The sequence below is a fragment of the Argopecten irradians genome, chromosome 1 (assembly GCF_041381155.1).
Source record: "Argopecten irradians isolate NY chromosome 1, Ai_NY, whole genome shotgun sequence".
Lineage (NCBI taxonomy): Eukaryota > Metazoa > Mollusca > Bivalvia > Pectinida > Pectinidae > Argopecten > Argopecten irradians.
Genome location: NC_091134.1, coordinates 55,814,794 through 55,958,972, shown reverse-complemented (window position 1 = coordinate 55,958,972; position 144,179 = coordinate 55,814,794). Strand labels below are relative to the sequence as shown.

The following is a 144,179-nucleotide window of genomic DNA, read 5'->3' as shown; positions in this document are numbered from 1 at the left end:
CCAAATAACTAGATATAAGAATAAAAAACTATCAGATATAGGATAAAGGTTAAAATGTTAGCAATGTTGATATTAGTTGAAAAGAGTCGGATACAATAAGCATAGAGCCAAAACAGCCTTCCTCCCACAGGTGCTCGGTTTTTTCCAAGGCTAATTATAATAGCACTTGGTATTGGTGACTATTGGCACCGGGGTGGTAGAAATGACACTGACATCAACCAAGTATGGAAAACAAGGCTGCAACCTATACAAGAGATCCCAGAGGGATCTTGGCGCCCACCAAAGAATGATTTGTCCGACAAACGAAAGAGGGATCTTTTCTCTGCTTTTCAAACTTTTCCTACATATTACTACTTATGAAATTTGAGAAAGATCCTTTGAGTACTTTCTGAGTAACACACTTCAATTATCAATATCCAAGATGGCTACCTGTCGGCCATCTTTTTGACTGATCAGTCCGAAAATGCTATATGCACAAATAAAGTCCTAGGGGAACTTACAGATAAAATTTGAGACAGATTACTTCAGTACTTTCTGAGCAATAGTGGTAACAAGCTTCAACTATCAAAATCCAAGATGGCGGCCTGTCGACCATCTTGTCCATCGATTGGTCCCAAAATCCAATGTGCACAACTAGACCCCTAGAGGAACCTGCACATACAGTTTGAGACAGATCCCTTCAGTACTTTCTGAGAAATAGCGGTAACAAACTTCAATTGTCAAAATCTAAGATGGCGTCCTGTCGGCCATCTTGTTCATTGATCAGTACCAAAATGCAACATGCATAACCAGGGACCTAGGGAAACCTGCACATGATATTTGAGCCAGATCCCTTCAGTTCTTTCTGAGAAATAGCGGTTACAAACTTAAATTGTCAAAATCCAAGATGGCGGCCTGTCGGCCATCTTATTGATCGATCGGTCCGAAAATGCAATTGCACAACTAGACCCCTAGGGGACCATGCACATTCTATTTGAGACAGCTCCCTTCAGTACTTTTTGAGAAATAGCGGTTACAAACTTCAATTATCAAAATCCAAGATGGTGTCCTGTCAGCCATCTTGTTGATCGATCGGTTCCAAAATGCAATATGCACAACTAAGGCCCTAGAGGAACGTACATATGAAATTTAAGAAATATACCTTCAGTACTTTCTGAGAAATAGCGGTAACAAGAATTGTTAACGGACGGAAGGACGGACCACGGACGAAAAGCGATTTGAATAGCACACTATCTGATGATGGTGGGCTAAAAATATAAGATATGAGATAGACAGGACTGACTGCGACTGAAGACGGCCTACATACGCTTTACAATACATTATAATTGATCAATCTTGTCTCCCAGATGTCGCGTGTAACTACCAAATATATTTTCCTAAGTAAATTACTAAAAATACAATGTAGATAGGATAGAACCTTGATTATTCGACCTCTCTGTGACAGAGTTAGGGATCGGCTACAGGTTTAGACATTGTATGCACTTATTACGGGATAAGTCCAAATGTTAGCGTCCATGTCAGAGACTGTTAAGAATCAGAAATGATATTGGAAGACACGAGTACAGATGATAAAGGTTACAAAGTAATCATCGACGAACAGAATTTTTTTAGTAAATTATAATTGATTCCACAGCAACAAACATACAGCTCCATCACTACTAATTTTGCCTAGGTCACATTATAATGGGTGGTAATGGTTGGAGAGTGGCAAGCAATACTAGCTGTACCACAACTGAAAGGTCAACAGATCTACAGATGAATTTGATTGCGGAAACCTAGCTTCCATGTGATGCTTCCATTATGACAGGATTGGCTTACTTGTTATGCTGAGTTAATAGACATAGATTATTGTGTCGAAAGAAAAAAATTAATTCTGATAAAAGCAATTATTTACTATAAAACTATAGCTGCTCAATGTGGCAGTTTTCTCTTAAAACTCGGCAAGGATTATAAAACATTAATGTTAAAATCTTCTTGAAACATGTTTTATATCAGCTCTGCATATCAGGTTATGTTTTTGTTAGCTAGTGAAATATCTTATGTGAACTTTTGCCACTGATTTCTGACTGATTTGAATCATGCATTAAATATTGCGTACATCTGGATTCAATATTGACAGGCTATTGATTTCCCAAATAATCGATTACAGAAGAGGAGATTCCAAACAATTCTAAAATATTAATTATGCAATACGTATATAATTGTAATACACGATAAACTGTATTGAAGTATCTTAATCTCTTGACAGCTATGTTATATTTTGTTCTTTCTATATCACATGTTTACTTGCGCCAGCCCGAAGCGTATATTTGCTCCAATATATACAAACAGCCAATCATTTCCTGTGTTAAACCAATTATTGATAAGAGAAACATTCATAAATCCTTATCAACACACAAAAATATTGCTTTCGGGAAGAATTCTACCTTTAAATAGCTTTTTTATAGATAAGATATATTTAGTGATAAAACGGATATGATTCATCTCCGATGAATGATAAGTTTGATCTATTAAACAAATTCGTAATTTTCTTCAGTAATAAAAGTTAAATACTTCACAATGGTGCCATTATTGGAAATGTTAGCATTTATTTTACTTCAGAATAGTAGTATTGAAAATAATTAACTGCCTCCGAAAAAAAAATCCTAGGCATTATGCCCTAATTCGAATGAGTTACTGATTGCAAAGACAACAAAACCAAAAACAAAATATTTCATATGTGTTTTTGTGTTTATTAGACATATATACACACATCAATTATTGTCCAAATGATGATCATAGTAAATACTCTGTTATAAACATTTACATATAAGTGTTCGGAAACTTATCACAGCATTACAACTCCACAACATATATTCTTTTGTCCCTTTGGCTTAAACAAAGTTTACGTAATATACGTATAGCATGCGATGCCATTGTGAGAGTAAACCAGCCAAAGCCTTTAATACCGAGAGTTTCAACATTATACTATCTTGTACGTACAAGATACTAAGTTGTACGTACAAGATAATAAGTTGTATGTACAAGATACTAACTTGTACGTACAAGATACTAAGTTGTACGTACAAGATACTAAGTTGTACGTACAAGATACTAACTTGTACGTACAAGATACTAAGTTGTACGTACAAGATAATAACTTGTACGTACAAGATACTAACTTGTACGTACAAGATACTAAGTTGTACGTACAAGATAATAACTTGTACGTACAAGATAATAACTTGTACGTACAAGATACTAAGTTGTACGTACAAGATAATAACTTGTACGTACAAGATACTATCTTGTACGTACAAGATACTAACTTGTACGTACAAGATAATAACTTGTACGTACAAGATAAATAAAAGTTTGTAGTGGCCCTAATACGCCGCCGTACTTTTAACAAGTTGGTTTGCTTGAAAATTTCTAAACAGCATGACTGAATGAAGACTTATATTTACGTTGTTCAGATATTTCAAAAAACGACGTGGGGGCCGCGGTGGCCGAGTGGTTAAGATGTCCCGACATATTACCACAATCCTCCACCTCTGGGATGCGGGTTCGAATCCCATGTGGGGCAGTTGCCAGGTACTGACCGCTGGTCGGTGGTTTTTCTCCGGGTACTCCGGCTTTCCTCCACCAACAAACCTGGCACGTCCTTACATGACCCTGGCTGTTAATAGGACGTAAAATAATAAAAACAAACCAAATTCAATAAACGACATATACATACTAGGTTTTCTCAACATGATACAAGTATTAGTTATCGTTCTATTCCTTTTTATCATAATTAGTATTTTAAACGAAATAATATTCAAACAAATTCTTAGAACCGCTAGATGGCTTAAAAGACATATATGACTAAATTCATGTAAATCATTTCTACAACAGCAACTGGGTGAATATTTGTCTTGATAACTTTCCAGTGACCACGTAAGCTTCACTCCCTGACCTTTCTATCACTGGCATGCTAATCTCGTGTTTAAGGACTTAACTCCTTACCGTTACCGCACCGGAAAGGTTTTTTTTCTTGTTGTGTATTCCTTAAGTTTTGTAAGAGTTCATTTTCTCCCCAGACTATCAGCAGCCTGACACTGCTCATGAAAAACGCTTTGAATTCGTGTTTAAAAAACTTGACATATATATAGCTTCATGTACAGCGTGCTTACATGTAAGCAGTTATTACTTAAAATGTCAAACTTCAAACGAACCCTTTATCGATTTTGGCGCCAACGAGATTTATCTCTGCTTTAGAATGTTCTTTTTTCACAAATAGACAAACGTTGGAAATATATTGTATCCATAAACATGGTGACATAAAAACTTTCAGGATGAAATAGATGTTGGAAAGTTGTTTTTTCGCAGAAATACATCTCTTCAACAGGTTATTCCAAAATGGATGAATTACACGTGATAGATAGAATTTGTCGTGTTAAGACGTAACTGATGTATGTTTGTCCTCTAGTCAAGAAGACCTAGAGTAAATCTACCGGCTACCGGGCAGTAGATTTGTCTCACAGACGGATGCCATCAATCATGGCAGCTAAGTAGGAAATCACGTGTTCTGTGTTACTGTGTGTTATTACATGATTGCTATGCTATTCTTTAAATGATACGTTTGAAATGTCCCTACCACAGCAGCAAGCAAGTACATTATGGTTAGAAAGTCCAACCTTATCGCAATATAATGACCAATTCTACACCAGGTTACAGGAGCAAACATATCAAAGATTTTTTTACATTTGAAAGGTAAAATTATATTGAATTTTTAATTTTGTTTTCACTATATTGACGATGGGGTATGTTTTGTAAACCGATCCCACGCGTCCCGATATGAACTTGGCACTTGCATCTGCATTCACGATGTTTTCTCTGCTCACAATTTTACATAAGAGATTTGCTGTTTTAAGTAAAACAAAATGGACGATTTTATCGTAACAACTAGAATGTGTTTTCGGTCGATGTTCCAATGGCATGAATGATAGTTTTAATTGAATATTTTCAGTATTGGGGTTGTGGCTTTTTTACAACTTCCTAATGGTGTTGCTTCTATGAGTAAGAATTTACATTATTCCTAGCATGTTTTTCCCTCCAATTGTATTATCAAAGTTACCGTTCATTTCTTCGAACGCAATTTAGATACTGTAAGAATAGATAAATTGTAAACGCCATTAAATGCTCGGCATTCGTCCTTGAATAGTGTAGAGCATGAACAACACTTGCAGTAGATGTTATTATGAAAACCTAAAAAAAATTATCAATGATTTTATTGTGTGCTCTATACAGTTGGGTGTCAATTAAATTGGCTCGCTCAGTCAAGAACCGCAAAACATATGCATTATCAATTCTATCCAACAATTCGAGATGTCTAAATTACATATAGTTTTAATGGTGTATAGAGCCTATCTACCGATATAACTTTGTGCAAGTTAGATATGAATTTAGTTCTGTAAACAAATTTTGTATGCGATAACACATTTCACTGACTATTTAATATCGTGTTCTGTACTAGAATCTTATACAAAATCAAACGCGAGATATACTGCAATGTTGATATTATTGGCGGGATTTTAATTTCTCTAAATTTACGGATCCATCCAATTCAGCGAAATTTAATTCTTACGGTAGAAATACCTATACATTTATAAACCTGTAACGTAAAATTAATGTGGCAGTATGTTAACGTCTCATATCATGTATACACCTGTAGGGTAGAAATCAATGTGGCACTACGATAACGTAAAATCACATGGGGCGATAGGAATACTCACGATTTATACACATGTAGCGTTGAACGTTAACGTAAAATCACATGGTGCGATAGGAATACTCACGATTTATACACATGTAGCGTTGAACGTTAACGTAAAATCACGTGGTGCGATAGGAATACTCATATATTTATACACATGTAGCGTAGAACGTTAACGTAACATCACGTGGTGTGATTGGAATACTCATACATTTATACGCATGTAGCGTAGAACGTTAAGGTATCATTTCATGGTGCGATAGGAATACTCATATATTTATACACATGTAGCGTAGAAAGTTAACGTAACATCACATGGTGCGATTGGAATACTCATACATTTATATTTACATTTTCACTGCAGTCCCTCTATGTGACCTTACCAAACGCAGTTGGCAGTCATAAAGACAATGAACTTCAAGCGCTTATTATGACGTCATTATCATTGTGACGTCACAATTGTCGTGACGGCGATCACGGAAGACGGCTGTTCAAATAGCTGTTTCATTTATGACGATAACGAATGATTATTTCATTATAGATGCAAAAAGTCTTGGGATTTCATCATAAAATGGTAACCAAATGTAAAAATAAGCATTGAACGTCTTTCAGTTAGCATTCATAGCCAATATGAAAGACGTTCAATGTTTAAATACACATGTAGCGTAGAACGTTAACTTAACATCACGTGGTGCGATAGGAATACTCATACATTTATACACCTGTAACGTAGAACGTTAAGATATCATTTCATGGTGCGATAGCAATACTCACACATTTATACACATGTAGCATAGAAATCAATGTGGCACTACGTTAACGTATCATCTCATGGAAAGAAATTGTTTTCAGACATATTGAAATGGTTTCTAAATAATTCGTTACCAAGTGCCTCTTGATCTTTGCAAAAGTGGCTTCGCTCAAAGGCTTTATTTACAGTCTACAATGTCATATATCAGCGGTAACAATACTGTGCCTCTGCTTCAGACAATCCAAGAGTCTCCAACGGCTTGGAAAACAGCGTGAGAATGAGATGAAGGTTATTGTGTCAACATAATGGCGGTCGTATGTCATACTTAAATTGGCTTTAGTCTTTCAATGGTTTTTAAAACAATAGGTTTCAGATAAACACAGTGAATATGGGTTCAGTCTAAGGAATTACTGTCTTAATAAGAACAGTATCATAGCTTCACTGCCTTGTAACTAGCACTTCACAACAACATGTTTTACTCGAAATCCTTATTGAAAATAGTTTTTATTTGAAACTTTTTACTTCACATTTGCAAATATGTATGATAAATATATAAATAAATAACAAACTAAAACAAATTTAAACATAACATGTTGGACACAGTGAAATCAAACAGAACAGATGCTAACTTGAATCGAATGATTTTCTGTTTATGTAAATATGTATTAAATCATACAAAAACAGTAATGCTTGGCATGTGAGAAAAACCGATAAATAAACCATTGTACCATATTTAATCGCGCTACCTTTTGCGTCACAAAGGAACAAGAATGACAGTTGGAGGTGTTGATGGTATTTAAAGATTTAGTATTTCCTTGTCCAAATTACAGCAGATAATTACTAATAAGGCTTGTAAACGACTTATTTTAATGGTTTATTTACGGAAAGGATGGTTGATTCAATCATGTAAGGGCAAGATGCTTCCGGCATATTTTGTAAATGAAAGCCATTATCATAGATATAAAGAAGCGAGATCAAACACATGAAATAACTCATTGAATGTCCCCTTCGGGTGCCAGTGGAAATGCTAATGAAATAAGAACACGTAAAAAAGCAAAATGATGAGAAGAGCAAACTCCACTATGTTAAAGGAATGCAGCTGAAAGAAAGACATTAATTACCCAATTAGGATAATTGGATACAGAAAACGAAGGCATTTCACCACGAAGCCTTCGATATATAATGTAACACACCTCGGAAAACATTTTTTTATACTTAATGAACATGACTTGCTTATTTTCTTTCTAATTACTGGTGTTATTTTTACAACTATTTGCAGCCAACTGTCAATTAGTAAACGATATCATGTATACACTGTTACAGAATAATAAAAACGACGATTGGTTGATTTCTTGTGATGTGAAAGGTATAGACATTATATGGCAGCCGTATATCAAACGCAATATCGAATGAAAAGCAGTAAAAGACGGCATGTACAGAATTGAATTAATAAATAAGAAACAAAGCCAAATCGATCATATTCCATTTTGAGTATTGACAATAAAAAACGAATTTCAGCAGCTTCGAACCACAAATAAAAGCAATAGAAAAGTACTGATGACATTTAGGTACAGTGTATGTACATGTCAAGATCATATGGTTTGGTTTCACATATAAGATTCAAGTAACTAAGGACATTTACCCTTTGTAGTGTATTTACCGTAGATGTAATTGAAATGACATACACATTCCTGTGGCTGTTCTTTGCTGAAACTTTTACCACGACTAACATTTTTTTCTAACATAGATTTTAGGTAAATCTTTTTTTATACCAATATTGAATAATTGAATAAAACTGATATGGTGGTGTGCTTGATTTTGAACTACATTAATTGTGGTTCTCTGAATTAAAGATATCTATTTAACATCAAGTGTTATTACAATGGAATTTCACTGTTTTGACCATACACACGACAAGCTAACGCCCCATCTTTCGAGTTGGCTATCTGATTATTAAATATGAATGTTTGCATTATTGACAAAACCATTTTTTCTTTTAAAAGATAACAGTTGCGTACAGTGAACCATTCCATTTGCTTAACATAGGTGTAGTTGTTACGCTTACTGGTTTTGGTTACAATTTGACACTTCATACAAAATGTAGTTGTTACGCTCACTGGTTTTGGTTACAATTTGACACTTCATACAAAATGTAGTTGTTACGCTTACTGTTTTTGGTTACAATTTGACACTTCATACAAAATGTAGTTGTTACGCTCACTGGTTTTGGTTACAATTTGACACTTCAAACAAAATGTAGTTGTTACGCTTACTGTTTTTTTGTCACATTTTGACACTTCATACAAAATGTAGTTGTTACGCTTACTGTTTTTTGGTCACATTTTGACACTTCATACAAAATTTTCTGATGACTACCTTATCCTAATATCTTGCAGCTTAACAGAAAAAAAAGTTACTGTACTACACCAAAATGCAAACATAAAAAGAGAACACGCAATACTTCGTTACTTAAATGGTTTATAATTTCATAACAGAGAATCTTAAATTGATTTACTGCTAAAATGAACTTGAATGATAAAACTTATCCTGTATTTGCATTCTACTAAATATCCATCTGTCATTGCGGGTAGGTAATGCTTGCGATGTCATTTGTTTATAGTTCGGAAAGTTACTTTGTTTGAAAGCAAATTAAGTGAGAGCTACAGTCAATACCATATCGCAAGGAAGTTAACTAACACTGTAATAGGCAAAGACGGATTAATGTCGTCGCACTGGTGATTTATGTGAAAATTTTGAAGATAAATATATTATTGCTACTCTCTACGAAGTGTAAGAAACACAATTTTTCAAAATAGCTGCCGATGGGTCATTTCTAAAAAAACAGAATAACAATTTACAAATGATAGAAATCTTTGTAATTGTCTCTTTCTTTATATCTGCCATGTTTGGAAGGGAATATGTCGCGTGTCCGGAATGTGAGTTATACCGATAACAACTACTGTATATGTCAATAAACTTTAAACACATCTTATTGTAAAGCTAACAGAAAACTAAAATCGGATGATAGTATTACCCATTAACAACCTACACAGTCTTAATTAGCCCGCATTACTCAAAACTATTTTAACGTGAGCAGAGACTGCATTACACGGGAATGTCGTTTGAATGTTTCTACATAGAGAGTAATGCGGGCAAGTGAATAATGCTTATATTGAGCTAGAAAATCTTAAGATAGCAGCGATATATATAATTCTAAATATATATACATGATATATATAATTCTAAATCAGGAATCTGAACTCTGTAAAGGTTAAGAATGATTAGATGTAATATATGTAATTCTACCTGTCGCCACTGATCTACATAAGTCTATGTGTTAAACTGATTAAGATAAATGATCACCATGGAAACAGTGTAATTGTAGTGAGAACAATGGCGGTCCTGATGATAGATATAGACATCTTGTCTCAAACATGACTGTCTCCTTATATACATGAGATGAGAAGAGATGTGTTGTGACAGAGTGATTCCTGCTTTGATTGTGTGATGTACTATTAGAATGCATTATGTCTGAAGTAAAATTGGCAAAACAAGACTATAGGTCTTATTTCAGTACCGCTCGCAATATTGTTGTAACATCCCATTTTGGAAAATAAGATTTTTTGTGTGCTTCTATTAATCTATGTGTATATTCTCATCATTGTTTTAATATATAGAACCAAAACGCTATTATGGAAAGATTTTTGTATCTATTTTATCATCTTGTTTTTCGATTCTCTACATGATAATGGTTTGCTGGTTGCATTTTTCCTCTCAATTTGTGATTTGTTATTCTTATTTGCTTTACCTTCAAATTAAAATCCGTATCTTTATTGATCTTTTTAATGTTCATTGCATATGATATTTGTTCTCCATTATGGTGGCATACTTAGTCTATCATAATTCTTAGTGGTGTGTCCTTTTGGGTGGAAATATGAAACGTATCATGCAGATCCAACTATCAATAAGATTGTATTATATATACTGAAAAAAATGTTTCAAATATTATGTGTCATATATGTCAATGTCTCTCTTTTCAGACGACATGGCTACAATGTTTGCATGCCCACTGGGATGAAGTGTATCCAGAACTCAAAGTTCCGATTTGCTAGATGTTGCTCGGATTCAAAATGTGTGTGTAACATATGGAAAACGAACTGCCATTGCCGGATCACCCTCTTCTGAAAGTGAAGCAATATATGGCCACACCAATTGGCTCCCTGTCAATGCATTTACCCGTGTATGGTACCTTTAAACCTGTAGTTATTTCGTTGTAGTATATTGTGACATGATCGAAACACTGTTAAAACATGAAGGAAGACAATAGTTTCATTTCAGAGATGCTTATGTTTGAAATATACTTTTTATTTGTTCCATAAATTAAATTTCACTGATTATTCCAAATAATTCGTATTTATTTAAATTTATTTGATTAATATGAATAGTTATGTCACCGGTTGCAGAGTTAAATGTTATTTTGTCTAATTAATTTCATTTGTGTTTGTTGTTTGTTCCAATACATCCATCGTCATTGAAATGTTTGATAAGACGAAAGACTCCTCAATCGATATGTGTGACAATCTTAGGCCGTTACAGGCTTCATTACGATCATGATCGGTGACAATCCACTGTAACCTGGAAACCTTTCTGTCATTACTATTAAGACACCGCGTGCTACTGACACCGAAAACTCCCAGGTGGCACCAACTTTTACCTTAGAGCACTACGATTGTTAGACATCCTGCTGAAGTACTTCCGATCTCACCTTTCTCATTATCAAAGTCCTTAAGGTTATTTTTTTGTTTAGTGAACGTTTTCTATTAGGCACATCAATCAATAGTTCATTAATGAATTGAAGTTAAAAATCGAACATTTAAAAGTGCGTATAGTATTAAATAATCATTTTGATATATTCTTGATTATTTGCTTTCTCCATCGCTGTTGTTTGTTTTACATATATAATAATAATTTTAGATACATGACAAATAATAATAAATATCAGAAAGGTGTTTTAAAAGTACGCATATTTACATAATATAAAATAATTGATCGAATGCATCGCATTTTACATGCAGCTATTATATGTGCTTAAAACAAAGGTAATAGATAGTCATAGTGCCATATAACGCTAACTGACGTAACATGTTTGCCAAATGTCAATCATTCAGCTTACACCTTGAGTGATCAAACTCTAATCGTTTTATGATTAATTCAGTTTTACATTAAATAAATGAGCAAAGAATGCAGACATAAATTCAATGCATAATAAGAAATTTACAAGTTGACCACAAGCACCCTACCTGGAAAAGTAAAACTTTCTCTACTTCATCAACAAGTACCACAAATCTAAATAAACATGAATGGATAATCACGTAAAACAAGTTAAAGAACCCATCAGGAAAATATAGCAAGCACTAAACACATCTGTAACCGAAGAATAAGTTGATTTTGGTAATTTTGAAATTTAAGTGAATATTCGGGTAAATGAGAGCTTAAGTCAGTACAAAAGGTCCAGTATAGTTTCTTATGAAATAGAAAAATAAATTTCCTGTCAACATTGTTGTGCATGCAAAGCAGTTATATTATAGGAATCTTAAAACGTCCTTCTAGCTCACTATGTCCGCGTTCATATTTCCACGCAGTCTCGCTTTCAATGAGTTATTTGTTAGAAATTTACAAAATTACTAAATTTCCATAGGGCTTCTCCATTATTTCGATGGTCAAAACTGGACAACGTTAGATCAGGACTATCGTTTTGATTTGTAAGGACTTTTGGGAGGTCAATGAAGAAATATTTTTAAGATCCTTTTAATTTTTTCATTTTTGATTTAAAGCTTATGTCATGATATATTACTTCAACAAAGATATATTTTTCATCATTACAAATTGCATAAACGAACAAAGTAACACGTTGTCTCTTTTTTCCAAAAAGATATGTAATTCTGTAAAAAGGAATGAGGTTTGATATGAATGCCGCTCATCGTCACAGAGCAGAACAGAAAACACCATCTGATGCGAGTTGATAGTAGAATAAAAAAGAGCTTAAATTGAATAAATTTTACAAAACAGTCTGAGATTCGGTGATCAAAGACCTCTATGGAGTGGCTGTAAAAATATAGCCATTGGAACACTTAAAGTAATCAGTATATTGTTTTATGTTAATAGCAGTTTATTTTCAAAGAGCCTTGTCGTTAAGATAATTATTCAGAATGACTTAACAATTGACATATTTCTGACAATTTATCTATGTAGGAAAACAGAATTGTTGATCATCTCCAAATCAAACGATACAGACGTCAATAAAATAATGCAGGTACAGTAAATTGATTAAACATTTGATATCTAAGCATTGATATCACTATTTTAATTTCATCGGCATATGAAATAAATTTTGTTTGCAAAATGTGAATCCGCGTAGCGGATTTTCGCAAAAGTTTGCAAACATAATTTTGAAATAAAAAATAATGACATCAATACTAATAATTAATTGATATTCTAGTAATTTTTCAGGAGATCATTTTTGCGAATCAATACGCAATGTCAATGTCTCTATCGTGACGTCACAATATCGATTTCCATAGTAATGAACCTTTACCCCACTATTTTCTGTCGTCTCTATTGTGACTGAAGCCCTGATAAATATCAATCGTTGAGGACAGGAATCATCTGGTTAGAATCAGACATTTCTTAGGGATGCGGATATGCAGCAGTGGCCGGATCGATTATCAGAGATAACTCGATTTGTAACAGCATCCCTAAGTTCCGGAAATGAAACGGGTCTCGGTCTCTTTTCAATTTTCTGAGCCTAATACAACATATGTATACGTATTGATACGATAAAGGTGAAAACCCATCCAAACGAAAACGTTTATAAAACTTCCTATGGAATCTGACATATTTTCGACGCCCGTCCTAAGCAATACTGTAAGAAAGGCCTGGATCAAAGGTACATATTCTCCAGGACTATTAATTACATCTTTCTTGAATACGAATTGATTAATTTGGAAGATTTGGATGTACAGACTGGATGTAAGGGTCATTGGTGAATTCGAGAATGGCACCAACATGGTCAGAGCGGTCTATAAGAGTGGTCAGGTGATCGTTTCACACAGACATATCGATGGACAATCCAATAAACGGCTCGACGTCATTGTGGGTCACTCATCATCAACAAAGGAACATATTTGACCTTTTACGGAGACACACCTTAGTTATTAAGCCATATAGCTACTCTCATATAAACGGTGGATAGATTGGATCTAAGATTAGAATATGGTCATGTCAACTATCTAGTCTTCCACACAGAATTAGAGTAATATTAGTATGTAGAACTATATACAAATTTCTTATATGTAAACAGTGTCAGGATCGATGGAAATAATATATTTCCAGCAACCTGACCATTACCGATCGGGAAGTCGTGCTGTCCTTTCACTGATTTATATTACTATTCAACATTATCTTTGTAATCAACGAGATGTCTCAAGCTGTTATGATCTGAAGGTCGCTTGACTGTCAGAAATCCACTACTAGTTTGAAGGTCAATTGACTGTCAGGAACCCACTACTGGTCTGAAAGTCACTTGACTGTCAGAAACCCACTACTGATCTGAAGGTCGCTTAACTGTCATGAACCCACTACTGGTCTGAAGGTCACTTGACTGTCAGAAACCCACTACTGGTCTGAAAGTCACTTGACTGTCAGAAACCCACTACTGGTCTGAAGGTCTCTTGACTGTCGTAACTCACTATTGGTTTGAAGGTCACTTGACTGTCAGGAACCCACTACTGGTCTGAAGGTCAATGGACTGTCAGGAACCCACTACTGGTCTGAAGACCGCTTGAATGTCAGGAACCAACTACTGGTCTGAAGGTCGCTTCACTGTAAGAGGAACCAACTACTGGTCTGAAGGTCGCTTGACTGTCAGGAACCCACTACTGGTCTGAAGGTCGCTTGACTGTCAGGATCCCACTTCTGATTTGAAGGTCGCTTGACTGTCAGAAACCCACTGCTGGTGTGAAGGTAACTTGGCGGTCAGGAACCCACTACTGATCTGAAGGTCGCTTGACTGTCAGGAACCCACTACTGATCTGAAGGTCGCTTGACTGTCAGGAACCCACTACTGGTGTGAAGGTAAATTGACAGTCAGGAACCCACTTTTGGTCTGAAAGTCACTTGCCTGACATGAATCCACTCCTGGTCTGAAGGTCGCATAACTGTCAGAGGAACCAACTTCTGGTCTGAAGGTCGCTTGACTGTCAGAGGAATCCACTACTGGTGTGAAGGACACTTGACAGTCAGGAACCCACTACTGATCTGAAGGTCGCTTGACTGTCAAGAACCCACTACTGATCTGAAGGTCGCTTGAATGTCAGGAACCCACTACTGGTGTGAAGGTAAATTGACAGTCAGGAACCCACTTTTGGTCTGAAGGTCACTTGCCTGACATGAATCCACTCCTGGTCTGAAGGTCGCATAACTGTTATAAACCCACTACTGGTCTGAAGGTCACTTGACTGTCAGAGGAACCCACTATTGGTGTGAAGGTCAATAGACTGTCAGGAACCCACTACTGATCTGAAGGTCGCATAACTATCATGAACCCACTACTGATCTGAAGGTCGCTTGACTGTCAGGAACCCACTACTGGTCTGGAGGTCGATTAATTGTCAGAGGAACCAACTACTGGTCTGAAGGTGGCCTTGACTGTCAGGAACCCACTACTGATCTGAAGGTCGCTTAACTGTTATGAAACCACTACTGGTCTGAAGGTCACTTGACTGTCAGAGGAACCCACTACTGGAGTGAAGGTCAATGGACTGTCAGGAACCCACTACTGATCTGAAGATCGCTTGACTGTCAAGAACCAACTACTGGTCTGAAGGTCGCTTGCCTGTCAGAGGAACCCACTACTGGTCTGAAGGTCGCTTGACTGTCAGGAACCCACTACTGATCTGAAGGTCGCTTAACTGTCATGAACCCACTACTGGTCTGAAGGTCACTTGACTGTCAGGAACCCACTACTGGTGTGAAGGTTGCATAACTGTTAGGAACCCACTACTGGTCTGAAGGTCGCTTTAACTGTCAGGAACCCACTACTGGTCTGAAGGTCAATGGACTGTCAGGAACCCACTACTGGTCTGAAGACCGCTTGAATGTCAGGAACCAACTACTGGTCTGAAGGTCGCTTGACTGTAAGAGGAACCAACTACTGGTCTGAAGGTCGCTTGACTGTCAGGAACCCACTACTGGTCTGAAGGTCGCTTGACTGTCAGGATCCCACTTCTGATTTGAAGGTCGCTTGACTGTCAGAAACCCACTACTGGTGTGAAGGTAACTTGACGGTCAGGAACCCACTAAGCGCTGACTCTGAAGGTCTGAAGCTTGACTGTCAGGAACCCACTACTGGTGTGAAGGTAAATTGACAGTCAGGAACCCACTTTTGGTCTGAAGGTCACTTGCCTGACATGAATCCACTCCTGGTCTGAAGGTCGCATAACTGTCAGAGGAACCAACTTCTGGTCTGAAGGTCGCTTGACTTTCAAAGGAATCCACTACTGGTGTGAAGGACACTTGACAGTCAGGAACCCACTACTGATCTGAAGGTCGCTTGACTGTCAGGAACCCACTACTGATCTGAAGGTCGCTTGACTGTCAGGAACCCACTACTGGTGTGAAGGTAAATTGACAGTCAGGAACCCACTTTTGGTCTGAAGGTCACTTGCCTGACATGAATCCACTACTGGTCTGAAGGTCGCATAACTGTTATGAACCCACTACTGGTCTGAAGGTCACTTGACTGTCAGAGGAACCCACTATTGGTGTGAAGGTCAATGGACTGTCAGGAACCCACTACTGATCTGAAGGTCGCATAACTATCATGAACCCACTACTGATCTGAAGGTCTCTTGACTGTCAGGAACCCACTACTGGTCTGGAGGTCGATTAATTGTCAGAGGAACCAACTACTGGTCTGAAGGTGGCTTGACTGTCAGGAACCCACTACTGATCTGAAGGTCGCTTAACTGTCATGAACCCACTACTGGTCTGAAGGTCACTTGACTGTCAGAGGAACCCACTACTGGTGTGAAGGTCAATGGACTGTCAGGAACCCACTACTGATCTGAAGACCGCTTGACTGTCAAGAACCAACTACTGGTCTGAAGGTCTTCTGAAGGTCTGCTCTGAAGTCGCTTGACTGTCAGGAACCCACTACTGGTCTGAAGGTCACTTGACTGTCAGGAACCCACTACTGGTCTGAAGGTCGCTTGACTGTCAGAGGAACCCACTACTGGTCTGAAGGTCACTTGACTGTCAGGAACCCACTACTGGTCTGAAGGTCGCTTGACTGTCAGGAACCCACTACTGGTCTGAAGGTCGCTTGACTGTCAGAGGAACCCACTACTGGTCTGAAGGTCGCTTGACTGTCAGGAACCCACTACTGGTCTGAAGGTCGCTTGACTGTCAGGAACCCACTACTGGTCTGAAGGTCGCTTGACTGTCAGGAACCCACTACTGGTGTGAAGGTCACTTGACTGTCAGATGAACCCACTACTGGTCTGAAGGTCGCTTGACTGTCAGGAACCCACTACTGATCTGAAGGTCGCTTGACTGTCAGGAACCCACTACTGGTGTGAAGGTAAATTGACAGTCAGGAACCCACTTTTGGTCTGAAGGTCACTTGCCTGACATGAATCCACTCCTGGTCTGAAGGTCGCATAACTGTCAGAGGAACCAACTTCTGGTCTGAAGGTCTCTTGACTTTCAAAGGAATCCACTACTGGTGTGAAGGACACTTGACAGTCAGGAACCCACTACTGATCTGAAGGTCGCTTGACTGTCAGGAACCCACTACTGATCTGAAGGTCGCTTGACTGTCAGGAACCCACTACTGGTGTGAAGGTAAATTGACAGTCAGGAACCCACTTTTGGTCTGAAGGTCACTTGCCTGACATGAATCCACTCCTGGTCTGAAGGTCGCATAACTGTTATGAACTCACTACTGGTTTGAAGGTCACTTGACTGTCAGAGGAACCCACTTCTGGTGTGAAGGTCACTTGACTCTCAGAAACCCACTACTGATCTGAAGGTCGCTTAACTGTCATGAACCCACTACTTATCTGAAGGTCGCTTGACTGTCAGGAACCCACTACTGGTGTGAAGGTAAATGGACAGTCAGGAACCCACTTTTGGTCTGAAGGTCACTTGCCTGACATGAATCCACTACTGGTCTGAAGGTCGCATAACTGTTATGAACCCACTACTGGTCTGAAGGTCACTTGACTGTCAGAGGAACCCACTATTGGTGTGAAGGTCAATGAACTGTCAGGAACCCACTACTGATCTGAAGGTCGCATAACTATCATGAACCCACTACTGATCTGAAGGTCGCTTGACAGTCAGGAACCCACTTTTGGTCTGAAGGTCACTTGCCTGACAGAGGAACCCACTACTGGTGTGAAGGTCAAAGGACTGTCAGGAACCCACTACTGGTCTGGAGGTCGATTAAACCTGTCAGAGGAACCACTACTACTGGTCTGAAGGTGGCTTGACTGTCAGGAACCCACTACTGATCTGAAGGTCGCTTAACTGTCATGAACCCACTACTGGTCTGAAGGTCACTTGACTGTCAGGAACCCACTACTGGTCTGAAGGTCGCTTGACTGTCAGGAACCCACTACTGGTCTGAAGGTTGCTTGACTGTCAGGAACCCACTACTGGTGTGAAGGTCACTTGACTGTCAGGAACCCACTACTGGTCTGAAGGTCACTTGACTGTCAAGGAACCCATTACTGGTTTGAACGCGCTTGACTGTCAGAAACCCACTACTGGTTGTGAAGGTCACTTGACTGTCAGGAACCCACTACTGGTCTGAAGGTCGCTTGACTGTCAGAGGAACCCACTACTGGTCTGAAGGTCGCTTGACTGTCAGAGAACCCACTACTGGTTGAAGGTCGCTTGACTGTCAGAGGAACCCACTACTGGTCTGAAGGTCACTTGACTGTCAGAGGAACCCACTACTGGTCTGAAGGTCGCTTGACTGTAAGAGAACCCACTACTGGTCTGAAGGTCGCTTGACTGTTAGGAACCCACTACTGATCTGAAGGTCACTTGACTGTCAGAGGAACCCACTACTGGTGTGAAGGTCACTTGACTGTCAGAGAACCCACTACTGTCTGAAGGTCGCTTGACTGTCAGGAACCACTACTGGTCTGAAGGTCGCTTGACTGTCAGGAACCCACTACTGGTCTGAAGGTCACTTGACTGTCAGAGGAACCCACTACTGGTCTGAAGGTCTTGACTGAGGAACCCACTACTGGTCTGAAGGTCGCTTGACTGTAAGAGGAACCCACTACTGGTCTGAAGGTCACTTAACTGTCAGAGGAATCCACTACTGGTGTGAAGGACACTTGACTGTAAGAGGAACCAACTACAGGTCTGAAGGTCAATATACTGTCAGGAACCCACTATGGTCTGAAGGTAATGGACTGTCAGGAACCCACTACGTGTCTGAAGGTCGCTTGACTGTAAGAGGAACCCACTACTGGTCTGAAGGTCGCTTGACTGTAAGAGGAACCCACTACTGGTCTGAAGGTCGCTTGACTGTAAGAGGAACCCACTACTGGTCTGAAGGTCGCTTGACTATAAGAGGAACCCACTACGTGTCTGAAGGTCGCTTGACTCTGTAAGAGGAACCCACTACTGGTCTGAAGGTCGCTTGACTATAAGAGGAACCCACTACTGGTCTGAAGGTCGCTTGACTATAAGAGGAACCCACTACTGGTCTGAAGGTCGCTTGACTGTAAGAGGAACCCACTACTGGTCTGAAGGTCGCTTGACTATAAGAGGAACCCACTACGTGTCTGAAGGTCGCTTGACTGTAAGAGGAACCCACTACTGGTCTGAAGGTCGCTTGACTATAAGAGGAACCCACTACTGGTCTGAAGGTTAATGGACTGTCAGGAACCCATTACCGGTATGGGTAATAATCAGTTCAGAAGATCTTTGCTAAATCGTAATCGCTCTCTACAGCGTGAGACGTTTTATAAGCCAATAGCAGATGCCAAAATGTCAAAAAAAAACCGCCCATAGAGTTTTACAGCTCTACAAAAATAGAAATATGTTGACTGATCTGAAGGTCGCTTGACTGTCAGGAACCCACTACTGGTGTGAAGGTAAATTGACAGTCAGGAACCCACTTTTGGTCTGAAGGTCACTTGCCTGACATAAATCCACTCCTGGTCTAAAGGTCGCATAACTGTTATGAACCCACTACTTGTCTGAAGGTCACTTGACTGTCAGAGGAACCCACTTCTGGTGTGAAGGTCACTTGACTCTCAGAAACCCACTACTGATCTGAAGGTCGCTTAACTGTCATGAACCCACTACTTATCTGAAGGTCGCTTGACTGTCAGGAACCCACTACTGGTGTGAAGGTAAATGGACAGTCAGGAACCCACTTTTGGTCTGAAGGTCACTTGCCTGACATGAATCCACTACTGGTCTGAAGGTCGCATAACTGTTATAAACCCACTACTGGTCTGAAGGTCACTTGACTGTCAGAGGAACCCACTACTGGTGTGAAGGTCAAGTGACTGTCAGGAACCCACTACTGATCTGAAGGTCGCATAACTATCATGAACCCACTACTGATCTGAAGGTCGCTTGACTGTCAGAGGAACCCACTACTGGTGTGAAGGTCAATGGAATGTCAGGAACCCACTACTGATCTGGAGGTCGATTAATTGTCAGAGGAACCAACTACTGGTCTGAAGGTGGCTTGACTGTCAGGAACCCACTACTGATCTGAAGGTCGATTAACTGTCATGAACCACTATGTTGAAGGTCATTGACTGTCAGCATGTTGAAGGTACTTGACTGTCAAGGAAAGGTCCAATACTGATCTGAAGGTCGCTTAACTGTCATGTTCCCACTACTGGTGTGAAGGTCGTTTGACTGTCAGGAACCCACTACTGGTCTGAAGGTCGCTTGACTGTCAGAGGAACTCACTACTGGTGTGAAGGTCGCTTGACTGTCAGGAACCCACTACTGGTCTAAAGGTCACTTGACTGTCAGAGAAACCCATTACTGGTTTGAAGGTCTGACGTCAGAACCCATACTGGTCTGAAGGTCTGATGAGGACTACAGTGGGGTCTGAAGGTCACTTGACTGTCAGAAACCACTACTGGTCTGAAGGTCTGAAGGTCACTTGACTGTCAGAGGAACCCACTACTGGTTTGAAGGTCAATGGACTGTCAGGAACCCACTACTGGTGTGAAGGTAAATTGACAGTCAGGAACCCACTACTGGTCTGAAGGTCACTTGACTGTCAGAGGAATCCACTTCTGGTGTGAAGGTCACTTGACTCTCAGAAACCCACTACTGATCTGAAGGTCGCTTAACTGTCATGAACCCACTACTTATCTGAAGGTCGCTTGACTGTCAGGAACCCACTACTGGTGTGAAGGTAAATGGACAGTCAGGAACCCACTTTTGGTCTGAAGGTCACTTGCCTGACATGAATCCACTACTGGTCTGAAGGTCGCATAACTGTTATGAACCCACTACTGGTCTGAAGGTCACTTGACTGTCAGAGGAACCCACTACTGGTGTGAAGGTCAATAGACTGTCAGGAACCCACTACTGATCTGAAGGTCGCATAACTATCATGAACCCACTACTGATCTGAAGGTCGCTTGACTGTCAGGAACCCACTACTGGTGTGAAGGTAAATTGACAGTCAGGAACCCACTTTTGGTCTGAAGGTCACTTGCCTGACATGAACCCACTACTGGTCTGAAGGTCACTTGACTGTTAGGAACCCACTACTGGTGTGAAGGTCACTTGACTGTCAAAAACCCACTACTGATCTGAAGGTCGCTTAACTGTCATGTTCCCACTACTGGTCTGAAGGTCGCTTGACTGTCAGGAACCCACTACTGGTCTGAAGGTCGCTTGACTGTCAGAGGAACTCACTACTGGTGTGAAGGTCGCTTGACTGTCAGGAACCCACTACTGGTCTAAAGGTCACTTGACTGTCAGAGAAACCCATTACTGGTTTGAAGGTCGCTTGACTGTCAGGAACCCACTACTGGTCTGAAGGTCGCTTGACTGTCAGAGGAACTCACTACTGGTCTGAAGGTCACTTGACTGTCAGAGGAACCCACTACTGGTGTGTAGGTCAATGGACTGTCAGGAACCCACTACTGATCTGAAGGTCGCTTGACTGTCAGGAACCCACTACTGGTGTGAAGGTAAATTGACAGTCAGGAACCCACTTTTGGTCTGAAGGTCACTTGCCTGACATGAATCCACTACTGGTCTGAAGGTCGCATAACTGTTATGAACCCACTACTGGTCTGAAGGTCACTTGACTGTCAGAGGAACCCACTACTGGTGTGAAGGTCAATGGACTGTCAGGAACCCACTACTGATCTGGAGGTCGATTAATTGTCAGAGGAACCAACTACTGGTCTGAAGGTGGCTTGACTGTCAGGAACCCACTACTGATCTGAAGGTCGCTTAACTGTCATGAACCCACTACTGGTCTGAAGGTCACTTGACTGTCAAAAACCCACTACTGATCTGAAGGTCGCTTAACTGTCATGTTCCCACTACTGGTGTGAAGGTCGCTTGACTGTCAGGAACCCACTACTGGTCTGAAGGTCGCTTGACTGTCAGAGGAACTCACTACTGGTGTGAAGGTCACTTGACTGTCAGGAACCCACTACTGGTCTGAAGGTCACTTGACTGTCAGAGGAACCCACTACTGGTCTGAAGGTCGCTTGACTGTAAGAGGAACCAACTACTGGTCTGAAGGTCGATGGACTGTCAGGAATCCACTACTGGTCTGAAGGTCACTTGACTGTCAGAGGAACCCACTACTGGTCTGAAGGTCGCTTGACTGTAAGAGGAACCAACTACTGGTCTGAAGGTCAATGGACTGTCAGGAACCCACTACTGGTCTGAAGGTCACTTGACTGTCAGAGGAACCCACTACTGGTCTGAAGGTCGCTTGACTGTCAGGAACCCACTACGTGTCTGAAGGTAGCTTGACTGTCAGGAACCCACTACTGGTCTGAAGGTCGCTTGACTATAAGAGGAACCCACTACTGGTCTGAAGGTCGCTTGACTATAAGAGGAACCCACTACTGGTCTGAGGGTCGCTTGACTATAAGAGGAACCCACTACTGGTCTGAAGGTCGCTTGACTGTAAGAGGAACCCACTACTGGTCTGAAGGTCGCTTGACTATAAGAGGAACCCACTACTGGTCTGAAGGTTAATGGACTGTCAGGAACCCATTACGTGTCTGAAGGTCGCTTGACTGTAAGAGGAACCCACTACTGGTCTGAAGGTCGCTTGACTATAAGAGGAACCCACTACTGGTCTGAAGGTCGCTTGACTGTAAGAGGAACCCACTACTGGTCTGAAGGTCGCTTGACTATAAGAGGAACCCACTACGTGTCTGAAGGTCGCTTGACTGTAAGAGGAACCCACTACTGGTCTGAAGGTCGCTTGACTATAAGAGGAACCTACTACTGGTCTGAAGGTCGCTTGACTATAAGAGGAACCCACTACTGGTCTGAAGGTCGCTTGACTGTAAGAGGAACCCACTACTGGTCTGAAGGTCGCTTGACTGTCAGGAACCCACTACGTGTCTGAAGGTCGCTTGACTGTAAGAGGAACCCACTACTGGTTTGAAGGTCGCTTGACTATAAGAGGAACCCACTACTGGTCTGAAGGTTAATGGACTGTCAGGAACCCATTACCGGTATGGGTAATAATCAGTTCAGAAGATCTTTGCTAAATCGTAATCGCTCTCTATAGCGTGAGACATTTTATAAGCCAATACCAGACAGATGGGCATCAAAATGTCAAAAAAAACCGCCCATAGAGTTTTACAGCTCTACAAAAATAGAAATATGTTGACTGATCTGAAGGTCGCTTGACTGTCAGGAACCCACTACTGGTGTGAAGGTAAATTGACAGTCAGGAACCCACTTTTGGTCTGAAGGTCACTTGCCTGACATAAATCCACTCCTGGTCTGAAGGTCGCATAACTGTTATGAACCCACTACTGGCCTGAAGGTCACTTGACTGTCAGAGGAACCCACTTCTGGTGTGAAGGTCACTTGACTCTCAGAAACTCACTACTGATCTGGAGGTCGCTTAACTGTCATGAACCCACTACTTATCTGAAGGTCGCTTGACTGTCAGGAACCCACTCCTGGTGTGAAGGTAAATGGACAGTCAGGAACCCACTTTTGGTCTGAAGGTCACTTGCCTGACATGAATACACTGCTGGTCTGAAGGTCGCATAACTGTTATGAACCCACTACTGGTCTGAAGGTCACTTGACTGTCAGAGGAACCCACTACTGGTGTGAAGGTCAATGGACTGTCAGGAACCCACTACTAATCTGAAGGTCGATTAATTGTCAGAGGAACCCACTACTGGTCTGAAGGTCGCTTGACTGTCAGAAACCCACTACTGATCTGAAGGTCGCTTGACTGTAAGAGGAACCAACTACTGGTCTGAAGGTCAATGGACTGTCAGGAATCCACTACTGGTCTGAAGGTCACTTGACTGTCAGGAAACCCACTACTCGTCTGAAGGTCACTTGACTGTCAGGAACACACTTTTGGTCTGAAGGTCACTTGCCTGACATAAATCCACTTCGGGTCTGAAGGTCGCATAACTGTTATGAACCCACTACTGGTCTGAAGGTCACTTGACTGTCAGAGGAACCCACTACTGGTGTGAAGGTCAATGGACTGTCAGGAACCCACTACTGATCTGAAGGTCGATTAATTGTCAGAGGAACCCACTACTGGTCTGAAGGTCGCTTGACTGTCAGAAACCCACTTCTGATCTGAAGGTCGCTTGACTGTAAGAGGAACCAACTACTGGTCTGAAGGTCAATGGACTGTCAGGAATCCACTACTGGTCTGAAGGTCACTTGACTGTCAGAGAAACCCACTACTGGTCTGAAGGTCGCTTGACTGTAAGAGGAACCAACTACTGGTTTGAAGGTCAATGGACTGTCAGGAACTCACTACTGGTCTGAAGGACACTTGACTGTCAGGAACCCACTACTGATCTGAAGGTCGATTGACTGTCAGGAACCAACTACTGATCTGAAGGTCGCTTGACTGTCAGGATCCCACTACTGATCTGAAGGTCACTTGACTGTCAGAGGAACCAACTTCTGATCTGAAGGTCTCTTGACTGTCAGAGGAATCCACTACTGGTGTGAAGGACACTTGACTGTCAGGAACTCACTACTGATCTGAAGGTCGCTTGACTGTCAGGAACCCACTACTGATCTGAAGGTCGCTTGACTGTCAGGAACCCACTACTGGTGTGAAGGTAAATTGACAGTCAGGAACCCACTTTTGGTCTGAAGGTCACTTGCCTGACAGGAATCCACTCCTGGTCTGAAGGTCGCATAACTGTTATGAACCCACTACTGGTCTGAAGGTCACTTGACTGTCAGAGGAACCCACTTCTGGTGTGAAGGTCACTTGACTCTCAGAAACCCACTACTGAACTGAAGGTCGCTTAACTGTCATGAACCCACTACTTATCTGAAGGTCGCTTGACTGTCAGGAACCCACTACTGGTGTGAAGGTAAATGGACAGTCAGGAACCCACTTTTGGTCTGAAGGTCACTTGCCTGACATGAATCCACTGCTGGTCTGAAGGTCGCATAACTGTTATGAACCCACTACTGGTCTGAAAGTCACTTGACTGTCAGAGGAACCCACTACTGGTGTGAAGGTCAATGGACTGTCAAGAACCCACTACTGATCTGAAGGTCGCACAACTATCATGAACCCACTACTGGTCTGAAGGTCGCTTGACTGTAAGAGGAACCAACTACTGGTCTGAAGGTCAATATACTGTGAGGAACCCACCACTGGTCTGAAGGTCACCTGACTGTCAGAGGAACCCACTACTGCTCTGAAGGTCGCTTGACTGTAAGAGGAACCAACTACTAGTCAGAAGGTCGATGGACTGTCAGGAATCCACTACTGGTCTGAAAGTCACTTGACTGTCAGAGGAACCCACTACTGGTCTGAAGGTCGCTTGACTGTAAGAGGAACCAACTACTGGTGTGAAGGTCAATGGACTGTCAGGAACCCACTACTGGTCTGAAGGTCACTTGACTGTCAGAGGAACCCACTACTGGTCTGAAGGTCACTTGACTGTAAGAGGAACCAACTACTGGTGTGAAGGTCAATGGACTGTCAGGAACCCACTACTGGTCTGAAGGTCACTTGACTGTCAGAGGAACCCACTACTGGTCTGAAGGTCGCTTGACTGTCAGGAACCCACTACGTGTCTGAAGGTAGCTTGACTGTCAGGAACCCACTACTGGTCTGAAGGTCGCTTGACTGTAAGAGGAGCCCACTACTGGTCTGAAGGTCGCTCGACTGTCAGGAACCCATTACTGGTTTGAAGGTCGCTTGACTGTTAGGAACCCACTACTGATCTGAAGGTCACTTGACTGTCAGAGGAACCCACTACTGGTGTGAAGGTCACTTGACTGTCAGGAACCCACTACTGGTCTGAAGGTCACTTGACTGTCAAAGGAACCCAATACTGGTTTGAAGGTCGCTTGACTGTCAGGAACCCACTACGTGTCTGAAGGTAGCTTGACTGTCAGGAACCCACTACTGGTCTGAAGGTCACTTGACTGTCAGAGGAACCCACTACTGGTCTGAAGGTCGCTTGACTGTAAGAGGAACCCACTACTGGTCTGAAGGTCGCTTGACTGTCAGAGGAACCCACTACTGGTCTGAAGGTCGCTTGACTATAAGAGGAACCCACTACTGGTCTGAAGGTCGCTTGACTATAAGAGGAACCCACTACTGGTCTGAAGGTCGCTTGACTATAAGAGGAACCCACTACTGGTCTGAAGGTCGCTTGACTATAAGAGGAACCCACTACTGGTCTGAAGGTCGCTTGACTATAAGAGGAACCCACTACTGGTCTGAAGGTTAATGGACTGTCAGGAACCCATTACCGGTATGGGTAATAATCAGTTCAGAAGATCTTTGGTAAATCGTAATCGCTCTCTACAGCGTGAGACGTTTTATAAGCCAATACCAGATGCCATATAAATACATTGGAATATCGGACTGTTTGACAGATGGACATTAAAATGTCAAGAAACCCGCCCATAAAGTTTTACAGCTCTACAAAAATAGAAATATGTTGTAATTAAAGCTGCCATCACATGTTTTTTAAAATGGATATTGTGTTCTTTGGACAAACACAATGAAGCTTAAATCGAAGTTCGTTTGATGCATGTTTTCTCCTCATGCTGATAATTTCAGACAATAATCAGGATTTACCTTGACCTCATCTTAATTGTGTCAGATAATTAATTCTGTTAATTATACCTGATACGGTACATATGGTAATAAATGTCATCATTCACCGTATATATGACAACCTTGGACCGTCAAAACTGTCATGGTTTTATCATATGAGTAGGGAAACCAAACAATTTAAACTATAATTCTATTTTAATTGAACTATTTCAGGAGATTTTTTTTCTTATTTTCTCTTCCATTAGAAATACCCTTATCTCTTGTAAAATGAGGAAATAATGAATGTTTGTCTGCATGTTTGTCTCTTATCTATACAAAATAGTTGAAGTATTGTGCGGCGTTTAAAGAAATTAATTCCCCGGGGCAGAACTTTTCTAGTTATATGTGGCATAACTGGGCGAAACCATTGAAAACCATCAGGTTTGATTAAGTAAGTTGTGAAAATATTTCAATTTAACAGCCAAACGTGCAGTAGACCACAACTTAACTTCATGGTCTGACTGTATGCACTCATGTCAGTGCACTATTGACGTAAAAACATGTAGAATGATTTTTGGTAGTTCTGCCAAAATTATTTTAGCGCTAATTTGAACCTGTTAAAATACAACCTATGTATTGTAAGTATTGTAATTATCAAAATGTTGTTATCATTTGGTGTTGAATGACATATCAAAAGCTCTGCTTGATTCTTCAGTATGACAAATACGGCACATATACCTTTAAAGCAAGTATTTAAAAAACTGATATTTCCGGTGAACTCTGGGTTTTTTACCAATAAAAGATGTAGAGAAAACAATGTAGTCCGCACAAATCTTGATAAGCTTTCATTTACATTGTAGCCACGTATATACCAGTAGATCAAAATAAGAACAATGTCAAACTCTAGTCAGTCAAACGTAATGCGTTTGACCATATTTTAAACATTGCGATTTTCTATGCAGACATCTTTAACGATGAATGATACTGATTACAACTACAAATGTGGTTTTGAAATAACTGCGCGATGGTACATTGTTTGTCTCAAACAGCATTTTCCGACAGTTTAAGACTGATCCTATAATAAACCAGATTTTAACATTTTAGAGGGAGAATAAGTAGTCAGTCTTTTGGCTAAAATTGATGGGACAGTCATGTTACAACTGAGAGATTATCCCCAAACTTTGACCAGCCGTCTTTTAAATATCTGACAACACAAGAATGGAATTCGTCGTAAACCCTGTTTCTGACTCATGACGTTGTGAAGAAATGCAAAGCCATCAGAACAACCATAAGGACATAGCGATCACTGTTCACGTCTGCTATCTGCTAAGTCTATGTATCCAATCAATCAATTAAAGAAGAAGTGAAATAGTATTATCAGTTTCGTATTCATGAATCTTCTACACTATTTGCCTTCTGTTACCTACTAGCCTTTTGACCTTAACATTGTGTAACCGTCCAAGCGAGGGGAGATAATGACATCATTTTCCTCGCTCTGCGCTAGTCCTAGAATGGTTCTTTCCTCTTTCTAGCCGCTTGACATTTACCTTTAAATCAGTGTGCTGTGATGCCTTGCTATTAGAATAATGTGACCGGGATGGATGCCAAGCCACCTTATCCAGGTCATTGAGACTGATTACACAATAGCATTGACATATTAAACATTAACACAATATTTGTATTACTGAAGATTTCTCGACGACAAGAAACAGAGAAGCAACAAAACAGTATAAAAAACTCGTTAACAGTGAGTTCAGTGGCTGTCACGCGTATAACATGATTTATCAATCTAGACATCACACAAGGATTCCAATTATTTTCAAGATGTAAGAAAATAAATCTTTCTTTGAGAAAACACAATACAATTATGACGACACGTGGATTTATCTATTGGACGTTAATTGGACATCGAGGGTTTGATCTACTTTGAAAGTAGAGTTTTATGAGTTGTTAGCTCGCTTTGTCGTTTAGGCAGCACGTACCAGAAGAATATCATATGCACCCTTGTAGTTTTTTTGAGTGTAATTGATTGATCTGAAAATATCCTTTGTATAAAATAAAAATGCATTTTGTTTCGGAGTATGATTCTCGGCTCTGTATTGTCAAATATTATCTGCTCTGGAATATGATTCTTCATATGATTCTGCAGAATATGAACGTTTACTTCGAAATGCAATACTTCTTTGTGAAGGAATGTTATCTGAGAGTTCATTTTCTGTTTTGTCCAGCTTTGCTTGAACAAATAACTGCACTTTAACATTTAATAGTAAAATAATTCAGCCACTTAATCCACCCTCTGACACATTTCCTTATATATTAAAGTCTATTAATCGTATAAACAATGCATAAAGGTCAACTCGATGATATCTTTTATTGTAAACATTACAGGGGATTATTTTTATAATTTAAAAAAAAATATTTTCAAGTATTGTCATTCTTTTGACTTCATTGGGCTTTTGCGCGTGGTGAAAAGTACAACAGGATACTTACAGTTATTTATAAAGCATGGTTTAACATACCATGCTTATTACAAGGTTTACAAGTCAACAAATGCATTGATTAAGTTTATTAAGGCTATTTAAGCTTACAAGTTATATAACATAACGGTATGGCAATCAGCATACCAATAACAGGCTCGGAATCAAAGAAGAATTAAAGTCAAATGGTACTCTTTATACTCCATGAGCAATCACAGCAGCAAACGAATACACAATACATTATCAGATCTGATGTTATGTACAGAATGATATCGTTATTAAAGGTTATCTAAGTTTAAAAACATGACATATCTTATAACTGCTTTGTTGTCTATATTTACAAAGGAGATAAGCAACGAAGTATTAGTACATCTTAACTTAAATTAACATTAACTGATTTTATTTATTATTGGTAGCCTTCATATTTACTTACGGTATAGACTATAATCACATGTTCATCATTCTTTGTAGTTTTGTATTTTCAAGTTTGGATTTATGTAAAGAATTTTCCATCATTTCAGCCTAGAAACACCTTCTGACTATATCTAACGTATGTAATACAAGCTTTACAAACATATTATCAATCATTACTTAAATGAAATGTATTTTCTATTTCGGAAGTAGCATAGACTTTAAACATGTATCTATCGGCTTTCAGCCCACTCCTTAGCGTACAAATACATATTATATTCAAACAGGAAATCAATTACATATTATGTTCAATTACATATTTATAAGCCTTGAAGCGACCTATGCATCATGGTTAATGAATTTCCTTCCGAAGTCTGGGCTATCTTATCCTCATTTCTTCTTTGTTGTATCAGTCTGTGTACTGGGGAATTTTAACTCTAACCTTTCAGTGTAGACATCATAAGTACCTCGTTAAAAAGAGAAAGACAAAATTGGCTTCATTATCTAGGCCATCAGCTGTCGATCATGCTATACGGAAGGAAGAGTCCATGTTTTCGCGACTGTGATCAGATGAGAAAATCGAGATAAAATTAGGATCGTTAGTTCAATACAAACTTTTATAAAAAAAATCAACCCTTGATATGATCATAGTTTTTATTGCATGCATACAACCTTTCCAAAGCAACAAATCAATACATTATTGATATCAGATGTGCGAGTGGCTTTACATTGATTCACAATTTTTTGAATTGTGTCATAATTTAATTTTTTGTTAATGAGGTACTCATAAATGGTAAATATTTATGTCTGGAAGTATATATTTAGTAATTGTTTATTTGATTACCTACTTCCAGATTTCTATATACTCAGTAAAAATTAGGTATGCCATCCCAAACGACGTTTGACGAGTAAAATGGGTTAATATTCTATTGAAAAAAAAATCTCACTTTGCATCCAGGGTAAACGTGGAGTGGGTAACAAATATGTATTTTTTCCCACAAGCGTGTTAAAAGAAGTTTACCCTGAAGGTAGATAAAGTAATTTAACTCGCTTTTTTTTTACCTTCAAGTATATGTTGCTTACAACAGACCTTCACAAATTTATTTTTATTTTAAAGTTTTTAAATGTTTTATTCTGGTTTAACCTGGAAATAATATGTTTTTAAGTTACAAAATCAATGACGCATTGAAGACATTGCTTTTAGTGGGTAAATAGGACATGCTACATTTGAATAAGAATTAAAATTTAGAATAATATGAGTGAAGAATACAAACCGAGACAATTAGGAAACAGAATGGGGTTTTGTCCGGATGTTGCTTTTCTGGAAGCTGTTAAAGCTTTCAAACATTATCCGGTCTAATAGAGAATCATTCATTGTCCAGCATCCCTTTCTAACAACTTTAGGTCAGCGCTAATCTCATTATACTTTCATTTTCTTTGATTTTCGATACATGATTTTGGAATATTCTATAGTTCTATGTCGGCGTATGTTTTTAAATGTAAATGTAATCAATCATTACCATGTCTTTTTCCCAAAAAGCTTTTCCGTTTTAGGTTTGGAAAATACCTTTCATAGAAACAGGTGAACATGTTACACATAGTAGTTAGTGAACATGTTGCATATGTCATTAGCGCGATATTGAGAAATCTCACCGGAAGTTATCGGAGTGAAACCTTTTAAAATATGCCAAGCTTCCTGTATTTATTCACCCCTATGGAGATCAGTTTCACGCTTAAGTATTATGGAAAGATCTGTGCATGCACATGATATATTTTTTACAACAACTCTACTTGAAATAGTGGACCTCTTGTCACCCTTTGTTAGAGCCATCTCCTAGATATCAAACACGACTGGTAAACCGGTCGTCTAACTCCCTTAATGCTGAACATTAGGACAGAAGCAGAAGATACCAACTTTATAGGCTATGGTTTCGGGCGGAGGACAAATCCCAAAACTGTTATTATACTCTTGTGAACGCTCACCTCGATATAAAATGTGAGGAAATGTCAAGAGAAACGTTAGGAAAAAGGGCAGTTAGGAAGAAGATATACGAGAGTATACATACGATTTCAACAAGTCCCATTTTACGATCATAGCAGAAATAATATGTGTCCCTTGCACCACCAGAAAATGTGTGTTTATGCAATGATCTTGGCTGCACAACTGATAAACAAAGTGAGGGAGGAAATTTGCATGAAGAACTTCTCATCATATCACTTACCGCAACCCTTCTGTCCTTATGTAGCAATGCTAAGAAATGGATAATTGCACATAAACGTTCATACTGGTGTTAATTCGTTTCTAAGCGATGGTTTCGAATGGAATACAACTCTACCAATAACGTATTTTTTTACGTTAAGGGTTACAAGGTGATATGCGATTCCTTTTTGTGCCCTGCCATGTCTCCCTTGACACCGCCTGCGTTTTGTCTTTCTATGGGTTGTCAATTGACACCTCTGGCATGGGTTCTATCAATTGGTTGGCCAAACGATTGATGTAGACTTGACGTCCTGGTATAGGTTATGTAAGGATGGAGATTGTTTTTGGAAACTTTAGTGAATTCGTGTAATCTTTACCGTGCTAGGACACCAAAGAACAATGCGTCACATATAAAACAGCGCAATCAACACGGACACGTGATACTGACAATATCCACTCGATTTATGCTGAGCGTTAAGCTGATATGGAAACTGCCTTTTGTAATGACTATGCTGTGTCACGGTCATCGGCCTAAACTAACGGGTGAAACTCAATGTCAAAATTGTGGCAGATAAGTAGTTAGGAGAAGTTGAAAAGCTAAAAATGAGTGGCACTAACGCCTCACTTGCTGGCTACTTCAGCTGTTCCCCAGGCATACCTATATATAGTCGCATACCGTGTATAGGCTATTTATATTAACCAAACTAAAACCAAACCAGACTATTGACATCTTGTTTTATAAAACATGATGCAAGCAAACGGATATTTACATTCTGTCAAATATGCTATCACAAAAGTTATCTTTTTCCTAACTTCTCTTCTTCCTAACATTTCCCTTAACGTAATGTTGACTTAAATTTGTCTGCACGCCACTGCAGAGTGCTAACGTTTTGACATTTCATGCAATATAACATAATTGAAAATAGCGCACTCAATGGCCGAACTCGGGAACGGAACACATTTTTCAGCATTCAGATACATGCAAAAGATGTGTTATGAAAGATATAGTTCATTGCTGGTATGTAGGATAAAGATATGTCTTCGCCGGCGTCACTAACTATAATTTAGTGATAGCTTAAGCAGAATGTATCCCTCTCTTTCAGAGCCTATGTTTTTACCTTATATAGTGACTCCGATGATGAAAAGTCCCGATCCTTCAAAACCTCATATACACGAGTAATTGACAATGAACGATATACATCTAAGATGGATGAAATTGTGTTTCCTTTAAGAATGTAGATTTTGTAGCAGCTTTCATAGAAGGGAGTGGCTTAAATGTTAGCGATGGAACAATCGGGACATATAACCAAATTCTCAGATAGGAAATTAAGGATCATTTAAGTTATACGACTCCTATGATATAAAAGGAAGCAGGTATATGAATCGAGATTAGCGTGCACCAAGCGACCTGACGCATCTGGCGCCAGGAGGCTAACATAATGACTGCTATCAAATACAATTAAATGGTGCGTTGTAAATGAAAATGACTACCGGAAGTTCATATGGTGCCCAGTGGTACAATTAGCTCAGAGGCAAAGTAAAAGAGGTTAAAAACAAATAGTTCAAACTAACGAAAACTTATTGAAAAAAGGATATGTTTACATGTGTAGATGAGTCCATTTTACTAATTAAAATATATTTCTGTTTACTGATTAAGCTTTCAAAAAGTTTGATAAATTGATGTTAAACTTAGATGTGAATTATTTCACATTATGCAGTAATTGATGACAGGTTGGAAGCATTAGTTCCACAAATAGGCCTTCTGGTTACCATATAAGTTTCCCTTCTGACGTCACCTGTGTTCATATGACGATCTGAGTGGGAGAAAATGAAATCAACCCTACAGTTTAAAACATTACTTTTTATGACTATAGCTACCCGGTGGCTTATTGCTTTAGATAACATTGGGATTAAAAAGAGTGTATTTCAAAGACAGTGATCGAACATCAGTTACCGAATACAAATAACTTTTTTGCACTATCTAAAGGTTTTTAAAACACATGTTTTTGCTATAAAGGTTTTTTTTCTAATATTATATGCATTCATGCCCTATCAATGGATTTTCTTATTTCATTGCGTTTTGTTTTTGAACAATACCTCTTTGACTGCTAACAGAAAAAGCTCTGTTTGAAACTTGATCTTATATTGATATACTATGTCGGCGGGTGTTCTGCAGTTTGGTTATACTCTTTTCTTACGGCAGTACTACATTTTCAAAGATAAGTTTTGTGGCATTCTGTGGCTAAATAATCACATGAAATTGTAGGCTCGTATGTAAACTAACCGCCCGCCGTATGATAAGACATGCATCCAAAGAATCATTACACAATCGATTTAAAGTTGTCAGTGTGTAGAGCTTAGAAAGTATAACGAAAAAGTGATTTCGCTGCCTGTCTGAAGTATCAAAGATACACTCCTGAGCTCTTAATCAATTTTTGGTTTCACTAAATAACATATTCTTGTAGCGTGGGATTGCATTCATGAGCGTACCCTCTTCCGCTTTAGTTGTGATAAAGATTGGAAGACTAATTAATGTTTATTTACCTGGTATCCGTTGCTCCATTGTGTCTAAGGAAAACAAAGTAACTGCTAATCAACTATCCCCCATTGAATGTCTTTTACTTACTAAGTATATAAATATATATATAAGCCCATGGCATTTCCGATGAACATTTAATAGTTCTCATTTCTTTTGTCATGATATGGAAAATATGCATGTTAATTATCATAATTAAAGGCCAACTTTATGCTTGATAATTAAGTTTGAGTTTAATGCAACGAAACGCGAACCGCATAGCTTTGAAAAAAATTATACAAAATAACATTTTACAACATTTCCAACGCATAGATAAAGTAATTGTACTCTTACAAATATCGTGACATTTATAATGGATTGCGTGAAACAGACAACTCCAGGCTTCTAAAGTACACAAGCATACGTTTTGTACTTTTATTAAAAGTAAAGAATATTCGCATTAACTCAAAACTCAACCTGACAACAATACCGATACTGTACATATTTAATCCAGATCCATTAATTGTTTATTATTTTTGTTTCAAAAACATTTTTTCTAATACGTGTTGTTTGCTCTTTAATTTGCCTAATTATTTGTAATGCTGCGCATTCATTGCTGCAACATATTGAAACACCTAACTCTATAAAATTATTGTTAATCCATTTAGATTTTACTAAGAAAAATAACTCATTTACACGACACGATAGTATGAACACCTGAATTGGATTACCTTCAATGGCAGCTTATCTTGGAATTTTTATATAATTACAAAACGAACATCTTTTCTAGTGACATTTTTTGTCGAAAAATCACAATGCTATTAAGATAACAATGCATTTACAGAATCTGGTGTTTTGGTGTCCTTGGACGGCCATGATCTATAATGTATCTGAGGTTGTCCCCGGTGCGTGTAAATAACCCATACACCATGTCCGCTATAGCTCATTATCCAGAACCCCGTCCTCAAGATGTGTGACCAGAAATTGTGAAACAGACGCGAGTAGGTGTAGATAGCATGTGTCAATACGATAAATCTAGACACACTCCGAGTACCATGACAGAAATGAGATGTAAGGCGATAGAAATGTATATTTGAGTGCTATTCGGAGCATCATACTGCCAGATTTGGATAACAAAATGGTATATACATGCTTAACTATCAAACATTTCTGGCAGAATGATTTCTGTTTATCACTCATTCAATCTTTTTCCTTATTACTGATTTTTGTCAGATACTTACCATTGCTGTCGCTCATTTGTGACTGTTACGCATTATAAATGTTTATCATAAAGTAGATGACATGGAGGTACGTGTTAGTGTGTGTAAGGGTACCTGCTTGTCCGGTGTGCTTGCTCTAATAAGAACGATTTAAAATGTCTTGCCTTCTGAATACCAAAATAAGTATTTACTTTTAAAAAATCATCAATTGTATGCTTATCAATCATTGCATACTACCGTATATCATCATTTGTTTGTAGTGTGTTATGAAATTTCGCTTTATTTGCTGGCGATAGAAATGAAAATAATTTCTGCAAATTTGTTCCAATCCCAATCACATTAAAACATGCATGGCGAAGCAATCGCAAAAATAAATCGTTGTGAAACAGTCGGTATTCACGAACACACACGAAATGAAGTCACTATGATAATAATTTACCTTTGGGTTTATAACTGTGCAAACACATCACACAATAACAATGTCCTATTGTAAAGACAGTTAGGTTACCATTTCATCGCTCTGCTTGGCGAATGGTATTTGTATGACAAACAGTCCTAATTTCATATATTCAGACAAATAGCTTAATAAGACAGCCTTTGCGTAAATGAGTAAGAGCGTTAACTTAGAAACCTCCCACGTTAGTATATATTTAGGACAGATAAGTATATTTAACATTTACCATGCCTTTTTAGTCTCTCAGAGTTATTACCACAATGTCCTGTCTTAGAACGTACAATCCACATTAGGCTATTCCCATACGCCGATACTAAGACATTAACACAATAGATAGAAGTGACTTTCCCTATTTATACATCAAACAGGTAATTAAGTATCGACTACAGACACGGTTACCACCGAGACAACACTCAGGCAAACGGTTACTTACAACCCTATTGTACTAATGTTTCATAAGAACATTTTTTTAAACCAATAAGCACACAAAAGTTTAAGTTAAACTGACTCAATATTAAGTATCGAATTGAATTAAAATCATATTATGGTAATTTTGTACCAGCAAACTATAGTTCAGCTCTGAATTTAAAATTTTATGCTTGGTTAAGAAATTGCTTTTTGTCACTAGTCCCCTATTTTAAAATCAGATTTATCAATATATTAACGCATGTTTATCATCAGATATGTATCGAAATAATTTCATAGCTGCAGTATTATATCATTTTACTTTCGATACCTTTACTCTGAAAAACGTTAAGAATAAGTATATAGTAAATTTACTTGTGTCTGCATTTATCTGAAATCAAATTAGAAGTGACAGAACAATTTTAATGGCTGACAAGTGATGTCTATGCCTATATGGAGTAAAGTCAGACACGATTATTGCTCGTTGGTCTGCACTACTCCCAGTTCGAGATTTGTAGAATATATGGATCAATGAAGCCCCTCACTGGACATGTACAAGGTCATGTAAGAATTGAACTCTCCGCTTTACAATTTGTCATCTCCCCAGCTGAACAAAGAAATTAACAAATGAATGTAGCGAATAACAAAAGCAATTGTTTCCCACAATTTATTGCTTTAAAAAATCAGGACTGAGAACAAAGAATTCACTTCACTCGCAGGTAGTAAATGTTCTTAATTTCACATCACGAAAGACGAAAAATAATACTACATAGATTAAATACGATACCAGTGAATACCATGATTTCATCGTATTCTAGCAGAAATTCCTTATTTATTCAGACTTTTTTTTTTAGTTTTAATTCCAAACGTATTCTATTCCCGTAATACTTTGAAATATATACTGACCACATTTCGGTTTAATTGAAGTTGAATCCATGGAAATAAAAAAAATGTCCATATATCCATTTAATAGCACCGGTCTAGACAATTAATAGTGTCTAAAAGTAAATAAATTGATTTTACAGGTCTGCCTTAAATAGGTTTCAAAGAACCCGGTTTTACATTTCAGCCGATAAGTCACTAAACTAAATCCTAGAAGTTTGGCATTCAATGATAAATGACTATAAATATGATAGTTTGGTGATTTTCTACACTCGAAAAAATCGGGAATGGCCACCAAAACGAGCAAGTCAACTATTGTAGCCGTTACAGAAAAATAATTAAAAGTGGTGGAAGCGCAACCAATCACATTCTCTCGCCGCCTATTTAAAATCAGCTTCAGATGACATAAGAATGGTATCTCCCAATTACAAGGATTTGTTGAAAAGTGTTAGTGTAAATTCAAACTTTAATGGTCTATATTTATAGCGCCATCACCAAGAGATTGTACAAATGTAATTATCTACACGCGCTACATCAATCCGCTCTCATTAATGTTTCAGTAGTTTCAGTAATTAGGTTCGTCTTATAATTGGTTTTAAACAGAGTGTTTTTGTCAGCATTATTGACATTCTAAATAACATTGGATTAAATCCCATCCATCATGACTTGTGGAACTGTCTTATATTTGATATATTTACAGATATGGAAGCCTGGTATTACGTCATTTAGACATAATTGTCATTATTCAGTTATTAATATACACTGAATAGATAGCACATGTACTTTGTACATTAATGCTATTATTACAAGCCTGATTAATTTTGTTCTAAAATCGATACTATTTCGAGGTCTGGAAGCCTTCGAGACCTTTACATTAAACTGGACACAATGCATATTGTGAGATGAATGAGCTCATTATTTTTACTTATAAAGCATTTCCTTTAAATTGACCATTCTTGTTATTCCTTCTCTATCTTGACTTGAAAAAACCCAGCTTAACGATTACGTGGGAAAAGGGAAAATAAAAACAGCAAAAACTGCGGAAGCGCTTAGATGCAGCAAAACCAATCTGTAAAACAGCACAGCGGTAAGATTTATGGCGTTTAAGTATTGTGACGTCTGATGGTAATTTACCCACGACATTCCCACAAAACATATCACCCACTCTCCTGGTTTATCGTTCGTTAAATAGTACAGACGTAGAAACAATGGACGAATTGACGTCACGTTTGTTTTATTAAGTATCACAAGCCTCGGTTCTGGTCGGAAGAGATAACACCCGAAATCTATCAATTATAACACTTTGATCACTGGGATGGGAGGCTAGAATTCTACCTAATACATCAAACGATTCTGGCATGTGCTTCACATTTTTTTCAATTTTATTTTTAGGCTAATATCCCCTTAGACTATAAAGATTTAGGAATAGCTTATGAAACATGTTATTTGAATGTAATATGCCTCACAAAATTACCGATGATTTCGAATCAGGGAAATCCAGTTCTCGATAAATCACGAAAACCAATTTCTCATTTCGATTGCCTTACGTGATGTACAAAAATTCAAGGAATGAGTTTCCAAGTCTAAGATGGTAATGAACTTATTATTGGGTATAGTGTGGTGTAACTTGTATTCTTTCTATGTAGTATTAACCTACATCTGTATTTGACTGACACACTTGATTACCTCTCGAGAATGATAGTGGACTTAGGAAGACGTCTTTTGTCATCCCGAAGGAATTGTTAGTTAGTCAACATAGTTTCGCGAACTAATACATCTAACCTCATGGCACGTGACAACACTTCATCTTGGGCAAAATATGTCTTGTATATCTGTAATGAAATTAACATATTTGTCAAATTGTGTTCTTCTGAAACCTTCTGAAAGACAATAAACTTGAATACAACGAAAACAATATTCCAAATATATCAGGCGACCAATATCAGCAACAAATTCTTCTGGTCCTACTGGCTTGGTGAAATTAAGGAATAAAATCAAAAGAAAACATGCTTTTCATAGTCTACTCTTAAATCTGCAAAAAAAAAAAAAAAAAAAAAAAAACTTTGTTAAATGTCATATTTTTTGCGTTTTCACTTTTGCAAGAAGGTGCAAATATTAAGTAAAATGTATATATAGTATTTCTCTATTTCTCAGTATTTAAATAATATTTTCAACCTGTACTTTCTCTCCAAATGTTACCGTCCCTATTCGATACAGGACGAAGAAAAGACTTTAAATGAAGCGTTTACTATTGTGAACATATCATATAATAAATATGAACCTCGTGAAAAATTGTGGAAAATTGACGTATATCAATGTAGAATATAATTATCGTGTGATATTAACATATGGTGAATATTTTAGTGAGTATCACAAGGGGCCAGTAACACGAACTTCACTTAGCTCTGAGGAACCCCTTCGCTTAAAATAGCCCATGGGCAAGCATGACATAAGTTAAGGGAAAAACATAAGTTAAGAAGTCTTCCTTAAAGTCTATAATGCTTTCCTATGGAAAATATTAGTTTTAGAAAGTCCTTAAATGTAAGGAATATTCTTGAAACTGGGTCCAAATGCTTTCATGAAATAATTTCCTAGGATAATGTTTGACTTCAATGGCTTTTTATAAGTAAATTAATGTTTAATGTATATTGCAAGTTTTAACCCAATAACAGAGAGTAGATTGTGTAGCAAATAAAGAATGGAAGAGTTTATTTGCACCTCTCAGCGTGAATGAATTCCAAACCATCAACAAATAGCTGCCATCTTATATGTCTTACACTAGTCAGATTTTCAAAATCATGGTGTTTCCAAAACTATGCTATAATTTTTATACTTATTTCCTTCTGTTGTGTAGCATGTGTTCAATAGGTGCATGCGATAAGTATACCTCTTAAAGCTTTTAATAACATAAAAATGCATTCATTCTCCTAGAAACCTTAAAGTTGATATTGGCAGAGATAATAGGGTGTATTATTCAAACTTGATAGAACGACCAAACGCCAATTTCTAGAGCATTCAACCTCCAATTGCAAATAAATCACCAGTTTAGAGTATATGGCTTCTTAATTTGACTGCGACTAAATAAGAATTAGTTTAATATTGCATTAGCTTGGTGGTTACAGTCGTTGGTGATCCAGACCACATTAATGTAGCAATCACCAAGTGATCTACAAGCAGATTTGACTTTTGTATGCCCCTTTTGTCTGGCTTTGCTTGATGGTAAACTAATGATGTGTGAATACTGATCCGGACTATTGCTGGGAATTTTCATCGTTACACGTCTCGAATCATGTCTTTTAATTAATAAGACGAATTGAGGTTCAAGCATTGTAACGGTAATAAACTACAAAATTCGCTGGTCGGGGCTACAACCGGGGGGCTTTCCTCAGAATGTTTTGGGGAAACCCATAGTTACGTCAAATGTACATCACGTCACTCATCTCATTAAATATACAGAACATCTGATTGTCGGTGAATAATTCTGGGAGCGTCTAAGCGAACAATAGGTTTTTACAGGTTTCCAGAAAAAAACATTACAGTAGCCTATCCGAAACAGTATCATCAGCTTAAATGACCCGTCTTTGCATTCAAAATAGGCCTACACACACGCAAACACTTGTCTATCCTCCTTACAAGAAAATAAAAGTCATGACCTGCGAAGAATTTAGTGTATATCGCGTTCTTAGACCGATACATACATGACAAACATTCAGCAGCTCAACGGTCATACCATCAATAGGCTTTTTCCTCGGTTGAAAATCAAATATGGCGGCTCGCTTCACTTCGGACCGCATCACTACCCTGACAACGATACATACCGGTAGTCGTTCCGCCTTGGTTATCTAAATTTTTATTTGAAACGGACATTGTTAATATATATTATCAAATTGAAAAAAAATATATGTTGAAAATAATTGAAAAGTGTCATTGTTGTATTTCAAACCAAACTGCAGCTATAACATTCAACAATCGGAACTATATCTTCGTCATCCTGACTACCGTAGTTACCCAACTTAGCAACCATCACCGTTTTAAATTGTACGTAAAAGTAGATTTATTTATGTAAATATATAGATTGAACAGTGTTTTGATTGCGTTAAAGGTGGTATGAACGCAATGGGATACAGACATATTCTACATGTAGCGCTAACTACATTGAATATGTCTGTATCCCATTGCGTTCATACCACCTTTAACGCAATCAAAACACTGTTCAATCTCTATTTGACTTTAGTCTGGCTTTGCTTGATGGTTACTGATCCCTATTGCTGGGTTATTTCCATCGTAACACGTCTCGAATCATGTCTTAATTAATAAGACGAATTGAGGTATACAAATAGCAATTACCTTTTGCTTAATCACGTTTTAAAATATCCAAGAATATAACAAAAACTGTCATTGGTTAGTCCAACATAACAAAAACTGTCATTACGGACCATAACTAGCAGTATGTCCTCGCTTCAACAGAATTCCTTTCTTGTCTTAAGCAATCTCATTTAAGATTACAGTCACCAGCGAGTTGTGAAATGTATATCTTCTTATAATGTAATCACCACCTCCTGTCAAGTTGTGAAATGTATATCTTCTTATAATGTAATCACCACCTCCTGTCAATGATTGTACACCAAATCACCAAATCCATCATATCCCGAAGTGTTCATCAGGTTCATTCTTATAGCTCTGATGCATTTGTGATGCTTTTGAAGCTCCATGCACAGTGTAAAACATACCTTCCTAGTTCTAGGTCCTGCTCGTAGGGCGTTAAAATTGTAGCTTTTAACCCTGCTGCATGATCGTAAAAGGCGACCAATATTTGGATTTCACCTTTTCTCTTCTTCCTAACTAACTTCCTTGTTCCTAACGTCTCCCTGGACACCGCCTCACTTTTGGTTTTTTGAGGTAGGCTCTGGGTTTTGTCTTTTGCTCCTGCTTAGTGCTCAGCATTAAGGAATTGTTACGACTGGTTATCTCATTGTCAGTATAATGTGACCGGATGGGGTGTGTTGCTTTGTTTCTTCGGCGTCATGTTTCAGTGATATAACACTATACAAAGGGAAATAGTTCCACTATATAAGAAAACATTACAAGAAGACACAACATGAATATACCGCAACACGAACCACACATTTTGTTTGATAAATTAACGTCCTATTGACAGCCAGGATCACGTAAATGAAGTGCAGGTGTATGTTTTGGGTGACTGCGGTATATTCGTGTTGTATCTTCTTGTATTGTGGAACTGCTTCACTTTTGATAGTACTATTTCACTGAAGCACGATATACAGAACCCAAAGCCTTCCTCACAGGGACGAACGCTTAACAAAAGGCCAAAAGTGAAGTGATGTTAAGGAAGACGTTAGAAAGAAGAAAGTAAGGTCGCTTTTTACGATCATACAATATGGGCAGCAGGTACAATTATTACGCCCGACCTGAACCATGCACTTCATACACATTACACCCCATACACGGGAGGCCGTCCATACATGACCCTATCTGTTAATATGACCTTAATTGATCCTACAGTAGTTTCGGTTTATTATGTAAAATCAGAGATACCGGAAAAAGCACCGATTAAGTGTCACTCTAAGCAACTATCTTTCAATCTGTAAGGACGAAAGAGTGTTGTCGTTAAGTTTTTACGTCTTAAATATGTCTTTTAATTATATTATTAAAGTATGTGCAGTATTCAGTTTCCCAGATCCGACTGCCAAGGCTGTTTAGTACTTCACAGATATATAGTGGAAGCCATTACATAGCGAAGTCGTTAGTTTCTTACTGGACTTGTGATTATTGTGGACAATTTAGATACATGTTGAAAATATTTACGGTGGTAATTATAAAACATAAATCCGAAACAAGTGATGCGTCAATTTCCTTATTACTATTACGCGGTTATAGGTAGGCAGGTTAGTAGCTAAAGTCTGTCGTGTTAACATTTCGTTCCGAAGGAACCATATAACTAGAATCATAACCCCTTGCATCTCTTATTTTCTACAGCCGTCAGCAAAACATAACTGTGAATTAAAACATCCGAGCTTACAACCGACAGCAAAACATACTGTGAACCAAAACAGCCGAGTTTACAACCGACAAGAAACATAGCTTCGAACCAAAACATCCGTGTTTACAACCGACAGCAAAACACAGTTGTGAATCAAAGCATCCGAGTTTACAGCCAACAGCAACACATAGCTGTGAACCGAAAATGTTAAAAGAAAAATACTACCAATGATTTCTTTAAGTTGTCATTTAATATGACCTGTCCTCAATATGCCTTTGTTTCATTTATGAGGTCAACCCTTTTGGGAAATTAACGATAGCTTTGTTTGTCCTCATCTGACAATAAAACCTTGGCACTTTTCAACGCCTTATGATTGCTTTGCAGTGTGATGATCTTGGTGTGACGTTTGAGTTAATTTGTCACAGAGGGATAATTAAGACATTAAACCATTGTTTCATTTAATGCCTTATGAAAATGAAAACCCCTTTCAAGGTCTTAGCTTGTCTGTTGATATATTTTACCATTTGCCACATTTTATTTCAATGTCTTACTTTCTTCGATTATCTTATAGAAACAAACTTTAAATTCAAACGAACGATGATATGAAATGAAATGTTGAAAATCATCATATGTTTTTGTCAGTTGAATAGTCATTTATCATTGTTTGTAGATTTTGTCGTGTTCTATGGCATTTAGTCGCTTTTGATGATAAAAGGGTGAGATAAGCTTTTGTTGAGGACGAAAGTCACCGACAAACGGTGTATACTACACCAATACTACTGCTTACCTATTGAAATTGGCTAACGATGGTAGTAGGTCAGGAATGATAGAGGTAGGTTAACAATGATAGTGGAACGTCAGGAATGATAGTGGTAGTCAGGGATGATAGTGGTAGGTCAGGGATGATAGTGGTAGGTCAGATAGTGGTAGGTCAGGGATGATAGTGGTAGGTCTCAGGAATGATTGTAGTACACTGTAGGTCAGCGATGATAGTGGTAGGTCAGGGATGATCGTGGTAGGTCAGCGATGATAGTGGTAGGTCAGGAATGGTAGTGGTAGGCCAGGAATGATAGTGGTAGATCAGGGATGATAGTGATTAGTCAGGGATGATAAAGGTAGGTCAGGAATGATAGTAGTAGGTCTCAGGAAAAAAAAGGGGGGGTCAGGAATTTCAGTAGCAGGTCAAAATTATAGTTGTAGTTCGGATATGATAATGGTAGGTCAGATATTTTAATGGTAGATCGGGGGATTTTCAAAAATACTACATGCTATGCAGTTGTAGTTCAGAGAATGATAGATAGATGGAGGAATATCGAAAAATGATGGTGGCATAAACGTTACAGAAGGATTGCAGTAGGTCAGAGGAAGAGAATGTAACGCATAATTGTCATCACAGATGATGGATTACATGTGCATAAAGTAGTAGGATTCAGAAATTTCAAATCGGGTAATAACGTCTACAAAATATTTACACGTCAGCTCCTATTATGAAAATCTGAAATAAAGCATATTGATATAGTGTAGTTAATACAATCTGGAAAGTAAAACTAATGCAATTTTTATTTGTTAAAGTCATTAGCAGTGTCTAATTATGTTTTACGTGTTAGGTTAGTTACATGGAATATAGGAGACAAGACGTTTGAATTTCTATTGCTGTTTCAAAAGATCCTACGGAACTTCCTCAGGTATCGCTGTCATACCATTGCTGTGATTGAGTGTTTGTGTGACATGCATCGGAAACGCAAAGACAGCGATAAGTTTGCATATGTAAAACACAAATCCTCCAGCTTAGTGTAATCCGTCGTCACTGACGTCAGCTGTCAGACACCGGATACACTGTTAATGAAGAGAGAATGTGTGATTAGCTTTATGTAAAAAATCATCTATCACATAGCCCAATGTTTTGTCATCTGTAACAAGATCAGGTTCGGATCACATGCCGCGACATTAAATAATTAATGTACATACAGACAGAGCGGAAGTGGAGGTTGTCACAATTTTATCGTCCAATCAAATGCAATGACACAAAACATGTCTCGTCATGGGCTGGGCTGGTTGAGGGTGATGGACAGACCTTTTTAGACGACACGTTGTGATTTTAGTATTGATGTATCTTGATTTAGTTTGACTTGGTTTAGCAAGATTTGGTAACTGCCCTATACACTGTCAGAACATGACATTCGAACATTATATATATCTAATTATTGAAAGTGTAAGGTCAGAGAGAGTGAACTTGTCACCAATTGTCTTTTGAAATGTAAAAAAGAAGACATTGCCGTTATTTCCTATATCGTATACATCGTTTACAGTAGGAAGAAATAATAATATTACTAATACTATTTGTTATCGCCCTGTCTGGGGTATCATGGAATATTTCTCATGTATTGCTCTTTTTCTGATTTTTTTGCGAATTAAAACAGTTGAATCACAAATGCAAAAATAAAAAAAAAACTCTTATTTAGATGGAATTATATTTGAATTGCGTAGTCAGGAGAATGGCGCTCCTTCAAGTTAATTTATATTTAATGCCAAGTCTTCAGACATCTATATCCATTCACACAAGGCAAATCTTATATACAGTATATGTGTGTGTGTGTGTTTTCGATAATTAGTGTTGTAGAATAAAATTCTCAGATAATTCAATATACGATTGACTGATATAAGCTTTCCAATCGTGGTTTATGGTTATTTCTATCAACTTTATTCTATTTTATACGCTTTGTAACGTTATATGTAATTTAAACCAAAAACTTCAAGAATGTTTAACAGTAATAGTTTCTCAGTGGAAGAATTAAATTCTTTTGCCATATTGGGAAAAAAGCTAGCAACAACTTGAGCGTTGATGTCAAATACAAAATTGGTGATGGTTCCATGATGTATGGCTTCTACTAATTACTGCTCTATATGGAATTATTTTGGTTTATTATATTAAGGTTTCATTCTGATTAAAACTGTAATTTAATATAACATTGTTGGCAATATCTAGACCAGCTTTTAAATGTTTTCGACTGGCTGTAGTAAATATATAAAGTATGGTCGGCATCAAGGTATTTCCTACAGGTTACATACATCACTGACTTAGCTGCTAAGTTAATTAAACTTTTTGTCCTTTTAACAATAAATGTATATGGTTATAGAAAACAACATACTAGGATACCGGACAGCACGTTTAACTAAGTAACATTATAAGTACAAGGGAGAGACTAGGTTTCTTATCCCCTGAATGCTTAAGCAGGACTACGATGTGTTGTTGCTATGAGACAGAACCTGTAGTCACCGTGACAGGGGAACACTCTCAACGCATCATCACAAGCGGTGTCAAATTAGACTTTAGCAGAAAAAAGTTAGTTAGGAGAAGAAAAAAGAAAGTATACCAAAAATAGTCCTCTTTTGCGATAATAATTTTATGCAATTGTAATGGGTTATCTGAAGGACAAAAATAAGTAATAGTAACTTATGTTACACGATAGTCTTTTAAAACGGCAATGTAGTCTGTTTCCATATAGAATTGGATTTGTATTTTTCCGTTCATTGTAAATAAGTTAAATGGTTATCTTATCTTATGGAGGTTGATCAGCATGGTCGGTTATGGTTTCCTACAAACGGAGTTTCATAACGCTGTCTACATTTTAACTTACTAGCTATAGGGTAGAATGGATTGACTTTACCACATACAATCATTTTGTGTTTACAATTAAATGATCCCACCGCTAAAGTTTCCCGCATTCAAAATTGATCACCTCCTGATTTATATGTTATTACCATGGAAACAGTACGCCCCCATAATTATAATCATCAAATGAAATGAATAAGATATAAAGTTTGTCTTGTTGTGGAATATATCCAGCTATTAGCTAGAATGCAACTTGGATATATGGATTAAAAATCATAATGATCACTGTGGGAAATCAAAGGTGTGTTTGTCACACAAGGAAAGGTAGAAATTACGTTCACATTGTATCATTTGAATGATGTTTGTTTGCATTATAATAAGCATATTGGAAGTATGATTCAATATACCGAAAACTGCAAATATGAAAAACAGCAATATGACGCAGTAGCAAGAATCATTCAGATTAGTTGATATTTGTTTAGTTATATTGTAAGGTTAAACAGGGTGTGTGCCAATAGATACACTTTTAAACTAGACACCATTTCACCCACAAATGCTATCTAAACTTCATAAAGAATTTCTGTAACGAGATGGTGCTGTCATACACTCGGAACATACAAGCTTCGAGATATAATGGCAGCACGATGAAAAGGTGATTACAAAAGATTTATATATATATCTTTTTACGAAGTGATGTCGCCAGTTATTCATCATCTCCTTGAACGTATTACGTATAAATACATTATTAACAAAGATTAGTTTATTGAAGTGTTTGCCTGACGAGGCTGGACAATACTAACACTATTTTACCGAGTGGGTTATGCAGTAGATGGAATATAAAATGATAGCTTTTACATGTAATATAGTCATGTCTCTGTTGTATTGATAGGACGTAGGTGACCTTACATACGTCAGACAGTAGAACTTATACACGCGGTAAAACCTAACGAGACCAAACGTGTAAATACTGGACGCAGAATACAGAGACTGTACAACGAACCACTAGCACACGCACAACTAAGTCAGACAGCTTTGTTATCCATCTGAAAGACGGAAGTCTCCGACGCAATTTGAGTTTGAGTTAATTTTCCTGTTTTGTTATATGCCAACTTCCATGTTTCATTCTGACGATTTATCTGGTTGTACTATCAAAATTAGATGTTCATGATAAACAGGATATATATAACACGTTATTGAAAATAATCGCGATTCATGGTGAAAAAAGTTACGCATGATATTATTTAAAGTTAAATTAATGTCTCCTCTTTTGTAAATCATCGGCCTCTAGCCATGCTCAGGCGCATTTGCCTGAGAATGGTCAAGAGACCAAATATTTGCAAAGGACGAGACATTTATAATGATTAAATTTTATATTTATCCCTCTTGAGAACGAGGACATTTGTTGTGGATATAGTTTGTATCGGTAACATGTTTAGCATACGTGTAAAGGAGAGGTATCACGTTGGGCTACTCGGTGATCAGCAAAATAGTTTGCATGACGATACTATATGATCGGCTGAAAATCGTGTGATATTCAAAACACTACTATTTTTTCTGTCTGGGCTTCTGGTAATTTCAGGGGTCAAAGGGTGACAAAAAGATTTTTTTCCGCTGTTTTAGCCCTAATTAAGGGTAGAAAAGGAAATGTTTGCAGCGTTATACTGTAAATAATGAGTTTATGAATTTCGGTTAAAAACAGTTGAAAAAGCAGGTCACAGTGACCTAGTTACATTTGAACGAAAGTAATACAATGGGAATTGCGAATGCATCAACATGTTTTACGTTTGTGATTAAGTTCATCTTTTAATCTTTAATTATGAAACACAAGAGAGGACTCTATGAACTATTGGTTTAATGTGGTAGCAAATACAAAATAAGTGTATATAAACAGTCATGTCTGGCCATGGAAGCATTTAATCGGCGATGATAGATGTCGGATTCCGTCTTTTGATACTGAAATAGGATGGCAATACACTAAATAGGTAAGAGAGATACATGTAAGAACACGGCCATAACATAACGTATCAACATAAAATAGGATAAACATCCCAAGGGTTGTCGTCCTGATTTCGTGGATTCTAAAAAACTATGTGTCTGTTGTGATACCACATAACAAATATAACCACGCGTGCAGAAAATGTTTATAATATTGATAGGATTAATACGAGTAATTATCTTTATATACATTTATTTGACTAAAGCTAAATATCTTTATCGACAACTTCAGTGTTTTCACTGACATGTTTTACTGACATATCCTATGTCATCGATAAAGACCTACGTCTTGATTTCACGAAACAAACTTGGTAAAAACATTAACTTCAGGCATAATTGTTCACATTAAATATATAAAGAGAAAAATGCAAGCTTTGACTTGAGTCTGCATTTTGGATTTTATGAAATCGGAGCCTATTTTATGTCGTAATCCATATTATACCGATATAGTTGTCTTTATTTCATTTCAGTTCCGGAATACTGAGCTCATCAGTATTCATTTTGTATTGCCACGTTCAAAAACGTGAAAAATAACAAGTTATACATGTATAATAGATCTATTTGCAATGGAAGTTTATAGGTACGGGCTATTTATATCTTCATTCGTTGGCATCATTTAGCGTAAATCATCAATGATTCGTTATCAAATACAAAACGTATCGATAGATGACGGAATCAGATTATAAAACTGTTTCAACAAAATGCCAAAATCATTAATGGAATTTATAATATGGGAATGAGACTGCAAGACAAATTACTATTTATTTGATCTTCTTAATATCAATTTGATAATTCCCTAAACACATACTTTGTCGTACTGAGACCGGATTATGATAACATTGTGACATGGTAACATAGCATAGTGATTAACAGCCAATCAGGCACATGACAAGCTTTACGCCATATCACACCAGGAAACTCAAGAAGAAGAAGAAAAATTCATTTATTTTTGGCGTCATTGGAACCTAATGGCCTAATCTTAATTTCTATTAGCTTTTAAAATCCACAGTTGCCAGGTATCCCTTTGACATCACCAATACCCCAATAGGCTCCTTCCATCAATACTACCTGACAGCATGCCTCGATAACACCATGGCTGATGACTGAATAATGGTATGGTCGATATCATATTTCATTTCATCCTTATTTAATACTTTAAGGAGATAAGTCAAAAGATGGTATTTCATTAGCATACTAGAAAATTGTAATTTGTATGTCAGTCATTGACGATAATCGATCGTTATTCGTTTGCTATGATTTATACAGCTAATGGTGAAATGAGAAAATGAATGCTTTTTTGCTACTTTATTTATTGACAGTGCAATCCTGATAATACAAATTGCTGCAACGAGCTATGATTTTCATATACACAAAAATGTCAATTTAAAAAATCAATCAAAGTTGATTGCCTGTATATAATGGAATTGATGTAGATTTGGTCATTTTTGTTAGTTCTAAAGGCCATTGTAATTCAGTAATTGTTTTTGTCGTGATAATAGCAAGATTATGTTCCGCTCAGAAAGTAATTCACATGCGTTCTTTATTCTGCTTACACATAGATACGATAGTGATTGGGCACAGAGGGATGGACGCATGCTGTTAAATAGCTTTCATTTTGCGTCTTTTTTCGCCACAAATGATGTGACTTTGACGAATGTTTGCTATGTCTGTTGTAATTATCTGGACAAGTAATCTTGGATTTGAGTCACAATGGGCAGTCTGACAGAGGAAACAGGAAATGAAAACCACTAAGCCTTATCTGTGATGAAGCGATAATCCAGAATTCCTTGATGACCTGTCCTTTATTTTTTCTGACATCTTTATCACTTAAGTTCCTTAACCCCCTGTGTTACCGACAACTACATTATGGTATGTATCTTTCACCTTTAGAATCACTGATACATTATTTCACTTAGTATTAGTGTCATATTAAAACAAAATAAAAAGTGAATAACTAAGAAAGAAAAAGAAAAATAATTAGCAATATTACGATTTACAAATATATATTAATTTATTTAATATAGTTTAATATTTACATAAGTATGTTCTGAATATATCCAACCAAATATGTTCGGAATCATGGAAGAGGAAAATAGCTTAATTACGCGTTGTAATGTGTTTAGCCGCAGCATATTTTGTCCTTATGATCTGACGCGAGGTAATGCTTTTTTTTAATGTTAAGTTTTTTTATGTTTTACTTTTAAAGTGCATTTCCTTTGCACAAACCCCCTTATTAAATTTCATACGCTAAATCCAAAGGAAGTGCGTCAGTCTTCCTTGGGTATTGCGGCTATTAGTGAACATACTCGATCATGGAAATCCGTCGTATCCATAAATATATTAACGTGTTCGTCATTTTTGACTAAGCGGTTGTTTATGATTTATCACATTTCTACTTTGAGGGAAAAAGAGGTACCCCGAGAGGAAGTGATTAAACCCATATACAGGCAGGGGACAGAAATGATCGATCGGGGAAATTAGATTATCATAATTACTGAATAATAAATGATTTTTCAAAAAGGTTATTTTGAAAAATGTTATCAAATTAACGTTTATGTAAAACCTTGGTATCTGAGAACTACACAGGTTATAACAAGTAGCCAATGGAAGTATGTTGACATGCATTATATCAGGGCTTTTGATATAAAAGATGGTTATATCATGATTAGATTTTGACTTACCACTGTGACCTTGAAAAAATGTCAGAGCCATTTAAGTAATCACACATGGAAACACTTCCACCGTCATGCTAAAGGGCCAATATTGGAGAACTTTATGCCATTCATTTATAAAGATACTTGATATAGTTTTACATATTTAACCTCCGTGACCCTGAAAGTAGGTCAAGGGTAATTATTTGAACAAAATAGGTAACGTTTTAGCAGATTTGACCCCTATGAACTTGAATAGAGTTCAATGGCGTTTATATGAAACGCGAAAACGCGTGGTAGCCCTTCATGCCAGTATGGTGCAGACTCAATATCAGTAAAATTGGCGCATCGGTTATTGGGAAGAAGTTGATTAAATTAAGTCCCTGCAAGGTGGAAGGCGGATAACGCCGAATATTATAACAGTAGTAGTTTCTGCTCCTGCTTAGCGCTCAGTATAAAGGCAGTTGGACGGCTGGTTCGCCCGTTGTCAGTATAATGTGACCGGGTGGGTTGTGTAGCTTGGTATCTTTGGTGGCAGGCTTCAGTGATATAACACTATAAAAAGGGCAAGATTTCCACTATACAAGAAGACACAACACGAATATACCGCAGTCTCCCAAAAAACACGCGTGCTTCATCAACACAACACACCGCATATATAGAAGGCCGTCCTTTCATGACCCTGGACATAAATGAATCGAACAAACAAACAAAAACTCTGCCTGCATTCAATAACCGTCATATTACTACCTTAATGTAAGTGATGTTTATGACCGCTTTGATACATAAATCACCACTTTCTGTGGTTGGTTTCACATGTAAGCAATCATAGACCAGCAGTGGGTATCAGACTACATCACTTCATAATGAGATACGTAACCGTTCTTGGAAGGCAGTGGTATCTATGTCACACTGGGACATACATTTTTGTTCAAGACTCCAACTGATCTTTTGCTCTTGAAACATTAATAACTAGATTTCCTTCAAAGCCTGAAACATCAAAAAATCTAATCCAAATTTACATTTATTAGCTTTAAAATTCCTCATCCTTACGATAACACAGTGGAAAAGGTCTTCTGATCGGGACTTTCACCTTATTAGGAGTTCATGCAATTAAAGTATACGCTACAGCTCGTTGTACACAAAATTATAGTTCAGTACATCGCAGCGAACAGTGAGACGACCACAACACAGATTGGGCTACATGGCTATATGTCGACGCTTGTGCCTACCGAATCAGCATGACATTTCCAGAAATGTATCTATTCATTCGGAAAGGAACAATAAAACAAAACAAAAACTAACACATATTAACACCATTTACTTATAAAACATGTTACGAGATAAAGTATAATGCTTTCTAAAATGATGTGTATTGTGAAAATAGAAGTATTCATTTGTACTGCAATAGCATAAATTTATAGGAAACCTGAGACATAAGGTGCAGTATGCTAAGAACGACAACTCATTTTATAACAGCTCTTCGCGGTAAATCTCTTCTCGATTTTCAGCTACGATAAATCATGTTTTATAGGATTTGGTACAAACCTAAAGTTCTAAAGTTTCTAAGTTAAATAAAAATATTTGTTAACCATATATTTTAATTATTTTTGTAGTATTCTATTTATTGAAGCTTTAATATTGATACAGCTATAAGCAGGGAAGAAACCAACGTATCACTTGATAAGTAATGGAAATAATAAGAATTATCATTACCTTGATTGATGGGGTTTAAAGTTATTATTCTAGTTTATTCTGTATTTGCATATTGCAGAATCATCTGCCCTTGAGTGTAGGTATTGTTTGTTACGTCATAGAAAATGACGCCCACTAAATAATGACGTCAGTATGGATACCCTAACGATATGATTTTGGGGTACGTTTCGTTACCGATATAATTTTGCAGTACTTTTCGTTACCGGTATGATTTTGCAGTCCTTTTCGTTACCAGCATGATTTTGCGGTACTTTTCGTTACCGGTATGATTTTGCAGTAGTTTTCGTTACCGGTATGATTTTGCGGTTTCGTACCCTTTCTAGACTTCATTTACAACACAATATTTTTACATTGTGTTCCACTATGTAACCTTACCAAGCACAGTTGACATTAATCATATAGTACATGAACTTCAACCGCTTATTATGACGTCATTATCAGCGATCATGGAAAAGGGCTGTTCCATCATTGATGATAATGAATGATTAATTCATTATAGATATAAAACCCTTGTTATTTCATCTTAAAATAGTAACCAAATGTACATATAAGCACTAAACGTCTTTCAGGTGGCATTCATAGCCAATGTGAATGCCAACTGGAAAGAGACAAATTCAACATGAAGCTCTAGCGCGCTTTGAACATGGAATTTGCCTCTGTCCAGTTGACATTCACATTGACTATAAATGCCATCTGAAAGACGTGCAATGCTTAATTGTGGTACGAGAATAATTAGCAGTTTATGATAATCGAAGCAAAGGACTATTTCGGAACAACAATGAAATATAGCTTTATCAAAGTAGTTAATGTAAGGGCAGGGTGATTCAGTAAAGCAAAACATATAAGATGAACAATAGTGAGGAATAGATTGAAGCGTTTGTGGATCAAATGATTGTATCTGTAGTATTATTATTAAATAGCACAATAATGAGAAAATGGTAACTTTAAGATTGTGTTATAAGGATTAACCATAATATGTTGTTTTACAAACAAAACACAGGAATATACTCTAACCATAAAACGGTAATTGTCGTGTTTTTACCTTTCTTGTATGAACAAATGAATCTTAAAAAATACATGAAAATTCCTAGGATATCATGTTGGTAAGACATTAATTATTTCGTATTTAATGGTATATTTCCATCTTGGGATGACTTGGAATAAATTTACTTTAGGCACAGTGAAAAAACTTACTTGATATTCTTATCATCATCTCCCATTCCCAATAAAATACGAACTCAGAAACATGGCTAAAACCAAATTCTTAAAATATCAAAATAGTTCCTGTTTTGGAAATAGCAGCTCGATTTTCAACAGTAGCAGAACAACTAAGGGAAACTACTCTGGCAATCTTATTGGTATAGACTGTTCTGGGTGGAAAGGGAGAGTAGCGCGGTATTCTTAACCAATGCCAGGTGATAGTATCAGGTATTTTTATGTATATTTTACAGAAGAACTTTACACTCCTTTTATGATAAATTAGTTACAATAAAACCCATCCCCGAACAAAAAATATGTTTCAGTATAAAATAGAACTCTCTAAAAAATATTATTAATTATAGACATAAATAATCTTATTTTCTCAGAACGTGCAGTTCTTCTTGTGTATCTTTTCTATGTGTTTATGTATATTTTCTCTTTAAATATCTTATACTGAATTTACTCAAGTATGTTTCGGGTTCCTATTTAAAGTTCATGTTGCAAGACAACTACATTTACCTAATCTGGTATCTTTCATGTATTCTCCATCTTGCTTTATGCATACTGCTGTGCATTGTCAGCGGTTCGTATTTCTCGATTAAATTAATCAAAACGACACAGATACGTAGGTTATTATAAACTATCAAGCGTTTTATAATGTTTCTTTATTAAATGTTAAGCAGGGTATATTAAAATAGCCATCCAATACTTAATACTGGCTAAGCATTTCCCGTACCATTTCTTGGCAGCTTTGTAATTACATCTTTAAAATTATTATAGGTAGATTACATGGGGCGAATAATTTAAAAACTAATATTAAACATTTCCATCAAATTTTCATTAAAGAAAACGCCGGTAAATAAATATATCTCAGGTATGGCACATGTAACTTTTTAGTCTTCTTATTATCTCTCTATCTCTCCTTCTAACACTATATCCCCTAATTACTGCGGGTGCAATAATCAGGAATTTGTTTAGTCATCATTATAATGAAAGAGAACATATGTTTAGTCTTCCGAAACGAATATTGCATGATTACACCTAGGTTATGTCGTTCGGTATGGACGGATTTCTTCTATAGAATACTCTTACAACAAAACCATCACGCAACCATGTTCAGTGTAGGATGGGGTTTTTTCCGGAACAAAACAAAGCACCGAATAGGTTTAACCTTTACACCAGTAACGTGAAATCGCCCAAGTCGTTTCAGGTAGTACACTGGTACTCTACTATAAGCAAAATCATTGAGTACACGAAGTTCGTATAAAATTGAGATTACATAAGGGAAATAAATTTTAAAAAAGCCTGGTTATTCAGCCTTAGAAATATATATATTAAAACATATTAAAAGATATCAAAAAAATTCCAAAACCGTAATGATCCGAAACAGAACAATGACAACCACATGAAAACATGGCAGATAGCAATATGATATATCCGGTTCTTACAAATCTTTACAGTGTTCCCTTTGTAAAGATGCAGCAATAAGCGAATAAAACAAACTTATGAATAATTCATACTTCTTTTACTTATTCTTATTTTACCTAAATGCACGCAACTCACAATAAAGCGTGTATAGATCAATAGAAAGTGTATTTCACTAATTAATGAAAGACTTGTGACGGCGATGTGTGATAACGTAACGCGTTTGGTATAGTTATTATTGGAATTTTTATGTTATTGTTGATTAAAACGTAATGAATGCGACAGTAATATATCCTGCGTCAGCATTTCACTATATGAATATGAGGTTTAATTTTTGCTTACGTGTTTTTTTTTTTTTTTTTTTTTTTTTATTTTATTCTTACGATGATCGTTAAAAATGTCACAATATGGTTGTAAAAATGGTTTTGAAACCTCTAGTTTCAAATTTTGTTTTTCTTTTTCCATTTCCCCTGAATTAAATGACTCGTCAGAAATATTTTTCCTAACGAAAGAAATCAAATATATCAAGTACTTACGCTTATAATGTATTTTAACCATTGTCATAAAATGAACAACGGTACGCTTCGGTTTCTAATATGACAATGACAATACAAGTGATATATCGTGCAGTACCAGCAGTCTAATTTCATACACAGAATTTTCTATCCTTCAGAAAATTACGAGACGAAATTGAATTTCTTGTAACGAACAAAAGGCACAAAATTGATTTACAACCCTGTTAGTCGTGTCACATTGAATACAATTCTCCTGTCCAGGGTCTTTCTACTGTCAGCAAATCACTGAGTACATAATTCCGGAGAGGAAAATCGAAAATAGCATAAAGATAACGTGATAAAAATAGATGGAATAAACCTTCATAACTTACCTAAAAATAAATCGGGGAAATTATCACATGAGAAGACGTGTAATATCTCTAACAGTTCCACAATGGAAATGCCTGAAATGGCATAAAAACTTGCAACAAAGATGCATATTTAACAGCAGTTTTATTTTTAATGCAGCTGGTTCTTACTGATCTGTACAGTTTTATATTTGTTCAGATCTATCGGTACAAACATACGAAACTCTCTGATTAATACATACCTATTGATTTCACATAACTGAATTTGACTGAAATGTACTCGGATCGCAATGGAATATAATACCATTGAAGTCAAAATGTTTGTGTTTGATTATTTGAGGTTTTGCTTCAATCCCAATCTGTCTTTTTTGTCTTTTTCAATTTTCAACTCAGCCTAAATATGTCATTCAATATGAACCTGAATATTATTTCAAATCAAATTAAAGCAAATTAACCAATGCGATATCAGCATTCTGTTCCATTTTATGGTTAATATATTAGAAACAAAGCCTTACGTATTCAAATCAAGGCACTTACTGTGTGTCAGCAAAAGAATTAAGTCAAACAGGCAACTTTAGGAAGAAAAACAAACTTGTAAGATCTAACCCGTATATCTATAACCCGCCTTTAAAGTTTTTCAACTAAATTAACATTACTGCTCGACGCAGTGGTGTGTTATACATACTTATTAGCCGCAAGGCCCAATAAAAAAAGTAGAAAGTTGGGTCATGGAATATAGGTGTCCATACATTAGCAATGGTTTGTTGCTCACTGTGAAACGATAACTACCAGGTATATTTCGACGAGATAATATCTTAATGAGGATTAAAAATAGAATCCCATATGGTTCAAGGATACCCGATATCTCTTTGTATATTTATTTCATCTTTTAGTCGGCAGACATTCAATGGTTGTAGAGACAAAATCTTGCTTTTTATATCCTTGTGCACTTTCGTTCAGGTTGTGAAGCTTTGATAAAGAACAAGAATTGTTTCTACAAAATTTCATGTTATAAAGAAATGGTTGTTTCCCTAATAAACTGGGGCCGTGGTGACCTAATGATCTCATACATCGATAAAGGTATAGAGTCGGTAGGACTAGTCACCTAGTACTCATCACCTGCTAAACCTAGCACTTTCTTTATGATACAGGTATAGTTAATACGACATGAAATAAACCAAACCCATCTCTGTATGCTTCCCTGATATTATCTTTGTCGCAATGGTGGGTGTACGGAGTACTGTTTCCTTCATCAAACGCCAAATACGAACGGCAAGCATAGTTTTACGGAACATGAACCCCCTTTTTACTCTCCTCCTTCAGTAATAAGACTAGTTTGCCCGTTACCAGTATACATGGTTATCATGAGACCAGTTTAGATATTCTGCTCAAACAAAAGTATAATGCAGATTTTTAAGAACTGTTTTTACCTTTTCCATGCGTAAAAGAACAATATAGATACCACAGAGAAATATATCCGTCTCAGAGACAGCGTTAATTCCCATAACCAGACACTAGCAGTAATATCAGTCTGATGAAATTCAATGGCAATCAGACAGATTAATGGTACTGTAAACGTTTTGGGTGCATACAGAATCGATTTTATCCGACATCAGCAAGTTTATATAAGCCAAAGGCGTATTTCAAGAAAAACGCGTTACTTTCCTTTTAGTGCCCAAGTGTAAACCTAATCCACGACCACTCCTAGTGACTTTCGATCATTATATCCTGGAATCAGGATCATATTGCGACTGAGTTCACTTCGTATCATGAACGTCATTGATAACTTATCGCAATCATTTAAGCATAAACGCCATATTGTTGAATTTTATGGGTGTTACCAAACATCAAAATTATGAACATATTTATTAGCGACATGGATCATGACGTGAGAATACTTTGTTTTAGGTATGTTTATATATGGAAAATTTCAAATATGCTAGGTGCGCTTGTGCCGGGTATGAAACATGAACCCTAACCAACGATACATTCAAGGATCTGAAAGATTGGACAAAAACCACACCGGATAACTTTTTTATGTTGGAAGTAGAGTGGAATAATAAGTTTTAACGAATCTAACCAGTTCACTTTGGTTTAAAATGCGAAGATTTACAATTTGTTCTAAAATTATATTTCGATTCAACCTTAAGATAATGCGAAAAATATTGAACTCGTTATCTTCATTAGTCATTGAATACTTTAGTTAGTTCTTGGGTTTTTTTTACAGTACAAATATTTTATTCCCCCAGCTGTATATGATGTTTATATATATGTGTAGCATTGCAACAAATATATATACAGTGTTTTGATAAGAGCTGCCAGGGTTGGGGTGCCCTGGGGTCAACTCCCCGAACAATATTGTCCTCAATAGGGGCTCTCGCACAGCATGCAACAATATAAATAACAAGAGGCCCAAGAAGCATTGACGGTCACCCGAGTGCTGATACAGAAAGAACATCGCAAAGTTGGTTCAAATCTGTAAAAAGTATTTAAGAACTAGAATAAAATTTAAAGTTGAACCTTTGTATTAGAACATTTTTTTTTTCATTTTGATAGCTAGTATATTATGTTACCAAACCTTATGCTTAAAATTCCAATTTGCTTTGCCAACGTTAAACAACATAACCAAACTAGAAGTCAGTCAGTGTCAGTGATTGCGGATTATTTGGTTCCAACAAACCTGTGAATTCAGAAAAATATTTTTGAAATTTTAGCCATTTTGACCCATTTTGGCCCCGCCCCTCTGGTCCCTGGGAGTTAGTCAGGACCAATATGGATATGGTGTTAAAATGCTATTTCAGGCTTATAATTCTAACACAGTTTGACTCAATTCCTATTAAAACTAAGCAAATAATGTTCATAATTGTGTTTTTTTTTCCTATATAAACTATAGTAAATTTGACTCCCTCCAAATGGGGGAAAATCTGTGAACCCAGGGCCATGAAATTCACAATTTTTGTAAAGGGCCTTAAGACCTTTCAATCTATGAAGAGTATTTGGTTCCATTAAATCTGTGAATTCAGAAGACTGATTTTTGAAAAGTTAGCTATTTAAATTTTACACCTTTTGGCCCTGCCCCTCTGGCCCCTGGGGTCGGCCAGGACCAATATGGATATGATGTTAAAATGCTCTCACAGGCTAATAATTCTAACCCTGTTTGACTAATTTCCTATGAAAACAAAGCAAATACTGCTCATAAATTTGTTTTTCCTATATATAAACTATAGTAAACTTGACCCCTTCCCTAGGTGGAAACATGAGACCCCAGGGTCATCTTATTCTTAATTTTTGTAGTGGGCCTTGAGACCTTTCTATCTATGAAGTGTATTTGATTCTACCACAACTGTGAGTGGAGAAGAAAATTTTTGAAATTATAGTCATTTTTACCCTTTTGGCCCCTCCCACAGCCCCCTGCGGGGTGGGTGTCATATAATTCACAATTTTGATCGGCCTTATGCCTTCGCAGGTGTGGGCAGAATTTCATTGAAATTGCTTCAGCAATTTTTGAGAAGAAGTCGAAAATGTAAATTGTTTACGAACACACGACGGACGACGCACGATTAGAATAGGTCACTAATTCGTCTCAGGTGACCTTATAAAAGCCATTAAAGTTAAAGGGACATAACTTTTTGAGAAAATAAAAAGAACACTTTTTAAGAATACTCTACTTTTTTGAATACTAATGTAAACTATATCTGTCAGTCAGTACAATAGGGAAATCGTTTGATTCTCTGTCATCGACAGAGGTATGATTAAGTACAAATCAATATGGATTTTTTTTTTTTAGAAAAGATGTTCATTTAACATTCAGTGTAAAAATATGACTGAATTGAAATGCAAAATGCTTAACGCACTATTAACAACTCAACTCATTTAAGGCGGTTTCCCCATATGCGTTTTCGGAGGCTGCGATATTTTCGTGTTGTGTCTGTTTTAATTAATTGTGGTACTCATATCCTTTTTATACTGCTATTTCACTGAAGCATACCCCGCTCGGTCAGATTTTACTGAAACAAACAATCCAGTCCCACTCCCTTCATGCTCGAAGCAGGAGCAGAAACTACCAATTTTATAGAGTGTGGTGTGTTTCGGCTAGGGTCCAGAACCCAGAGCCTTCCGCTTACGGACAATCGATCAACTACAATAAAAGTGAGGTAATGTCGAGGGAGACGCTAGAAGAAAGTCAATCAAAAGGAGAAAATATAATATCCCAAATTTAGTCGCCTTTTATGATCATTCTAACACCCTATATGCAGCACAATTGATCTGTTCGACGGTGTACAAGGATAAAACACTGTCCTGTCCTTGTGCATTGGTTATTCGATACCTTTCTTGACACCCTGTGTGTTATGGAAATGCTCTGCAAAATAATCTGATCTCCTGTGACCATAGATAAATCCTTTCAATAAACTTTCGGACTGTCGACACTTTCTGTTAACTCTGATTACCTATGTTAAGTGAGTTATTTTTGGATTGCTGCCATAATCTTTTGTTTAGCTGACCTAGATTTTGTTGTTTCAGGTCATTGCAATTCTTCCTGGTAGACGACAAGCTTTTTAAAATGACCTTTTCAGCTTTGTATACCAATAGGATTGAGACCAATAAGAGCTATAAATAAAGAAAATGTGATATATATAGATCCAAAACAAAATAATGGCGTCTTATTGGATTAAAAAATACCTAGAGTAACTTAAAGGTTGAGTAATTCAAAAATATCATTTTCGTTTGGTAAGTTTATTAGTCGACTATTTTTTTCCTGTTCAAGCACAAATTCTTACGATCACTTTGTGTTTTTTACCCCTACGAAACAGTGTAGGTTCTGATTGACGATTGCTTTATTCCTTTCAAGTTTTATAATAGCCCCATCCCAAAAATGCCAACATCATATAATGCAGGGGTTGTCTTGTATAAAGAACATCAATAACTATGCTTGAAAAATAATAAGTGTTAAGTCTATCTTATATCTTATTTTAAATGTCCTTTTCTTCCTTCCTTACGTCTTCATTGACACCCACTGGCTGAGACACACCATAGTCTACAAAAGTGGTATATGTAGTTTCTACTCCTGTCTAGCGATCATTGAACATTAAAGTAGAGGGACGACCAGTTCGTCCGTCGACAGTTTAATGTGACCGGATGCGGTGTGTTGTTGAAAACATCATCTGTTTTTGTCCATATATCCAGTGCTTTTATAAACTTGCTTTCTTTCAATATATTTGGATTGTATATGACGACAAAACATACAAACATGTTTATGTCAATTGCAATTTAATTTGCGATTGATGATATTTGGATGCCTGACTACTGTGTTTTTGTACAGGTATATGAAATAACATTGATATGATGTTCAATGTCAAGGATGGTTGCGTTTTAAAATGTTTACTTCTGAAATACGTATCTTTACTAATATCCACAGCAACCAACAGAATAGGAAAACTAGAATTATGTCAGTATGAAATGAAAAGCCGCAGCAACAACAAATTTTGATTGCTTCATCGTCAAAATAGTCTATCATACAGATCCGATGTTACCTACGAATCACGTATTGCCGTTGTCCTTGAAACCAAAATATCATAACAACTGCTTATTTAAATAAAATATGTTTTATGACTATATGTCAATGTTTTTGGGTGTTTTTGGCCAGATTTGATATTTTAACCTTCCCTCTAAATCTAAATGGGTTATAGACATGGGATCTTAGGAACAAAGTGAAAAAATGAAATCTCAAATGGTCGCCTTTAATGCATTTCACGAAATACGGTAGCCTTTCACCTTGTTGTTGAACCTTGTTATTTCTGTTTTTATTATTTGAAGAAATTTTAGTGTTATATTTGTACAGCAAGTTGTTCACTGATATGTTGCTTTTAGCCTTGTGTATGTATATTCCGTACCAAGGGTTGTCTGCAGGGGGCAATTAAAAGCAAACAAGGATAAAAGTAATAGCATTCTAGTTTCTAAATGTGGCTTCATATAACACGTTTGTATAGAGTGAGGAAATGTGCAACAAAATGATGTCATATTGTCCGATATTCCACACCAGTTCATATAAATTTCCTTTTTGTTGAAAGAATAAGAAACATTACTCTCCCTCCCTCTCATATTACATCGTGTCAATTTAATGTTAATTGTAGTGTTGTAAAGACAACACTATTTCACTGTAGACAGAGGAAAAGCGAAAAATGACTAGAAGACTGTATACATACCAATTCTATATACAAAATAATGCAATTACATGGACATTGTTATCTGCATTACTAATTCATACTTCTATAGACTGTTTTCATCTAGATGATTTGAGTCATATTTTATGTATCCGTCACCAATTCGATAAACATCTGTAATTTACTGACAAACCGGATGTTGGGAATTATTTAGATTCCTAACTGAAGCGAACTGTAACGTCAATCCAATATCTGTATGTCCTGAGTTCTGATTGGTTTAGGGAAAGTAAGCCATTGTCACATAGGATCCTATCTTGATCCTCTCTTCCTTATTACTTGTGGTTTCATAATGACTTCGATTGTATCGGTGATATATATAGTGTGATTCCGTCGATTTATACGCTCTATTACCTTCAATAAACAGCCAACATTAAAATGCTTAAAGCGTGAATTTCATAAAATATCATTGTGCAAGTACTAATGTGTGAGAAGAACTACACAATTGTCAGAATATCCTGGTTCACACTTAAACACTCAAAAATGCCATTGGTACGTTGAAAGATTCGTATGATCAGTTTCATACCCGTAACAAATGCTTAAAGCGTGAATTTCATAAAATATCATTGTGCAAGTACTAATGTGTGAGAAGAACTACACAATTGTCAGAATATCCTGGTTCACACTTAAACACTCAAAAATGCCATTGGTACGTTGAAAGATTCGTATGATCAGTTTCATACCCGTAACATTTGTTATTTTTATTTTGAGATGAACATGCATTATTATATATTAAAATAGTTCAAGAATAAAAAGCGAAACAGAAAAGCGATTAAAATTGGTTTATGTCTCTGACAAAATCCAGGTATAATGAACCTACAAACTGACTCATTTGTATGTTATAAACTAAATCCCAAAATTGATGACAAAAATATTAACCAGAATACGTAATTTTATGACACTGAAAACGGACGAAATTCGGGTTCTCGGTTGTACTGTAATGGCTGCCGTGGGCTTGGGGTAATCTACGAAAGCAAATGTTTAATTTTGTACTAATCACACATCGTAAGGTGTTTTATCAAGAAACCCTTCGAAAACAGTAATTGCTTATAATTATATTTTGGGTGACTTTGAATTTAATTTGTAATTTCAAATTGATATTTGCAATATATCTGTCAATGTTTATACGTAATGGCGACCGTGTTTTCCCGTGGCGGCCGAAAATGGAGTATAAACAGAGTAAAATATATGAATACCATATATTTAAAATTGTAAATTATTGTAAAATATTTTTATTTACACTTTTCGAAATGTAAATAACGCAATAGTTCTCGGATTGTCGTACCATTTAATACAATAACATGTAAACAAACATCGCAAGCGGCTGTGTTCCCTCAATGTTTATGTGTACAGATATAGGAGTTGTACCTTTGAGCGCCCGTATGTACCTTTGTGTGACGTCATCGCCATCTTTTCTGAAATCCATATTGTAGCTCTTACTATAGGACGTAACTGATCATAATAATTTTGACATGAACATATAACTCTTTAACTAGGGTGTTAAAGTTGCACCTGCAGCCAATATTGAATGATCGTTAAGGGAAACTGAATTTCTTGATGTTTCTTTTCTTCGTAGGTGAGTTTCTTCTATCTAGCGTCTCCCTCGACACCGCGCCTTACTCTTGACTGTTCCCTAGTTGAGCGACCAAAGTCTATACAAGTGGTAGTCTCTACTTATGCTAAATCTGCTAAATCATAAAGTTAATGTGACGACATATTTGTACGTTGTCAGTATGTGACTAGGTCGGATGTGTTTTTGGTGTATTAGGCAGCATGCTTCAGTGAGATAGCACTATAAACATTGCAAGAGTTTCTGTATCATACGAAGATACAACACGGATATACGCAGCCTTCCAAAACCAAACCACGCACTACATACTTTACACACAACCCACTATATACATCGGAGGTCATCATTAAATGACCCTGGTTTTTAATAGGACGTTAATCATATATATCAAAATTTGGAAACAATCAAAATGTTCATCAATTCAGTTTAAAATAATCCCTTTTCAATGTAAACGAAATAGGCAGTGAATGAAAAATATGATAGAACGTCAGACGAATGGATTTTTTATTAAGGTAAACGTCGTGAGTAGTAAATGCGGTCTAGGAGCTAAATTCTTAGTAAATATTTGCGGAAGTTATTAAGGTCATTACCACTGACCGACCGAAGCGTCTACCGATACACAAACCCAAATTATGGTCAGCAGCCAGTACAACCAAACATAAATTTAACCCATGGTCAGAGAGTGCTACAGAAAGAAAGAAATATCATGTCTCGCTGGAATGGTGCTTATGGTCGGGAAAATTAAAAAAAAAAAAAAAAAAAACAGCAACGCATGTACAATTTTACAAATAATTGTATTTCTCTAAACATAGACGAACTAACATATCGTCAGTAAGTAAAACATGACCAGATTTATCGTGTGAAAATGGCGCGAAATTAAACTCTAGAATTTATCCTTCCTGTGACGTCAGTTTGGTATCATTTTACATGCTGATATGCTGTAATGACGTCAGTTGTGAATACCTATAGTAATTGTCGGCCTCTGTGGTATCGGATGGAACCTTCCCTGTGGCACGTATGCGTAAAAAAGAGATGTTATTGAACCCATCCACATATTTGCGACTGTGACGTCAGGAGATTCAGACAAGTCTTGCCGTCAAAATAAACTCCAACAAAGTCAACCAGAGTTCATACAACCTGGCATGCGTATGTTCGGCAGTATCATTCCATAGTTTTCCTTTTTGCTCCTGTCTCGCAGATGTCTGTCTTTATCTTTTCGCTGCTCATATTTCATTGTTTATCTTTTATAAGTTTGAATTACACACACTTTTTCAGTTTCGACTGCACCTGTTTGTACACAATTCCATATGCATTACGATGTTTATATTCCCGTCGACTCACTTAAGATAAGTGGTTGATTTATTAAAATACATTATCAGCATAAGAAATATGTAGTCAAAAATTGCCTTTGAGTTGAATTTATTGTGATAATTGTGGCATGTGATTTTCATTTGGAAGAACACACTTGATAATTTGTGAAGATTTAACCAACATTTTCCAGAAATTAAAAAATGGGTTTGTTACTTTGATCCTTTTATTCATTTTTTCAGCAATAAATTTCAGCCTCTATTGCAAAATCGTAAAAGGCGACTAAATGTAGGATCATATCTTTTCTTTTCTTCTTATCTAACGTTGTTCTTCCTAACGTCTCCCTCACTTTTGACATTCTATTGAGCGCTCGCTCCTGTGAGGTAGGCTCATGAGTTATGTCCCCTGACCGAGACACATCAAAGTATATAAGAGAGATAGATTCTGTTCCTGTTTAGCGCTCAACATTAAGGAAGTGTGACGACTGCCCGTTGTCAGTACAATTTGACCACACGGTGTGTTGCTTGATGTCTACGACAGCATGTTTCAGTGATATAGCATCATAAAAAGTGCAATATTTCCACTATACCTGAAGACACAACACGAATATACCGCAGTCTTCCAAAACACGCACCGCACACATTGGAGGCCGTCCTTACGTGACCCTGGCCGGTAATTGGACGTCAATTAATCAAACAAACATACTGAGAAGTTTACATGCCTTTTGGTGAGTTCAGGTAGGCATTAGAATTGCACATGCTGTCCCTATTGCATCATCGTAAAAGGCGACTAAGTATCCCCTTCTTCCTAATTCACTGTCTTCTTCCAAACGTCTCATCTGACACCGCTTCTATTTTGGTTTTCAGTTGAGTTCTAGCCACTGTGAGGTAAACTGTAGGTTATGTCCCCAGGTCGGGACACATCATAGTCCATTGGTTAGCCAGTTATCCGAATAATATGACCGGGTTCAAAGGATGTGCATCGGTGAGATGATATTTTAAAGGATCCCAATAGCTGAAATACTGTAGCGTTTAAACTTATAGATAGAAAATTATTTCGTCTTCTAGAAAACGAAACAGTATACATGAAATAGGTCGGGTACAACCTATATTCGTTCTAGAGACCCACTTTTATAAGGAGACTCAAAATCAATATATCGCGGCCTCCCAAAACGCAGTCACTCAAGCAACATATTGCATACAACATACCCCTTAAATGACCATAGCTGATAATAGGATGTGATTTACAGTTTAAACTCCCAAACACACGCTTGGCTGCTTTACTTATCCTAGTATTCTGTATATACCTGATTGTGGATAATGATTATAATACAACTTTATAATCATTTTGAAATTAAAACATTTAATATTAGTTAACTTTGCCTTGTAATATTGAATGGAGTGGTCCTTTAAGGGTTCTCTGTAATGAAGCCGTTGGTTATCTTATGTAACTCGCTAACGTCTTAACTTCCCAAACCTATAAGTATATTACTCTGACCTACGAAACACATATTTTTACAAATAATCAGGGTAAGAGGTGGTCTACAGTCTTTGTTTGTTCCCCATTTGAAAATATTCCATGCATATCAAGTATATAGTGATGTAAGTTATTCATAGGTGAAAATTGGTAATGTTGTGCAATCAGAGATTGTAATAAATCACTGTAGATTATGCCAAAACACATCGACTGGGGAAAGGATCATACTTTTAAATAAAATACTATGGAAACACCATTTGATACATAGTAAAATGTTATCTCACAGGCCATTGTTGAATTACATAAAGTGCCAATATAACCTGGGGTGTAGGCGTATGGTGACCTTCATGTCGGGTGTACCAACGGGTAAATAAACATAGATAGTAGATAGTCTGGGCCTACCTGGTCAAGGTTTATCTTCTCGCGTAGGTAGGCGAAATCGGTATGTCAGTTACATTGATACATATCCCATAGACACCATTTTCGTGTTATCAGCAGTGTTGTCAATGAGCTTTGATTTAGTAGCCTAGCCTACTAGACAAGAGGATCTCCAATGCTATTACCGACAACAGAATACTGTCATTTGAGATTAAAATTGCATTCATTACGTGGGCGATTTGAAATCACGAAATTAAACCACCACAAAATCATTGAAATCACAAGTACATTATAACTGGCACATCATATGATTTCCACGGCGATAAATCACTATTTTCAATCACCGCGAAATGAATACTAGTCGGTGAAACAAGATGTTTTGTCACCGCGAAAAAAGTGGAATTTAATCGAACGATCTGAAGCAAATTAATAAGAGCAAATTTCTTTGAATATTACAAATTGATCTCAGCAATGGTTGTAGACGCAGAATTACCTTGCAAAATGCAATATCTAACAGATACAGTTTACATGCGTTTAGATGAAAGTAGATGAAAGTGTTCGTAAAAGGCGACTAATTGTAATCATATCTGTTATTTCGCGTAATTTCTTCCAATCTATAATCATATATATGTAATATGTAACAAAATAATGTTTTTAAAAACTTTTCTCTTTCTCCAAATTACATTCATTTTCTTAAAGTTATATGTGCCGTAATTGGACGAAAATTTTGACATGTTATTTTTTCTTCATTAATCTATTGAAAACAGTAAGGTTTGATGAATTAAGCCGTGAAAATCATTCAAATTGTTCCAGATGTCTGACAAACGTTAGTTGCAACACAGAATTTAAGTACTGTAAAATTTTTGTTTTTTATGCCTTATGTATGTTTATATGGAAACATACCTGCAGAAATCACTTTACAATGACTAATAACATTATAAAAATGCTAAATGAAATTGTAGACTACGATTTGGCTTGATGGTCCGACCGTATGTACTCATTTCACTTCACTGTAATGATTTTTGGCAGTACTGCCAAAAATCATTTTCAGCTCTTATACATGTATGTACTCGTAAAATTAAAACGTAAGCATTGAAAATACTGTAATTCTCAAAATGTTGGTAACTTTTGCTAATAAATAACATATCAAAAGCTCATCTTGATTCGTGAGTATGAAAAACACGGCACACATAACTTTAACGTCTTCTTTTACACCATCTCACTTTTAACCTTACAGTTATACATTTATGTGCCGTACTTTTCATACTTACGAATCAAGAAGAGTTTTAAATATGTTATTCATCATCAAATGTTACCAATATTTCAGAATTAACATACTTATATCTATGTTTTAATTTTACCTATACAAATAAGAGCTCAAAATCCATTACATTTACGTCTGCATTACATTTAAATGTGTACACGATCAAACTTTGAAGCCAAGTTGTGGTTAAAATTTCATTTCACATTTCTACAGTGTAATTTGTAATTTCAAAGTGAATTTTACAGGCATGTTTTCACCGAAACCTGTATAAGTAATAAAGCCAAGAACATTCATAGGGCATAATTTCTGTGCTGTAAGTAATTTTGATAAGTCTAAATATGACAATTTATAAGTATATGCTATTCAATAATAATTCAAATGTACATGATATCTATTGTGATGTGACATCGCATGTTACTCAAGAAAGCATTGAGGATGCCATAAAGGAAGAAACAGCACTGACGTTGTTACAAGATGAAGAAACAGAATATGAAGGCATTACCATTTTAAGTGATGCACGTCACGGTTGGAGGAAAAATGCCGCACAATCAGATATAATAGCTTTGGGGTGCATCACACACAAAGTTGTTGGTGCCATAACAATTACACGAGAGGACGATCCTGTCAATCAAAGGCACGAAGTGTTGGGAGCTCAGGCACTTTACAAACATTTTGATGAGTGTGGCGTAAACATAAATATCCATGGACATGATCGAAATGCATCAGTGAATGAATACCAAAATACTGACCAACCAACAGTGACCAATGCCAATGATACATGGCATGCTGTTAAAGGAGTGTCCAAAATTTTGAAAACTGTTACAAGTGGCACAAAGAAAATGCACGGAATCACGTGGCATAAGAAACTGTCCGACAAAGCTGCCTCGGTAAAAACCCATTGTTATTATGCGATGAGGAATTGTGACAAGTCAGTTGAAAAATTACGCGCGTTGCTAGATAATGTTGTGGAACACTATAAAAACATTCATACCAATTGTTTGTCAAGTTCTCGCTGCCGCACTGACGAAAACTATGAACCTTCAAAGTGTGTTATCAAAGACTCTGTCGCTGAAAAGATTTTGTTGAAGGCAATTCAAGGATTATAAGTCTACAAAAATGCAAATGACTATATCCACTGCATTGACACTCATTATGTTGAGTCTTTTAACAACACAACCTTAATCTACCACGACAAGAGAATTGCATTTGGACATAAAGAATACCAAAGACGTACAAATATGGCCGTTCTTGATTAGAACCAAAATGTGGACAGAGACTATACCTCAATCACTTGGTATGAGGATCAACGAAAACCAAGAGAGAAATCTGGGCATAAAAATTTAAGGCCAAAGAGTTATGAACACTCAGCCATATCACTCTAGGAAAACTCTGGGAAAGGTTTATAACTCATTTCTATTATAGGTATTTAAGTGACTTTGGAATTATTTATCTATTTGTTGTTAACAGAAGTACTCCACCAAATAGCAAGCAATATCCCTTTGTAAGTAAGAGAAGATAATCTAATAAGACTCAATAATCATTCTTTTTTTACCGGCATGCAAAAATGACTCTGCAAATACAGAGCTATATATATATATACTTCTCTGATATGTAATGAACATATATATTGATAAAGGTTACTACATGTAGTCCATGATTTTTCCAAAGATGATATTGAATGATCAATTAAAGCTGTAAATTTCATAAATAACTAGTGTTGTTTTATTTATAAGCCTCCTCTGTATACACTAGCCACTGGTCAGTGTGTGATGTTATCTGTAGATATCTGCAGATTTTCAAATTCCAAAAGCTATAGGAGATATGATGCAACATATGTAAGTGACTAGTCAAACGCGTAACGCACTACTACTTAAAATTTTAATCCAAGTTTAGTTCTGACGAATATCTCATGTTATAGGTCTGCATTCTTTTTTATCAGCATCTGTCAATCAAACAGTACATTTAATTGTTATCTCCATTGGCCTAAATAGCAATATTTACCTCGACAGTGGCCTAGAAACAGTCTAGTTAAGATTACTGTGAGCTATCTATGTAGAACAAATTACGTTAGAGCAGTGAATAGGTTGTAATTTACTTCATACGCAGTATATTCCCGTCGACAATCGGTTCTTAGATAGTCAAATTGCAATCTCTTAAACATAGATATTGATTTTGAAAGACATTAGTTAAGAGCACAAAAGGGTAGCGTCGTCTGTGGAAATGTCTATACTGGGACTTAGTCGGGCACTATGTTAACTTAGGTCATCACCTTGTGTAATGACACATCAATTCCCAGTCCTGTTCATCAGCAGATGTTTCTCTCCTCCCTGTGTATAGAATTGCGTGTGTATACAGAGTAATGGCTTAAAATAGAAGCCTTCTTTATGTTCATGCTTCAGCCAACTATCCCGTAAATGATACAACGCAGTATTGTTAGCATTTTAACAAAAATGAATACGTAACCAGATTAATTAACATATACCGCTTTACATTTCATAACAGAAAAAAACATGTATTAAAATGTACTGTCATTTGAAAATCTATAGATGTATCTTAGTAATGAAAGCTACAAAATTAAGCTGTGATTTCTTCATTATTGTGAAATTGTGAAGGACAAAGCAGCTAGCCGTACGTGTGTTTTAGACTGGCCTTGCTATCGTCCCAGTGACCTAGAGAGGCAGCGAACCAATGTTTGTAAACACAAAGTCACGTGGCAATACGTAGCAAGTAGGAGTGTCTGTAGGTACATAAACAAACCCTCGTGGCTTTACAACCATAGTAAGGAGATAGACATCAGAACGTGTACGTATCCTGTTAGGTATAACAGAAAACTGGTCTGACAGTGGAAAGACATTTGTTTTTTAGGTAGTGATAACGTCCTTATATAAAATTGAATTTGATCTTACTAGAAAACCTATCCGACAAGATGGGGATTTTTGAGCGGTTTTTACAACAACTAGACGTTTCTACTGTTTTAGTTGCTATGGTTGCTTTTCTGTCGACGTTTTGGTTGCTACAGCTGTATCGGAAACCAAGGTTTCCCCCAGGACCCATGGCATGGCCCCTCATCGGAAATATGCCACAAATATTTGGAAAAGCACTCCACCTGGCCCTTACTGATCTAGGACGACAATATGGACCTCTAGTCTGGTTAAAAATGGGAGGTGAGAATGTATTGGTGGTAAACACGATTGATTCTGCAATTACAAGCTTTGTTCGTCAAGGAAGAGTTTTTGCTGGTAGACCAAAACAACGTAAGACTGTTGAAGTTCTTCTTGGTCATGGAAAGGACATTGTCATGAGCGATGCTGGTCCGGACTTGAAGTTTCATAGAAAGATTGTACATTCGTTTTTGTCTTCGCAAACACGTGGAGGCCAGCTTCAGCTGGAAAATATGATCAGGTTCGAAACAGAAAGCTTAGGAGACAAACTGGCAAATGTGTGTAAGAAGTGCGAGTCCTTTGATCCCAAACTTGACATTTCTAGAGTCGTCGCAAACGTGTTATGCAAGTGCATTTTAGATCGAAGATTTGAGGACGTGGACGATGCATTTCTGAACCAATTACACATTGTCCAGGACATTGTAGACAACATCGAGAGCTTCAACATTGTAGACGTATTCCCATTCCTGGAGGTAAGCATGTTAGTCAGGTTTTCTTCTTATTGATTTGATAGTAGAAAATTATGGTATATATTATAATACGCATTACATACCGTCGACTTAAACATACCCACAACAAGCTCAAATTCCACCTTTAGCACATTTATCAATTTAAACATGACTTAAATCAAATACTCTAATGCTTCTTATAATATTTCTACAAAAACAAATTGGAAAACAAATTCCAATATTAAAAATCATAACTGGGCATCGGTGCAGGAGAACTAAGATTTAATTGGCATGCCTAGTTTTCCCGGGGAAATGTGTGTGTGTGTGACCTATTTACCTCAGCATGAATGTATACCAAGAGAACATTCTCGTCGGTTGTTGTGAAATTTCAGGGGTGTGTAAAGTACACTAGCGGTGATTGGTCGCTATGTTGGAAGTTCAAAGGTCACATTCCTCGCATGCTGACATGCCCAGGTCTTTCGGGTCTTCTTTTGGCAATGAAATCGCATCAGGAGACAAACAAATTACTTTCTAAAACAAAAGTACTAAACCATGTACAGCTAAGAACGATTCGTATTGTTTAAGTCGGTCTTGTGTACTATTTAACAAACGTTACATGAGTACAAATGATTTACAAGTCCATTCAAAATAAGTGTCAGATTACACTGTGTGTGTTAATACCCTAGGATGGGACAAGGATGGGTAGGTTTAACCCCAAATTTAACTTTGAATAGCGTGGTGCTGCCCTGTACTCCATTGAACCGGGCGGTCGGTGACATCATTAGCGGTATTATATTTGTCACCAACAGACTCTCCGACAACAGGTTAGAATATCTTCACACCTACAGATGATAAACGCGATGCCTTGCAATCTAGTTTCACTGCTTGTAACGGACTGTTATCATTGTCATATATTTTATAATGCTGTGTTGTTTATATACCTATATATATTGCATGACCTCTGCGACCAGCTACTTTGTTAGCAGCAGGCTTTCACTCCTGCAATGTAAGCATTATCATATCGCTGGCGCTATGCCAACTTCATGAAGCTTCTTTAATTTATTATTATTTACACAAAAATCCCTTACTCTGTCATTCTTTCTAAACCACATATATGGTAATTTGTTAAAAAAAAGATAATGGCCCATTACATAATATCTACACACGTGGTGTCTCTGCAACAATATCCACCTGTTCTGCAGTGCTAAGCAACCCAAGAATGTGTCTGTTTCTAAGTTTCGTAATTAATCAGATTTGTGCCAGGTTACAGAAATTGGCATGATTAGGGAGCAATGGGCTTGAAACATACAAACGCGGTCATATATTTGAAAATGTGCCAAATAGTCACGTGGTAATGCTTCTCGTGGCAATATATACTAGACACCTCTAGGGTCAGGGGTACGACATATAGGTCACATATGTGATAACGGGGTACTGTAAGTGATAAAGTAATAGGTACTGACGGAAGGGTATATAATAGTGCATATTGATTCAGGTCAATAAGAAATTTCATTTCGTCAGTTAGCATCAATATCTAAATCGATGCTATTCCAATTTGATGTATTTTGAAATCCATTATAACAGTCACGTATAGCTTTTAAGTTTTTTTATGAAAAATTATTCCAACTCTATAAATATACAATTTGTAGATGGTTTTCATATATTATTTGTCCTACTACAGAGTTGGTCTTTTCACATGGCAAAAAAATACCAGATATGAACAATGTACTGTAAACCTTATTATTTTCGTGACGATTTAATGTCTCGTTTTCTTGCTGAATGATTTTTTTCTCATATATCAAGGTTCGGTGATTAGCGTCGTATGATACAACCTTACCTCTGCTCTAAATGTCTCGTGGCATTGTATAAGAGAATTGAATCGCAATAATTTGGTTTAGAGTTATGAAGTTATGCTGTCCGTTGTGCTATCTACATGTAATCAAATTTCATACACAATGTAAAAGCTTCAAATTATTATTAGAGATACCATATTAGAGGATATGATCAATTCAATTCAATTCTTTATTTTCCTTAAGTTTACAACTTATTGGAATTGTGCAAAATACGCACATATACATATATATACAATCACATAGTAATTAGTACAATATCATAGACAAGTTACAAATGTACTCTACATTGAAATCAAAATGTGTATTATATAAAGGCTACATAACTTACATGTATGATTTGTTGCTCCTGACAGAGATTCCCTGTACCAAGTTGGCGTCGATTCCTGAACAGTCTGAAGCGACGGGACGAGTGGCTTACTCAGGTTATTGCAGAACACCGAGTAAGTTGATGACAATGTACCAATATCAACTGATTCAGTCGTGCTTAAATTATTATACCTAGTGGATAAAGTTGGCGCTTAAAGATTTTCAGTTAAGATTATTATGTAACAAAGATCAGATCATATTGCCACCATATAGCCTCACTTTAATATTCAAAACGTGAATATAGGCCTCTTTGTTCTAAATTATAGATTATATTACTACCAAAAAACAATGCTTTAAATCAAATCGTGTATAGTTGTGATTTTAAGTTATTGCTGTTATTACAGGAAACCCTGAGCGAACACAATCGTGATTTACTGGACATCTTGTTGAAGGAACAGCAGGATGCTCGGGATCAACGGGACAAAAAACGTTTGGCTCTTCTTAGTGACGTCAGCATTGGCCATATTGTTTACGAGTTGTTCGGAGGCGGAATTGAATCCACAACAATGACCATTCTTTGGTTCATTATCTACATGATCAGGAATCCACAGGTACGGAACCAATTACTGACATAACACATCGATCGTTACACTAAAGAAAAAATATGAATTAATTTGAATAGCTGTTTATGAAAAAAACATAGTTTAATCTAAATAAACCACGAATTTAATTTACTAAAAATAATCTATTCCAAATTTATTTTGGGACTATTTTTTCTATGAAATCATTACGCCGTTATCTCAATTTGACTTTCTGACTTATCCTTTTCGTTTTCATATATTCGTCAAGACTTTGATTAAAACTTCATTAGTATAATACATATTCCCAAAATAGATATGCTGTCAAAGTCGACGTAAAGAAAACGTGGTATATGAGAACTATTCCTATGAACACATGACTTTGATTACAGTGGCAGAAGCGAATTTATGATGAAGTTCGCAGTGTATCCTTCCCTGACACACTACCGAAGCCATTTGAGCGCTCCCGTTACCCGATTCTGGAGGCGGCCATCAAAGAGACACTCCGTATGGCGGCCGTTCTACCTGTTGGTTTCCCCCACCGGACTATGGAGGACACACAGTGAGTAATGGCAATCAGGAAAGCATTCGCAAGTCAGATAGAGTATAGTGCTGTAAACTAACTGATTTTCACGGCAATTTATTTTCTAGAAAACGCAAAATTTAATCTCACGTGAAAGTAAGTTGGTTACTATCATCCACGTTTCTAGAAACAATGTCTTTTCAATTCAAATGGTGTGGTGTTATTGAAAGCAATTGTCCCTGGAATGTTTGAATTCGTAAATCTGGAGTACCCGAAAATTCATCAAATCGTTTTAATCCTTTAAAATGTAATATAGATCTATATAGTGTAAATAAACGGAAAAAAAATTACGAATACATATTAAAAATATAACTCAAGGCCATATATATTTGATCGAAACTAATACAATTTTCATGGTTTGTGTCATGTTTGATTACATATCTTTGCTTTACAGGCTTTCTGGATACCACGTGCCTAAAGACACCATGGTGTTGATGAATATCTGGGCTATACACCACGACGAGCAGGCCTGGCGTGACCCGTACTCCTTTAACCCAGGTAAGTAGGTCACCAAGCTACCTCATTAATCTAATTAGCTGGTTAATCATTCATGGCCTGGTCTACTACTGTTTACCCTAGCTATGTGGTTGAAATACAGCTTCATAATCATGTGAATACGAATGCGTCCATTCAAATGATAATATCTTAGAAAGGATCAACTGAAACGTGAACAAATGGCATGGTTGTGCAGCAACTTCGTGGTCCGGAAAAAAATACTAATTATAACCCTGTGAAGAAAACATATAAAGGTCAAAACTTCTCGTGATATTTTAATTGAGAGTTTCATGTTTAAACTCAGAAAAAAAGTGACAAACGCCGTAAGAAGTGTCCGAAAGAGACCACTTTCTTTATCATTATCATATATTATTTCTTCATCAGGTCGTTTCCTTGACGAATGCCCAGGAGAGAGGTACAGTTACCTGCCTTTTGGGATAGGTAACCGTGTGTGTTTGGGGTCTACTATTTCAAAAATGGAAATATTCATGTACTGCGCATGCCTCCTCTCCAAATATGAGCTTGCATGCCCGAATGGTGAACCCCTCCCGGATGTGACTGGAATTCCTGGGCTGACATTAAGGCCAAAACCTTTCAAGATCAAGTTGATTGAGAGGTAAACCAAAAAATCTCTGAATCCTTAACGAAATGGTGAACGTCTTTGCCATGACTCCGGATACTTCTCGGTTTCTTGACAAGAACTGCTTTAACAGGCTGGTCAGTTCCACGATAAATGAGCAAAGAAAGTCAGTGGACTTTAGAAAAACCAGAATACCACTTTGATATTAAGTATTCCAGTGTCATTATAAGATCGCAAGATTATGCAGCGATTCTATACAGGTCCACTTTCGCTAATAGTGAAGGTCACGTGACAACGTTAACGTTGATGCGTCTATACCAAGTATTTCAAGATCATTCATTTTATTGGTCTATCGCATGTTAATGACCTAAATGTAAATGGTCCATATTTTGCATTTAACAAACATTTGTAATATGTACAGAGAGCTCGATCGCGTTGTATGTGCACTGTTTTCAAAGTTATACATGGTAAAATAATTATCATTGCTTTAATTGTTTGAACTGTGATATATTTTGTTTTACATTTTCTGTTTTATGTTACTTTACATAACTGTGGTATGTTTAAGGAATATTTGTTGGATTAATTTCCCCGATTATTAGAAAGATCCGAAGGTAATAGGCGTTGGATGAAAGAACCGCAACTGCGAATACCTTTACATAAAATGTGCTTTGGACGCAAATTTAATCGCAATACCTTACGCAAATTAAGTGCTATTTAAAAGAATATATTGATAAAAGTTATGTTTGCAATGCTAGTGTGCATTTTTTCTTGCGGTTGTTTAAGTATGCTTTGTGTTGTTTCTTGTTCCTATACTTCATTATGTAATCGTATTACAATGTAACTTATGTTCCAGTAGAAATAGAAGAACAAACTTTGGCATAGCCTGTATAGACCATGCGATATTTTGGCTAGATGTCAACAATCATTGAATAAGATTTGGGTTACTGTGTAATTTGGTCGATTGTGAACATCTGTGTAACATCAGTGCGGAAAGGGTAAGGTAGATATATAGTAGTCTAATAGTTTTTTACCAGGTAAGTGGCTGGCGATACTTAGTGGGAACTATTGTCTGCCACAAGACAAGACATCAACACATCTGAGGTTTTATAAGAATGCCCCGGTATGATCTATGTGTGTGTAGGAATGTATATAGCTCATCTACTAGTGATATACTGTTGAAATGTTTACACAGCAGACAAATTAATTACACCAAACGTCTCTATAACAGCAAATGACACATGCTTGAGAGTGTGGAAATATGCATAATTTAACATTTTTTGAATACTAACCTCATCTCGAGGACTACTTTTTACATATTCTGTGTGTTTGCTTATAATTATGTAAGGGAATCACGATATTCTAGACTTAATAAGTCTCATTTGGTTTACTAGTTAGATTGATTCATCTGTCTGCTTTTGCTATGAATTAGAGCAGCCATGTAAATAACAAATTCGAACAGTTTATCATCTTCTTGGTGACGTTGGCAATTAACCACCTTACTTATATCGACTAATTTGGTCGCATTTGTTTCCTTATGAATGTCGTTTTTAAATACATGAATCTGTTATGATAAAAATTAAACTCATTTGTATAAATATTAAGTAATGATATCTTCAGCTTAATATCGTTCTTTTGATAAATGATAAAAACCGCAGAAAAAAAACTACAAGAACACAAAAAACGTGCATTTCATACACTTTACTATAACCATTATATCCAATTTATGTTTAAGATCATTATGCAATAAAATAATTCTTAATAGTTTTAATTAACGTTAAGTGAAAGTCTATTGCTGGTTATTATCACTGAAATCCGTCCAATATTTCCACCAAATGATAATTTTCAAAAAGATGACATTGTAACACAAAAAAGGTTGTTTTTTATCGATTATCAAATATTTTGAGCAAAATGACAATCTTTTAATTTTTTATTTTAATTGAGCTTATTATATGTATTCGTGCAATATGAAATATACATATAAATGGCGCATTTCATTAATACTTTACCATAGTTAGAATGTTAAAAAAACCTTCTTTATCCGGTAACAATAAAAGCTCTTTTAATGGAATTCTTTTAGAAAAATTGTATTCACCTTCTACTCCACTGAGTCCTGATTCAAAAGAAAACCAGTCCCGGTGATAACTAATTGTTGTTAATCAAGTTAGAATTCCTTGTTATGAAAAATTACGTTATGTGTATATATACATGTATGATATAAAAATGTACATATAACAAATAATACATTATTTCTTGTTAAGTTTATGAATTATGTCATTTACTTTTATTTTGATTATTGTATTTATATTTATTATTGACTATTATAAGAGCTCATCCTCATATGTATTGTTCTTATTGATATAAATGTTTGTATGTATAACTTTCTTTATTGTCTGTTGAGGATGTTTAGCCCTCTGGAAAAAAAGCAGCTAAGTATATCATTAATATTGTGTCCGTCTTTTTTTGAAAACGATTTTATGTTTGGAAAATGCTAGGAAAACACTTGTATAGAAACTTCTAGAAACCAGGCGTTCCGGATGAGAAAGAGTTTTCCGTTCCCAATGTCAGCCAAACTCTGGGTCTTATCTGTAGTGACAATCGGGAATAGTCTAACGGCAACAAGCAGCTCCTGTTGAAATCGTTATCTTAAATTTTTCATCTGAGAAAATTTCGGCTGTCAAATAGGGAGACAGTCAGGTAAAATTGATTGCAAAATATATAAAGAATATGTGGTCAGCATCTTAAACTATAAGCTGCATTTGGCGAAGGTCAAGAAAGACAAAAAACAAGCCATTTTTGTCTTTCATTCCCGAGTAATAAAATCAAAATTAAAAAAAAACGTATGTTTTAAGACGTTGACCTTGTATAGTTTGCAATATTCATTTTAAACACATATTTAAGCATAAAGATGCCAATTTTACAAATACATTGTACATCTGTCTTTCAAACGATGTTTCGCCTCGAAAGCAATTTAGTCCATTCTGTGCTAAAATACAGCTGTTTTCTGTCTGTGTCGAATGTATGCGGACAACGCCAATGTTGATTGCGGGATAAATTTGATAATTTTGGAGTGTTGACTAATAAGCAGTGGCGCAAAGAAAGTGCAGAAAGGTTTTATAACTTAAGGGGAAATAACATAAAAACATCGCTTAAACAGTTCTAAGAATAATCAATATCGTTTCCTTTGTAATGTTTCATCATGGCAGAATCTACCTGTGTACGCATAATGTGAAAGTGCATCGAACAGATCATCAGTCCTAAAGGCCTTTGTTTTCTAGACTCTATGTGGTTACAATGCCATCATGCCCCACATTCAAATATTGTTTTCTGATGATCATAAAGAAGAACTTGACGGTCACGAACGAGCTCTGTTTCTCTGCCGGAGAGTAATTAATAATTAAATTCTCAGTCTGAGACATCACTTTTTGAATAGTATTTAACTAAAGACTGTGCTGTTGACGTAAGGCTATTCCGTAAAGATACTTACTGATCAGAAATATTGTAATATCTACGTATTTATGCTACAACATAATAGTTTTAATCACTTAAGTTTCCTCAAAAAACTTTCTCATTCGTAGATGTGAGAGGAAATGAAAACCTTGTAGCTAATATACATTGATAAACGTAACTGTCATTTGTTTTTTTACATTACTCTGGTCCGATTCTTCGTAATGGATGCATCTCTCGCCTATTTTTGCCACCGAATGATCGAAGATCGTAGAGGACGAATGTCATTCAAAGGTCTATCCAGGACCAATCTGTCTTGATCTGCCATGGAATGCAAAGGAAATGCCGGTGAAATTTCGTATGTTGTCGTAGCAAAGTGTTTTGTTATTTTTTTTCCAACACACACATCGAAAGAGATGTAAAAGAGGAAATTTTCAACAGCCTCCTATAGATGTAACAGCAGATGGGGTTTGTTGGAGGTGGTCTAAATGCACGGGCGATCATGACACGGAACGATTAATGTCCGAATCGTCTGAAGAAAACCTCTGTCGAGTTAGTTAGTTGCGATGGCGTGTTTCGTAACAGATATCATTTTGATCACTACTTAACAAACAAAGGTTTTTAAAAGGGGTCGAAGACTAAATATAAGCTACAGTATTATGATAGTCTAGTATCACCAACAAGACGCCTCAGGGCGATAAAGTACTTTATGTCTGTACCATCACCTAAGGGCATGTGATGTCTCTAGAACAACGAAATTGTGGAATGATGACCCAGCAGTATAAATCTTAGAAGACAACAGGTGTAAGTCATAACAATGTATATAGTATTATCGTCCTTGTCTAGTTTTGTCTTTCTTATTTCTAATAGATACAGTATATATATATATATATATATATGACTTACCAACGTTACGTAAATTCTACTCTGATGAAAAGAAAATATTACACGGTCATTTGGTGCATATCACTATGTTTCCTAAACATACTGAATTGGACCTTCATGTCAAATTGCCCGTAATGCGTTTATTTCTTATATACGCATGACCAAATAAATCGTTTCCATGAAAATTGACACTGTGGTCATAAATGAACATTAACATTTGCTGTGTCATATTCGGTTATGAAACTTTTTACATTCTACGTATATATTTTTGTATTATCCGCGAAACAGGAGAGCTTCCTCGTGATAAAATGCCAAGTGTCTCATATGAAGCATCATAAATATGAATGCATCAAATTACCTGTCAGGTTAATTTACACAGAAATTTTATATTGAATACTGGTGATAAGAAATCGCATAGACTAAGACTCATAGTGTATTATCCTAAGATGTGTACCATATTTAGATTTTTCGTACTATAAATAATCCATTTTATCTGTTACCGTGTTATGTAAACACCCGTGTGTCAAGGTTAACAGCAGTTGTAAATTATATTTCCGTTCCTTTCATTGAATGCATTTATGGTAGATTAAATCACAATGAGTCATGATTCATAACCCGTAGACATATAAGACAAAAATATGGTGCATTTTTAAGTGGGATTCTACTGGGACAGATAGATGTAATATTCATTGGTCGTATGTTTGTCAAAGCTCACCGCTATCTGATCATCCGCTGATAGCACATTTAATAGCACATCTATATCTCGTACAGCTACATGTATCTATATAATTTGCTGTAACCGGAACATCTAAGAGTATCTTCTTCGTTTACCAAAGGAAACATCGATAACGATACATGTATATTTTTGGACGACCCTCTTGGTAATGCACAGACACCCTCAGCTATCGTTGATGTCATTAACATTAATATAATAAGTCAGGTGCCAATATCTCACCGATCAAAGGGAGACAACCAGTATGAGTTGAATTTAGGAAATTACATGTTATATATTTCTTTGTTATTACTCTCTTTAATATCCTCGGTGTTATTTACCAATCAATAAATCTACCGAGGTATTGGTAAAACAATTGCATTGGATTTGTAGAACAAACAGAAATCTTAGTTGCGAATGATTTGAACTGTAGGTAGGGCGTTAGAATAATAAAAGGATCTTGTCGTTTCCTCCTTTTCTGTCCCCATGGCCGAAGCACACATTTTTGGTTTGGTTTGCTTTAGTTTTGCGTCCTATTAGAGTCATTTAAGGACATGCCAAGTTTGAGTCCCAAAAATCCAATAGTTTGTCAAATAGGTATATTTGAGTGGCATTAGCTCGATAACAAGCACACGGACATATGTTTTTCTTCCGTTTTCCTCTATGGTATGAACTCCTATTCCCAAATACCTTTACGAGAAAAACGTTTAATACAGGAAAATTTTTGACTTCTCAAAGGTGAACATCCTTAAGTCTATATTATTTTTATATGTATCCTAAATGCTGCGGGTGTTATATTGTGTATTTATACAAGGATTTATAAGTGAGATCATATACTCATATACGTCCTTGATTTATATTATCACTCCTTGTTAATCTTCGGTATTATTAGCTCTCAAATGACAAAAAGCTAGATGAAACACTCGCTTTCGTGTTAAAACATTATGAGATACTGTAATTCATGTTGTGTATTTTCTTTTGTTGAATTCAATCCTTTGAAAAATAATAATAAGCTCAAGTATAAACTGATTACATGAACTAAATCCAGCACTAACAAAAACAATATACTGCATATACGTCAACAATGGTTTAATTGTCGAAGACACAAAATTGTAATTTACTTTTAAAGATAGTTGATTTACAGCCATGTGAAATAGTCTACGTCGGTGCCTTTACACACTATTATACTTTAGCTGTTCAATCAGAGACATAGATAATTTTATTATTATTTACTGTCTAAATCTTTGGTTCAATAAATAATTTGATCGTGCTGTTACCAAACTGTGATCAAGTCTTGTACATAAACTACCGTCTCATACCATGTATAATACAATGTTCACTTTATCGTAGCCAAAGGGAGGCAAATTTTACTTCCGTGACTTAAAATATGGTCCAGCCTATCTGCTTAAAACAGTCTAATGAAACTATCTATTGCAATATTGCAGCAGATTTTAGCATTAAATACAAAGTTATCGGCCTTATTTTTACAAGTGGGCAGGGTCACAACCAGCAACAAAATGCACTTGGAAGGTTTTGCATTACAAAACAACCTATTTCAAAACAATAACTGGAGAGGTAGGCATTTTTTCAAAATGATCTTCAAAATACAAATACAAATGTAATAATTTTTATTTATTTTAGCATTCTATACAAAAATAATTCAATTTTGCTTGATACGAGCATTTTTTTTTCTTACAAAAAAAATATTCAATATATGCATGTAAATAACCATGCGTTTTCTTTCACAGAAGGACTTCCACACCAATTTCCATATTTTAATTGAATATTTCAAATATGCACTTCCACCACTTTCATATTAATACTGTTACGCATCCATTCAAAAAAGTTACTGTAAGGGGGGGGGGGATTATTAACAAATATAAATTTTAACATTCGTTTACAGGTTTTATACATTTAATAATTTTATTCACATAATATTACATTTAATTTCAAAACAATCATGAAGTAGTATTTGATATTATTATCACTAGAAGTCAGGTCCGAACGGTCGATATAGGTAAGGTTTACATTTATATAAGGAACTCAGGCTAGTGTACTCGATAAAGAGGAACATTAGCTGTATAGTTTTAACAAACAGTCACCGTACCGACACACGTGTCTTCATTCACTCCAGCGGCTTACGTTCATTTTGCTCACCGCTCTCATTCTCCACCATGCAAGTATTACAATTTACATATATATATATATATACAGTAGTAATAAGAGTCTATATAATGTGTTTCTGTGTATATTAATTTTTTTTTCATGATGTTTATTTTGTTTTAAATAGTTTTACTTATATTCGAAATGTCACCTGGTTTTGCTTACGATAACGCAGTCCTCTAGAGCCACGTGGTGCATGTGGTAGACTTAATGATATACAGTATAACTATGCGATATGCATGTATAAAAAGACGTGATATTAAAGAATTATGCATACTCTATGAGATGTATGTGGTGGTTCTTGTGAATTTAAATATTATTTAATGTGTCTAATTTATTACTTTAGAAAATCCCTTTTGCGGCCTTTCAAGTGTATGTGTGCGAGGTCGCATGTGTTAAACCAGTTCGCGACCTTGTTATATGTGTAGGAGTGCCTAGCCTACTAGGCCTACTATTGCCACCTTGTATATGTGTAGGCCTAGGCCTACTATTACACATCTAGCTTGTGTTAATCAGTGCAGTTTGTTGTTAATGATTTTTGTTTATTGATTTTGAAATATTAGAAAAAAGATTTGTTATTTTATTTAATTTTATGGTTTATTTCATTTTTGTTTTATTCCAGGTTCACAAAAGAGGACTTAAGGATAATAAAGAAATGTGCCTGAAGAGAATTGGAGATTTGTGTTTATGAAATCATTACGAGCATTTTCATTGGCTTAAAAATTTACTTTATCAGCCCATAAACAGTGTTCTCCCTTAAAGGCCCACTACCTTTCCGAAACGGCTTTTGATTTTTAAAATGGGAATGTAAAACAAGATCGATAATTTTGTAGAGTCCTAAAAAAGTCCTAAAAATTATTAACTTACCGTTAATACTACATTAATCATCACCTTCTGAACGATTTACTTAAAATAAATAAAATGTTTATTTTCATAACGCGGGTCGTATTATGTTTACCGCCGTCGTCCTAAATACCTCGCGGTAGTTGACTATTACTGCGCCAGACGGCAAAACAGCGAATTGACTCTCCACTGTTTTCATATATTACACAGGAAATCTTGCATATGTTTGGTGTCGTAACCTTATTTTAGATCATCGGTATGCATTTTCTGATGTTATTAATGTTTTTTAAGAAACCTTTATATCTTGCTCCGGAAAGGTAATGGGCCTTTAAAGGCCCACTACCTTTCCGGAGCAAAATTTAAAGGTTTCTAAAAATCATAGATAACATAAGAAAATATATATCGATGGCCTAAGATGAGGTTACGACATGAAGCTTATGCAAGATATCCTGCGTAATATATGGTAACAGTTGGGTTTCATTTCACTGTTTTGCCTTCTGGCGCAGTGATAACCAACTACCGCGCGGCATTTAGGACGACGGCGGGAAACATAAGACGACCCGCGTTATGAAAATTAACATTTTATTTATTTAAATTAAATTGTTCAGAAGGTGATGATAAGTGTAGAATTACCGGTAAGTTAATAACTTTTGCGACTCTACAAAATTATCAATCTCGTTTTACATTTCCATTTTAAGAAACCTTTATATCTTGCTCCGGAAAGGTAATGGGCCTTTAAGGAATTTTTCCTGCTGGTCCTAAGGACCGGCTGTCCCTAATTGTTACCGGTCCTGACTGAAAGTTACTGGTCCTTACAAAGTTACAATTCATCCTTGTAGTTTATATAATTACTAGCAAAGGAATAGGTTTACTAACAAAATATATCTGCATATCCGGATTAGTATCGTAGGCTCTCAACAAAGTCAGTGGCGTAGGAAGATGAAATGTAATGGGGGGAGGGCAAAGGTCCCTCGGGAAAAAATACGATTAAGAATGGCTGAGATGCGTTTTACGATTTGTTGAATTTTCGAGCGCCGAAGGCCCGAGATTTTGGTGATTGGGAGGTGCGGGGGTATCCCCCGAGGAAAAAATACGATTTAGAATGGCTGAGATGAGTTTTACGTAGTCCGCTAAACCTGCCTATATTGTTAGGCTTTTTAATTTTTTTTTGCCTAATATATAAAAAAAATTAAAAAAGCCTAATAATATAGGCAGGTTTAGCGGACTAAGTTTTACGATGTATTTTGATGAATATGCGTGTGCCGAAGGCGCGATATTTTGTTGTTTGGGGGTCCGCGGGTCTTCCCTGAGAACAAATATTACGATTTGGAATGGCTGAGATGCGTTTTACAACGTATTCTAATGATTTTAAAAGCGTTCTTAATACGGGATTTTTTTCGATTTAAAGTTACCTGCATTTAGAAATGATAATTGTGAGTGGCGTCATACCATTATGCAGCCCAGCTCGATCTGAAAATACCAGCTTCACACCATCGGCACATTGTTTTGTAACTCAAAGTGATAATGAATTGATTTTCTTGCTAAGACATATAAACAAATCAATCTTTTAAGAAGCATTTCTTGAAATAGTAGAAGCCCTTGATGGACATTTTTAGTCTAGTTCATGTGTATTGAATTTTCATTATTAAAGAACATCTTGAACGTTTTAGTAAACGCGCCGCGCAGCGGAAAATTTTTCTTAAATGAAGTACCTCTGCTTGTTTGTATATATATTATCTATCTGGACCAAAAGTTGTCGGTCAAAGGACCAGCTACACGGTAAAAATTGTGTGCCCGACTATAAAATTGCCGGTCACGGGCAGACGGACAGGCGATAATTTCGAACGCTGCCCATAAAGGAAAAAATGACGTCGCCGTTTGTAACGTTGCTTCTGATTGGCTGTGATGACGGCGTAATGATTTCATACACAAAAGAGTTCCAAAATGAATATTGAAGGGATTTTCTTTAGTAAATTGAATTATAAGGATTAATTTGAATATGTTTTTTATCTTAAGGAGATATAACACAAAAATCACAAGAGTACAATCAGATTTTTGTGTTTTATCTCCATAACATAGAAAATCTATTCAAGTTAATCCTTAAATAATAATTTATTGTCAGTCCCAATCATTTCATCATTAACACTTTTGCTTGAAGCGTTTAATTCATTTGTTCTTGGGTCTTTTCCTGAAATTTATAAGTAAAAGAATATAGAAATCTCCTAAGTTATATCCAAATTATCTTATATAACTAAATACTGAAATAAATACATGTGACATATATAACGTATAAATATAATTTGGTTTATAAATGATGTTCAAAGTACTGGAATATTCTATCTGAAACGGCTAAATCATACAAAGGGCTCAATTTCATGACTGTTATCAGAACTTAATTTTGACGAACTTATATCATCATCATGTGTTCATTGGTGAGTAATTAACATGTCACTTACGCTTCGCGTTGTTTCAAAATAGTATCCATGTGATTTTAGTATCAAATCTTCCCAATATTACCAGCTTTATCGGCTTTATAGACGAGGCCTTAAGAAGGGACAACAGTATCCTACATTGCACATCATGGCACTCACTTTTTCAAATGTATAATTCATAATTCATGTGTCGCTTGAATTAAGGGGAGAACAGTTTTATTACCTAGAACATTATTACCAGCTTATGTCTATTAAATGTTATTAAGTGTATTGGTCTCGGAGTTATGTTAAACAGCTATATGGATCTACTTTCACATTAACAATGGCCTTAAGTGGACAATGTCCACTTGTTCATTCAACCAGACCATTGTTTTCTCCATCTGGACACCTGACACCACAAACTCACCAGTCTGTCCAAACTAAGTGGTCAGTGTATTATCAGGCGCCAATGAACAAGTCATTATTCCGACAATATTTACAATAAACAACTATTGTTTCACATCCGACAGCTGTAGCAATGTATTGATTATAATTTAGGGAAGTTATTGTAATATGGTTTGGTCACAGGTATATAAAGGGGACATTTTCAAGTAAGTCAGTTTTCAGTGATATTCTCTTAATGTGGAAAATATACATATATGTTGGTGATTCTATTATTTTGATTCATTTGGCATATAAGGATGTGTTAAACTTAAATATGGAAAACAAACGGTTGTCATACGATAACCCTACCATGGATATATTTACATATTGGTGAACTATGACTGCGGAGATGTTAAAAGTAATATAAGTTTTGCTTGTTGTGGACGCAACTGCAGTTTTATATTTATTCTGTTTCATACCATCAAGTTTCCAAATTCTGTTTTATATTGGGAACTACTGGATATTATTTTGACACACATTATATTTGCATATTCCGCGTAAATACGATTTGGAAACTAATTTGGGTTTTTTAATAATGGTGTTGATTTTAAATCTCTATTTGTTACTATCATAATAGTAATTCTATAAAAACAAGTAATGAAATGATTCAAATCTTGAATTTTGCATGACTTTGGTATCGAATAAGTCAATTTTACAATGGAAACCTTTAAAGTTATATTTGCTGTAATTTTCATACTCACGGATCAAGAGTAGCTTTAGATATGTAAATTTCCACCAAATGTGAGAATTACAACACTTACAATTTATTTACAAGTACAAATAAGAGCTGGGCCCAGTTTCATGAACATTAAGGAATTCTTTAAATTAAATTTCACCATAGAATTAAACTAAAAATGTCAAGGAAAATCTTAAGTTAAGGAGCCTTCCTTAAAATTTGTAATGCTTTCATAATGGAGATTTTCAAGTTAAGAGATTCCTTAAATTTAAAGATGCTCCACAGCCAACAAAGCATAAATGATACTCATCTATTTAATAATAATTAGTGTTTAATCGTGTATATATATGTATAATTTGATGCATGCTCAATCAGTACTTCATCCAATATAGGACATAGTGCCACGGATTTTTTTTGGGATTTTTTTTCAATATTTTCATATTGAAGTAAAATGAGAAGCTCAAACATTTCAATGGTGGTAATGATGTGAAGTAAGTAATGTTTGTACTGAAAAAAATACTAATTCATCTGCTCATATTTTTGATAGAGAAAAATTACCATTCGTCAGCGGTGGAGCATCTTTATGGAATGTTCGTGCAATCTGGACGGACCCAGAACATGATTTTTGGCAATAGTGCCAAAAGTCATTATATTTGCATTTACAGTGTTGTGAAATGAGTACATTGTACATACGGTCAGACCATGAAGCTAAGTTGTGGTTAAAGTTATATGTGCTGTAAATGGTCGAAAATTTTGACAAACTATTTTCTTTTTCAGTAATCTATTGAATAACATCAGGTTTGATGAATTAAGCTGTAAAATTCATTCAAATGGACATATAAACATTATTGATGCCTTATAAACATTAGTAACAACATAGAATTGGTGCACTGTAAAATTATTGTGTTTTATGCCTTTTGTATGCTTAGATGGAAAAGAGCATGCAGAAATCATTTTAGAATTACTAATAACTCTGTAGAAATGTGAAATGATATTGTAGATCACAACTTGGCGTCATGGTCTGGCCGTATGTACTTATATCACTGCGCTGTAGGTGTAAATATAATGACTTGTTTGAACTTGTAAAATTAAAACCTGTGCATTGTGAGTATTGTCATTCTCAAAGTTTTGGTAATTTGTGATGGTGAATAAGACATTTAATGTTCTTGATTCGTGAGCATGAAAATTACGGCATCTTTAACTTTAACAATTTCATTTCACATTTTACAGTGTTATTTGTAATTTTTAAAGTGATTTCTGCAAGTATGTCTTCATCCAAACATGCATAAGGCATACAAACAAGAATTTATGAGTTTTTAAGGCATCGTACATGGTTTTTTAAAATAATTTTCACGGAATAAATCAAACCTGATGGCTGTCAATAGATTGCTGAAGTAAAATAACACGTCAAAATGGTAAAATGTTCGCCAAGTTATGGCACATGTAACTTTAAATATACAAAACAGCATTCACTATAATAGTATTACACCTTTAAAAATGTAATGATGAATTATGCTAGAAATTATATCGTTTTTCGTTACAGGCATATACAGTTCACAGTTTCGTTGATTACTTATTTCACAAACACATTGTAAACTTCAATTTGTACTTACAGAAATGTTAATATGTAATAATATCAACTTACATGACATTTTTACTCTTTCTACAATCCAAAGTTAAGCAAAGTTGCATCTGTGAATAAGTGTCAAAATAATCTGAAATAAATATTTAATTTGTTAATCACATATATTTAAAGTTGTATGGCCTATCACTTTCGCACTTTTTGTCATATTGAAAACTCTTTAAGTGTTATAAGAAGCATAGATAGTCATATACCCTTGCCTGCAAGACCGTTATTCCATTTCTGATTCTACTTTTATCTAAAGACCAATTTATTACTTTTAAGGAAATGACAACACCATTAAATATAGTTGCATCTTCAAAAAACTTATTTCTACTTATTATTTTACAATGATGAAATAATAAGGTGTTTTTTTTATTTGTTTTCATTGTGATACACAAAGTATTCTCATTTAATTTACAACGTTTAGATCAAGCTGCATGATGTTCTTATGTTTCTATTTCATAATCATTGATGTAAATCACGTAAATTTGATATTTCAACTTCAATTTTACATTTTAGAAATTTATCATTTCTTAATAATAGAAATTATTGCTCGCCTTTAATTCCGATTACTTTGTTTAAAGTCAAATATAAAACCCGAGATTATTAATGTGTTCAAACGATAAGTATTATTCACCGATCTTTAGATATACAGTGACATTGTTTTTTTTGTACTATTTCAGAAACCCAACAACATGGATACAATATGATATGCAAAAATACTCACCAATAAAATACAAACACATAAATAACATTCTTGATAGAAATAAAGAGGATTCATTGGAAAGTGAAATGGTGGCATTTATTTTGATAATAGTTTTAAAATTGTACTACATTGTAATGAGTTGGAATTTTCGTTTTGATATTGTAAAATAAAAGCATAATATATGCTGCTTATATTGGTTTGAAACTTGTAGTTAACTCTGTAGACAGAACTAAACTTTACCGTTAACAATGGAATAACCATCATTGGTATGTTGTTGGTTCTGTGCTCGTGCCAAAAGTCAATGTTGTTGTAAGTAAGTTTTATTTACCTGAGAGGATAAACTCTAAATCTACCGTCTGTATGTGAATGGTTCACCGTTATACTGCGGCTAATGGCCGCTGGCTGTTTACTTTGGGGATCATTATCACACACGCAATGACAGGCGTATGTTTGTATCATACAGTAATATTCTAAAATATAAATCAACTTGATGCGACATGTATCACTGCAGGACTTATATATCATTCCTTATTAAAGTCTTAAAATTCTCTATAAAATTACAGAAGTTGAGGCAAAAAAAATCTTAAGTTAAGGAGCTTTCCTTAAATTCTCTTCGGAGATTTTTTTTATTTATTTATTTTCAATTTTCATGTATTTTTGTTTACGATAATTATTTCATATTAATCGCAAGTATTGCATAAAACATTTCGAAATATGATAATTAGTCTATAAACATATGACATCTTTCAATAAGAATATTCTAGGTCAAAAAACAAGGTAAATGTCCAGATATACTGTTACGTGTGTTACATTACATTGCTATTGTTTTTATTTAAGCATTGATATCACTATTTTTAACTTCATCGGGGTATGAAAAAATTTGTTTCAAAACTGTGTAAATCCATGCTCGCAAAAGTTTGCAAACAAAATTTATTTCATAACCCGATGAAGTTAAGAAATAGTTACATCAATGCTTATATTATTTCTTTCCGTCTCCTTGATAACATAATTACGTTTAAACGTACGATTCCGTTGATTTCCCAATGGTATTATTTTTTTTATTAATATGCAATGTTGACGTCACTATATGGTGACTTCATGAAAGTAAGGTTCGCGTCATTCTCTGATATTTTTCATAGTATATGAAGAAAAAGAATCTATCAATCAGAAAGTCGGATTTAGCATTAAAACAAATAATAAAATGCAATTTTTGACAAATGTATCTACTCTAATTCCCCGAAATTTCAGGTTATGAACTCACGACAAGCCGAGTCATAGGCCATGTCGCCACGTGTGTTTCTTTGTTATTGACATTCTGCGGAGATAATGTCCGTTCTATTGTCTAACAAATTATCCTATTACTGGTAGATTAAATAGAGCAGTCTTACTTAAATACCACAGTTCGTGGTAAACAGCTTTAATTCCCTGATAAAACGTGACCAGGAAGCAAAAAGAGACTGCGTGTGCGACATCTTTGTCCGAACACGTGTACTGTCCGTGGTGTTGGATACAGATGATTTCCTCCAGTTCATCTCATGTCAGGGATCACTGTAGTACTCCATAACAAGTGGCTCTAATAAAATACATGGTGATATTTTAGTTTTTATACTAATAAGACTTCAACCGACCAGTTACTATATTTGGAACATCTAAAAATTGTTACTAATTTAGTAAATTAACCAAAATTTTGTTTGTGTATATACATATGTATCAATCCCAACCAAACTTTCTAAATGACTTGCTGCGAACATTTGTCTAAGACGCTGTGTAAAATCTAATGAAAATGTATCATTGTCTTAAAATATCAAAAGGATTTATCATATTTCATCATAATCCCACTAGTCTGACTGTCAAGAGTATTACGAACACATAAAATAGATATAATGTAGTCAATGACGCAATAGCAAATGATAAATAATTATTACATATTTATCATTATTAAATGTCCAACATTCAATACTAATCTGTTCTTTCGCTTTAAAATACTACTACAAAAAATACTAAATGTAAAAGATTTATTTACACCATTTGAACATAACGGCAATTATTCCAGCATAAGTCTTTGTGTACTCGTAAACTAAACAAACATAACAATGGCAAGAATACAGAATTCCACTTAAAGTTACAATGTAAACAATGATTTGTCAGTAGGTAGGTATTTAACAGATAATCTGGTATTTACCTAATAAAGCACCAGTTAATTGCAATTAGACTCCGTGACTCGTGTTTGTTTGTCCTACTTAGTGGGGATTAAAACGCGTCACTAAATCCTCAAGACGCCATCATTTCGTCCGTCCTACATTTTTTTCTGATCCTTTCTGAAGCAAACAACAAATAAAAAAACAGACATTTTACCAAATGGTTTGCATAATGTAACCAACTTCCTTTGAGAGTTATTTTCGGGAATTCCACAATCAAGGTAAATTATCGAAAATTTATCTCCACGAATTAATATCTTCCACAATTCTTGCATAATTAATCTAAATTCAAATTATTCAATTTTAAATTCGCTAACTCGTTGTCCGAGGAAAGTTTATTTATAGTACAATGTACGTATTATATAAAACCTCAGTTTGGAACTAGTGCGACAAACTTTTGAATAAATCTTGAATTTGAAATAAGATTACCATATTGTATTTTAGTCTTGGTTCCAACCACATTCCGTATCCAGTTAAATATCTAGCACTCGGTAGAGTCATGTATAGGAGGTAAATTGTAAGCTAACTACCATGGAAAAAACTGCATTATTTGAGCCGAATCGACTTGACCACGGACAAGCCTTGCCTTCAGCGTTACTCAGGATTTGTCACGGCGGAGTGTCAATGTGGGCAAAATGTCAGTTTTAAACCCCAAATATTTTTGCAATTCCTTTTTAAATTAAATGGTGCGAAAGAAAACATTTCCGTTTATATACATCATAGTCCGTGTTAGTTTGGATAAGCTAAGTAGTTTAACTAATCGCTGGAGGGTCACTTTTACTTTAAAGAGAACTCAACCACTCTTTTTAATAGTGTTTCCAGATAAACTTAAAATTATACCGTTGACATATTCATCGATATCTGTGTATTTGAAAATATGAGTCATTATAAATGTTCAAATGTATACATAACTCATTTTGTTTGGAACCATTCAAACGTCCATTTGTTAGGTTTCAGTAAGGAATATAGTTCATGTCATAAAGGTTGTAAAGTTTTCTAATAGACAGACTATCCTAATGATTGTGAGAAAATGGTTCATCAAGCCAAAGTTGATAATGACAGCATTTCATATTAGCATGTCCAGCTTATTTATGAGGACTGTATATGGAAAGTCAGAAAACGCCCCCGTTTGAAGATTTTTGCACTAAAGCATGTAAATGAAGTAAAGATAAATTGGCCTGTACCATACGATTTCTAAAACACATTAGTGGTGCTAAGGAGTCAAAGTGTCAAATAAAGTCCACAATTTTAATATAATATGGGTCCATTTTTCTTAAGTTGAAAGCAAACACATAAAAACCTTGCTTGCGATCGTTAGAAATTTGTGTCAAATAAACAGGTCAGGATTATGTTCAATATTTATTAGTAAATGTAAGTTATCATGTTGGGTTATCAAAGTATAAATGCTATCAAACTTCCTGAAATGCGTTTGACCTTTTGGGTTGCTTTTTACGTTGTCTTTTGTATCCTATCATTAAACGTGTTATCGTTTATCTCCTGAGCTGCTTTGAGACATATATATCTTCTTTCCCTGACGTCGCTGAATGCATCCTTTCCCAGGACTCCCAAGCCATTGATGGACAAACTAAATATTGAACGACGTCATAGGATTATGTCGCTATGGTTACCATACAGTGTGAATCGCGCGCGCTCTGTATCAATTTCAGATAAAACAATTAAAGATGAACACTTTAATTCTAAGGGTTTGGGGCTAACTGGCGTTCTCGTTTGGTAAAAGACACTTGAGGAAGGAGGTGGCCTCGAACCGATTAACACCCTATTACATTAACACTTGCAGATAAAGATGTCGGCAATCTTTAATTACAAGTCTCTTCTTATAACTACCTAGAGATACACAGCTGCTTCAGAGGACTCTACTGGTGTTGGACTTAAAGATTACACCGCTAAATATGAGAGAGCTATATGATTTGTTATCTCTTTATTTACATATGGGACAGGTGCGCTCTACCACAACACAAGAATATGACAACGTTCTATTGTTTACATGTAATATTCTTAGTAATCATATAGTTTTACGAATTGTCGACAATATTTGCATATACAACTGTGTTTAAGATCTACTAAAGTCAGTTCTGATTATATCTAAAAGAAAAGTAATCACTTTCTACACCCTATATGTGGAGAAGTGCTTTTATCATCATCATAATATATATCACACAAAAAAAATAAAAAAGCACGAGATCATCATCTAAAGTGGGTCATTGATCACTGTAAAACACTCCACGCCAACGAATTTTGGTAAAAAAAAATATCAAAAAAGTTGAAATACAAAAAGTGGAAATAACATTTGTGTACAAATGATATTATTTTCAACTAGATCGTAAAGGTGATGAAAAGTGCGTTGTATGGATATTCCCCGACTTCTGTGATGCTTTCCAAGACTCACTTATTTACCCCTGAAGATTTATTTGAAATATCCCAACCTGGAACAGTGAGATACTAGGAGTGAATAAATTAATCTAAGCAAAAGTACACAGTTTAGAAATATATATGAGAATAGGCCCTGACTACAGCCCCTTGTTAGTTTCGAACTCGCAGCATAGAGGTTGGCGAATTAGTACTAGCATAGTACTATGATGTATGTAGAATGTCTGACATCGGTCACCCAGCCATGGCGGACCTTTATAGATATAAATAATGGATTAAGTCGATGGTCAATACCACGAATAACAGAGTATTAGGGATACCGACATAGCTAAAAAACGAATTCCTATTAAATCAGTCACCCAATTAAACTCCAATACAAGAATTAATCCTTTACTTAATGTTTGTTTAATAGAACGTCTCGTGAGTACAGATATGACGTAATATTGGGTTTCCAACGTCTAATGCGGCAAATCTAATGTCTACTTGACAACATTAAGTTCCGTTACAACAGCATAAATATTGAACAATGACTAGTAAGTGTAAATGTATTGTTGACGGGACTCTTTCATGTCTGCCAAGTGTAACTTGGACGTGACGAAATATGGAAGGAATTTAATGTATTTAATATACACTTCATATAAGATCAGTCCATGGAAGTACTTACTGATTACAATAACCAATGTATATTTACCGCATTGTCAACCTTTCAATTGAAAGTAAACAACCTAGTCTGGTGATTAATTTGATATTTGAATACAATTTTAGAGCCATGAAGTAATGTTTTTTTCTGGTTAGAAATAAAACGTTGTTCTATAACAATTTATGTAATAATTGTTTCAGATACTTCACGATAAAATAATTTGACTTAATTTTATTAGTAAACTTTGCCGGTAAAGATGCATTATATCTATATAGGTAATAAAAACGAGAGTTTTTGATTCCATTTTTCTGTTTCTTTTTGTAATTTTTAGAACTTCTTTTTAAGAAATTTTCAAATTGGAGACACAGGTTAAGCTGAATGTTGACAGCCCCGGATTATCTCGTTACAATATGATCATTGAGGCGTATTTAACACTCAAGTTTAAAATCGGACAAACTTAGCAAAGCTAAGTCAACTATGACTTTGTTATTTCTGGGTATTTATCATATTTCTATCTAAACGGTTAGACACACAAGAACTAAATGTGCCATACAACGGAATTATGTGATAAAAGAGACCTTCTGACTTAGGGAGAATTGGCTAATGATTACATTACCAGAATAATGTATAATTAATTATTATATCCTATGATCCCTGACTATAAGTCGGTTTTCAACCATCGAAGTGTTTCAGTGGTGTACATTCCCAACAAAGTAGGAAAATCTGCTTTTTGTGGCGTTTTACTGAGTGGCGAGGGGAGATAATCCCATGTGACACTTGAAAGCCCGAGACACGCGCCTGATAGAGGCTTATTTGCATAACCAGCTCGGAGGCGAGACATTTCGCGTATTCCAGAAAAAAAACAGTTGGGTGTTATCGATATGAGAACAGATCACAAAACATTAAGACGTTAGTTATTGGAAGACAATTGGAAGAATCAGTTGGAAATGAGGGAGTATTTCATCTAAACTTGTGTAAGTATACTTTTATTGTTAGTAAGAAATGTATTTGTTATCGCACGCCATTGTATTGAGCAGCAGTAAAACATCAATTTGGAACAGTATTACATTTATTTAAAATGATTAACAAAATTTCTTTGTATCAATAAGACGACTAATGAATTTATTGCATACTCATACATAAAGTATAGATCTTATCAATGAAAATCACCATGTCACCATCAAGATTTATTAAAAGGTCAATTTGAAAATAATTATAAAGTTTGGTTGTAAATCGTATACTTGCCTATTTGTAAACTTTGTATTTATTCTATTGGTTAGTTTTTTAAAAATTGAACCACGTTGACATTTTCGAGTATTTATCAGGTTTTGCATTATTTTCAATTTGGTAATTTTGAAATTTAAAAGTTTCAAACAGACTATTTTAATCACGATTCCCCATGTAAAATTACTCCAATATCTTACGCGTGGAGAAAATAATTCTCCCTCCTCTCTCTCTCTTTCCCTGTATATCTATCCATATCAAACCTTAGGATATTTATAATATTTTATTATCACATATCAACTTTATTTCGCAATATTGCAAATATCAGTTGAAGACAATTACAAACTCGTTTCTATATAGTATCGGTTCGTTTAAAAGGAACAAAATAATCATAAAATGGTTTTTATTGTGAAATTAATTTTAGTCCGATTATATTAAAATAAAAATATCAAATGCTTGTGTTTTGTTTATTAGAAAAAATCTGTCCAATTTTCTTTATAAGCATATGGAAGTTAAACATTTGTAACGATTCAATTCAGTAAGTTTCCTTTTTTATCTAATATATAAATTTTATATATTGACTAAACGGCAAATGAAATAACTAAATGTATACGAATTAAACCAGCTTAGCTCTTTGGAAGTTCAAATGGCGTTTAATCAAAAAGCCGAAATCGTACTGATGTTGGGTTTATTAGATAGTAAGTAATGATCCGCTGGGCAACAATTTATTTTTTCGAAAAACGGTTGTCTTTGGGAGGATATATATTTCCACCGAATTATGAAATGGACATTGTCTTCTAAAATTTAAATACGCCACAACGTTTACAAAGCTAAAGTTGGCATGGAATAACTTAAGCTAAATCTGTTTCAATCATTGAAATGAAGTGCCGAAAACACAAATCAACTGTTTCAACGACATGAAAGACTTCTACCGCTTATAATATAAAGTATAGTAATACAGGTATTCTTGGCAAAGAAATTGGGTCATTATATTTATAACGTATCTGGATACAGATACAAAAATATAGGTTACATATTTACTAATCAATAAGTTAAGCTTATCGCCTCAATGACGGCGTTTACGGACATTCCAAGCGAATTGTTAAAATATTACTGAAAATATCGCTTTTCTTTTGGTAGATGTCTCCCCTCATTACAACAACCGGACCATCACGATGTTCTCTATAAAGATCTCGTCCCCGACATGTGAAGAACTCGGCATCCCACGAGACTGTGATGACAGCCCATGTGTTCCTATATTTCCTACCACTGCAAGGATAATCAAAAATCCTTCTCTACACTTCGATGGATTACGATACGAAGCTTCCATCAAAGGCGTTCTCCCAAAAAGAGATCCCTTCTCTCCATTGTGTATAATACCTCTACCTTCCGTCATGGCAGAACAGGGCGAACCCAATTGCATTGGGAAACGAAATGAACGCGAAAGGGAGCGCGTGCGGTGTGTGAACGAAGGCTACAGTAGACTGAGAGAACACTTGCCATTAGAACGCAAAGACAAACGAATAAGCAAAGTGGACACGTTACGGAAGGCCATTGACTACATAAAGCACCTCGAAGACATACTCGCCCAAGATGATGTTGAAGATAATCATGACTATAATAAAGATTCTTTTGCGGACAGTGACTCGCATTCATCAAGTTCTCCATCCCGATCACGATACGACGCAGAAATATGCGATAGTTTTTCTGATACAGACAGTAACATCACGGACAGTTCCGATTCATATCACCGGAAGCGTCCTCTGGAAGTCAGTGATGTTGAAGACAGACACTTGCAGTGTTCTGAAAAACGAAAATGTGTACATAACGCTTGATTTCGATAGTTATTAAATTTGTATCAATTAGTAAAGATGGTTTTGTGTCCAAATGTTCGCTAACATATCATTTGCATCGTATTTATGTTGTGAATAGACGCCAGCAACAAGCCGATTAAACTAGTCAAATTAGAGTATAGTATAGAGACACTACAGCAACAATCATCTTTTAGCAACAGAGTATGATATGACGATTAAATCCGTGAGGTAAGATACGTTTCCGTGTACACAAAGTGCTGAACTTGTATAAATCTACATTATGTTATTCTTTTTTGATAAAGTGCAATGATTTGTCTTCCTGTCTGATTATAAAAACAGTCACAAGTTGATTTGTGAAATAATACTAATTTATAGTTTTACGTTTATGCACTGTAATTACATTCGCTTTGACTTGTGTGATAAGGTTATGTTAGTAATGGTCACGTTACCAATATAATACTGCTTTCTTCGTTGTGTATGGTGGAATTGCTCCTATATATGGGAAATAAAACAAGATGATACCATACCTGTAGTTGTATTCATTGATTTGTGTAATAAGTACATGTTAGACTTAGTTTTATTGTTTTCACTTTTTAAGCTGTCATAAGTTTAAGTTATATGATAAGCACTATTTATCATGCGGACAATTATTATGTTTAATCGTGTTGATAAACTAGATATATATTAACACAATGCAAATACATTGGTTTTTTTTGTTGTCTTACGCAATCCTCACAAACTAAATGATATTTGTGACATTTTCATAACATCTGTTGTCATTCTAACAAACTAAATAATTATTTGTGCCGTTTCCATAACAACGTTGTCATCTTAACAAACTGAATAATTATTTGTGTCGTTTCCATAACAATTGTTGTTATCATAACAAACTGAAGAATTATTTGTGTCGTTTCCAAAACAACTGCTGTCATCTTAACAAACTGAAGAATAATTTGTGACGTTTCCAAAACAACTGTTGTCATCATAACAAACTGAAGAATTATTTGTGTCGTTTCCAAAACAACTGCTGTCATCTTAACAAACTGAAGAATAATTTGTGACGTTTCCATAACAATTGTTGTTATCATAACAAACTGAAGAATTATTTGTGACGTTTCCATAACAATTGTTGTTATCATAACAAACTGAAGAATTATTTGTGTCGTTTCCAAAACAACTGCTGTCATCTTAACAAACTGAAGAATAAATTGTGACGTTTCCATAACAATTGTTGTCATCATAACAAACTGAAGAATTATTTGTGACGTTTCCAAAACAACTGCTGTCATCTTAACAAACTGAAGAATTATTTGTGACGTTTCCAAAACAACTGCTGTCATCTTAACAAACTGAAGAATTATTTGTGACGTTTCCAAAACAACTGCTGTCATCTTAACAAACTGAAGAATAATTTGTGACGTTTCCAAAACAACTGCTGTCATCTTAACAAACTGAAGAATTATTTGTGACGTTTCCAAAACAACTGCTGTCATCTTAACAAACTGAAGAATAAATTGTGACGTTTCCAAAACAACTGCTGTCATCTTAACAAACTGAAGAATAATTTGTGACGTTTCCAAAACATCGGTTACCTCCTTCTAACCAGCTAACATATGATAACAGTTTGTGACGTTTTCACTAACTAGTATAGTCTGAACATGGCTATCTTCAACAGACAAATGATGAAGGATTCTGTCTGATAAATGTTACAGTGTACACATTGTACTTATCGAAATACCACACAAGTAATATTCAGTGGTTGTGTAACAAATAGATATACATCAATGAGACTAAGTATTGTCGTCTACCCATCAGGTCCTCAGTCATTAAGGTTGAGGCTATAATTACATATATTTACTTGATTAGTGCACTGAACATAACCCATTCACAGTTCAATAACTGTTAACTACTTTGTTTTTAAGGGAAATCTTAAATGCAAATCAAAAGCTACGCGAATAATTGTTTAAACATATATCAGAATATACATGTACAATATTCAGTAACAAACCTTGATAGCAAATTTATGCATTCACAAATATTACATCCAATGGTTTCAATTGCCCAAACAAGACATTTCAAACTCTCAATTCATCACTGCTGCCATATAAATAATTTTATTTATTTCTTTTTTATATTTTAACAACTATCTATTTTCCGAGTAACTTTAATGCCAGTGCTTCATCATCTTCTAAGGTGTATCCTGATTGCATGGTATCGTCGTCATTGTCATCATCATCATCATCATCATCATCATCGTCGTCATCGTCCTCTTCACTGTCATCATCTCCACTTGCCACATCTTCATCGCCCGAATACTCTTCACTTTCACTATCCTCTGGATTTGACAGTCTCTGCTTTTTAGTAACAGGTCTGGAAAATATCACAATAAATAGGTCATCAGAGCTAATTATACAAACAGAACAATTTTATATATTGGGGAACATGATGTTCCAAAATTGGTTTCATAACAAATATAGAGAGGAAAACCATTATAAGGCATATCTATCGCCTTTCACTATCAATTTTATATATGCACATGAATCCCCAACCGACTTTTCAGTAAATTAAACATTAAAGATACTGCACCTTCGACAAATGGTATTTTTTCTTTGTCAAAAACAGGAGCAAACGAATTAGTGTTTTTCTCAAGTTACGAAATTTACATACTTTACACGATTGCCACTGTTGAAAAGTTTGAGCTTCTTATTTTACTTCAAGATAAAAATACTAAAAATAATTATTTGTGTCCAGAAAAAATTTCATGGCACTATGCCCTATATGGAATTAAGTACTTAACTGCACATGCAATAAAAGCAAATTCAATTATTTTCGGTATATATTTGTGTTAATTGGAAATACATAAGACACACCATTGAACATCAGATTTAAAGGATTAACCTCTATTTCCCCTATTGGGCCCCGTCCCTCCTGCCCCCGGGGGGGGGGGGATCAGAGCCAAAATTTATAGAAGTTCTGTTCCCTTTCTCCCAAGGATATTTGTGGCCAAATTTGGTTACAATACATACAGAACTCTAGGATAAGTAGCGATTTATAGGATTAACCTCTATTTCCCCTATTGGGCCCCGCCCCTCCTGCCCCCGGGGGGTCAGAGCCAAAATTCATACAAGTTCTGTTCCCTTTCTCCCAAGGATGTTTGTGGCCAAATTTGGTTACAATACATGCAGAACTCTAGGACAAGTAGCGATTTATAGGATTTAGCTCTATTTCCCCTTTGGGCCCCGCCCCTCCTGCCCCCTGGGGGTCAGAGCCAAAATTTATACATTTTCTGTTCCCCTTCCCCCAAGGATGTTAGTGGCCAAATTTGATTACAATCCATGCAGAACTCTATGACAAGTAGCGATTTAAAGGAAATTTTGACGGACGGACGGCCGACGGACGCCGCGCCATGACATAAGCTCACCGGCCCTTCGGGCCAGGTGAGCTAAAAATGCACAAACACTTTTTTATGATATTTTGACTACAAAGAAATATGTAAGTATATGGTACCAGGAAGTGTGATAATCACTTAATACTGGTAGTTCACTGAAACTTGTAGTAACTGTTCGATCATGTGACAAACATGTGATGGACAAACAGATAATTATTGATACATACTCAAATTCTGGCTCCTCCTCATCACCATCACTGTCACCTCCCGAGCCATACACTTTGTCTGGGTCAGGCAGGAAGTCCAAAGGATTTGCTCCGTCATCTTCCCCTCCCAACACTGCCTCGCCTTCCTCCTCATCGTCCTGTCATATCATCAAACAAAATGTGTAAACATTCACATCATGACAGGGTATTAAAGTAATTCATTATGTTAATGCGATGAAAATGTAAGAAAAATATACAAACTTAAGACAAGAAAGTTAAGAATTGAAGAAATGGGTATATTGTACTGAATAATGTAAAGCCCCCAGTATTGCAGGTTAAGAATGTAGCTTTCCACATTCAGCTTTTGCTTCAATAGCAATCATACCTACAGACCAACAGCTTACCTCAACCCGACCTTTGTTTTTCTTTGCTCTCTTCTCCTCTTTCAACTTCAGACGCTTCTCCTGTAAAACAGATTGTTTTCATTATTGCAATATTAGGCTAATCTTATCTTCAAAAAAATTATCATCTCGACAAATTATGATTGTCCAATTACATTGAAAATTCATACACTATAGAGAAAATTAATTTCTCATCAAGTGTTTTTGAAAGACACAAAACTATATTTAAGCATGACCCTTGTTTAAATTAATGCAAAAACGTTTTCGCAAAAATTATATTGCTGTGCCCATCACATGTTCAAAGTACAAATTATATATTAGACCAATAATCTTAATGAAATTTGTGAAGTTAATATAAAGGGTTAACATATTTTTGGAACTTTTAACATTGTCTTTGTGTATCATTAACAGGTTACATACCCTGTGTTTTTGGAGGACTCGGTCCCTGTCTAGTTTTTTGTCAAACTTGTCCTCTTTCTCCATACGTTTTTTAGCAGCACTGATGTCGATTCCACCCTCGTCTTCATCTGGTTCCTCATCAACCTTAGATTGCTTCATCACATCTACCACAGCCTACAATAGGTCAGAGGTCAAATATGAAGCATGAAGGTGAGAGGTCAACTAATATTATAGAAGCAAGTCATGATGATCAAACTTTTCAGTCAAGTATCAAAGGTCAAATTATTCTGAATAAAAAAATTGTTAAGTTTTCATCCTTACCTGTCCTTCATCATCAAATGTAATCTTCTGATTTACAATGATGTTCTTCTTCTGTATCATTTTGGCCATGGCAAACTTGGTTAGAGTTTTTTTCTTCTGGCGTTCTGGTATCTCTAAACTCTGTTCAGATGACTGTGGATAAAAAAGAACTGCCTTTAAAATTTAAGCTCATCATTTCAATGAGAAGTAAATAAACTTTCCTTTCAAGGTCATGTGAATGACCATTGGTCCAGATACTGCAAAATAGACCAGCAATAAGTGTTTACTTGAAATGATATAGGAAATTTGACTTTAAATAATGACCAAAACCTTTTAATTAGATCAACTTTGCCCTTTACAAACTTATTTGCAAAGTAAACTTTCCTAACATTACCTTATTTTTTGTCTTGTCCTCCTTGGCACTGGACGGTAAATGTTTTTTCTTCACTGTGAGGAAATCATCTTCTTCTTCCACATCAAAATTAACAGTGTCTGATTCTTTGTCAAGATAAGCATTTTTAGTCAATTTATCTCTCTGTCTATTTTTAGATTTATTATCTTCACTTTCACTTTCACTTGAGTCCTCCTCACTGCTGCTGACACCAATTTCATCACTATTCACATCCATATCTGAATCACTATCAGAACCGACAGCAGAGTCCTCATCTTCCTCCTCATAGTCCTGAACCCTTGACTTACCAGCTTTTTCTTTAGATTTAACTGAGGCCTGACTAGCTGCTTTCTCTGCTAATCGCTTCTCTTCTCTCTGTAGAAACCTTATCCTTGGGGGGAAGGCCAGGCCCAAGCACCTGTTGTAAAAATAGGTACACAATTATTTCAAAACTAATATAACCTTTTAAAGATGGTTTAGATAAGTTATCTTGATATCTGTGTGAATAGGAACAAATAACATGTTCAGATTTAAATATCTTAATTCATTGTCTCAGACTGATTCTTAAGGCATTTAAATCAATTAATCAATTGTATCAGGAGCTTGATGACTATGACATTTCATCAATAGATTCATCATTCCAGTTGACAGCTTCAGTAAAACTGGTATATTTACTAACAATCTCTCTAGGTACTGTATATGTCCAACTATCTAAATACCATTCAGAACCATTATCACTTAGTTAAAGCTGACTTCACCAAGTTTACTTGTCAAACCACCTTTAGAAATGTCTTGTGGTTTCAATCTACTTAGAAGTGTTTTACTTACGCTGAATACTTTTCTGTATCAAGAGCATGGATGTTAAACACTTTTTTGTTGCTCATCATGAAGACTGATCTGAGATAGCTGAGAAAAGCCTGAAAAATATCAAAATAATATTTTCTTGAAGATATCAAGTACCACATGGATTAAAATTCTTTTCTTTTTTTCTTTTTTTTGCTTGTCAAAAAAAAGTGAACTTGTCATATCTGTGTTGTGTTTTTCACAGAAAACTAACACTGGCTGTGCTGTACTCAATATTTAAGTCTACAGCAATTTCACAGATGCTGTTCTGATAACGAAAATTTGATCTGTTAAATATTGAGAAAAGGTTGATTCGTAGGTCCTTATAGCTAGAATGTGAAATTTTGAAACACTTAAATTGAATTTTCTATATCTTCCTCAAAATCAGGAAAATGATAATCTACCTTCTGGGCTGACTCTTTGACATGTGGGTCTGCAGCACACATACTCTCCAACTTTGGTTGTATACTCCATAACTTGTTTGGGTTCACTCTGCCAAACAGATTATTTTATCCTTTCAGCATAAAGACATTACATAAACTAAGATTGGGAACTGTCATCAAGAAATGTATAATATAGTAACGGATACTGTTCAATGCATTCAAACCATGCAAATTAAAAAAAAAAAAACACCATCTCCCACCCATTTTTATTTTTGATTCATTGAATGGGAGTGTAAATCTGTGTCACAGATACATTTAACATATATAATGAAACCTGTCTAGGATTCTACAGTAAACATGGTTATATTGAACACGCTTAGAACGAATTCATAGCTATAATGTAGTAGTTTTCTTGCCCGATCAGGATTAATATATTCTGTTTATAAATTATAAATATTAATATTATATAAGGAATTATACTTATAACGAAGTGATTTTGTTGGTCCCAGCGGTTCGTTATAACTGTGTTTTACAGTAGTAGGAGTTGCTGTAATGTACAATGTGGTAATATTGGTGTGATGCCTACTTTATTTTCTCAATAGGAATCTTCTTTTCCTTGAGCAGCTGGACCATAGCTTCCTCCTCTGAAGGTAACAGGACAAGTAGAGATTCTCCCTCTGTGTCATACCTACAAGGCAATAGTCAAACGATTAAGGTCTTGTTTTACAAGGGATATATGCATGAATCACATCAGCACTTTACTATTTACATGTGTATGACAAGACTGGGTTGCTTACCTTGCCTTCCTCACGACTCAGTATACACAAGATATCTGACCATCCTCTCAAACCTTTGTATGACAAGTAATCTTCCTTAACATGCCCTCCTCCTGAACTAGTATATAGAAATTGCCTAAATATATACACCCGGAACTGTGAATGAAAAGTTAATTTTATGACCTGGACTTTCTCTTGACCCATTATACATATATACACAATGTCTCACCTTGCCATTTTCTGAAACTAGTAAACATAATTGATATCTGTTACCTTTACTACTCATCAGCTCTGTGTATTGCAAATTATCTCCCTTGCCTTGCCTTCCTGACCACCTTCCATATGACAAGTCTTACTATGCATGCTACCCACCTGACTATTATACAAGAGTTATCTCCCCTATCTTACCACCTTCACTACCTTATGTAAGACAAATGATCTCCTTTGCTTCCACTACTGATCATTAAATACAAGTTATCTCCCTTACCTTTCCGCCCCCTGGTCAGTAAATACAAGCCCTCTCCACCCCCAAACGATCAGTAAATACAAGTTATCTCCCTTACCTTGCTGTCCTGCCCACTCTGTGTATGTAGGTGTTGGCATCCTCAGGGCAGTCTAACTGCAATACCCACTTCACGGCTGGGAAATCTAAAATCATTATAAACAAAATTGGTATTACATAATACCATCATGACAAGTAATGCACATGCATGTATAAGGTGCCTTTAAACATTTACAAATTATTTCTTTTGAATTGATCAATGAGTGATAATTCTCTAATCCTGTAGTCATACCTAAGCCTCTGGCCGCTATGTCTGTTGCTAAGAGTATGGCATTTTGTTTTCGACAGAACTCGTTGTAGACAGCCACCCTCTTCAACTGATTCATAGCACCGTGAAGTGCCAGGACAGAAACACCGGGTCTCAGGTGGCAGATACAGTTGTGAATATACCTCACCTAGATAGGGAAAATATGGCAAGATGTAAATATCTCATCTAAATGTGGAAATAAGAGAAAGTCAATGCACAATTCTCCTATACAGTTGTATTGTGTTATCAATATAGCTTAAATAGTTCAGCATTCTTACCTAGATGTATCACTATGTGAAGTACAAATTACCCTTCAATTTACTTTGCTGAATTTGCATGATACAGTCATTTGAAGATTTCAATACATGTACTTATTCAAAGTGTCTGAAATCCTGTGACCTGAACCTTAAAGCTTAATTATCAACTTTTAAGACTGAAAACAATAAAATCAAGAAACAAAGCCCTGCACAGCTAATTTTTGTTTTCAATGACACCATGTAATATTATATTGATATATGAATCATTCATATTTCATCAAGTTGGAATCCATATAGGTTAACTTATATATATATTGTACTGTTATCAGAGCTTTAAACAGCTGTTAGTCGTATTGAATAATTCAGCATGTGACTTACCTGCTTACAACTCGAGAGGAACACTAAGGTTTTGGATTTTAAATGATTCTTTATGAAAGACCACAGTAAGTTGAGCTTGTCATGAAGTTCACAAACAATATAACTCTGAAACAGAAAAACATATACCAAATTTAGAATCACAAATATATGTAACCATTATCAAAACCTAAATGCTACCATCCATCTCGAAAATATATGACAATTTTAATTTCTTTAGCTTCACACTCATATAAATAAAATCTTTAAAAACTGAACCACTCAAACAACATATAAGAAGATAGATAACATTAATTTACCTGTTCAAGTTGTGTAGGTGTGCTGTGTTGAGCATTTTCATGTACAGATACAAACATAGGATTCTGTAAACTTAGCCGAGCCAGATCTTTCACTGACCTGAAATGGGGATATAAAAGTCATATATGTATATTGAAAACAGCAGGGTAATGAGAATTTTACATGTGTTCAGTATAATGTTTTACAAATTAATGTTAACATGTAAATAACAATAAAATTAGTTCAGTATAATGTTCTACAAATTAATGTTAATATGTACATAATAATAAAATTATATATGTGAAAGAAAACTTATTGCTGAAGAAGCTATCAAAGAAAAAAATAAAGTCATCCCTCAGATAACTTACCTTGTCTGTGTCGCAGAAAAAAGAAGGTCTGTCGTGTAATTGGAAGATTTTCTATGATTGCATTCATAGCCTGAGCGAATCCCAAGTCCAGAATTCTGTCTGCTTCATCAAGAACTGAAAGATATGATGTATCTTTAATGACACAAATAAAAAAAAATGTATTCACTTTTGCTTACGCAACCCTTAAAAACACATCATCTTATCAAAATATAAGCATGTAGCACTTGCACTCAATGGAAGTTTTTTTAATGATCACACAAGTTTACTATTGACAGGATATGTAATAAATCATTCTGACATAATACTTGTACCTTTAAAAGTCTATAAGTAAGTTCCCATAGTATTAATTAGAAAGAGGCTAATCCAAAACTAAATGTGTATAGTTGATGGTGTCATTACCAAGTATCTGTAGAGAGTCAGCCGTAAAGTTCGCTGTCTCGTCCATATGTTGGAGTAACCTTCCTGGGGTACAGATCACAATATTTGTCCTGTTCATGCGTCCAATCTCATCTGACAGCAACTGAAAACACAAAACAAAGTATAACTTCTTTGTTTTTGGACCTAATGGGATATTGCAAATACAGTGTTTTTTTGCTCAAATATATGTAAACAAGGACAGTAAATATGACAAAGTACCATAAAGATTATTACCATATTACACTAAGTTATCCAGGTAAACCATACTGCTTGTTTTTACATAACTATAAGCCCTTACATGCTTCACTCTGCATGGGCAAAAATCTATGTAATTTGTATAGGAATTTGTTTCAGAATAATTTATCTAAATCTATAAATTGGATATAGATGTTTCTTACTTTTCCACCAATCACAAGTCCAGCTGAGAAATCGTGAAATTTTCCTATTTTCCGCAGCACTACAAATGTTTGGTAGGCCAGTTCCCTGGTAGGGGAGATAATCAATGCCCCTAGACCATCCATGGGACTCCATTTTTGTCTGTGTAAACATTCCAGGACCTAAAGTTAAGATATATATAGACAGATATAGGCGATAAAATAAAGACAGGGTGAATATTTCACTTTTAACAATACATGTATGTATATCTAAAATATACATAAAATTTATCTAACAATTCTTTGAATTCAAGCACTTATCACTTTGTGCCAATCACTAATTTGTAAAGAAATCCAAGACATTGTCCTTCCCTACAGAAATAGTAAAACTTATAGGTGTACTTACTGGAATAAGAAAAGCAAGAGTTTTTCCTGACCCGGTTTTGGCAGCACCAAGAATATCGTTTCCCTGTAATGCTAAACCAATAGATTCCCTCTGGATTTCTGTTGGACTTTCATACTTTCCAAACACCAGACCTGCCAAGAACAAGAAAATAGAATTTTTTATAATTTATATCATAACCTGACAGCATTCTAAGTTGTATAGAGATACCCTAAACATTTTAATAGTACCAAATCTTTGATAGCTTTTTTTTTAACTAATTCAGAGTAATAATGGGTTCTGAAAATTTGATAACTCCTTGACAGGAAAAGGTCAAATGCAACCAATTGGCAGGTTAATATCAAGTATACAGTACAGTTGGTCAAAAGTCAATCTTTTCATTAGAGTATTCATTAGGTTAAATTGTTGTCCTTCACCAAAGCACTGTCAACCCATAGCAGCTGTATGGGATTTGATTCTTGCTATCAAGAAGAAATTAAATAAATTAAACAAAAAGCCCAGTGCGCCAGTATCACTCAATTGACCCTTTTGGCCCTGCACCTTAGGCCCCAGGGGCTCAGCCTCATCATGTGTACAATTTTGAATCCCCGCCCTATTGCATTATTCTGGTTTGTCATAGTTTCAGTTTCAACTAAATATAAGTAAAATAGAGACCTCAAAAAGGAATAGTGGCGCTAATAGGGATGACAGTGTGTACTGTTTATTGGGTCAAATATATGGTACATACCAAATATAATGATGGATTTGTTTGTCTAATAATCACACTTACCCTGTTGTGTCCGTTTTGAGAGTGGAAAGTCTATGAATTTTTCTACAGAAGAGGAATCAAACTGAAAAAGATATAATCCTAAATCAGGGAATATTTTCTGTATTGAAACAAAGGTATGTATATACATGCATGTACAGTATTAAACTCATCTGTCAATATATAGTTCATAGATACCGGTGGTATATACTATCGAAACATGTCTCCACAATTTAATTAGCTCGCGCCGAGATACTCTGGCCCTGAAACCAGACTTAGACTTTATGACAGAATGATGTGTGGTGTAGGGAAAGAGCACACTTAAAAGCTGGAATTTGCTGGTCAAGCAACATAATGATTGTCACAAATATGTTTTAAAATAAATGACACAATTTTGAAAAGGTAAATGATATTTTAATTTTATTTTTTCTAAATGATGTGAAATTATAAAAATTGTCACAATTTTAAACACTTTTCTAATAGGATGATAGAATTAAATAAATGATCATACAGGGAATGCAATATTGCAAGGAATAACAAGAGGCCCAAGGGCCTTAACAGTCATCTGACTACCTTGGCAATAGCTGTAACGGGAATTAATTAGATATATGATGTCATGGTTAAAAAATAAAAACACTTGGTCATGACCATGTAAGGATCATTTCATGCAAGTTTCAGTCAAACTGCATGGGTAGAACTTTAGAAGAAGTTCAAAATGTGTTTTCAAGATGGCAGCTTTGGTGGCCATCTTGGTTTTCGGGTCAACCCGTCAAACAACAACACTTTGTTGGGACAATGTCAGTATCCTTAAAATTATTCAGACAAGTTCCAGCAAAATCGCACTGGAAGAACTTAAGAATAAGTTCAAAATATATTTGCAAGATGGCGGAAGTGGTGGCCATCTTGGATTTCAGATCAACATAAAATATAAAAACACTTGGTCAGGACCATGACAAGGATCATTTCATATGCAAGTATGAGCTAAATCACACTGGCAGAATTTGAGAAGAAGCTCAAAATTCAAGATATTAGCCCCCTGACCTTGAAAGAAAGTCAAGGTCATTCATTTCAATAACTTTGGTAACCCTTCATCCCAGCATGCCACAGGCCAAATATGAGTACCCTGGACCTTTTGGTTAGTTACAAGAAGTCATTCAAAGAATTGAGCCTATTTGACCCCTGTGACCTAGAAAATAAGTCAAGGTAATCCATTTTCACACCTTTAGTAGGCCTTCATTACAGCATGCAACAGGCGAAATATGAGTACTCTGGGCCTTACGGTTATTGAGAAGAAAACGTTCAAAGACTTTAGCCTTTTTTACCCTTGTGACCTTGACAGCAGGTCAAAGTCATTCATCTTCATAACTTTGGTAACTCTTTATCCCAGCATGCTACGGGCCAAATATAAGTACTCTGAGCCTTACAGTTATTGAGAAGTCGTTCAAAGATTTAAGCCTATTTAACCCCTGTGACCTTGAAAGTAGATCAAGGTCATAAATTTTCACAACTTTGGTAGCCCTTCATCCCCGCATACTACAGGCCAAATATGAGTACTCTGAGCCTCATGGTTATAGAGAAGAAGTCGTTCAAAGATTTTAGCCTTTTTGACCCCTGTGACCTTGAAAGTAGGCCAAGGTCATTATTTATCACAACTTTTGTAGCTTTTTCCCAGCATGCTACGGGCCAAATATGAGTACTCTGGGCCTTATGGCTATTGAGAAGAAGTCGTTCAAAGATTTGAGCCTATTTGACCCCTGTGAACTTGAAAGTAGGTCAAGGTCATTAATTTTCACAACTTTGGTAGTCCTTAATCCCAGCATGCTACAGGCAAAATATGAGTACTCTGGGCCTTATGGTTATATGAGAAGAAGTCGTTCAAAGATTTAAGCCTTTTTGACCCATGTGACCTTGAAAGTAGGCCAAGGTCATTATTTTTCACAACTTTTGTAGCTCTTTTTCCCAGCATGCTACGGGCCAAATATGAGTACTCTGGGCCTTATGGCTATTGAGAAGAAGTCGTTCAAAGATTTGAGCCTATTTTGACCCCTGTGACCTTGAAAGTAGGTCTAGGTCATTAATTTTCACAACTTTGGTAGCCCTTCATCCCAGCATGATACAGGCCAAATATGAGTACTCTGGGACTTACAGTTATTGAGAAGATGTTGTTCAAAGATTTCATCCTATTTGAGCCCTGTGACCTTGAAAGTAGGTCAAGGTCATTAATTTTCACAGCTTTGGTAGCCCTTCATCCCAGCATGATACAGGCCAAAATATGAGTACTCTGGGCCTTATGGTTATTGAGAAGAAGTCGTTCAAAGATTTTAGCCTTTTTGACCCATGTGACCTTGAACGTAGGCCAAGGTCATTATTTTTCACAACTTTTGTAGCGCTTTTTCCCAGCATGCTACGGGCCAAATATGAGTACTCTTGGCCTTATGGCTATTGAGAAGAAGTCGTTCAAAGATTTGAGCCTATTTGACCCCTGTGACCTTGAAAGTAGGTCTAGGTCATTAATTTTCACAACTTTGGTAGTCCTTAATCCCAGCATGCTACAGGCAAAATATGAGTACTCTGGGCCTGATGGTTATTGAGAAGAAGTCGTTCAAAGATTTCAGCCTTTTTGACCCCTGTGACCTTGAAAGTAGGTCTAGGTCATTGATTTTCACAACTTTGTAGTCCTTAATCCCAGCATGCTACAGGCAAAATATGAGTTATCTGGGCCTTATGGTTATTGAGAAGAAGTCGTTCAAAGATTTTAGCCTTTTTGACCCCTGTGACCTTGAAAGTATGTCAAGGTAATTCCTTTTCACACAACTTTGGAAGCCCTTCATCCAGCATGCTACAGGCCAAATATGAGTACTCTGAGCCTTACAGTTATTGAGAAGAAGTCGTTCAAAGACTTCAGCCTATTTGAGCCCCGTGGCCTTGAAAGTAGGTCAAGGTCATTAATATTCACAACTTTGGTAGCCCTTCATCCCAGCATGCTACAGGTCAAATATGATTACTCTGGGCCTTATGGTTATTGAGCAGAAGTCTTTCAAATATTTCAGCCTTTTTGACCCCTGTGACCTTAAAAGTAGGTCAAGGTAAATAATTTTCACAACTTTGGTAGCCCTTCATCCCAGCATCCTACAGGCCAAATATGAGTACTTTAGGCCTTACGGTTATTGAGAAGAAGTCGTTTGAACGAAAAGTTTACGCACGGCGGACGCCGACGGACGGTGCATGATGACTATAGGTCATTCTGACCCTTCGGTCCCCCTGTACCTGTACTGATGTACCTGTCACTGGAGACAAATCAAGAGGCCCCAAGGGCCTTAACGGTCATCTGACTACCTTGGTAATAATCATACAGGAAATTAAATTAGATATAGTGTCATGGTAGCCATCTTCTATTTGGATCAACCAGAGATGTAACACAACACTTTGTCGGCGACCATGTCAGGATCATTTCATGCAAGTTTCAGCCAAATCGCAATGGTAGAACTTGAGAAGAAGATCAAAATGTGAAAAGTTAACGCACCGCGCACAGATGACCTAATAAAGAGAGTTAATATGCACATTTGGCCATTTTATTGTCTTTTAACAAAAAGAACTGTAGAAGAACAGAGAAAATACAATTCCTGTTAAGTGGCCCGACCAGGAACAAAACCCGGTCCCCGGCATGGAAATCTACAACTCTATCGACTGAGCCAAAGAAGCATGCTCCGTCAGCTGAGTGACCAAGACCTATTTAACACTATATACATACAAGTCACACTGACCTGCTCCTTTTACACTACTCCCACCGTTTTTCTTGAGATTTCCTAAATCTCAACACGAGACTCTTTAACCATCTTCCATGGGTTATTTAGATGGGAGCCAATGTAGAAGAACAGGGAAAATACAATTCCTGTCGAATGCCCCGGCAAGGAATCGAACCTGGGTCCCCGGCTTGGAAATCTACAGCTCTACTAACTGAGCCAAAGTAAAAAATCAAAGTACTGAAAGTACTGAGACCTTAAGGCAAGTGAAACAAGAGGCCCATTGGCCTTAACGGTCATCTGACTAATGGCACAATACAACATAGTCATTTAAAGATTTTAAGCCATTTTGACCCCTGTAACCTTAAATGAAGATCAAGGTCATTTTTTAAACAAATATGGTAGTTCTTCATCCCAGCATGTCACAGGCACAGGTCTCTAGGCCTCTTAGTTATTTCAAGATTTTAGCCTATTTGACCCCTGTGACCTTGGATGACGGTTAAGGCATGCTGCAGGCTCAATATGAGTATCCTGAGCCTTTAGGTTCTTCAAAAGAAGTCTTTTAAAGATTTTAGCCTATTTGACCCCTGTGACCTTGAATGAATGTCAAGGTCATTCATTTGAACAAACTTGGTAGCCCTTCATCCCAGCATGCTGCGAGCTCAATATGAGTATTGTTGGTGTATGACACTAAATACATGTAGTTATGAGATAAGGGAGATAACTCCTATAGCTTTATTATCAATACATCCTATAAAGGTCATATCATTAATCTAGGTTATGGAACTTTCTAGAATATTATCATGTATAAACAAATATGTTTGTAAACATGTTGATTATAAGTAGAGATCTAGAATGATCTATTTCCAGAAAGTTCTGTGTGTTTATTTGTTTACTGTTTTTAGTTAGATATTTCTAGAAGTAGAAGGTTCTCCAATATTCTTGAATTAGTGTTTAGCTATATATACTCCAACTGTCCAAAGCTAATCAGAACTGTAATGAGACATATCAAGAATTGTACAGTGCCATATTAGATTCTATTTGGAGAGCTATTGTGACTTTATCTGTGGATTATTACAACATTTTGTGTGGATTTATTCATATTGCCTGGAACTTTACAAATCATCTGTGGACATTAATTTTCCTCGTGGATTTGTGATTATTGTTAATTTGAAACCTGGAAGGATCAAGGACTATACCAGGACATTTGCATACAGATAAGTAACACTTTAAATCATCGTATTACTCTTGTACCACCACCAATTACTTTAGATATTGTAAACCATCTCTGTATAATATTGTATATATAATTAAATTGTGTTTTGAATTTAGCTGCTGGTTTCTCATTTCTGTTATTCGTACATGTAACAGAAATTGGGGGCTCTTGTCCGAGATCGATATTTAATTTGTGAAATCTAACTTTGAAAAATTTATTAAGAAATTTTCCAAATTTGTGTACCAACTTGGAGTTTACATTTGAAACCAACAGCTAGATAAACATGACTTCCATGCAGGTAGAACAGTTTGTTAAAGCGCCATCCCTGGATGTTCTTTTGCAAGTTAGTTAGAAGGATTTACTGTTATTGGGTAAACATTTAGGCCTTACTATCAAAACTAATTTGAGGAAAGCTGAAATTAGGAATGTGATTATAAGATATTTTGTTGACAATGGCAAATTTGACTCTAGTGCATTAGATAGTATAGAGGAAACAGTCGGTTCAGAAATTCAAATTAGACAAATGGAACTTGAACATGAAATTAAACTAAGACAAATGGAAATAGACAAAGAGAAAAGAAATGAGAGAAAGAGAAATAGAAAAAGAGTTAAGAGAAAAAGAGATTGAGAGAGATCAGATGTTAGAGCTAGAGAAGCAGAAAATTAAAGCTGAAACAGAACTTAGAATTAAAGAATTAGAACTAGCTTCTCAAGACAGTTCAAGTAATCCAACTTTTAGGGGTTTACAAGGAAACAGAGGTTTTGATGTCAGTAGAAACATTAGGTTAGTTCCTCCTTTTCAAGAGAAAGAAGTTGACAAGTATTTTCTGCATTTTGAGAAAATAGCTGACAGTATGAAATGGCCTGAAGATAAGCTTACAAAGCTTCTTCAGAGTGTCCTGATTGGTAAAGCTAGAGACATTTATTCTTCTTTATCTGTTGATGACATTTCAAATTACCAAGTGGTCAAGAAAGCTACATAATGTATTTTGAAAGATTATGAGTTAGTTCCTGAGGCTTACCGCCAGAAATTTCGAAACTCGAGAAAGAGAGATGAACAAACTCACGTAGAATTTGCCAGAGAAAAAGAACAATTGTTTAATAGGTGGTGTGATTCTAAAGAAATTGATGAGGATTCTGGTCAATTGAGGCAATTATTGTTGATAGAGGAGTTTAAACGTTGTGTCCACACAAACATAAAAACTCACTTAGATGAGAAAAAAGTTGAAACACTTAGTGAAGCAGCTACAATGGCTGATGATTACGCTCTCACCCACAAAGGCTCATTTGTTAAAAACAGTTCTCAAGACAAAAACAGTACCACTAGGTACTAGTAAATTTGGTCAGCCTAGGAACCCAACCTTTAGTGGCCCTTCTAACGACAAACCTAAATTAAGTGATAAGACTAAGTCTGATTCTAAAACAGATCATAGGGCAGGTGTGGGGTCTCCTTCTGGTCCTGTTTATAATTACTGCAAGAAAGTAGGACATATTATGTCTGAATGTTTTTCTCTCCAGCGTAAGGAGCAAAGGCGTAAACAGTCGGTTCCTTCTGTGTTAGCTATGTCAAAGCCTAGTCAGAAACTTAGTGATATTGTGGAAGATTCTAAAGTGTCTGTTGAGATTAAGAGCTCAGAGTCTGATAGTGTCTTGGAGAAGTACTCTCCCTTCATTTCTGAAGGTTTTGTTTCACTTACTAGTGATATCACCAACTTGAAACCTGTGAAGATTTTGAGAGATACTGGAGCTTCTCATTCTTTGATATTAGATGGCGTAGTGCCTTTGTCTAAGGAGACCTCATCTGGTAGTAGTGTTTTGCTTCAAGGTATAGAGTTAGGTTTTGTTAATGTGCCTCTCTATTGTGTTTATTTAAAGTCAGACTTAGTAACTGGGCCTGTCACCATTGGTGCTAGACCGGAACTTCCCATAGAGGGCGTGTCGCTCATTTTAGGCAATGACTTGGCTGGAGAGAAAGTTAGGGTAGATCCCTTAGTGTCCAGTATCCCTGATAAAACAGGTGATGCTGAGACTATTCAACAGGAATTTCCTGGTATTTTCCCTTCTTGTGCTGTAACTCGTTCAATGAGTAAGAAGGTTTCCGATGTTGCAGTAGTTGAGGATCATTATAGTCCAGGGTAAGGTGACACTTTCTTGGCTCATGATATAGAGGATATCGGGGGCAAGTGTGATCTTTTGAGCAATCCTGTAGACTTTGATAGTGATGGAGTTGTTCCTAACAAGGGTACTTCTTTGTCTGACATGATGAGTAAATCATCTTTGTCTAGAGAGGAGCTTATAGAAGAACAGGAAAAAGATCCTGAAATCTTCTTACTGTGTAATCGGGCTTTGAGTGAAGAAGAGGCGGAGAAAGCCCCGGTTTGTTACTTCCGTCGGTCAGGTGTGTTGATGCGCAAGTGGCGTCCCCCTGATATGTCTCCCGAGGAAGACTGGAAGGTTGTCAATCAAATAGTTGTCCCACCGAGGTATAGGCAAGATATTCTGAGTTTGTCTCATGACGTACCTATGGCAGGACATTTAGGTGTGACCAAGACTTATAACAGGATCCTAGATCACTTCTTCTGGCCCAAGTTGAAACGGAATGTGGCTGATTCTTGTCACACTTGTCAGGTGGTAGGGAAACCTAACCTGAAAACCCCTGTTTCACCTTTGCATCCCATTCCAGTATTTGAGGAACCATTTAGTAGAGTTATTATAGACTGTGTAGGTCCTCTTCCCAAAACTAAGTCTGGGAATGAGTATCTTTTAACTATTATGTGTGCTTCCACACGCTTTCCTGAAGCCATTCCACTCAGAAATATTAAGGCCCCTAACATAGTCAAGGCTTTGGTTAAATTCTTTACACTGGTTGGTCTTCCAAAAGCTGTCCAATCGGACCAAGGTTCGAATTTCATGTCTGGTATTTTTCAACAAGTCATGTACCAGCTCCAGATCAAGCAGTATAAGTCTAGTGCTTATCATCCAGAGTCTCAGGGTGCTTTAGAACGTTTTCATCAGACATTGAAGAATATGATGAGATCTTATTGTTTTGAAAACAAAAGAGATTGGGACGAAGGCATACACATGTTGTTGTTTGGCGTTAGAGAATATGTACAAGAATCTATTGGTTTCAGTCCCTTTGAACTTGTGTTTGGACACACTGTACGTGGTCCTTTGAAAATTTTGAAAGACAAAATTTTGGACGAAGATTCTGAAGTGAATCTCTTAAAGTATGTGTCTAATTTTAAGCAAAGGTTGACAAGGGCATGTGAATTGGCAAAAGAAAATTTGGCCGTTGCTCAAACCAAAATGAAAACATGGTATGATAGAGATGCCCGTGAAAGAAATTTTGATCCAGGTGACAAAATTTTGGCTTTGCAAGCTAGATATTTTGGTCCTTATGTTGTTGAGAAAAAGGTCGATGATGTTAACTATATTGTACAAACTCCAGGGAGGCGCAAGAAAACTCAATTATGTCATGTTAATATGCTTAAGAAATATGTAGATAGAGAAGAGAGCAAGACCTCTCAACTTATTGCTACTTTGGCCTCTGTACCATCACAAAGTGAAAGTACAGCTGATATTTGTAAATTAGACTTAGATGGTGGTGTACAAGATGTAGGTTTAGACTGTGGTGTTAAGTTACGGAACTCAGATGTGCTCGCGAACTTGGACAAGAAACTATGCCATCTATCAGAAAAGGAACGCAATGAACTGAAAGATTTGATACTTGAGTATAAATATTTGTTTCCGGATACACCAGGCAAAACAGATGCTATCTATGACGTGGATGTAGGCGATACGACACCTGTCAAGCAACATCCTTACCGTGTCAATCCTTTGAAAGAAGAACATTTAAAGAAAGAAATTCAATATATGTTGGACAATGATATTATTGAACCAAACAAAAGTGAATGGAGCTCTCCATGTGTTCTTGGTATCAAAGCCAGACAAGACATACCGATTCTGTACTGACTTCAGAAAAGTAAACTCTGTCAGTAAAACAGACTCTTATCCAATTCCAAGGATTGACTCATGTATTGACAAAGTTGGCAAAGCCAAGTACGTAAGCAAGTTTGACCTGTTGAAAGGATATTGGCAGGTGCCATTAACAAAAAGAGCTAAAGAAGTGTCGGCATTTGTAACCTCACAAGGTTTGTACCAATACAAAGTTATATGCCGTTTGGTATGAAGAATGCCCCGGCAACATTTCAACGTCTTCTTAACAGCGTGATATCAGACCTTGAAGGCTGCGATGGATACATTGATGACGTTATCAACTACCACGACACGTGGGAAGGCCATCTACGCGGGATTCGTGAATTCTTTGAAAGACTCACTACCATGAAACTGACTGTAAACTTATTGAAATGTGAATTTTGTCATGCAACTGTTGAATCTTTAGGTCATGTTGTAGGACAGGGGCAGGTTAAACCTGTTTAGGCCGAAGTAGAATCAATTATAGATTTTCCAACTCCTGGAAGCAAGAGAGAGCTGATGAGATTTCTTGGTATGGCTGGATATTACAGAAAATTTTGTCAAAATTTCTCTGTTATAGCAGCTCCACTTACTGCTTTGTTAAAGAAAAATGTCAAAGGACCTCTTTCACGAACAATGGAAATTTGCCCACGAACCAATTTTATTAAAACTAAATGTTACATGTAGCAACATTAAAGCAAACCCTTGAAATACGCTTAAAAAATTCAAAAGGTCCCAGGGGCCTGTGCTGTGGCCAAATTAATGTTGTCCAGTATAGGTGTATGACAGGGTTCCCTTTTTGATCCAAAAAATTATCAAAATAATGTTTTATGTCATAAAACTGTATTATTTTCTGAAGAGTATAAATAATTACATATTATGATCACAAATATGTAGACAAAATGGGACAAATAAAATTTTGGCTAAATTTTAAAGATCGAAAATATCGAAATTTGGGGTATTATTTTCGGCCATGACAATTATTTAACAATGGTGATTCACCAACTTCCAGTTTGAGTGCACCAAAAATATTTTCTAAAAAGTTATCTCATTACCTGAAGTAAATATTGTGAAAATTTCAGAAAAATTGTGGACCGGTAAATTTGTCGTTTAAAGGTCTTAATGAGGCAAGGTCTATTTTTAGCAGTATTACACCGTGGTTGCACCACGGCCCTTTTCAATCATAAAATTGAGAAAACAAAGAAACTAATTTCTTAATCTTATTTAATACTCATTAGTTACATTAAATTTAAATCAATATATGATTTTATGACCTATATATTGTAGAATAATCAAAATATTGAATCACAATAACAAAGTACTTCGGAATATTTAGGGCATTATCATTCACTTTTCAAGCTAGATGATGATTGCAACTGCATTCTCAGAAATATTATTTTTATTTACAGCTGAAAGGCATATAAAGTAAAATAATAACAAAATCTAGAAAAAAAATGGGTGGGAGTAGATTATTATGTAAGAGAATTAAGTTTTTTACCAATTTTCACACATCCCGTATATTAGTGCATATATGTATAATGTTGTTGTTTTTCAAAATATTGTGCTTTCAAAGTGTTGGCAATTGCATCAAATCACACCATTACAAGTTTTTGTTTAAAAAAAAAGACAAATTGATATACGATTTTTTTTTCGTTCAAAAATGTATTAATTTTACTATATAAATATTTCTTAGCAGTTTAATATTTAGATTGTTCAGAACATTTGTGTTCAATCAACTGAAGTTTGATTTCGAGGTTTTTTTTTTAATTTTCTTTAGAATTTTCATGAATTCCATAAAGGTTAACTAAGAAAATTTTTTTTCAGTTAAAAAAATAACAGCATCTTTTATGGTTAATGAAACAGTCAAAAGTTTTTGAGGTCCACAGTTTTATTTTTCATAATTAGCTTTGTGTATCGTAAACACATCATACTATCAATCAAAATGGCATAAGGTTTATCATTTCAGGTAAAAAATGATTTTATAAGAAATTTGGTTATCACAACATGAATTATACATGTCAGGGGGATCCAAATAAATAAATTTATACGTGACACAAAGCTAAGTAACATAAAGTATATGCAATACACTGCATTTAAATGATTTCCAGTTTGATCAGACACTCTCAATTCCTGTTTGACTGTTTCTCCATTATCTCTGTATGATTAATACCATATCCGCCAATTAAGATGTTTAGAGATGTTTTTGTCCATACGGATTACTTTACAATTACTTATAAAACTCATATAATTCTAAACTCAAAGTCAGTTCATATAGTATTCATCGCCACACACTCTTTACCACGGGATATACACCATGTTCATGTACTGTGATCGAAGCCTTTCTTTTGTGTCTATTACTCAGTAAAGCTGTTTAATTTTCTAATTATATAATAATACTAACATGGAATTCAAATATGATTATTGACAATAAAGATAAATCAAGTTTTGATGATCTACTTACAGGTAATGTCTATTTTCATTATTAAAACTGCTACATTCAGCTAGTTATTTTGCAAGATTAAAGAAGTATTTGCCATTAATGTATCTAAATCTGAAATGATACATCAATGAGTTTCCCGAAAAAAAATTAACTTAAAATCTAAAACGATATGTTAAAGTGATGAGATTTACATTTTTTAGCATGAATCAACATAAATGTTAATCAGAAGTGTTAGACCTGCAAATAATTGAACTACTGTAGGTTTGTAACATGACTCGTGTAACCTGGTAACTCTTCCCTCTCAAACCACACAGTTACAGAATCCCATTTTAATCACTCATTTCACTGTAAATATGCTCTATAATTACAAAATAAATCATTAGAACAGGACATATTAATGAAGCTACTTTAAATGCAAAACAGCTTATTGTGGTCATACAACACCCAAATGTTTTGTAATTTTGATTATGTAAAACTTAATTTTTCTACAAAGTATCACTAAATAAATCAATTTGAAATCATATCAAGCGTTACAGATGAGTATTGAATGTTGACACCGTTAGATTCGTGATAAATGATCCAAAATAAGCATATTCTTAACATTATGTAACGTTACCAAAAATAGACCATGCTATATTATAACCTTTAAACGTCAAATTTACCGGTCCACAATTTTTCTGAAATTTTCATAATATTTACTTCAGGTAATGAGCCAACTTTTTAGTAAATATTTTTGGTGCACTCAAACTGGAAGTGGGTGAATCACGATTGTTAATAATTGACATGGCCGAAAATAACACCCAAAATTTCGATATTTTCTGTTTTTAAAATGTAGCCAAAATTTTATTTGTCCCATTTTGCCTACATATTTGTGATCATTATATGTAATTATTTATACTCTTCAGAAAATAATACAGTTTTATGACATAAAACATTATTTTTATACCATTTTGGATCAAAAAGGGAACCCTGTCATACACCTCTACTGGGCAACATTAATTTGGTCATAGCACAGGCCCCTGGGACCTTTTGAATTTTTTAAACGTATTTCAAGGGTTTGCATTTATATTGCTACATATTACATGTAATTTCAATAAAATTGGTTCGTGGGCAAAATTCCATTGTTCGTGAAAGAGGTCCTTTGTCTGGTCAGACGAATGTAAGTCTGCCTTTGAGAAATTGAAAGCCATATTATCAAACTTACCAGTTCTGACTGCTCCAGATTTTAATAAACAGTTTAAACTGTTTGTTGACGCCAGCGATGTAGGTGATGGTGCTGTTTTGATGCAAGAAGGTTCTGAACAAATTGACCATCCAATTTGTTATTTCTCGAAAAAGTTTGACAAACACCAGAGAAATTATTCCACCATTAAGAAAGAATGTTTAGCGTTGATTTTGGCCTTGAACCAATTTGATGTATATCTCTGCACTACAGTTGTGCCTGTGTTGGTCTTCACCGACCACAACCCTTTGACTTTCATTGGGAAAATGAAAAACAAAAATCAAAGAATTCTCAGGTGGAGTTTGACTTTGCAAGAGTACAATCTTGACATCAAACATATCAAAGGGAAAGACAATACTTTGGCTGATGCTTTATCAAGGATTTAAAGGTTTCTTGATATTTCAAGAAAGTTTCCTTTTCAAGAAAACTTTCTTTTCTTTAAGGAGGGGTGTGTTATGTATGACACTAAATACATGTAGTTATGAGATAAGGGAGATAACTCCTATAGCTTTATTATCAATACATCCTATAAAGGTCATATCATTAATCTAGCTTATAAGAACTTTCTAGAATATTATCATGTATAAACAAATATGTTTTTAAACATGTTGATTATAAGTAGAGATCTAGAATGATCTATTTCCAGAAAGTTCTGTGTGTTTATTTGTTTACTGTTTTTAGTTAGATAGACTCTTTACCTTTCATTAGGCATAAATCCTAAGTCACAGTTATTGTTCATGACATATATTAACTGCATTCTATCACAAAGGACTTGAAGTAAAATAAAAATTTTGTGGCGTTATTTACATGCCACTAATGGATTCATATTGGAATGCCTTTCTTTACTATTGGATTACTTTTACAATTATTATTTTCAGAGTGATTAAATTATTTTTCATAGTTCTTTTTCAATACATTGATTTCATAGATTGAAAATGTGTTGCATGCAACAATTTATTTTGAAATTAGTGAAGTACATGCCAGGTCATATTTTTGGAATTGTGAATAAAATATTTAGCATCCAATTAAGTTTGCATATAATCCAGGAAAGGTATTCACTGACCAATTTCTACATAGGTGGTTCATTCAGTTTAAAATATTAAGGAATACGTAAAAACTGTTGAATTTTACTTACTTTTTTTAAAATCCACCTATCTTCATGATAAGTAGCTATGGTAATTCGTTTTTTAAGGTTAATTATTTTTATTCAGTAATCCCATTTAAAACTAAACCTTATCTAATTCATTGAACAAAAGTGATTCGTATTGTGACCAACAAAATTCTGATTTGGCTTATCAATGGTACATGAATAACAATAGAATTTTGTTCGGTTTTGTACACTGGGAATCTATTTTTGTAAATGCATTATCCAGGTTGCTATTGATCTTATATTTCCCAAAAGTATTGGAAATATATCCTGTTAACTATTGTGATTTAGGTAAGTTTTCAGATGCATAGGTAAGTGCAGTTTACTGTAAAAATGTTAAATTTACTATTTGTGTACTCAACCTTTTATATTACAGTCGTATTTACTAAACAATTGATACTTGTTATTTTTTGTTTTGGCTTTATAAGAAATTATGAATAATTCACGTAAATATTTGATTCAAAGGTTATCAAGGATCATAATGAATTTACATTGTATATGTTTGTCTTAAACAAATAGGTTTGGAAAACTGGAGATGTTGATTTGGAACAACATTTGAGATGGGCTAGTAATGCACGCGTCGCCTGTTATTTCCAGACAGGGCCTTAGTCATTTTTTAAAGTTTAGTAATGGCTTCATGTGTTTGGTAATATTTCTCAGAATGAATTGTAATTCTAAAGATAATTTCTTTACAAAGTTACGGTTTAATACGTTTATATAGCTCCATAATATGATGAACAATGGTATAATGTATGTAAAGATACATGTGCATAAGCAGACTATAATGTGTCAATCTGATAACAATGATGGCCATTTCCAGATCAAAATGTTGTGGGCAGCTTAATTTAATGATTGATCGCCTTATAAAGAGGATTTTGAATTGCTGATTAACAATTTTCAAATTTCATTAGAAATTTGATTAGATTCTTTAAAATCATATTAACTTGCAAGTTGTCCTTGGCACAGGTATTTGTTTAATGTTAAATTTTAAAGTGAATCATATTAGATTCAAAAGTTATTTTCATCGACAATTTTCAGATTGTAAACATATTAATCATCTTGGTAATCAATGTTTAATATCCCTTTCAGAATTGAAATTGTTTTGTTCAGGTAATATTGTTAAACCAACCTTTTATGTAAATGTATTTCAAATTGTTATTTCCACAAAAACCAGGCTTGTTTCTGTCTGGATATTTTCACTCCATAATTTGTGTAATAGTTCAATAATGTACACAGACCTGATTTTGATAGAAAGTTTACAATACCTGATCGTGAGCTTACGGGACATGGTTTCAAATTGATTGTGGATATCAGGGTATTGTACCTTTGGAAAAAATATTTTACTGAAATTTCAAATGTCTAGTACAGTAACAATTTTTGATTTGAACCTTAAACCTTAGGTAAAATTAGAAACTCAACCTGTAGTTTGTTAAAATTGATCCCTTAAACTTTTCTGCATATATTAATAAGAATGCATTTAATTTACCAATTATAGGAGGTTTGTCATTACAATTGAAACTAATGTAATTGAGAAAAGCTGAAATAACATTATTGGCTTAATTTGAATTATAGAAAAATTTATTTATAAGTTGAGAATTGGAAAATTTGTCTCTTCTTTAATATTCTTGTCATCACGGGAATTGAAAAGTACGATTTTTCAATCCAAATTTCAAATTAATCTCCTTCAAGTTCGTTTTTTACTACGCCATGAGATTTGAAATTTTATGACTTTACAAATGGAAATTAAAAGTGAGCTCAGAGAACATTTTTGTAAGGTAAATTTATAATGCCAACTTAATTTTTAAGAATCTTTTCAACTTTACAGTTTTAGAGAAGTTAAAGGTATAGTTTACAGGGAAGACTAATCAAGTTAATTGCTCAGATATGTTTTGGATCAATAGAACAGATTATCAAGATGCTGTTAAGATTCTATATTAATAACTTATACCAGAGGAAAAATGAAACAGCCAGGCATGTTAGTTTAAGTGAACAAATGATTCTAAAGTTTACAGTATTAAAAACTTCTGCCTTATTTCAACATTTTTAGATGTTACATTATTTTAGAATGTTTAGAGTCTTATGAAGTATATTTGCTACATTGTGTGATTCTAAAGAAATTGATGAGGATTTCGGTAAATTGAGGCAATTATTGTTGATAGAGGAGTTTAAACGTTGTGTCCACACAAACATAAAAACTCATTTAGATGAGAGAAAAGTTGAAACCCTTAGTGAAGCAGCTACAATGGCTGATGATTACGCTCTCACCCACAAAGGCTCATTTGTTAAAAACAGTTCTCAAGACAAAAACAGTACCACAGGTACTAGTAAATTTGGTCAGCCTAGGAACCCAACCTTTAGTGGCCCTTCCAACGACAAACCTAAATTAGGTGATAAAACTAAGTCTGATTCTAAAACAGATCATAGGGCAGGTGTGGGGTCTCCTTCTGGTCCTGTTTGTAATTACTGCAAGAAAGTAGGGCATACTATGTCTGAATGTTATTCTCTCCAGCGTAAGGAGCAAAGGCGTAAACAGTCAGTTCCTTCTGTGTTAGCTATGTCAAAGCCTAGTCAGAAACTTAGTGATATTGTGGAAGATTCTAAAGTGTCTGTTGAGATTAAGAGCTCAGAGTCTGATAGTGTCTTGGAGAAGTACTCTCCCTTCATTTCTGAAGGTTTTGTTTCACTTACTAGTGATATTACCAACTTGAAACCTGTGAAGATTTTGCGAGATACTGGGGCTTCTCATTCTTTGATATTAGATGGCGTAGTGCCTTTGTCTGAGGAGACCTCATGTGGTAGTAGTGTTTTGCTTCAAGGTGTAGAGTTAGGTTTTGTTAATGTGCCTCTCCATTCTGTTTATTTAAAGTCAGACTTGGTTACTGGGCCTGTCACCATTGGTGTTAGACCGGAACTTCCCATAGAGGACGTGTCGCTCATTTTAGGCAATGACTTGGCTGGAGAGAAAGTTAGGGTAGATCCCTTAGTGTCCGGTATCCCTGATAAAACAGATGATGCTGAGACTATTCAACAGGAATTTCCTGGTATTTTCCCTTCTTGTGCTGTAACTCGTTCAATGAGTAAGAAGGTTTCTGATGTTGTAGTAGTTGAGGATCATTATAGTCCAGGGTTAGGTGACACTTTCTTGGCTCATGATATAGAGGATGTCGGGAGCAAGTGTGATCTTTGAGCAATCCTGTAGACTTTGATAGTGATAGAGTTGTTCCTAACAAGGGTACTTCTTTGTCTGACATGATGAGCAAATCATCTTTGTCTAGAGAGGAGCTTATAGTAGAACAGGAAAAAGATCCTGAAATCTCCTTATTGTGTAATCGGGCTTTGAGTGAGGACGAGGCTGAGAAAGTCCCGGTTTGTTACTTCCGTCAGTCAGGTGTGCTGATGCGCAAGTGGCGTCCCCCTGATGTGTCTCCCGAGGAAGACTGGAAGGTTGTCAATCAAATAGTTGTCCCACCGAGGTATAGGCAAGATATTCTAAGTTTGTCTCATGACGTACCTATGGCAGGGCATCTAGGTGTGACCAAGACTTATAACAGGATCTTAGGTCACTTCTTCTGGCCCAAGTTGAAACGGGATGTGGCTGATTTTTGTAGGTCTTGTCATACTTGTCAGGTGGTAGGGAAACCTAATCAGAAAATCCCTGTTGCACCTTTGCACCCCATTCCAGCATTTGAGGAACCATTTAGTAGAGTCATTATAGACTGTGTAGGTCCTCTACCCAAAACTAAGTCTGGGAATGAGTATCTTTTAACTATTATGTGTGCTTCCACACGCTTTCCTGAAGCCATTCCACTCAGGAATATTACAGCCCCTAACATAGTCAAGGCTTTGGTTAAATTCTTTACATTGGTTGGTCTTCCAAAAGCTGTCCAATCGGACCAAGGTTCGAATTTCATGTCTGGTATTTTTCAACAAGTCATGTACCAGCTCCAGATCAAGCAGTATAAGTCTAGTGCTTATCATCCAGAGTCTCAGGGTGCTTTAGAACGTTTTCATCAGACATTGAAGAATATGATGAGATCTTATTGTTTTGAAAACAAAAGAGATTGGGACGAAGGTATACACATGTTGTTGTTTGGCGTTAGAGAATCTGTACAAGAATCTCTTGGCTTCAGTCCCTTTGAACTTGTGTTTGGACATACTGTACGTGGTCCTTTGAAAATTTTGAAAGACAAAATTTTGGACGAAGATTCTAAAGTTAATCTCTTAGAGTATGTGTCTAACTTTAAGCAAAGGTTGACAAGGGCATGTGAACTGGCAAAAGAAAATTTGGCCGTTACTCAAACCAAAATGAAAACATGGTATGATAAAGATGCCCGTGCAAGAAGTTTTGATCCAGGTGACAAAATTTTGGCTCTATTACCAATACCGGGTCAGCCTTTGCAAGCTAGATATTTTGGACCTTATGTTGTTGAGAAAAAGGTCGATGATGTTAACTACATTGTACAAACTCCAGGGAGGCGCAAGAAAACTCAATTATGTCATGTTAATATGCTTAAGAAATATGTAGATAGAGAAGAGAGCAAGACCTCTCAACCTATTGCTACTTTGGCCTCTGTACCATCACAAAGTGAAAGTACAGCTGATATTTGTAAATTAGACTTAGATGGTGGTGTACAAGATGTAGGTTTAGACTGTGGTGTTAAGTTACGGAACTCAGATGTGCTCGCGAACTTGGACAAGAAACTATGTCATCTATCGGAAAAAGAACGCAATGAACTTAAAGATTTGATACTTGAGTATAAACATTTGTTTCCGGATACACCAGGCAAAACAGATGCTATCTATCACGACGTGGATGTAGGCGATGCGCCACCTGTCAAGCAACATCCTTACCGTGTCAATCCTTTGAAAGAAGAACACTTAAAGAAAGAAATTCAATACATGTTGGACAATGATATTATTGAACCAAGCAAAAGTGAATGGAGCTCTCCATGTGTTCTGGTGCCAAAGCCAGACAAGACATACCGGTTCTGTACTGACTTCAGAAAAGTAAACTCTGTCAGTAAAACAGACTCTTATCCAATTCCAAGGATTGACTCATGTATTGACAAAGTTGGCAAAGCCAAGTACGTAAGCAAGTTTGACCTGTTGAAAGGATATTGGCAGGTGCCATTAACAGAAAGAGCTAAAGAAGTGTCGGCATTTGTAACCTCGCAAGGTTTGTACCAGTACAAAGTTATGCCGTTTGGTATGAAGAATGCCCCGGCAACATTTCAACGTCTTCTTAACAGCGTGATATCAGACCTGGAAGGCTGTGATGGATACATTGATGACGTCATCAACTACCACGACACGTGGGAAGACCATCTACGCGGGATTCGTGAATTCTTCGAAAGACTCACTACCATGAAATTGACTGTAAACTTATTGAAATGTGAATTTTGTCATGCAACTGTTGAATTTTTAGGCCATGTTGTAGGACAGGGGCAGGTTAAACCTGTTCAGGCCAAAGTAGAATCAATTATAGATTTTCCAGCTTCTGGAGGCAAGAGAGAGCTGATGAGGTTTCTTGGTATGGCTGGATACTACAGAAAATTTTGTCAAAATTTCTCTGTTATAGCAGCTCCACTTACTGCTTTGTTAAAGAAAAATGTCAAATTTGTCTGGTCAGACGAATGTAAGTCTGCCTTTGAGAAATTGAAAGCCATACTATCAAACTCACCAGTTCTGACTGCTCCAGATTTTAATAAACAGTTTAAACTGTTTGTTGACGCCAGCGATGTAGGTGTTGGTGCTGTTTTGATGCAAGAAGGTACTGAACAAATTGACCATCCAATATGTTATTTCTCGAAAAAGTTTGACAAACACCAGAGAAATTATTCCACCATTGAGAAAGAATGTTTAGCGTTGATTTTGGCCTTGAACCAATTTGATGTGTATCTCTGCACTACAGTTGTGCCTGTGTTGGTCTTCACCGACCACAACCCTTTGACATTCATTGGGAAAATGAAAAACAAAAACCAAAGAATTCTCAGGTGGAGTTTGACTTTGCAAGAATACAATCTTGACATCAAACATATCAAAGGGAAAGACAATATTCTAGCTGATGCTTTATCAAGGATTTAAATATGACTTAATATTTGAAGAAAGTTTCCTTTTCAAGAAAACTTTCTTTTCTTTAAGGAGGGGTGTGTTATGTATGACACTAAATACATGTAGTTATGAGATAAGGGAGATAACTCCTATAGTTTTTTTTATCAATACATCCTATGAAGGTCATATCATTGATTTAGGTTATAGAACTTTCTAGAATATAATCATGTATAAACAAATATGTTTTGTAAACATGTTGATTTTAAGTAGATATCTAGAATGATCTATTTCCAGAAAGTTATGTGTGTTTACTTGTTTACTGTTTTTAGTTAGATATTTCTAGAAGTAGGAGGTTCTCCAATATTCTTGAATTACGGTTAAGCTATATATACTCCAGCTGCCCAAGGCTAATCAGAACTGTAATGAGACCTGTAATAAGACATATCAAGAATTGTACAGCGCCATATAAGATTCTATTGGGAGAGCTATTGTGACTTTATCTGTGGATTATTACAACACTTTGTGTGGATTTTTTTCATATTGCCTGGAACTTTACAAATCATCGGTGGACATTCAATTTCCTTGTGGATTTGTGATTATTGTTAATTTGAAACCTGGAAGGATCAAGGATTATACCAGGACATTCGCATACAGATAAGTAACACTTTAAATCATCGTACTAGTCTTGTACCACCACCAATTACTTTAGATATTGTAAACCATCTCTGTATAATATTGTATATATAATTAAATTGTGTTTTGAATTTAGCTGCTGGTTTCTCCTTTCTGTTATTCGTTCATGTAACAATATAATTATCCATTTGAATATGTTTCTGCACGTATAAATCAAAGTACTGAAAGTACTGCTGCGGTAAAACTTCTGGATGATAGGAGTTGATTCGAGTGTTAAAGATTGATAAGTCAATGGTTATATTATCAGTATAACTGCAAATTGGAAAACGATCCAAAGAAAACAGGACTTAAACTAAGGCTGAAAAACTGATACAAATAATTGTTTTTTATTTGGTCGTAATAATTTATCACATTGATTTATTTTCTCACATTTTGTACAGGTCCAGTTATTCTATATACACATAATGCATTTCAGTGCAGAAACTTCAATCAAAGAGGAAGTATTTATGTTGTCAAGTTTATATAAAGAAAAGTTTCAGCATTATGGTGACTTGTAAGTCAAATTAAATTGATTTTTTTTGTTAAAAACTAAACAGGCATTCTTCAGATATCAAGAAAAAACTTACAGGTTATATTATATAAAATATCATATAATGTTTAAGCAATACCATACACGTATTTGACCTTTAATGACTAATATGAATGACATCAAGGATTTCCTTTTTAACAAAAATGTATCTAGCAAGTTTAAGAACACCATACTATCTATAACTACAAAAATTAATGGTTGTCAGACCGTGTAACATATATAACTAACGTATATTGTCATAAAGGATGACTTTCATGCTTCTTAACTTCACTAATACTACTTTGGCAACATATCAGGGAGAAAGAGGGGAAAGAGTGGGAAAGAGAGAAAAAAAAATCTCTGTCAGCTATCAGCTGTTTACCGGTATATGCTTTATCAAGTTTCAAGTACATGAATGTATATCTATTAACTATAAAACTAAATAACCTGAGTTAATTAACTAAACGACATGTAAATGGCACGAAGGATGATTTTTGTCAAAACATGTTAATATTTTTTCTCTATGTCTATCAAGTGTGTAGTACATCACAACATATATCCTAACAAACGGTAACGGCACGAGTTAACTAAATGACAGGTATTGTCATCAGTGTCCTTTTCTAACTACAATTTGTAAATATCTTCTTATTAAGCATTATGGAAAGTTGTTCAGCAAAATTTGGAGCAAGGATAGGTCCAAAATTCGGATCGCAAATTCACTCAGAAATTTTACTTTGACATGATAATTTACTTTGAAATTTGACTATTGGTTCTAAAACTGTTTTCATAAGGCTTGGACATGATAATTTACTTTGAAATATGAATATTGATAGAAAAACTGTTCTTATAAGGCTTGGTTCAAGAAAATCATAATTGTAGTATATAATTTAATGAAGGATAGTGACACGCTTACTTTTTACTGTTTTGATGAATTGATACAAATCTATCAGATTAGTACTAATTTTGTGGAATATCACGGTTTTATTATCTGCTTTCAGAGAATACCTGAATTAGAAATATGTCAAATTTAAACAATAGAACAGCCAACTCTACATCACTGCTTATTGTTTTGATGTGGTCATGATCAATGTATCACACCTTCACGCTTGGCTGCACACTGTTACAGATACGAAGAGATTTATATATGGGGTGGTTATCTATCCTATAATCTTTGAAATATTTTTCTCGAAAACCCAGCTCCCTACCGCTCCGAACCGCTGTAAATGAAAATGTGTATTAGCAAGGGACGTCAGAAACATTATATAACATGTGTTGGGAATATGTATAACAGTATTTACATTAAAACCTATCTATTAAAACCACCCAGTGGTCTGAGTAAAAGTGGTCTTAATAGCGATTTGGTTTTAATTCTGAGGTGGACCAGGTTTCTTCTATAATCATGACGATCAAGAACAGAAACTCTGTATCCTAGCTGACCGGTACATAATATATGGACCGGTACATAATATATGTACTGTATTTTTGTTTCAAAATTGAAATTTTATGAAAAATGCAATATACATGTATATATAAATGTATATTATATATATATTTTTTTAATTTTTTGTTCAATTTTTTGCATTTAACACATTTACAAATACATGGGACATCAACATAAACTTGACATGACATATACATTACATTTATATAAAAAAAAACATAAGAAACATAACATAGCATGCTGAGTATGTACATGTACGTGTGGGGAAAAAACCAGTTTGATATATTTTGGTTAAGATAAATTTGCAAATTACTATATTTGATCAATTAGTTTTGTCGGCCATTAGAATCTTAATCATATCATATTTTAATGCATGCGTATCTAATCAAAACCAATAATTTACAAATATTTTTTAAAGTATGATAAATTAGGGACATATAATGACTATACCATTTATTTCTAGAGCATAGACATATTTTTTTCATTAAATAAAGTTAATGGTGTGTGCTTATTCAAATCTTAAACTGAATTTCACTGAAGTAATTGTTGACAATATAAATGAAAATACTTTTTCTAGACATTACTCTCTATTATATCTTATAATTCAAATACATATCGTTAGTATAATCAGAGATTTAGATAGTAATTAAATTATCTATGTCTCTGGTTTAATTATCACATAGTATCACCTGAGGTAAATGAGAATCTATGTGTTTTAGAATTGGTATTGATCTGTCTAAATTATTATTAAATATTTACGTAAATCGATTTTAATTATCCCGCCACGTGCAATGATTGGTCAAATAATAACTTATGATCACAATCGGTAAAGTGTTTGAAAGACTACTGTGCAATAGTCAAGCGTACTTTTAACTAATGCAAAACACCGATTGTTTACCGCAACAAAATAGATGACACATCTATTGAAATGAGATGATTGACGTACGGTACTGCATAAATATCTGAAATAAGATCAATATATCTCATACATTAAAGAATTTTAATTCCATTGGCGTTACACGTATGAGCAAGAACTGCCTAAATCGTTCGATCTCGCCACCAGGGCTATCGAAAGAACGTTGCATTACTTGTGGTTTCGATCACGTCAACTGCCAGTCACAAATATGCAAATGATGGCGATTAACACTCTCCTAGTACAGGTAGATAATCTGATAATTAGGTCGACGGAAACAAAAGACTGACTGATGTACCTGCGGGCAGTTGTTCACGGGTTGCTGCGTGCGGGAAGGTGAGGCACAGCGAGGTGTGAAGTCACATGTGCCTGTGGTCATAATCAAAGGGTCAATTAGTGTTAATTTAGTGGTCGTTGGGACTATGAAAACTGGTCGTAAAACGGAATAGCGGTGTGATTGTATTTCTGAAGAGAAAAAGAAATCGGAACTGAAGATAAGTGGCCGTAATAGTGGGATGTTCGTAATTTAGTGTATATGCTATACATGTCTATGTTTGGAATAAAGTTTTGGAAAATAGAAATAAAATGAAACAAAAATAAATATAAAGACAAAATAAAAGAATATTTTCAAGCATGGTGAATAAACAAAAAATAAAAATATGAAATAAAAAAAATAAAAATAACCTGCCGACGGTAAGGGTTGAACCCGGACCGACAGAATAGAAAGCTCAGGACTTACCACGATATCACTGTACAACATAAGAGAGTGATTGGCCTGTAGCTTGCAGTATGGCCGCGAGACTTGTTACCTCCTTTGAATATGGGGAGAATTATGCCTCGTTTCCATACTTCAGGCTCGTGTTCGTACTCAAGGCATTTATTGAACAGTTTTTGAAGACACAATATCAGTGTTTGTCCTCCATATCGTAAATGCTCGTTTTGGATACGGTCAATCCCTGGTGCCTTTTTAAGTTTGAGACGACGGATAGCACGTTCAACCTCGTCGAAGTAAGCTCGTCGTGATCGAAAGCGTCCTTAGGGTCATCAGGATCAGAGTCGTCGGACAGATCTGTCGGCTCAGAATTAGCCATATAAACTGACTGGAAGTATTTACCAAACGCCTGCGCGACATCAATTGGAGAACGTAAAGTTTCGTCACCAACCTTAAATAGCGAGACACTGAGGCGTGAAGGACCCTTTAAAAGCTTCAGAACTTTCCAAAACGTCTTACTATCACCGTATGCAGCGTCGTTCAGATCTTGGTGGAGATTTCGTAGATATTCATGGTAGGCTGCGCGTTGGGTATTCTTGAAAACACGTTTAGCTAGCTTATGGTATGAATGATGATCGGATCCCCTTGGTTTACCTTCTGCTATCCACTCTCTTCATCGCTCATGGGCAGCCTTGTGGGCTGATTTAACGTTACTATTCCAGTAAGGCTTCAGGCGCGGGTTGTATCTTGTGTCATCGGTATAACAAAGGTCTTTGTTTACTAAAAATAGTTTCAAAGTTCGCGTCTTTGGTACTCAGATAGGCGTAAAAATGTTCGTGAATACTATTTGGAAAATCAGCACAGTGCTGCGAGAGACGTAGTTCATTTAAGAAGGCTATTTCGTACGCTTTAGCTGACAGTATATTGTTTATACAAAGGGATGACGAGATGATCCCTCGCACAGAAAGAATAGATAGTGACATGATAATCCAGAGAGTTGCCGAACACAAGTATATGTTAAAAGTAATTGTTGTCATTGATTTCACCAAAGGAGGTTACTGGATTTGAGGAAAATTTACCTCGACATAACTTATTCCGGATCCATCTCCTGCATTTGATTTCATTAGGCCAAAAATAATCGCTTTCCAGTATGTGCGCTTGAGACTTAGGTACTGATACTTTTGCCGAAAGCAAGCCGTTTCACGAGTTGAAGATGTTGATTCGCGATACATTAACACCGGCTGTTGACAGGTATTTTTAATACCCGTTTCAGTGGAAGATTCCCCGATATTACCAATGTAGAACAGGACAGCTTTGGCTCTGCGAGCTCCCACAAAAATTATTTGTCGAGTTATCCAGATTGCGTGAGGTAGGGCTGGTTAACAACCCGGTTAACAACCCGGACGGGAATTTTGTTTACAACGTCCGCAACCATTTTTTCAAATCATTTTCAAATTTTATTTGAAAGGAATCTCTTTTATTAACAAGAGGCCCATGGGCCTTAACGGTCATCTGACTCATGGCACAAAACAACAAAGTCACAGTATAAAGTATTGGTTAACAATTAATATAAACAATATTAATACAAGGAACTCCTTAGTTGAATATGTAAGTTTCTGAAATAGGTAAATGTCATTTGTTGAACAAACTTGGTAGCCTTTCATCCATATATGGTTGTAACCAATTCAAGGATTAATATAAGGAGTCAGATTTTAAAGCCAAATTTCAGCAAAGCTCCCATTTTGGACCACCGCTGTACTATCCCCATGGGTCTCGGTCCTTTATGAAATATGATTATCCTCACCTAAAGTTCCCCCTTCTGAATCAATTAAAACCCCTATAGACCAATTTTCATTGAGATCGGATACTGAAACCTTAAAACAGGAAGTGGGCAAGCGGCCATCTTGGAATACCAAAATCTTTACTAAAATGTTTGCATGTTGTTCGGCATCAATTAAAACCCCTATAGTAAAATTTTCATTGATATCGGAGACCGAAACCTGTAAACAGGAAGTGGGCCAACTAATATTAAGAAAATTTGCCCTTTTGGGGCCCCACCCCTAAGCCTCTAGGTGTCGGACCAGACTCATTTATACAAAATATGATTGTCCTTCCCCAATGATGTTTCACACCAAATATGGATGAAATCCATCCAAGGATGAAGGAGGAGTAGGATTTTAAAGCTAAATTTAAGAAAATTTCCCCATTTGGGGCCCCACCCCTCAGCCCCTAGAGGTCGGACCATGCTCATTTATATAAAATATGATTGTCCTTCCCCAATGATGTTTCACACCAAATATGGATGAAATCCATCCAAGGATGAAGGAGGAGTAGGATTTTAAAGCTAAATTTAAGAAAATTTCCCCTTTTGGGGCCCCACCCCTCAGCCCCTAGGGGTCAGACCAGGCTAATTTATATAAAATATGATTGTCCTTCCCCAATGAGGTTTCACATCAAATATGGATGTAATTCGGTCAAGGTTTAAGGAGGAGTAGGCTTTTGTATAAATAGTCTTACGCACGACGCACGGCGCTCGGCGGACGGCGCACGACGACGGACGAAACACGATGACAAAAGGTCATCCTGACCTAAAAACTATATATTTCTGGCTACTGTAGTGATCTTTTTATAACATTTACAAGAGCATTGATGTTAAGCGTTTTATGGAGACATTTGAGGCAGCGATAAAATATTCCGGTTCTACTAGTCTAAAACATTAGCAAGAAGCATTTGGATATTTGCCATATACTACATGTACATGTAATAGATAAACTACTTTTGTAAAATGAACATTTTCAAACATCATCCTGTTTATTGTAGTTAACCTATCCGGCCTCGGGATATATCACTTTCGAGAGTTGATAAATCACCGTATCCACCTGAAAACAGGTAGATATCTGTTTTATTATATGGCATTAACATAATGTAAACCATTTGACTACATGTATATGTACATTTTTTCCCTCTTCATGATATTGAGCAACCCCTCTCCCCGATACTCAATAGTCCTGTTGAAAAATTTCGAAGAGAAAAATGAAGGTTGATAGTATCAATAAAATAGAGAAAACACCACGTAATATATTTTACTTATCATTTGTAAAATCTGACAAAAATGTACACACAAATATTGGCAGGGTCACATTGATTCATCTCGCTGAATGATGACGTCACAATAGATATTTGACGTCACGGAAATTCCCTTTGCGCTATATTTGGATACGACTTGGACCAATTGGAATCTTATATCAACCAGTGAAGTGATTGTGACGTTATTTTACATGACGTCACAATACAAGATTTCTATATTTGGGTACGACCTCGGGGTTTCAGAATCTTATATCAACCTGAGATGACGTCACAATGCATAGTACATGTAGTTCGGAATTTTCTGGTGGATATATATCGTGTTGTATCGTGGCGGGAAAGTGTAGTTTCAGCCAATCAGGAGCGAGCAAAACACACAGTCATATAATAAAACACTTGTGATTCAAAACACCGCGGATATACAACGTCCATGGATTATATATTTTATTGTGTATAATTATGCAGTAAGGACGTTATGCAGTAATCAAGCAGAGATGTTCATTTATCTACAACAGGTACAGTACCATGCCAAAAGTATTCGGTCACAATGGCGGCGTCTTTACATGACGGTAAAAACGAAACGAATTCCAAATTAATTTTACTTATATACTAAACAGTTGATTGCAACGGTATTACACACTTACCTTTAGTATTTTGTAAGATGTCCTTTCAATCTGATTACGTTTAAAATTCGTTTAGGGATCGTGTTGTACAAGCTTTGAATGTAGCAAGGTGTGATCTCCGTCCAAATCCTCTGAATCTCGGAGAGCAAGTCATTTGCTGATTTCACAGCTGCTACTCGAGACTGAAGTTTTCTTTTTATTAATAACCAAAGATTTTCAATTATGTTTAAATCTGGTGATTGAGCGGGCCAACTCATTCCATTAATTCCGTTCTGGGCGATGTAGTCTTGGGTGGACCTCGCACGGTGAACTGGAGCATTGCCGTCTTGGAAAAAATAGCCACCAGTAGGAAAATGTCTGGCAAGAACTGGCCAAAGATTTTCCTCCAAAACCTCCTGATATTTTGCAGCATCAATATTTCCTTCCACTCGAGCTAATGTCCCCACACCGTTCCAACAAACGCACCCCCAAATCATAACCTCGAGTTTGTTTTGGGTATTACGCGGCTGCACAAGATCCGGTCGCCATCCTTCACCTCGCTTTCTCCATATATAAACTCAGTGGTCCTGTCCAATAACTATTTTGCTTTCATCTAAGAAAATAACTCGCTTCCAATTATATATTGTCCATCTCCGCTTTTCTCTACACCAAGCAAGTCTCTTAGTTCGGTTACTCTGCTTCACGACAAGTTTCTTCCTAGAAACACACCTGGTATACCCATGTTGGCTCAGATGTCGCTGAAGTGTTCTTTTAGAAGTCGAAACATTACTTTGCTCATTGTATTTAATGGTAACATCAGTAAGGGAATCCCTACTATTGTTTTTAATAATCCTCTCCAAAGAACGATAATCCCGCAAATTCACTAACTTTGGTCGTCCGCTTCTCTGCCTGTTTTCCACTGAACCACATGTACAAAATTTGTTAACAATGTCAATAACTGTGGACTTGGGTATTTTTAACATCATACCTATCTTTCGTCGTGAATATCCACTCCTAAACATCCCTACGATCATATTTTTAACGCCCATTGATAGTTCTTTTCCTTTTCGGCCCATCTTGGCAATACACGTCCACGGGAAAAAACAGAAAGCAGACGACAACAAAAAAATTGTGTGACGTAACATGACGTCATACGCAAACCTAAAAATGACGCACGTCATCATCAGTGACGTTTACAATGAATGCCAAGGCCATTTTCAGCGATGTTATTGACACGACGTTAATACGCCGCCATTGTGACCGAATACTTTTGGCACGGCACTGTACATCAATACATGCATATATATTTCCAAGCGTATTCCAAGCTCATATCTGTGATTGAGGAAAATATTAAACATATATGTTTCTGGTACATACCATTACCATGTGATTATATTTTGGCCTTTGATAAAGGGGTAGATTACCTTAAAATTTTGTCAAGTACTATTTATTGTCCATACTGCCAAATACATCAAGGATTTATAAATGAGACTTATAAATCATTGGTGTACTCACAGGCACCTGGCACGATTTTTTTTACTGTTGGTTAACAATTTTCGTGCCAGGTCCCTGTGGGGCCCCCCCCCCCCCCCCCCCCCCAATTTTCGTGCCAGGTCCCTGTGGTGTACTATAATATAATAAACAAACCTGCCCAGCGTTCGAAATTAACGCCTGTCCGTCTACCCGTGACCGGCAACTTTATAGAGGGGCAGACATTTTTTTTCCATGTTGCTGGTCCTTTGACCGGCAACTTTTTGGTCCAGATAGAGGATCATCTGCCTGTTGAAGTAATGTTAAAACGAATTACGGAAACAGACTTGAATCTGTCCAGATTCAGACGCCATCTTCGAATTCTTGATGATCTAGAGCGCATGCATCCGTTGAGATTTAAGCGTAGAACAAGCATTCGTGGTAAAACTATTCTGAAATTTTATTTTCTAGAAGTTAATTAGGCATTTTAATGAAATTTGATTCCATTTTAATAGAGGTGGAATACACGATATCAGAAACATATGTTTCTGACGATATGAAAAGGGATCTCTAACATCATTCATATTACTGAGTGTAACAAGGGAGGTAACTTCGTTGACCTTATACGACTGCCTGTAACAAATACAAGTATTAGCTTCCCTAAGTCGCCTATGTACGTTGTACATGTGTAAGGTTTTCCCCCTTTTCTTTATGCGTCGCATATCTCACTTCTGACACCAATTCTCAAAGTTTTTATTCTGTCGGCTGTATATATTCCTTTGTCAGGTGGCTAATCAAGAAGACAACATACACGGAAATATCAAATTCAATCAATTTTTATTAAAAAAACAATCAAAGATTTATTTCACAGTACTTACCAATAATACATTCCAATCGAAATCCGAAATATGCAATTCAGGAGTCTAAATCCCTAAGTTAAATTCCAATATAAACCGAATGGTAACTGTAGTATATAAGTTCCTCAATGTATCTATCTAAGCAGTCACAAGTTTTTACTCAAAGTTAATAAATATAATATCGCAACACAAACCTATACAAACTCCCCCTCCCCAAATGAAAAAAAAAATGTTGAATATAATACAACAGAAGGCCTCACATTCTGGTATCCGTATTTCTAAATGATATTTTCCTTCTCTTTCTTTCTCTTCATCTTCATAATTACCTAGCAGAATTTTTTCTTCATTACTAAATCTATCAATAATTTTCTGTTTCCAAGAATATTGTGTTTTATACAAGACAAGAGATTTTTAACATAATTGCATGTGTAAAATAAATGACACAGTATTCAATTACAGCATTTTTACAAAAATGACATTTTCCATCCGATCTATTCATTAACTGTAATTTTGTTTCAGTAAAAATGATTCTATGTAAAAAAAAATCCACTCCAATTGTTAATTTTTTTGTGAAAAAGCAATGTATTGAAATTTGGTCCATATTTTTCCCATTTCTTTTTATCTAAATTACTGGGTTTTTTTTTCTTTCCATTTTACTGCTGCAATGCGTTCACAATTCGGCATATAAGAATTAAGCCAACTAAGCCCAGAAAATAGATGTCTAATTAACCAAAACAAATATAAAATAAAATTTATTTTGCCTTTGGTGCATGTCAGCAATCAATTTCATTCCAGTTTAGGATATAATTGCCACGGTTTTTTTTGAGAAGAAGTTTAATTATTTTTCATACTTTAAATTTGAATTAATATTAGATTTCATCGACCCAATGGTGGTAATGGTGTAAATAAGTAACTTTTGTAACTGTAAGTCAAGACACTAAATCAACTTTGTCGGACCACTGTCAGGTTCTGTTTTCATGCAAAACCATTTTCAGCCTAAATAAAAGGTCATCCAGGGAACAATATTGCAAGGATCTAGTTACAGTACATGTACCTGTTCAAAACAAAAATAAAGAGAGTTTTATCAATTGGCGGCCTGTGGCGGCCATTTTTGGATTTGATAGAGAACAGGGAGAAATTAAATAAATTAAACAAAAAGCCCAGTGCGCCAGTATCACTCAATTGACCCTTTTGGCCCAGCACCTTAGGCCCCAGGGGCTCAGCCTCATCATGTGTACAATTTTGAATCCCCGCCCTATTGCATTATTCTGGTTTGTCATAGTTTCAGTTTCAACTAAATATAAGTAAAATAGAGACCTCAAAAAGGAATAGTGGCGCTAATAAGGATGACAGTGTGTACCGTTTATTGGGTCAAATATATGGTACATTACCAAATATAATGAGGGGTTTTGTTTGTCTAATAATCACACTTACCCTGTTGTGTCCGTTTTGAAAGTGGAAAGTCTATGAATTTTTCTACAGAAGAGGAATCAAACTGAAAAAGATATAATCCTAAATCAGTGAATATTTTCTATATTGAAGCAAAAGCATGTATATACAGTATTAGACTCATCTGTCAATATATGGTTCATAGATACCGGCAGTATATAATATCGAGACATGTCTCCACAACTTAATTAGCTCGCGCCGAGATACTCTGGCCCTGAAACCAGACTTACGGTAGACTTTAAATTAAGACAGAATGCTGGTGTACATGTACATGTAGGGCAAGAGCACACTTCTTTCTCAAAAGCTGGAATTTGCCAGTCAAGCAACATAATAAACGTCACAAATATGTGGTTTCCATAAAGATTTAAAATAAATGACATAATTTTGAATAGGTAAATGATTTTTTTAATTTTAATTTTCTAAATGATGTGAAATTATCAAAATTGTCACAATTTTAAAACTTTTCTGATAGGATGACATTATAAAAGATGCTCCACCGCTGACAAAGCATTAATGATATTCATCATTTGAACAATAATTGGTGTTTAATTATGTATATAGATGTCTAATTAACACAAAACATAATATAAAATAATTTATTTTGCCTTTGGTGCATGTGCAATCAATACTTCATTCCATATAGGATATAGTGCCACGGATTTTTTTTCGGGATGCAATTAATTATTTTTCATACTTTAAATTTGAATTAAAATTAGAAGCTCAAAATTTTCAATGGTGGTAATGGAGTAAAGTAAGTAACTTTTGTAACTGAAGAAAGACACTAAATCATCTGCTTCTGTTTTAGATAGTGGAAAAATACCATTTGTCAGCGGTTGAGCATCTTTATATAAATGATCATCCAGGGAATGCAATATTGCAAGGAATAATAATCTAGTTACATGTACATGTACCTGTCACTGAAGACAAAAATAAAGAGAGTTTATATGCACATTTTGCCAATTTATTGTCTTTTAAACAAAAGAACTGTAGAAGAACAGGGAAACTACAATTCCTGTTCAAGTGCCCCGATCAGGAATCGAACCCGGGTCTAGATCTCCGGCATGGAAATCTACAGCTCTACCAAATGAGCCAAAGAAGCATTCTCAATTATAATATACATATAAGTCACCCGACCCTCTCCACTTTATACACTAATCCCCCTTATCCCTTTTTTTCTTGAGATTTCCTCTCAACACGAGACTCTTTAACCACCTTCCATGGGTTATTTAGAGGGCGCCAATGTAGAACAACATGGAAAATACAATTCCTGTCGAGTGCCCCGACCAGGAATCGAACCCGGGTCTCCGGCTCTACCGACTGAGTCAAAGTTAAAAAAAAAAAAAAAAAAAGCATGCTCCGTCAGCTGAATGACAGAGACACTATATACAAGTGACACCGACGGACCCGTACCTTTTACACAACATTTATGTCGATATGCCGACGACTTTTCCCCACTCAAGGGCCTTTTCCCAACTGACAAATAAAAATCCCTGGTTATTGTGGTCTGAGGCTATTTAGAGACGAGAAATTTTGAACATGTAAATAAAAACACGTGGTCTGAAATCACCATGTTTACCTGATTGTATCTTTCCTGCAGAGACGCAATCTCTGTGTCGATTGTTTTCCATTTTTTCTCTTTGGTGTTATAAAGTTGTTTCTTCTTCACTTTTCCAGCATGTCCCTTAAAATTGTCTTTTTTCTTGTTCTTTCCAAAATGAGATTTCCCAAACTTAGTGTTCATCTTACCGGAAGTGAAATGAATCTGATTAAATTACCTTCAGAAATTGAAGAGCTCCAATGTGGCAGGGGGTAAAGTCTTGTAAATTGTTAGTGATTGGAATGAACGTACATGACAAACTAGTTTTTTCAAACAACCCGCGCGCGCCAGGCCGTTAACTCCAATGCAATAATGGTATTTTTCAGTTCTTTTAAAAAAATTATGTACATGTACATTATAGGTAGAAAATAAAATAATATATACAGGAAAAGAAAAAAGTGGTTTAATCAGAAACACTTTTTGGGGTTTAATCAGAGATTTAAAGAGTATTATATTTAAATCTCTGGTTTAATGCAGTTACTCTGTACATGTTGCTGTTCCATCTACAATGTACATGTGTATTAAGTAGATATGCATGTTTAACTGTAATACCAGGACAAATCAGTTTTTCTTATTGCTGATAATGTTAACTATTTTCAAACAAACTCTCATCTTTTGTTATTGTCAATTAATTATTGAGCATGTACTGGAGCTCATTACAAAGAATGTAATGGATTCCTTTAAAGAGACAAATTCACTCAGGCAAATTCTTTTACATAACCA

The 144,179-nt window shown here is 35.8% G+C and overlaps 3 protein-coding genes across 3 annotated transcripts; 2 read left to right on the top strand and 1 right to left on the bottom strand.

Moving 5' to 3' along the window:
* The first annotated feature begins 71,827 nt into the window (after window positions 1–71,827).
* Window positions 71,828–79,840, top strand: LOC138334403 (steroid 17-alpha-hydroxylase/17,20 lyase-like). The gene is made up of 6 exons (XM_069283075.1): window positions 71,828–72,682; window positions 74,865–74,951; window positions 75,222–75,428; window positions 75,788–75,957; window positions 76,373–76,476; window positions 76,858–79,840. Exons 1-6 carry the CDS (start codon window positions 71,975–71,977, stop codon window positions 77,091–77,093), a joined length of 1,512 nt encoding a protein of 503 aa, XP_069139176.1. The 5' UTR covers window positions 71,828–71,974; the 3' UTR covers window positions 77,094–79,840.
* A 17,129-nt stretch (window positions 79,841–96,969) lies between these two features.
* Window positions 96,970–99,742, top strand: LOC138334393 (achaete-scute homolog 3-like). Its single transcript, XM_069283067.1, has 2 exons — window positions 96,970–97,161; window positions 98,552–99,742. Exon 2 carries the CDS (start codon window positions 98,587–98,589, stop codon window positions 99,244–99,246), a length of 660 nt encoding a protein of 219 aa, XP_069139168.1. The 5' UTR covers window positions 96,970–97,161; window positions 98,552–98,586; the 3' UTR covers window positions 99,247–99,742.
* Window positions 99,743–101,312: 1,570 nt separating this feature from the next.
* On the bottom strand, window positions 101,313–143,632 carry LOC138334384 (probable ATP-dependent RNA helicase DDX10). Its single transcript, XM_069283059.1, is given in 20 exon segments — window positions 101,313–101,595; window positions 102,841–102,977; window positions 103,224–103,283; window positions 103,641–103,793; window positions 103,941–104,072; window positions 104,314–104,728; window positions 105,139–105,227; window positions 105,558–105,645; window positions 106,123–106,224; window positions 106,876–106,960; window positions 107,107–107,269; window positions 107,757–107,861; window positions 108,053–108,149; window positions 108,398–108,422; window positions 108,425–108,511; window positions 108,797–108,917; window positions 109,213–109,371; window positions 109,595–109,725; window positions 141,845–141,905; window positions 143,436–143,632. Coding segments are annotated over 20 exon segments (2,598 nt in total). The 5' UTR covers window positions 143,601–143,632; the 3' UTR covers window positions 101,313–101,372.
* Between the last annotated feature and the right edge of the window lie 547 nt (window positions 143,633–144,179).

Bases quoted from the DNA above. Each gene is read 5' to 3' on its own strand.
- LOC138334403 (XM_069283075.1), top strand. From the start codon at position 71,975: ATGGGGATTTTTGAGCGGTTTTTACAACAACTAGACGTTTCTACTGTT. The intron at 72,683-74,864 runs GTAAGCATGTTA...TGCTCCTGACAG, and splicing joins ACGTATTCCCATTCCTGGAG to AGATTCCCTGTACCAAGTTG. The intron at 75,958-76,372 runs GTGAGTAATGGC...TTTGCTTTACAG, and splicing joins CGGACTATGGAGGACACACA to GCTTTCTGGATACCACGTGC.
- LOC138334393 (XM_069283067.1), top strand. From the start codon at position 98,587: ATGTTCTCTATAAAGATCTCGTCCCCGACATGTGAAGAACTCGGCATC.